The sequence below is a fragment of the Pipistrellus kuhlii genome, unplaced genomic scaffold, assembly GCF_014108245.1.
Source record: "Pipistrellus kuhlii isolate mPipKuh1 unplaced genomic scaffold, mPipKuh1.p scaffold_m20_p_58, whole genome shotgun sequence".
Taxonomy (NCBI): domain Eukaryota; kingdom Metazoa; phylum Chordata; class Mammalia; order Chiroptera; family Vespertilionidae; genus Pipistrellus; species Pipistrellus kuhlii.
In genome coordinates this window covers 127,953-243,795 of record NW_023425560.1, presented here as the reverse complement: position 1 = coordinate 243,795, position 115,843 = coordinate 127,953, and the positions used below count along the sequence as shown (strand labels likewise).

Below are 115,843 nucleotides of genomic sequence, written 5' to 3'. Positions count from 1 at the left end.
AACTAAACCTATTCTTACCACGTGCTTGAGCAGCCACGCACCTTGGTATTTGTCCAAATAACATCTACCACACAAACGTTTCACAGATGTTAGAACCAACCACCAAGCTGTCCCCTGCAGGTGGACGGATATGTCTCCTCCGACAGAGGAATGCGATTGAGCGGTAAGAGACAGACGGGAGCTCTCCGGCCACGAGGGCACACGGAGGAACCGTAACCACACGTCCCTCAGGGACAGGCCAATGAGAAAAGGCCTCGGCGCCATGCAGCTTGAAGGACTGTGAAAGCTGTGCGTTCGGTGGAGCGCAGCGGGGTCCGGAGTGGGGGCGGGCAGGGGAGCGGGCGGGGTCTAGGCCGGTGAAACTGGCCTGAGTGACAGCCTCCTGGACCCGTGTCACACCTGTGTCCAGCCTCAGGGATGTGCAAGGAGACTAGGAAACGGAGCTGGTGACAGAGTTGGTTCGCACCGAGGCGGCCTGTTAGTGCAGGGGAGGCTGCTCAACAAGAAGACAATCATTTTCTCATGAAGACAACCACCCAGCTGGTTAAAACGAAGGGAGAGTCTAACGAGAGGAGACGTCTCAGAGGGACGTGTGCGCGGCCACAAATCCTGCAGGGAGGGCCACGGGGACGCACACCAGCCCAGTCGCTGCCCCTGCAAACCCCCATGGACATGCCGCCTGCAGACTGGAGGGTCTGGGTTCGATTCCCGTCAAGGGCACGTGCCTCAGTGGCAGCATCCTCCCTCTGGACCCCACGGCTCAGAGCCTCCGGAGCCCACGGCTCAGAGCCTCCAGAGCCCACGCCCGGGGCCTCCTGAGGCCGGCCCCGTTTCGGGACCGAGCTCTGCCTCCCTCCAGAATAAACCTCCGTGGTCGCCTTCGGGCGCGAGGACCTGTTTATTCCGGAGAAAGCCCTGGCCGGCCTGTCCTCGGGGCAGGAAGAGGTCACCTCAGCGCCCCGGCTGAGGCAGTGCCAGGCCTCAGCGGGACCCCCTGGGGCTCCGGGGCCAAGTGCGCCGCCTCAGGCTGCCCTCGGGCGGGAGGGAGACCCCTGGCACTGCCCCGGGCTCCTGGCGGAGGACAGGCCCCTCCGGCCCTGCTGTGGCCCCGCGCTCGCCGAGTGCGGCTCCCGGCCGGCACCCTGGGCCGGGCGGTGGGGGAGGGCGCAGGGGGCTCCTGCCCAGGAAGGGGCATCCCCCGACGTTGCCCCCGGGGCCCGCCCTGTTCCGCAGCTGCACGTCCGTCCGGAGTCACCACCGGGAGCCGGCGCCTGGGGCCTCCCCTGGAGCGCCGTCCGCAGGGCGCGGCCCCCCTGCCTTCTGCCGCCTGCCCCCTGCCCGCCATCCCCCGCCCCGCCCCCCGCCTGGGCCGCCCGGTCTTTGTTGTCTCCGCGGGGACACCAGATCCCAGAAGGGGGCCCTGGCACTGCCCTGGGCATGCAGCCAGCTCCGTAAGCGGAGCGCGGGCTCTCCCGGGAGCCCTTGGACCCAGCACCTAAGGGCCGGCCCGCCAGCTCTGAGGACGGGCCTGCCAGGGGAGGGAAGGTCACTAGGCACATGGGGTCCAGGCTGGGCGGGGGGGGGTGTGTGTGGAGGGGGGCTGGGGGAAGCTGCAGGGTGGGTGTCCTCCTGAGGTCGGCCTGCAGGGCCCAGCCTACGGAGTGGCTGCAAAAACTGGGTCCTGGATCCAGAGAAAGAGGGTGGACAGCTGCTCCCTCCGCAGGTGGAGGTGCACTGGGCAGCTCAGCGGTATCAGGACTGGAGCCCCCTGAACCCCCAGGCAGCAGGAGGGGGCGGGAGACACCCCTGCCCTGTGCTGGGCACCGAGGCAGAGGCAGGGCCATGCGCCCCACCCCACCCCCGCAGGGACGAGCGGCCTTTCTCCCTCGGAGACTGGACTTTGCGGCTCCCTGTGTGCCCAGCAGCAGTGGGAAAGCCATCGGTGACCCCACTCGCCGCTACCCGGAGAGGGGCCCTCTGGGGGAGCAAGTGCCGGGGTGCCTGTGGGCCTGGGAGGGACGTGGGGGCCCACGAGGACAGCAGGGCTGAGCTCAGGGTGGGTCAGGGCTCAAGGTTACGCAGGTCCCCGGCACCACATGGCCTCTGCCCAGAGGGCAAGCAGGTGGTATTGCAGTCTCCTGTATGGCTTCTCCGGCAGCGGGAGGCGGGCCCTGGCAGGCGGGACCCCGAGCTGCAGGGCACAGAGGCCTCCTGAGGACCCAGGAAAGGGCACAGGACAGGTGGGGCCTGGGCCCAGGAACAGCCCACAGGGTCTGGCAGGTGGTATGAGCGAGGGGGTGGCTGCAGGGGCCGGTCTGTGTGCAGGACGGTTCCCCTGGCTGGTCCCCCGTGAGGCACGTCCTTCTGCAGGCGGTCAGGGTGGTGGGGAGACCCGGCCAGCGGGGAGGGTGTCCCCCAGCTGGCACGGCCGGGGGTGTGGGTCCCCGGGTCCCCCACCCCTCCGAGGAGTCCACACGGCGTGAAATCACGTGTTTATTGGCTGTGACTCCATGGGGAGGACACGCCGGCGCCCCGTCATGCAGGAGGAGGCGCGGCCAAGGACAGACAGAGACGACACCGAGGTCTAGCTAAGCTGCTCCGGGCGCCCCATGCGCGGGAACGGGTGGGGGTCTGCTCAGAGCTGGCTCTGTGGTTACGACAGGAGTGGGCGGCGGGCGTGGGCGCGCGGTGGTATTGCAGTCTCGTGTATGGCTTCTCTGGCCGCGGCACGTGGACACGAGGGGCGGACGTGGACACGAGGGACGGACGTGGACACGAGGGACGGACGTGGACACGAGGGACGGACGTGGACACGAGGGCTGGGCGGCGTTCTGTCCAGACTCACCCCAGACACATCGACCTCTTTACCTGAGATTCAACAAGCAAGGGCGGGCACGGGCGAGGGGGCGGCCAGGCCAGGCGGCCCGAGGTCTGCGCGCCGCCCTGGGGGGGCCGGCCCTGCGGAGGGGAAGGAGGCAGGACGCCCCTGCCTCCAGGACTCGGCCCCTCCGGCCTGCTGAGGGGTGGTGTCAGAGGCGGGGGGGGGCGGCACCTCCCAGCCGCCTGGGAGAAGGCAGGGTGGCTGGGGAGCGGGTGAGTGAGGGCGTTCTGTACACACTCAGGGCGGGATGTCCGTATTGCTGTGTTTCCCTTAGTCTGGGCCGCGGCATCCTTAAGCAGCTAAGCCTTGCGGGACAGCAGGCCAAGGAAGGGGGAAGGTCAGACGGACGGACGGACAACGCACGAACGATGGGTCCGGACGGAGACGTGGGCAGCCGCGGCAGGTGTCGGTGCCGGGTCCCGGCTGACCCGACGGGGGGCTGCACCCCGCCCCCCAGCACGGCCGCCCCCACCCCCCTATGGCTGTGCTCCTGAGTTTGGGCCGAACGAGCTTGCACCGACACAGGGACCAGGGGCAGCGCCCAGGGCGGGGGCCGCCCTTTCGGGGGCCGCCTCAGGCGCTGGGGTGGGGGTGAGGGCGGGCGGTGGGGTTCCAGGTCTGGGGGAGGGTCCAGCCCACCCGCGGCCGGAGGAGCAGGGTGCGCCCGGTGGCGGCGATGGCGGGCGGGAGGGGCGGAGGCTCCCGAGGCGAGGGGGCGGGGACCTGGGACTATGGCTTATGTGGGCGCTGGGGCTGCACTCTGCTCCCGGTCCCGGGGGCCTGGGGGGGCGGGGGCGGGGGCGGGGGCGGGCGCCGTTACTTCTTGAACATGTCCTGCAGCGGCCCAGGCAGGTACTTGATGACCGTGTCCAGGATGCTCTCGTCGTCCTCCTCGGGCTCGTCCCCGCAGCCCGGCGGGATGGCCTTCTTGGGCCGCGTCAGGCTGCCCTCCGCGTTGGCCTCCATGGCAGCCTGGGCCTCGGCCTCGCGCTCCTCCTTCTTCTTGATGCCGTACTGCGGGGACAGGGGGTCAGGGCTCCCCGGGGCCCCGCCAGGCCTCCCCCACCCGTCTCCACCGGGACGGCGGGCTGTGGCCTCAGTGGGATCGGGCCGCCGGGGTCCGACAGAGCACGGAGCCCAGGACGCCGAAACCGCGTGGCTCAGCGGATAGCGTGTCGCCGGCGGACTGAAGGGTTCCGGGTTCGGTTCCGGTCAGGGGCATGTACCTTGGTTGCTGGCACATCCCCAGAGGGGGGTGTGCAGGAGGCAGCTGGTCGGTGTTTCTCTCTCGATGTTTCTATCTCTCTGTCTCTCTCCCTTCCTCTCCGTAAAAAAAAAAAGAAAAAGAAAAAACAGAACGGAGCCGAGGAGAAAGCCCCGCCCACGGAGGGCGGGTGGGAGTGGGGCTGCGGAGGGCGGGGACGGGCCCCCCTACAGGGTTCCAGGGCGCGCAGCTGGCTGCAGGCTCCAGGACTGACCGGTCCGCGCCCCCGGGAGCTCTGGCCAGGGGAGGTGTGCTCACAGGCCTCGGTGCTGGGGGCCAGGCCGGCCGTGCTGGCCTCAGGGCTTTGGGGGCGGGTCAGCCATGGACTGAGCTCCGGGCCAAGGCACTGGGTCACAAGCTCTAAAGAGGGGTGCTGGGGAGAGGGGGTCAGTGACTGACAGGTGCTGGCCCGCTGCAGGGCCGGCTGCGGGGGCTCCTGCTCTCCCCCTCCCCACTTCTCTCCATCAGCTCCTCCCCGAGAACCTGGCTCTCCAGGGCCCTCAGCTCCCGCTCCCTGGGGTGCAGGGGTGGCTGGGGCGGAGGGCGGGCTGCGCTCCGCAGAGGAATGGGAGAGGAAGCCGGGCTCCGGCTCCGGGTGACCAGCATGGCCAGGCGCCTGTGGCAGCTCTGCACCCCTCTGAGCCCCAAACCCGAGCTAGACCTCTGGGGGTCTCTCCAGGGCAGTGGGCACCCCAGAATGTCGGGCGGCAGGCACCTTCCCAGGGGCCCCCCACTGAGCATGGACTGGGGAGCAGCAGGCGGCACTCTGGGCCGCCCGGGCTCTCCTGAGTCTGCTCTGGGGGGGCCTCCCCAGGAGAGGGGAGTGCAGAGCGGGGGCCCAGGAGAGGGGAGCGGGGGCGGGGGGGTGGCCAGGAGAGGGGGGCGGGGGGGCCAGGAGAGGGGAGCGGGGCAGGGGGGCCAGGAGAGGGGGGCGGGGAGGGGGGCCAGGAGAGGGGAGCGGGGCGGGGGGGGGGCCAGGACAGGGGGGCAGGGAGGGGGGCCAGGAGAGGGGGGCGGGGGGCCAGGAGAGGGGGCGGGGAGGGGGGGCCAGGAGAGGGGGGCGGGGGGGGCCAGGAGAGGGGGGCGGGGGGCCAGGAGAGGGGGGCGGGGGGGGCCAGGAGAGGGGGGCGGGGGGGGCCAGGAGAGGGGGGCGGGGGGCCAGGAGAGGGGGACAGGGGGGGCCAGGAGAGGGGGACAGGCGGGGCCAGGAGAGGGGGCGGGGGGCCAGGAGAGGGGGACAGGGGGGGGCCAGGAGAGGGGGACAGGGGGGGCCAGGAGAGGGGGGCGGGGGGGGCCAGGAGAGGGGGGCGGGGGGCCAGGAGAGGGGGGCGGGGGGCCAGGAGAGGGGGGCGGGGGCCAGGAGAGGGGGGCGGGGGCCAGGAGAGGGGGGCGGGGGCCAGGAGAGGGGGCGGGGGGTCAGGAGAGGGGGACAGGGGGGGCCAGGAGAGGGGGGCGGGGGCCAGGAGAGGGGGGCGGGGGGGCCAGGAGAGGGGGGCGGGGGGGGCCAGGAGGGGGGGGCGGGGGGGGCCAGGAGAGGGGGGCGGGGGGGGGCCAGGAGAGGGGGGCGGGGGCCAGGAGAGGGGGGCGGGGGCCAGGAGAGGGGGGCGGGGGCCAGGAGAGGGGGCGGGGCGGGGTGCCCCGGGCGCCGGGAGGCCTCGGGGAGCCGGTGGCGCTGAGTGTGGGGAGAGGCCGGGCCGGAAAGTAGGTCAGCCGAGCGGGAGCCGAGCCTCCTCCCGCCAGGACGCCCGCACGTGGTGGGGACACGCGTGGGCCGGGCCCCCAGGGGCTGTGCGGCCCAGAGCCCACGCCCACGCGGTGAGGCGGGCACACACGTGTAAGCAGGGGTGAGGCGGGCACACGTGTAACGGAGGATGTGGTGCCCGTGGAGCGGAGACCTCTGACCAGGGGCTGGGACCCTCAGCCCAGAGGCTCGGGGGCTTTCTGAGGCCAAGGCCACTCGCCCTGGACTGGACCTGAGGGTCAAGTTTACCCCGAGGGTCAAGGTTACTTCTGAGCGGGCTCCACCTCAGCCGGCCCCACGGGTCCTGCTGGGAGCCTGTCTGCGGCTCCCGTGCCCACCATCTCCGCTGTTCACCACCCCCGTCCTCGCTGGCCCGAGAGCCGCTGACCTGCAGCCCGGTGGCTGGACGGTGAGAACCAGCGGTCATGGGCAACCGCCCCCCTCATGGCGCTGGGTCATGGGCGTGCCGGACCTGGGGACACCGGGGGTCACCCTGGGCGGCCGCAGGGAGGTGCAGGCACTGAGCCCGCGCTGGCCACCAGGGGGCGCCCTGCCCCAGCAGGTCAAGGGGCTGTGGGCCTGTGCACCTCTGGGAGCTGAGTGCTCCTGGGAGGGGCCTCGCTCTGGAGGTGAGAGGGTGAGGGGGCAGACCTGGGCCCGCCATAGGCCTGCCAGACCTCCTGCTGCCTCTGACCAGGCCGTGGGGCTCCTCACAGTCTCTGTCTCTGTCTCTGTCTCTCTGTCTCCATCTCTGTCTTTGTCTCTCTGTCTCTCTCCCTGTCTCCATCTCTGTCTTTGTCTCTCTCTCTCTCTATCTCTCCCTGTCTCCATCTCTGTCTTTGTCTCTCTCTCTCTGTGTCTCTCTCTGTCTCCATCTGTCTCTGTCTCTCTCTGTATCTCTCTCTGTCTCCATCTCTGTCTCTGTCTCTCTGTGTCTCTCTCTGTCTCCATCTCTGTCTCTATCTCTCTTTGTCTCTGACTCTCTCTGTCTCTGTCTCTGTCACTCTCTGTCTCTCTGTCTCTGACTGCCCTCTGACGACCCCATCTGGTCCTGTCTCCCCACCAGTCCCGAGCCCCCGGGCACAGCCTGTGTGGGGTGCCCCACAGCTCCGGCTGCAGCCGCCGTCCTGGGGCAGCTTGTGAGCTGCTCCTGCAGGTCCCAGGAAGGACCTCTGGGTGTGGCCCCATGCCCACTGATGTGGGTGCAGAGGCTGCGGCTGCCCTGCCCTCCTGCCCCCCACCCCCAGGACCCCTGGGACCCCCCACGAGGACAGGACAGCGTCAGGAGCAGAGGGCAGGGACCCCCAGGGGACAGCTCCCATAGCTCTGTCAGCAGCCCCAGCTCTGTCCACTGAGCTTAATGAGGGGGGCCATTCGGCATGGCTCAGGGGCTGAGCATCAACCTGCAAACCAGGAGGCCAGGGTTCGATTCCCGGTCAGGGCACACTCCTGGGCTGCAGGTCGATCCCCAGGGGGTGTGTGCAGGGGGCAGCCCATCCATGATTCTCTCTCATCGTGGATGTTTCTATCTCTTTCTCTCTCCCTTCCTCTCTGAAGTCCATAAAAATATAATTTTTAAAAGCGGGGGGTGGAGAGAGGCCCCCTAACCCCCAGCCCTCAGCCCCCCCCCAGGCAGCATCCCAAGCTGGGTCCTGCCCCCCCCGGAGGTCCCTGGGGGCGGGGCGGGTGTGCTCCCTGTCCCGGACCCAGCACCCCCTCCGAGGCCCACCTTGTCCCGGATGCCCTGCCGCATGGCCTCGCGCTCCGCCTCCATCTTGGCGTACTTGGCCTTGCGCTCCTCCTCCTCCTGCCGCAGCGCCTCCTGGCGCTCCTCCTCCTTCTTGGCCGCGTCAGGGTCCTTCTCCTCGTCGCCCCCCAGCATCTTGCCCATGTCCTTGGTGGCCCCTGGAGCGGCAGGCGGGGGAGACGGGCAGCTGGGTTCTGTCCACCGGGAATCCTGGGCGTGCGGGGTGGGGGCAGCGTGTGTGCAGGCACGTGTAGGGAGCAGGGAGCCTGTGTGCGTGTCTGCGCGCGTGTGTCTGCGTGTGTGTGTGAGTGTGTATGCCTGTGTCTGCCCCTGTGTGTGTGTGTGTGTCTGCCTCTCTGTGTGTGTCTGCATGTGTGTGTGTGTGTGAGTGTGTGTGTCTGCCTGTGTGAGTGTGTCTGCGTGTGTCTGAGTGTGTGTGTATGTGTCTGCGTGTGTGTGTGTGTGTGTGTGTCTGCCTGTGTGAGTGTGTGAGTGTGTGTGTGTCTGCCTGTGTGAGTGTGTCTGCGTGTGTCTGAGTGTGTGTGTATGTGTGTGTGTGTCTGCCTCTGTGCGTGTGTGTGAGTGTGTGTGTCTGCGTGTGTCTGCGTGTGTGTGTCTGCCTGTGTGTGTCTGAGTGTGTGAATGTATGTGTGTGTGTGAGAGTGTGTCTGCCTATGTGTGTGTGAGTGTGTGTCTGCCTGTGTGTGTCTGCGTGTGTGTGTGTCTGCGTGTGTGTGTCTGCATGTGTGTGTGTCTGCCTATGTGTGTGTGTCTGCCTGTGTGTGTGTCTGCGTGTGTGTCTGCCTGTGTGTGTGTGTCTGCGTGTGTGTGTCTGCGTGTGTGTGTGTCTGCCTATGTGTGTGTGTGTCTGCCTGTGTGTGTCTGCCTGTGTGTGTGTGTCTGTGTGTGAGTGTGTGTGTCTGCCTGTGTGTGTGTCTGCGTGTGTGTGTGTGTCTGCGTGTGTGTCTGCCTATGTGTGTGTGTGTCTGCGTGTGTGTGTGTCTGCGTGTGTGTGTGTGTGTCTGCCTGTGTGTGTCTGCGTGTGTGTGTCTGCCTGTGTGTGTGTCTGCGTGTGTGTGTCTGCCTGTGTGTGTGTCTGCCTGTGTGTGTGTGTCTGCCTGTGTGTGTGTGTCTGCCTGTGTGTGTGTCTGCCTGTGTGTGTGTCTGCGTGTGTGTGTGTGTGTCTGCGTGTGTGTCTGCGTGTGTGTGTGTCTGCCTGTGTGTGTGTGTCTGCGTGTGAGTGTGTGTGTCTGCGTATGTGTGTGTGTCTGCCTGTGTGTGTGTCTGCCTGTGTGTGTGTGTGTCTGCGTGTGTGTGTGTCTGCGTGTGTGTGTGTGTGTGTCTGCCTGTGTGTGTGTGTGTCTGCCTGTGTGTGTGTCTGCGTGTGTGTGTGTGTGTGTCTGCGTGTGTGTGTGTGTGTGTCTGCCTGTGTGTGTGTCTGCCTGTGTGTGTGTGTGTCTGCGTGTGCACACGTGAGCCCCTGAAACAGGCGGCCGTGTGTCTTCTTTGGGGCTCGTATCCGGCCACGGCCCAGCCCCGGGACTGAGTGGCTGGTGCGCCGGGCACAGGGGCAGCGAGGGGGGCACTGCGGTGGGCACATGGCAGCCTGGAGCAGCCGCCCCGGGCCAGACCCCCTTCAGCCGAGGAGCCGCCCGTCCCGCACGCCCCCGTGGGACTCCTGTTCCCAGGCCGCCGCCCCACACTCGGACCCTCCGTCCCTGAGGGCGACCCCTCTGACCCCTCATCGCCCGTGAGCCTGCCCGCGGCTGGCCAGCACGCGCCTCGGGACTAAGCCTGCAGGGGAGACACAGAGCCCGGGCCGCCTGAGGGGGTGCCCACGCAGGCCCGTCCCCGGCCCGGCCCCACCCTCCCCTCCAGCCTGGGCGTCGGGGCCACGGTGCCGAGCTGTGCTGCCCGGTCGGACCAGACGGGACCTGAGCAGCCCTCCCTGCAGGTCACCTCTGCCAGCCGCTCGGGAGCGACCCCGTGTGGCGGGCACCGCCGGGAGCCACGGCTGTGGGCGGGAAACCCCGGAGGGCTGTGGGCCGTGGGATCCCAGAGGGCTTTCTCGCCAGAAGCGTCGGAGGCTGTGGGTGTGAGAGGCCCAGGTGGCCCGGTCACCGCGGCCCCGTGGGCACGGGTCCAGCCGGCCAGAGCCTCCAGTCCGGGTCCAGCCACCTCGGCACAACTTTGACTCGAGGGAAACTGGGTCACGGAGCCGCTTGCACAGCCTCCGACACCCCCGTCAGGAGGCCAGACCTGCCGCTCCCTCGGGAGGGTGTGGGGGAGGCAAGCGCGAACCCGGCCACCCAGGGACTCGGACCTGTGCCTGGAAGGCGCCCAGCAGACATCTGGCTGATGACGAATTTTAGCGTCTGTCGGCCGCGGGGACCTCACGCCCACAGCTAATGCCCGCAGCGGGCTCAGTCACAGACGCCCTCCCCGGAGGACCCGGCCTTGCACCAGCACGAAAGACGGCGGGAAGGTCAATAGACAGAAGCAGCCCGGCCGGCGGGGCTCAGTGTGTGAACATCAGCCTAGGAGCCAGGAGGTCAGGGTTCGATGCCCGCTCGGGCACAGGCCCGGGGTGCAGGCTGGGTCCCCAGTGGGGGGGGTGCAGGAGGCCGCCCATCCATGATTCTCTCTCATTGATGTTTCTCTCCGTCCCTTCCTCTCTGAGATCCATAAAAATGTTTCTTAACAAAGAAAAGCTGGCGGTTGTTGACAAAGGACAGGCCCGTCAGCCAGAGAATCGAAGGGCCGGGGACGGAGGCTCTGGAGAGACGGGTGGGTAAACAACAAGCGAACAAGGGAATGTGAGGTCCTCGCTGACAGGACAGGGTGAACCTCACGTGCGAGGAGCTCGTCCACGGGCCAGGGCGAGCCTGCAGCCCAGGCACCTGCCCGGGACCAGAATCGAACCCGGGACCCTTTGGTCCGCAAGCCGACACGCTACCCACTGAGCAACATCTGCCAGGACTACTGACTTTTTAAAACAGATAGCTCGTGGGGAAGGGCTAGTCTTTAGGTAAGGCTCGTTCCCGCTGCCTCACCCCGCACAGCCCGCCCACCCTGTTGTGAGGAAGTCTTGCCTGCAAATGCGGAAAAATGAGGAAGGTGGAGCTCCCACCTGCTGGGAGGGTGTGGATGTCCCACAGGGCCCCAGGGAAGGCGAGGGCCCCAGCACCCGGCTGCGGCCTCGGCTCTGACAACAGGAGCCGGAGCGATGCTGTCACAGGGCCCGTCCCTCTAAAGCAGACACCCCCCCCCCCCCAGCAGGGCTCGCACCCCGGCCCAGTCCCGGGAGGGCCATCCTGGCTCAGGGAACAAACCAGGTTCTAGCAGAGCTTCTGGCTCTCCCACCCACCCCGCCGGCCAAGGTCAGACCAGCCCAAGGACGACCCGGTTAGAGGGAAACTGCGGGCACAGGGAGCCCACCCCTCCGGCCGCCTCCTGAAGGTGACCTGCCTCCCCACTCCCTCCTCACCCCCACCTGCGGCCCGCAAACCTCTGCTGGCTGCTGGGGTTCCGCTGGGAGCAGCCCCGCCCCTCGCCGCGGCCGCCCAGCCGGCCAAGCGGAGCGCCGAGCGTCTGGTCTCGGCTTTGGGGCCAGGACACACAGAGACGAGGAGATGAAGACGCCAATTAGCGAGCCGTCAGACAAGCTCGCCAGATGGCACGGCGGGGCTTCAGGGACAGGAGTAATCCCTCCATTCAGCCTCTCTGCCACTCACTCACCTCCCCCCAGGCTGCACAGCGCGGGACCTGTCTGAGGGACAGGAGGGTGGGGCAGGGCCCAGAGGGGGAGCCGACCCCTGCCCCCCTCCCACACCTCCTGCCCCTGAGACGGCCGAGCGAGCAGTGGCCGGGAGGCTCCCTCCCTGAGGGCCTGGCAAACAGAAGCCCCTTCTAACCCCCCTGCCCTCCCCCACCCCCCACTCCGACCTGGGGGAGCCCCAGGTGGGCTGCCATGGTCCGGACACAGACTGTGTGCCCCAAGGCGGGTGACGCACAGACACCTGAACCGCGGCTTTTGGGCCAAAATAGCCACTTTGCCTGCTTGGGCCTGAGGAGTGTCGACCCGGCCATGAACCAGGGAGCCTGGTCAGGCCCCAAGAGCAGAGGCCCCCAGGCCCTGCCTGTCCCCTCATCGGACACACTGTGTGCGCCTCCCACGCCCACTCCGGGCCGCGGCTGGTGTGTCTGCGCCCGTCTCCTCTGCCCTGGCCACAGCTGCCCCCCGTCCTTCGGGAAACAGCGGCGGGCGGGCCGGACGGTCCATGTGCCGGCACTGCGTCCCTCCACTCGCCGCCGGGGCCCTGTGGTGCCGGAGGGTGGGGCACCGCGGGTGGAGGGCACTTCGCGGCCGGGCCAGCTCGGCCAGGCGGGCTCCAGCCCGGGTGCTCCGGGCCCGCGAGACGAGGCCCAGCAGAGCCAGCCGGGCACTGGGGGCCGAAGTCACCCCGCCGCCTCCTGAGGTCCCCACCAGGCAGTCACCTGGCAGCCACTGTCCCAGCAGCGGCTTTGCCTGAGACGGGGTCCGGGCGGGAGAGGAGGTGCCGGGCGTGTGTCCTGGCGGAGGACCTGCCGCTGCGGCCGCCGCACTGACCAGCTGGGCACAGCCTCGGGGCAGCACCCACCTCGGCCGCAGGGCGTCCTGGCCTCCTCTGCAGGCCGCCTGCGGGCTGTCGGGTCTCTGCCCTCTTCCCCCTCCCCTCTCGTTGGGATGCACCTGTGTCTGCTGTCTCTGTCCTTCCCTGCGTCCCCGCTCAGCCCTCTCTGCTCACACACCCGGGCCCGTCTCCATGGGGTCCTCAGCCCATGTCCAGGCCCCGTCTCTCCCTTGAGGCTCCGGCAGCTGCGCCCCTGCCTGGCTCCCAGAGGCCTCGCTGCTTGCAGTCTGTCTCCCATCTGTCTGCCTCCATCTCGTCTCGCACGTCCCGGGGCGCGCTCTGGCGCTCTCGCGCGCTCTCTCTCTCTCTCTCTCTTCTCTCTCTCTCTCTCTCTCTCTCTCTCTCTCTCTCTCTCTCTCTCTCTGGTTTCTGTTCCATATCTCCTCTCTCCGCTCCATCCCTGTCCCCGCTTCTCTGGGTTCCCCTCTTATGGCCGTTTCCAGGTCAGTCCTGCAGGTCCCTCTGTGCCCGGCCGTCTGTCTCCCTCAGAATGTTCCTGGCCTCTGCCCGTCTCGCTGTCACCGCGCCCAGAGACGGCAAACAGAACAGAAACCCAGTCCCACAGGAGGTCAGTGCAGCCCTAGCCCCATTCCCCTCCCGCCCCCCAGTGCCAGGACGGCGAGCGCCCGGGAGCACTGGGCAGCCAGTCACCCTGGGCGGCCCCTCACAGCTCTCACACCCCCAGGGGGCCCGTCACCGCCCCCGGGGGAACTCTGGGCAACACGCTGAGGGCGTGCGGCTGGCAGGCACCCAGCTCACTACAGCCGCGCCGACAGCCACAGCGAGACGGGTTTTCCGACGAGCCCACCTCTGGGCCCGAATTAGCCGCCTAATTAATTATCTGCTGCAGCTGGCGCTGCCGCGGCCCGGGTGCCAGGGTGCCGCGCCGTCCTGAACCCGTCCCGGTGACGTCATCCTCATAATTAGACGCAGCCCGAGGCCTGTCTGTCCTCGACCCTGAGTCCCGGGGCTGTGGCCCGGCCAGGCCCGCGTCTGCCCCGTCTCTTCCCGGGAGACACGCCACTGAGCCCCTCTGTGCCCGTCCCTGACGCAGCGCCCAGCTCTGCCCCACTCCCGACCCCGAATGCCACGCAGCCGACGCCAGCGCCAGGGTGGGGCCAGGGAGATGCCCTCGCAGCGGCCGTCGTGGCCCCTGGGAGCCGGGCCCCATCACGGGAGGCGGGATGGCCCCCCGCCGGGCTGACCAGAGTGCCCTGCTCTGTGCCTGTGGACCCACATCCGGGGCCGGAGCCAAGTAGGCACAGGATGCCCTTCAAACGGGGCCAGCAGGTTGAGAGGTCCCCTCCCCCCAAACACAGGAGGTCGCCCTGGGCATGGGGGAGCGGCTCCCCACTTTCCGGAACACTTCCCTTGTCTGGTGCTCAGCCAGCCTGTGTCCCCTCTGCCCCCACCCCAGGCCCAGGCTGTGGCTCTGCTCCCCGAGGGGCCCCCAGCCTGCAGGAGGATTGTCCCTCGAGCCCCCGACACCCTCCCTGGGGCGCGCCCCAGCCCAGGAGGCGCTGGCTGCGGCCTGCTGGGCGCACCTGCCCCCCCCTCCTACCTCCCAGGGCCTGCTTCATCACGAACTCCATGGCACCGGCGTCGCTTCCTCAGCGGACCTCCGGGGTCCCAACTCACAATCAAGTGTGGCCAACGAGTCCTGGGCCTGGAGAGAGGAGCGGGTCACAGGCCGCCAGCCTACCTGCAGGGCTTCCTCCTCGTCCTGCGCCCCCCCCCGCCTCCCCCCACACCCCCTCCCCCGAGTGCGCTGGGGTCTGGGAGAGCGTCATGCCTGGGCCCTGCCGGGAGGGGACCCCGGGTGGCTCCCTGGCCAGGGCAGCAGGTCCCAGGACCCCGCTGGGTCTGCAATGGCCTCAGGGCCCCGAGTGCCAGAGCAGGGATGGGGTGCTCAGTCTTGGGGAGAAGCCAGCCTGCGGGAAGCAGGGGCAGGCACAGGGGCATTTGAAGGTGACTGCCTCTGCTGCCTCCTGGTGGGCCCGGGCCAGGCAAGGGGGGCCGGGCTCCATCCAACAATCAGGTTTGGGGGGGCGAATGGGTACCCCTCAGGGAGGGCCCTGTGGCTGCGGGTGGAAGTGTTGAGAGGCCTGGCTCCATCCAGGGGAGACCTGTGCCCACTGCCACCGGCCCACCAAGAAGAGGGGGTGGGAGAGCCGGGGGGGGGGGCAGACCACCCCTGGGGAAGACACCCCTCCACCTGCCTCTGAATGGGGCGCCCAGGTCCAGGTCAGGCAGCCCTCTGGTGGGGGTGGTGCTTCCTGTAAGACCTGCCTGTGCAGGGGGGACCCCTCGGAGCCTCTGCTTCCCGGCTCCCTCCCTCCGCAGGGGACCCGCTGGGCGCTGGGCGCTGGGGGAGGGCGGGGGGCCCTCAAAGCAGATCCTCCTCCAAACTTCTCCCCTGGCTCCCGGGGAGAGGGGACCGCGCCCCCCCCCCTCCCCGAGGTCGGGGTGCTGCTGGGCTCCCCAGGGCGCGGGCTTGGCCGCAGTCCCTCCGGGCTTTGCGGCAGGCGAGCTGCCCGGCTCTGCGGAGCAGCGGGGGGGTGGGGGGACCGGGGAGGGAAGGAGCCAGAGGACAGGGGGAGCGGGGCGCGCGGGGGCGGGGGTCCGGGGTCAGGACCGGGATCGGAGCCTGAGGGAGGGCGCGCGGACGGGGCCGTTTCAGCACCGCGGGGTGGACAGCGCCCGGCTGCGGGAGCCTGCCCGGCGGGCCGGGCTGGATGGAGCGAGCGGCCAGGGATGGGGATGGGGATGGGGATGCGGCCGGGGATGGGGATGGGGATGGGGATGCGGCCGGGGATGGGGATGGGATGGGGCCGGGCCGGGCCCAGGCGGACTGCGCGGGCCGTTACCTCTCCGGCCCGGGGTGCGGGCTGGCGCGGTGCGGGCTGGCGGCGTCAGCGGCGGGGCGCGCTCGGGCGGGCCGGGTCCATGTGGCGCCGGGAACTGCGGCGGCGGCTGAAGGGCACGGAGGAGGCGCGTCACCCGGAGCCTCCGCCCCCGAGCGTGACGGGCGGGCGGGGCGGGGACTGCGGAGCCGCACCCCCATCTTCCCCCAGAGCCCTCCCCGCCGGATTCGGGGTGCGGGATCCGGGGGCCCCCGGCCGCCTGATCCCAGACCCGCGCCCCCGCGTCCCCGCGCCCCCGCGCCCCGCGGTGGGTTCCCGGTGGGTCCCCCTCCGCCCGCGGCCCGCACTCCCCTGGCCGGTCCTTCCTGAGCGGGTGCGGGGCCAACACCCGCAAACCGAGGGACAGCCCTCCTGGGGCTGGGAGGGGGTCGCTCCGCCACGGGAGGGGTGCCGGGCGCGGGGGCAGGGGTCCCGAACCACAGTGGCGCCCACCCGCCCTCGGGCCCAGCCCCCGGCGGACAGAGGCCTGTTTGTCCATGAAAGTGACCGAGGCCGTGGGGGGGCGGGGGGCGGGCTCTCTCCCCGCCCCCGGCGCCCGCCCCGCCCCGCCCCGCCCCGCCCCGGCCTCCGGAGCTGCACTGCGGCGGCGGTCGCTGCAAGGTCGCGGCCCGCCTCCGCCTCCGCGCCGCCCTCCCGCCCGCCCCGCGCCGCTGGGGCAGGGGGGGGGGGCGGGAGGCGGGAGCGGGAGCGGAGCGGCTGCGGTCCCGGCTGAGTCACGGGAGTCAGACCGAAGGGTCGGACCTGGGGCTGCCCCCGCCCCCGCCCCTCCAGGCGCCCGGGGCTGGGCTGGCGGGAGGGCAGCACAGGGGCCTCGCCAGGACTGCAGACCCCGAAAATGGGAGGAACACATTTCTGCCTCTTGTTCCTCATTTTAAATATACTTCCTTTAATCGACTTTAGAGAGAGAAGAGGGGGGAGGGAGAGAGTACCATCAACGATGAGAATCATGGACCGGCTGCCTCCTGCACGCCCCCCACTGGGGATGGAGCTCACAACCCCAGCTTGTGTCCTGACCAGGAATCGAACCGTGACCTCCTGGTTCATAGGTCAACGCTCAACCACAAAGCCACGCTGGCCCACCCTTCCATCTCTTCATGAGATGGGTCAAAGGTCAGGCCTTGAGCAGGTCTGGGGACGGAAGCTGTGGAGGGTCACCCGCACAGGGTCCTTGTCCCCTGGATGGGATGACCCACAGCCGACTCCTGTGGGCAACCCCCCAGAGCACCCCACAAGCCACCTGCAGAGACACCCCCTGACCTGCAGGCACAGGCTGGGGGTGCAGCCTGCAGACCGGGGAGGTGCAGGCCTTCAGAGCAGGCAGGCAGGGCCCAGCCCCAGTGATGGCGTCTGCAGCCCCCATTGCACCCACACCCTGAGCCAGGGCTCAGTGGCCGGCACAGGCTCAGGCCAGAGGCTCTGCTGGCCCTCCATGTCTGTCCCTCCCTCTCCCTGGGGTCACCATCCAGAGGGCAGCTGTGGGGCCAACATCTCCCTCCCTACCGGTCTCCCTCTCTCTGTTGTTACCCGTCTTACCTCGCACAAGGGCACCTCAGTCCCCATCTGCCCGGCCCCGAGCCAGGGTGTCAGCCTCCCAGAAGACAGACAGGAAGCTGGAAGGCAGGCCCGCGTGATGGGCGCTTGGGAGGAAGAAGGCGGCAAGGGAAGCGGGGAGGGAGGACCGGAGGGCGCAGTGCGGCAGAGCAGAAGGGAGAAAACGACACTTGGTGCCCAGCAATGGGCGAGCACAGGCCAGGCTCCTGGGCCACAGAGCAACACCAGGAGAACCAGTCCTGTGAGCGCGGGAGGAGGAGGAGGAGGAGGAGGAGGAGGAGGAGGAGGAGGAGGAGGAGGAGGAGGACCCGGTGCTGTGAGCGCGGGTGGAGGAGGAGGAGGACCCGGTGCTGTGAGTGCAGGAGGAGGAGGAGGAGGAGGAAGAGGAGGACCCGGTGCTGTGAGCGCGGGTGGAGGAGGAGGAGGACCCGGTGCTGTGAGTGCGGGGGGAGGAGGGGGAGGAGGAGGAGGAGGAGGACCCGGTGCTGTGAGTGCGGGGGGAGGAGGAGGAGGAGGAGGAGGAGGAGGAGGAGGAGGAGGAGGACCCGGTGCTGTGAGTGCGGGTGGAGGAGGAGGAGGACCCGGTGCTGTGAGCGCGGGTGGAGGAGGAGGAGGAGGAGGAGGAGGAGGAGGAGGAGGAGGACCCGGTGCTGTGAGCGCAGGGGGAGGGGGAAGAGGAGGAGGAGGAGGAGGAGGACCCGGTGCTGTGAGTGCAGGAGGAGGAGGAGGAGGAGGAGGAGGAGGACCCGGTGCTGTGAGTGCAGGAGGAGGAGGAGGAGGAGGAGGAGGACCCGGTGCTGTGAGTGCAGGAGGAGGAGGAGGACCCGGTGCTGTGAGCGCGGGTGGAGGAGGAGGAGGACCCGGTGCTGTGAGTGCGGGGGGAGGAGGAGGAGGAGGAGGAGGAGGAGGAGGAGGACCCGGTGCTGTGAGTGCGGGGGGAGGAGGAGGAGGAGGAGGAGGAGGAGGAGGAGGACCCGGTGCTGCGAGTGCAGGAGGAGGAGGAGGAGGAGGAGGAGGAGGACCCGGTGCTGTGAGCGCGGGAGGAGGAGGAGGAGGAGGAGGAGGAGGAGGAGGACCCGGTGCTGTGAGCGCGGGTGGAGGAGGAGGAGGAGGAGGACCCGGTGCTGTGAGCGCGGGTGGAGGAGGAGGAGGAGGAGGAGGACCCCATCCAGAACAGACCCAGACCCACACCAGCTGAGCTAGGCCGGGCGCTTATGCGAATCTCCATCGGAGAGGAAGGCGGGCTGAGGGGGCTGGAGCCCCATGTGACTCGTCAGGCACCTAGGAGTGGAATCTGTCCTGATGGCATTGGGCCTGGACGGAGGTAGGGTGGGACCCGCCGTCCACCGGTCCCCCCGCCCCCTCGGTCACTCCAGATGGCAGAGGCAGCTGCTGCCCTCCCTGCACCAGTCCCCACCCGCCTCTCCGGAGGCCCCTGCTGGGCACCCTGGCGCCCTCCACGGAGGCTGACTGGTGCCAGCTGTCCGCGGGCACCCCGGCATTCCCGTGCCGGGGCACCCTGCTGCATGTGGCGGGCAGGGGGTGCAGACCCTGAGGGGCCTGGGAGGGGCTCCCGGCACACCTGGGGCTCCCCAGACACTTCACATGCAAACTTGATAGCTTAACAAACTGAATGGCAGGCCCTGGCCCGCCCACCACTGGGCCATCTTCCCTCGGGATCTGTTATTACTGAAAAGGCTGCAGCAGGGAGCAGGGCGTGAGCAGCTGGGCAGGATGGAGTTGCCACGTGGTGCCCCATGGGGTAGGTCTGGTCTCAGAGGCTCAGTGCTGCCCAGTCTGGGTGCCCAGCTCGATCCCCAGACCCCGTCGTCCTGGTGCTGAGACGGGCCTGGCTGGGTGTCCTCACTGTCCGTTCCCACAGAGGCCCTGCGCCCAGGCTGTTGGGCACAGGGGCCACGCTTCCTGCTCCCTCCCACACTCACCGCACACCTGGCCTCCGTCCGGCAGTAAACCCCATACCAGCCCTGCCACACGGCACTGAGGCCACATCACAGAGACCACATCACAGAGACCACGGCACAGAGGCCACGGCACAGAGACCACGGCACAGAGACCACGGCACAGAGACCACGGCACAGAGGCCACATCACAGAGACCACAGCACAGAGCCCACAGCACAGAGACCACGGCACAGAGACCACGGCACAGAGGCCACATCACAGAGACCACGGCACAGAGACCACGGCACAGAGCCCACAGCACAGAGACCACGGCAACAGAGACCACAGCACAGAGGCCACAGCACAGAGACCACAGCACAGAGACCACGGCACAGAGACCACGGCACAGAGACCACGGCACAGAGACCACAGCACAGAAATCACAGCACAGAGGCCACAGCACAGAGACCACGGCACAGAGACCACAGCACAGAGCCCACAGCACAGAAATCACAGCACAGAGGCCACAGCACAGAGACCACGGCACAGAGACCACAGCACAGAGACCACAGCACAGAGACCACATCACAGAGGCCACATCACAGAGACCACGGCACAGAGACCACAGCACAGAGACCACAGCACAGAGACCACAGCACAGAGACCACATCACAGAGGCCACATCACAGAGACCACGGCACAGAGACCACAGCACAGAGACCACAGCACAGAGACCACATGACAGAGGCCACGGCACAGAGACCACGGCACAGAGGCCACAGCACAGAGGCCACGGCACAGAGGCCACGGCACAGAGGCCACAGCACAGAGACCACAGCACAGAGGCCACAGCACAGAGGCCACGGCACAGAGACCACGGCACAGAGACCACGGCACAGAGACCACGGCACAGAGGCCACGGCACAGAGACCACGGCACAGAGACCACAGCACAGAGCCCACATCACAGAGACCACGGCACAGAGGCCACGGCACAGAGGCCACATCACAGAGGCCACAGCACAGAGGCCACAGCACAGAGGCCACAGCACAGAGGCCACGGCACAGAGACCACGGCACAGAGGCCACATGACAGAGACCACAGCACAGAGCCCACATCACAGAGACCACGGCACAGAGGCCACAGCACAGAGCCCACATCACAGAGACCACGGCACAGAGGCCACGGCACAGAGACCACAGCACAGAGACCACAGCACAGAGACCACGGCACAGAGGCCACGGCACAGAGGCCACAGCACAGAGGCCACAGCACAGAGACCACAGCACAGAGACCACGGCACAGAGGCCACATGACAGAGACCACAGCACAGAGCCCACATCACAGAGACCACGGCACAGAGACCACAGCACAGAGACCACGGCACAGAGACCACACAGAGGCCACGGCACAGAGACCACAGCACAGAGACCACAGCACAGAGACCACAGCACAGAGGCCACAGCACAGAGAGGCCACGGCACAGAGACCACAGCACAGAGACCACAGCACAGAGACCACAGCACAGAGGCCACAGCACAGAGACCACGGCACAGAGGCCACACAGAGGCCACGGCACAGAGACCACAGCACAGAGACCACAGCACAGAGACCACAGCACAGAGGCCACAGCACAGAGACCACGGCACAGAGGCCACAGCACAGAGGCCACATGACAGAGACCACAGCACAGAGGCCACAGCACAGAGCCCACAGCACAGAGACCACGGCACAGAGACCACGGCACAGAGACCACGGCACAGAGACCACAGCACAGAGACCACATGACAGAGACCACAGCACAGAGCCCACATGACAGAGACCACAGCACAGAGCCCACATGACAGAGACCACAGCACAGAGCCCACAGCACAGAGCCCACAGCACAGAGACCACGGCACAGAGACCACGGCACAGAGGCCACGGCACAGAGGCCACGGCACAGAGGTCACAGCACAGAGCCCACAGCACAGAGACCACGGCACAGAGGCCACAGCACAGAGGCCACAGCACAGAGACCACGGCACAGAGGCCACAGCACAGAGACCACGGCACAGAGGCCACAGCACAGAGACCACGGCACAGAGGCCACAGCACAGAGGCCACAGCACTGAGGTCAGGGTCAGGGAGAGTGGTTGCCCTGGTCTCACAGGGGCTGGGAACTGTCCCTCAGGGCTGCCCAGCAGGGCCCAGGGTCCGGTGGGCTGTAGTGCGCCCGTCCCAGCAGAGCTCCTGGCCCAGGGAGGTGCCCAGGCCTCAGCACAGACAGCCGAGCCTCACCCTGACCTGTGGGCACAGCCTGTAAGGGCCCCTGCTTGGTCAGGAGGGGGCGGGAGGCCAGGCCCCACACACACCACAGGGAGCAGAGCATCTCAGAATCTCAGGGGAACCACGGCCCCTGTTCCACCCCCGCTCCCCCAAGGCAGGCAGGCCCAGCCGGGTTTAGGGTTAGGGTAAGGGTTAGGGTGAGGATAGGGTTAGGGGTAGAGTGAGGGTTAGGGTGAGGGTTAGGTAAGGTGACCAGACGTCCCACCTTTGGCGGGACAGTCCCGATTTTTAACAATTTGTCCCGTGTCCGTAGGCGTTTTAAAAAAGTCCAAAAGATTTAAAAGAATCTTTTAAAAAATCGGGACTTTTTAAAAACACCGCAGGGCATGGGACAAATTGTTGAGAATCGGAACTGTCCCGCCAAAAGCAGGGTGTCTGGCCACCTTAGGGTTAGGGTTAGGGTAGAGTTAGGGCAGTGGTTGGCAAACTGCAGCTCTATTGACTGAGTTTGCCCGATCACTGAGTTAGGGTTATGGTTTAGGGTTAGAGTTAGGGTGAGGGTAGGATAGGGTTAGGGTTATGGTTTAGGGTTAGAGTTAGGTAGGGTTAGGGTTAGGGTGTCAGGGTCAGGGTTAGTTAGGGTTAGTGTCAGAGTCAGTGTCAGGGTAGGGTTAGGGTTGGATTCAGGTTTGTGTGTCAGGGTAGGGTTAGGGTTGGATTCAGGGTTGGGTGTCAGGGTTTGGGTCAGTGTAGGGTTAGGGTTGAATTCAGGGTTTGGGTCAGGGTTAGGGTTAGTGTCAGAGTCAGTGTCAGGGTAGGGTTAGGGTTGGATTCAGGGTTGGGTGTCAGGGTAGGGTTAGGGTTGGATTCAGGGTTGGGTGTCAGGGTAGGGTTAGGGTTGGATTCAGGTTTGGGTGTCAGGGTAGGTTAGGGTTGGATTCAGGGTTGGGTGTCAGGGTAGGGTTAGGGTTGGATTCAGGGTTGGGTGTCAGGGTAGGGTTAGGGTTGGATTCAGGTTTGGGTGTCAGGGTAGGGTTAGGGTTGGATTCAGGGTTGGGTGTCAGGGTAGGGTTAGGGTTGGATTCAGGGTTGGGTGTCAGGGTAGGGTTAGGGTTGGATTCAGGTTTGGGTCAGGGTAGGGTTAGGGTTGGATTCAGGTTTGGGTGTCAGGGTAGGGTTAGGGTTGGATTCAGGGTTGGGTGTCAGGGTAGGGTTAGGGTTGGATTCAGGGTTGGGTGCCAGGGTAGGGTTAGGGTTGGACTCAGGGTTGGGTGTCAGGGTAGGGTTAGGGTTGGATTCAGGGTTTGGGTGTCAGGATAGGGTTAGGGTTGGATTCAGGGTTGGGTGCCAGGGTAGGGTTAGGGTTGGACTCAGGGTTGGGTGCCAGGGTAGGGTTAGGGTTGGATTCAGGGTTTGGGTCAGGATAGGGTTAGGGTTGGATTCAGGTTTGGGTGTCAGGGTAGGTTAGGGTTGGATTCAGGGTTTGGGTGTCAGGATAGGGTTAGGGTTGGATTCAGGGTTGGGTGCCAGGGTAGGGTTAGGGTTGGATTCAGGGTTTGGGTCAGGATAGGGTTAGGGTTGGATTCAGGTTTGGGTGTCAGGGTAGGGTTAGGGTTGGATTCAGGGTTGGGTGTCAGGGTAGGGTTAGGGTTGGATTCAGGGTTTGGGTCAGGGTAGGGTTAGGGTTGGATTCAGGGTTTGGGTCAGGGTAGGGTTAGGGTTGGATTCAGAGTTTGGGTCAGTGTAGGGTTAGGGTTGAATTCAGGGTTTGGGTCAGGGTTAGGGTTAGTGTCAGAGTCAGTGTCAGGGTAGGGTTAGGGTTGGATTCAGGGTTGGGTGTCAGGGTAGGTTAGGGTTGGATTCAGGTTTGGGTGTCAGGGTAGGGTTAGGGTTAGGGTCGGGGTTAGGGTAGTGTTAGGTTTAGTTTTAGTGTAGTGTTAGGGCTATGGCCAGGGTTAGGTGTAAGTTAGGTTAGGGTTAGCGTTAGTGTTAGGGTAGGGTTATTGTTAGGGTAGGGTTATTGTTAGGGACGGTGTTAGCTTGAGCGTAGGGTCAGGATTAGGGTAGATTAGGGTTAGTTTAGGTACGGTCAGGGTGAGGATTAGAGTAGGGCTAATCTTAGGCTAGGGTAGCATTAGGGTTAGGGTTCCCAGGTTTATCCTGGGGGCTCAGCAGTGGTTCTGGTGATGGCAGGACAGCTTTGTCCTCCTAAAGTAGGGGTGTCGAACTCAATCAGAGAAGGGGCCAAAATCTAAAATCCAGCCTAAATCGCGGGCCGAATGGTTTACTGAACAGTCATAAACTGTCATTGTGATGGAAACGCAGCGGAGTGCAGGGATGACAGCCCGGTGCGGGCCACATTGCAAGGCCTGGCGGGACGGATTTGGCCCGTGGGCCTTGTGTTTGACACATGTGTCCTAAAGCGTACCTTCTAGGCCAGTGGTCAGCAAACTCATTAGTCAACAGAGCCAAGTATCAATAGTACAACGACTGACATTTGAGAGCCAATTTTTTAAAACTTGCAGCAGCTCGGCAGCGATCTGAGCCCGGCCTTGGTGGGGAAGGAGTGGGAACCATCACGCCATCGCAGGCAGCGAGGCCCAGTGTCCGCGCAGCTGAGCTGGGACTCGGCCCCCAGGGTGCTCCCTCCCGGAAGCTGGCTCAGGGCAGCTGCAGGAGCCGCTCCGTGTCCCCTCCCCCAGGGGAGCAGCGGGGTGTCCTTCCTCCCACAGGTGAGGCTGGATCCCAGGCCCTGGTGGGAGCAGAGCCAGCACCCCTGTGATTACCCTCCCGGGGCCCGATGCCCCCATCCACCCCACAGCTGCCTGCAGGGGAGGTTCCTGTGCACCGAGAGCAGCCAGCCGGGCAGGCCAGGCTGGACCGCAGGGTGGATCCTGGCAGTGGCCCTGGCTCTGGGGGCTCAGAGCAAGGCCTCTCGGCTCTTCCCCCAGGCGCCGAGCACACAGACTGGCTCTAAGGATGTCGCAGAGGGAGGAAGGCCCAACCCTGTGGACCAGGCGGGGGTGGGAGGACACCCCGACCAGCCCCACTGCAGGTCGACCAGCCAGCCCAGGCCACGGGTCTGGAGTGCTAACTGGGCCCTCACCTGAGCCCACGTCCAGTAAGAACCTCCTGTCTCTGGGGCGAGGCCCTGCAGGGCTGGGCGAGGGCCACCCGGGGCCCGCGATGTGGGCAGAATGCCCCTTGGAGCAGGGGCGGGGCCAAGGCCCTGTGCGCAGGCCAGCCCGTCCCTGGAGTAGAGACCACGTGCGGCCTGTAGGGCAGGAGGCGCGTTCTGGCCAGCCACGTGGGAGCCGGGACCACGTGGGAGCCGGGACCACGTGGGAGCCGGGACCACGTGGGAGCCGGGACCACCCGGGAGCCGGGACCACGTGGGAGCAGGGACCACCCGGGAGCCGGGACCACGTGGGAGCCGGGACCACCCGGGAGCCGGGACCACCCGGGAGCAGGGACCACCCGGGAGCCGGGACCACCCGGGAGCAGGGACCACGTGGGAGCAGGGACCACCCGGGAGCCGGGACCACCCGGGAGAAGGGACCACGTGGGAGCAGGGACCACCCGGGAGCCGGGACCACGTGGGAGCCGGGACCACCCGGGAGCAGGGACCACGTGGGAGCAGGGACCACCCGGGAGCAGGGACCACGTGGGAGCAGGGACCACCCGGGAGCCGGGACCACGTGGGAGCCGGGACCACCCGGGAGCCGGGACCACGTGGGAGCCGGGACCACCCGGGAGCCGGGACCACGTGGGAGCCGGGACCACCCGGGAGCCGGGACCACGTGGGAGCCGGGACCACCCGGGAGCCGGGACCACCCGGGAGCAGGGACCACGTGGGAGCAGGGACCACGTGGGAGCCGGGACCACTCGGGAGCAGGGACCACGTGGGAGCAGGGACCACGTGGGAGCAGGGGCCACCCGGGAGCAGGGACCACCAGGGAGCCGGGACCACGTGGGAGCAGGGACCACGTGGGAGCCGGGACCACGTGGGAGCCGGGACCACGTGGGAGCAGGGACCACGTGGGAGCAGGGACCACGTGGGAGCCGGGACCACCTGGGAGCAGGGACCACGTGGGAGCAGGGACCACGTGGGAGCAGGAAACACCCGGGAGCCGGGACCACCCGGGAGCCGGGACCACGTGGGAGCAGGGACCACGTGGGAGCCGGGACCACGTGGGAGCAGGAAACACCCGGGAGCAGGGAGCACCAGGGAGCCGGGACCACGTGGGAGCAGGGACCACCCGGGAGCAGGGACCACGTGGGAGCCGGGACCACGTGGGAGCCGGGACCACGTGGGAGCCGGGACCACGTGGGAGCAGGGACCACGTGGGAGCCGGGACCACCTGGGAGCAGGGACCACCTGGGAGCAGGGACCACGTGGGAGCCGGTCGGCACAGGCAGGAGGGCGAGGGCCTCGGAGACCGAAGGGGAGGCCTTCCCGGGAGAGCAGGACTCCTTAGGCTGCTCATCGCTTTTTAAAAGATTGGCGGCGGGTCCTTCCTCTGCCGGTGGCATGGCCGCCGCGTCCAGCGCAGGCTCTGCCTTGGGTCCGAGCGTCTGGGCCTCTCCTTCCCCCAGCGCCTCCGCCTCCTGGACGGGGTCCTGTGCCAGCCGGTGCGCGTCTCCGACCAGCTCCCTCCAGCACGGGGTGGGCCCGAGCTCAGGCGGTGCTCAGCACCCACGGCCGCAGCGCTCCGCCAGGCACCCGGCGCGGGTCCCGCAGACCAGGCGGGGCCCCCCACGCTGCCCCGCCCCGGCCGCGGCACCTGCCTGGGTGAAGGACGTGGCGTCGGCCTGCTGACGGGCCCCTCACCTGCCTCACCACCAGGAGGGGATCCCCTCCTCGGAGCACCGGGAGCCGGTCTCCAGGGCCCAGCGCTGGGAGGAGGCTCGTAACCCACCCCCATCTGCTGTCCTGCCGGTCCTCTGCGGCCACCCCACGCCCACAGGACCCGGCAGCCGGTGCTTCTCCACCAGCCTTCCCCCTGAGGCTCCGAAGGGCACTCGGGCCCTCCACTCGGGCACCGTCCCTGGAGGGGCGGGACCACAGCTCCCAGCGCCACGGCGCCCGTCAGCCCCACACCGCAGCCTCTTCCTGCCTGTGACCGACCACCAGGCCGCCCGGCCTGCGCTGCGTCCTCGGGTCGGAGCCCAGACCAGCCGAGACGCGCGTCGTCAGAAAATAGTTTAATATGTACAGCGGCCGCAGGCCGATCACGCCTGGGCACAGGGTCAGGCAGACAGGCGCTCTGCCCAGAGGGACGCGCTCGGTCGGCCCTGAACCAACAAACCACAGACATGACGACGGGGAGGAACGCGAATCAACACTTTCCTTTGGGAACAAGGGACAGCAAGGGGTCCGGAATGTCTGCCCGCAACGGCACTGGTCCTCCGGGGGGCGCCGGCCGCTGCCCCCACGCTCAGCCTGGCGGGCTCGCAGCCAGCGGCAGGCAGCTCCTGGTCCACGTGCAGCTCCGCCCAGAGGGCTCAGAAGAGGGGCCGGGCGCCCTGGCTCTCGAACTCGGACCAGGCGTCGCTCAGCTCCATGAAGATCATCCTGGCCTGCTGCTCGTAGGGCTGCCCCGTGGCCTGCGGACGGATGGACAAACACGGCCCATGCAGCCCCGGCCCGCCCCCTCCCGGCCGCACTCACCTTGTCGGGGTGCACCACAGCCCGGCCCGCCCCCTCCCGGCCGTGCTCACCTTGTCGGGGTGCACCACCAGCCCGGCCCATGCAGCCCCCTCCCGGCCGCTCTCACCTTGTCGGGGTGCACCACCAGCCCGGCCCGCCCCCTCCCGGCCGTGCTCACCTTGTCGGGGTGCACCACCAGCCCGGCCCATGCAGCCCCCTCCCGGCCGCTCTCACCTTGTCGGGGTGCACCACCAGCCCGGCCCATGCAGCCCCCTCCCGGCCGTGCTCACCTTGTCGGGGTGCACCACCAGCCCGGCCCATGCAGCCCCCTCCCGGCCGTGCTCACCTTGTCGGGGTGCACCACCAGCAGGCCTGCCCCCCTCCGGCCGTGCTCACCTTGTCGGGGTGCACCACCAGCCCGGCCCGCCCCCTCCCGGCCGCTCTCACCTTGTCGGGGTGCACCACCAGCCCCGGCCGTGCTCACCTTGTCGGGGTGCACCACCAGCCCGGCCCGCCCCCTCCCGGCCGCACTCACCTTGTCGGGGTGCACCACCAGCCCGGCCCGCCCCCTCCCGGCCGCTCTCACCTTGTCGGGGTGCACCACCAGCCCGGCCCATGCAGCCCCCTCCCGGCCGCCCTCACCTTGTCGGGTGCACCACCAGCCCGGCCCATGCAGCCCCCTCCCGGCCGCCCTCACCTTGTCGGGGTGCACCACCAGCCCGGCCCGCCCCCTCCCGGCCGTGCTCACCTTGTCGGGGTGCACCACCAGCCCGGCCGCTCTCACCTTGTCGGGGTGCACCACCAGCACGGCCCGCCCCCTCCCGGCCGTGCTCACCTTGTCGGGGTGCACCACCAGCATGGCCCGCCCCCTCCCGGCCGCCCTCACCTTGTCGGGGTGCACCACCAGCACGGCCCGCCCCCTCCCGGCCGCCCTCACCTTGTCGGGGTGCACCACCAGCCCGGCCCGCCCCCTCCCGGCCGCACTCACCTTGTCGGGGTGCACCACCAGCCCGGCCCATGCAGCCCCCTCCCGGCCGCTCTCACCTTGTCGGGGTGCACCACCAGCCCGGCCCGCCCCCTCCCGGCCGTGCTCACCTTGTCGGGGTGCACCACCAGCAGGCCCGCCCCCTCCCGGCCGTGCTCACCTTGTCGGGGTGCACCACCAGCCCGGCCCATGCAGCCCCCTCCCGGCCGTGCTCACCTTGTCGGGGTGCACCACCAGCCCGGCCCGCCCCCTCCCGGCCGTGCTCACCTTGTCGGGGTGCACCACCAGCCCGGCCCGCCCCCTCCCGGCCGCTCTCACCTTGTCGGGGTGCACCACCAGCCCCGGCCGTGCTCACCTTGTCGGGGTGCACCACCAGCCCGGCCGCTCTCACCTTGTCGGGGTGCACCACCAGCCCGGCCCGCCCCCTCCCGGCCGTGCTCACCTTGTCGGGGTGCACCACCAGCAGGCCCGCCCCCTCCCGGCGTGCTCACCTTGTCGGGGTGCACCACCAGCCCGGCCCATGCAGCCCCCTCCCGGCCGTGCTCACCTTGTCGGGGTGCACCACCAGCCCGGCCCGCCCCCTCCCGGCCGCGCTCACCTTGTCGGGGTGCACCACCAGCAGGCCTGCCCCCTCCCGGCCGTGCTCACCTTGTCGGGGTGCACCACCAGCCCGGCCCGCCCCCTCCCGGCCGTGCTCACCTTGTCGGGGTGCACCACCAGCAGGCCCGCCCCCTCCCGGCCGTGCTCACCTTGTCGGGGTGCACCACCAGCCCGGCCCGCCCCCTCCCGGCCGTGCTCACCTTGTCGGGGTGCACCACCAGCAGGCCCGCCCCCTCCCGGCCGTGCTCACCTTGTCGGGGTGCACCACCAGCCCCGGCCGTGCTCACCTTGTCGGGGTGCACCACCAGCCCGGCCCGCCCCCTCCCGGCCGTGCTCACCTTGTCGGGGTGCACCACCAGCACGGCGCGGCGGTACTGCCTCTTCACCTGCTCAGGCGTCACCAGGTCGGCCATGCCCACGGGCGTCCAGCGGCTCTCGCCGTCCCACAGCACGGTGTGCAGCGTGGAGAGCAGCGCGCGGATGTTCCGCTCCTTGCCCTCCGTCCAGTCCAGGAGCTGGGGAGACGGGCTGCGTGGGCCAGCATCCCAGCCTCCGCCACCGCGGGAGAGGCCTGTCCCCCTTTCTGCGCGACCTCCCGCCGGCCAGCAGGCCCGGGCCTGCCGGACCCCACGGCCTCCCTGGAGCTCCAGGCTCTGAGGGGATGACGGGCCGGGCTCTGGGGGCCGGTCAGCGACCCAGGGCCTCGGCCCACTGTGGCCGCCCCATCTCTACCGTTGGCAGTGAGACGTCTGGCTGGGGCGCCCGCACAGGCCTGAGTGCACAGCAGAGCCTCCCCCAGGGCTGGGGCACTGGCCCTGACCAGGCGGGTCAGTGCGGCTAGAATTCCCGAGGAGCCAGGGGCCTCCACCTCCACCTCCCACTGCCGAGCCTGCTCTGCGTCCACTGCCAACTCCAAGGCCACGCCCGGACGGAGCGTCCCACTAGCCCTCACAAAGGTGCGAGCTGAACGGCGGCTGCTGTGGCCCCAGGAGCCTCGGCGCCAGGACAGCCAGCGGCTGGACGCCCTGCGTGACCGGCCGCTCCCCCCGCACGCACCTTCAGCTTGAGTGGGTCCACGTCCCTCGCCTGGTCCTGCCGCCTCATCTCGGCGATGGTCCTCGGCCCCTTCTTGTCAGCCTTGGAGGAGAAGCCCTGGTTCGACAGCAGGTCTTCAAAGTGGTTCTCGGACACGCGCGGCTTCTGAGCTGGAGGGGGAGGGGGCTGGACACGGCTGCCGACCCGGCTGCCCATCGTTCCGAGCAGGAAGCACCCAGGGCCCCTGGTGCAAAGGCTGCCGCCTGGGGCTGACACCGCAGCTAGCCAGCTCCCGGCAGCACGGGCCTGGCCACCGGCCGCCCTCGGAGCCGCCCCGCCCAGCGTGGCTCCTGTGGCTCGGGCTCTGGCCTGCGCTTTGCCGGGAGAACCACCGGGGGAAGAGGAGACTCACCGAAGCTGGGGACGCGGACGCCCCGCTCCTCGCGGCCGCCGATCACGCTGAAGCCCGGGGCGTAGTTGGCCCTCGGCTGTGCACAGGTTCTGGGGGGCGGCTTGGTCTGGGGGGCCCATGGGGCACCCTGGGCCGGGGGCCGACTTGTCTGCCAGGAGCTGCCACCCTTGGGAGCGGGGGCTGCTTTGGGACCGAAGCCCCCAGGAGCGAATCCACCGGGTGAGCCTGGGGAGACATGACGCCCAGTCCGAGGAGGAGTCAGACACACCGCAGCCAGCGTCCACCGGGAGCCGGGATGCAGGGAGCAGCCGTCGGAGCGGCTCCCTGTGGACAGGGGTGGACACCGCGGGGCTACGGACAGCAGGCGGTCAGGGTGAGCATGGTTCTGCCTCCCGCATGCTCGAGTCTGTGGGACTTTGTCTGGAAACAGACTGAGGAACCCAGGGCCAGAGCGAGCCGACACACACACAGCCGACAGGCAACTGGCACCTGCCAGCGGCTCCGTGTGCAGCCACGTGCACTGCCATATGCATGTGTGCACATGTGCACACACGTATGCCCAGTTCTGTGCCATTTCACCACGCATTCCTATTTGTGAGAGCACTGGGTCCAGGTACCCATCTGTTCATCATCTCTGACTCACTTCAAGACTATCCAGCTGTTTGTCTGTCTACCTATCCGCCTGGCTATCCATCTATGTCTGTCTATCCGTCATGTCTATCCATCCGTCTATATCTACCCAAGTGTCTATCTATCCGTCTGTCTGGCTGTCTGTCTGTCTATCCACCTATGTCTGTCTGTCTACGTTAAATGCTCTAGAAAGGGACTCAGAATGGAGCAGCCTCTGCGAGGAGCTCTGCTCACCCAGGACACCCCCTTCCCGGCTGAGACAGCGTTTCCCGTGGGGACACCGAAGGCTCACTCAGCCACCAGCCCAGGCTGGAGAGTTTAAAGCTGCTGTGAACACGTGTGTACAGGCACGTGCACGCCTCCGCCTCCAGCTCCCTGGGTGAACGCTGGTTGTATGTTGACGTTTATGAAACTGGCCCCACATCCCAGCAGCCGCAGTGCGCGAGCCTCCCAGGCCTCGCTGGCTCCACGAGGCCCTGCTGGGCGTCTCCTCCGCCTCGCCCCCTCTGTCGGGACGGCTGTGTGTGCTGTGGAGGTGCCGGGGCGGGAATGTCACCCCTATTCACCCCTGCCCCCGCACGGCTGTTTTCAGGCCGGCCCACCGGCATGCTGTGCCGTGGGGCCCTCCCCGCAGGCGTTCAGAGCAGCTCGACCCTCAGCTCCGGTGGCTCCTGCCGGGACTCGGGGCCTGCCCGTCATCCCCTTCCTTCCCTGGCTCTGCGCTGGTGTCCAGGACCCGAGAGGAGCTGTGGTGACGAGCCCTCCCCTCCCAGCAGCGCCATGTGCACCCCAGCCTGGGCTCCACCTCCACCTCCTCCAGTGCTCCCCCGCCCCCATCCTGTTCCGCCAGCTCCTCACCCTGCACCTGGTGTTCAGCTGGCCTGTGGTCAGAGCAGGACAATGGGCGTGACCCTGTCACATGGCCCCGCAGTGCAGGCTGCAGGGGCAGGTGGGTGGCGGTGGCGGTGGCCGTGGCCGTGGCCCCCAGCCCGCGCCTGCTGGCTGGCCGCGAGCAGTGGTCCCAGGTTTGGTGGAGGGTTTACTTCTCCTCGGTGCCACCAGCCGCAGTCACGCCCGTCAGGCGGCGGGGATGACAGGGTGCCGGGCGCAGGCCGAGCTGAGCGCGGACGCCTCGGACCCGGTAAGTCCTCCCTCGGGGTCTGCGGCCCACAGCCCGGGCGCCAGGAGGCAGGGAGGCCCTCACACGTCGAGGCAACGCAAATCTCCAGAGACCCCGAGACACTGCCACCTCACCTCCAGGGAACTTCAAAAACAAACTGCCTGCAGAACGGAACCTCCTGGCTCAGCAGGCTGCATAGGCTGGCCCGAACCCGGGACCAGGAGGCTGTGGGCTCGGTCCCCAGCGGGAGGTGTGCAGGGGCAGCCCGTGGAGGACTCCCTCACCATTGATGTTCCTCTCTCTCCCTCCCCCTTCTCCCTCTAAAAATCATTAATAGCATTAAAAAAGAAATCCTATACCTTTTACCTAGAGAGTGGCACGAGTCGAGGGTGGATGCTGGCCTGCAGACAGCAGGGAGCCTCGTCCTGAGGGACCTCAGCTTCCCACAAAGGCTCAGGGGCGCCGAGGAGGCCCCCACTCAGCAGGGGAGACGCTGCATCAGCCGAGCAGGCCTCCCCAGGAGACATTGCTTCCAACCTGGAGTTCCGCCCGCCCGCCCGCCCGCCGAGGGAGGAGGCTCAGATACCCACACGCGTCTGGAGGCACCAAGGGGCCAGGGACACGGGTCCCAGGGCGCCGGGCAGCTCTGGGAGGTCTGAGGCCACAGGCAGGTATGACACTGGGCCCCCACGTGGAGACCCACCCCTCACACACCCAGCACCTGGGTGGCAGCCAGGTCCCCACGCCCTGCCGTGGGGGCTGCTCCGAGGGTCACTGTGCCCCGGGCCTTGGGGACGGAGGGGAAGGCGGGGGAGTGAGGGGAGCATAGACGAGTGCACCTCCCAGCACAGGCCTAGCACTGCGCCCCCAATCCGCCCCGTGCGCCCCCAACCTGCCCCGCGCGCCTCCAATCTGCCCTGCGCGCCTCCAATCCGCCCCGTGCGCCCCCAATCTGCCCCGTGCACCCCCAATCCGCCCCTGTGCACCCCCAATCTGCCCCGCGCACCTCCAATCTGCCCCGTGCACCCCCAATCTGCCCCGTGCACCCCCAATCTGCCCTGCACCTCACCTTGGAGGCTGGAGCTGAGGTCCCCGAGGTCTGCAAAAGGGTCTAGGCTCTGAGACTTGGCCCGGCTGGCTGGGGGGCCAGGAGGGGCTGGCTGGCCAGCAGGAGGGAGGAAGGGGCCTGGAGGAGGACAGAGGATGTTAAAGCAAGCGCCACCGAAGGGAGACATAGCCCAGCTCCCTGCGGAGGCTCCGCCGGCCTCACCAGCACACGGACACGGACACACACGAGACCAGAGCTGCCCCACGGAAGACGCCCTGAAGCGTAAAGACCTAAAACGTCCGTGTCTTGACTTGGTGATGCTGCTTCCTGGAACCCCTCACGTCTGAACATGCTCTGTGATGTGATGACGGCTGCCCTTTCTCCCCCGCCCCCCGCCCCCGTTAATTCCTTCATCCTCTTCCATCCAGGGCCCACCCCCGACCTGTCAGTCTGCTCCATGATCCCGTGCCTCTGGTCTATTGTTTATTGTGTTCATCAGACTCCACACGAGTACGATCACGGACACGTCTTCCTCCGATGGCTCATGCCTCTCAGCACGGTGCCCTCCAGGGCCTTCCACGCCCTCCCACAGCTAAGAAGTCCCTTTTCACCGCTGCAGGGAATTCCATGGTGCAGACAGCCACAGCTTTTCCAATCTACTCCCTGGAGGCGGATGCACAACATTTGTGCAAGAGTAGGCCTTCCTTCCCCGACAGCAGCAGCAGCTCCTCTGGCCCCTGGCACGTGCCGAGCCCCAGGCCTCCCTCAGTCCCTACGGCATACGGAAGGCCGTCTGGCCTAATTAGCATATTACACTTCTATTGTTATTGACCTGCTGAGGGGCACTTAGGCTGTCTCCGGATCTCAGCTATGGTGAATTATGCTGCTATGGACGTAGGGGTGCATATATCCTTTCCGATGGGTGTTTCTGGTTTCTTGGGATATATTCCTAGGAGTGGGATCACTGGGTCAAATGGGAGTTCCATTTTTAGTTTTTTGAGGAAACTCCACACTGTTCTCCACAGTGGCTGCACCGTCTGCATTCCCACCAGCAGTGCACGAGGGTTCCTTTTTCTCTGCATCCTCGCCAGCACCTGTCATTTGCTGATGTGTTGATGGTGGCCATTCTGACAGGTGTGAGATGGTGCCGCATTGTTGTTTTAATTTGCATCTCTCGATGATCAGTGATTCTGAGCATGTTTCAATCTGCCTGTTGGCCTCTGTATGTCCTCTTTGGAGAAGTGTCTAGGTCCTTTGCCCATTTTTAATTGGATTGTCTTCCTGGTGTTGAGCTGCCTGAGTTCTTTATACAGTTTTTAAATGAACCCTTATCAAATGCATCGCTGTTGAATATAGTCTCCCATTCAGGGGGCTCCTTTTCACTTTGACGTAGGGCGTTCTTTACAACAGCGTCAGTCTGAAGACACTCTAAGCGTCAGAAACTATGTCTGAGCAAACGCGATACAGCCACGTGATTGTCACTGAAAGTGGCTCCTCCAGGGGAGGGGCTCACAGGCTAAGAGGAGGAGGAACTTCCTGTGCGAAGAGGAACAGGAAGCAGTCAGCTCTCAGAGTGAGCTCAGCTGCAGAGTGGGACACACGCGGGAGAGGCCTCTACCCGGTGGGAACCGCGTCTCAGTCGCCGGCCAGCTCTGCTGAGACCAAGGCCGGGCTCCTGGGCCAGCCCGTCGCCAGGAGGTCCACGGGCGAGTGTGCCACGGGCCTCGTCACCATCGCCTCTGACAGCCCCGTGCAGGCAGTTCGCACCAGGACAGACCACAGACGGAGGAAGGACGGACGTGCAGCCAGTGGACGCAGGGCCTCCGTGGGCAGGGCCGCCCTCCAGAGGCACAGCAGCCGCAGGACCCAGAAACATCAGACGCTGTGGTGAGGGGCGGCCACAGGCCGTGCCCTACGCGCCCATAGGAGCCGAGCAGGGAGCGCGTGGAGGGCGTGGGCGCCTGTGCACGCCTGCCGGCAGGACGCCCTGGGACAGCCTGGACATGCTGACCAGGGCGCGGCCCGTGCCCCAGGACCCCCGGCCTGGGAGGCAGGGCTGCGTCTCGGCCACGGGGAGCAGGAGCAGGGGCAGGGCCGTACCGTCGGAGGCTGCAGCGGGGCCTGGCGCCTCGGCCCAGGAGTCCCATCCTCCCAGCAGGTCCGGGTGGCTGGCCGAGGCGGCCATCCCGCTGGGCTCGGCTGGCACGTCCCCTGGGAGAGAACAGACCATGTGTGGCCCCCGTGGGGGTGGATTTGGCCTTCAAATGGCTCCTATCCCCACCCCCCCACGCCCCCACGCCCCCACACAGATACCCGCCACACAGGAGCAGGGGAGACAGAGGACGGGGGCTGGGCACCTGGCCGAGTCCCCGTGGGCCCAGCTGGGCACTCGTCTACAGCACTGACCAGCCTCCCCCACAGGCTGTGGAGGCCTCGCCACTGGAGGGACCGAGTGGACGGTGAGTGGGTGGAAAGCTCCCAGGACAACACAACGTGCAAAGGCTCAGAAACTCAACTCACGCACACGTGCACACACACGCACGGCGCCCCGGAACCTCGCCGAGCACGAGGGGACACCCGTGGCCGCCGCCTCCTCCGGGGAGGGAGCCCGGGCAGCCCGCAGCCACTCACCTAGCCGCAGGAAGTCGGTGCTGCAGGCCGGGGGCGGGGCGCTGTGGGTGGACGGGAAGGACGCAGGCGGAGTGGCCAGAGAGTCTGAGGTAAGAAATTCACCCAAGAGGCTGGGCTTGGAGCAGGGCTGGGCGTCTGGGTCGGATGTCAGCAGGAGAGGGTCGAAGGGGTCGGCTGCAGAGACACCAGGAGCCAGCGAATGAGGCGGAGCGGGCACCCAGGAGCGCCCAGCCCAGAGCGCAGGGCCCACCCGGCTGCACGGCCCGGACAGATAACCCCTGGACCCAGGGGACGGAGGGAGAGCTGGGCGTGCCCTGGCCTCAGACAAGCAGCCGAGGAGGGTGTCCGAGAAGGACGAGCTCAGGCTGGATGGGGTGGGGTGGGAGGAGGGGACGGCTTCCGGTCCTGCTGCAGCCCCGCCCACCACCCTCTGCCCCTCCCAGGCCCTGGCAGCACGCAGACCTGGAGACCAAACCGATGGAACCCTCTCAGTTCACGTACCAGCTGCGGGGGGCGCACCTGAGGTGGGGGCGGGACTCGTGAAGAGCAAGGGGGTCTCTCCACCGAGGAGGTCGCCTGGCGCACCCTCGGGAGCAGCCTCCGTGGCTCCCAGGAGGCAGCTGAGCAGGTCGGCGTTGCTGGGGGGTCCCCCAAGGGCCTGGGCGGGCGCGGGCCCCGCCTCGGAGTGCAGCCCCAGCAGGTCGACGCCCTCCTCTGGCAGCCTGGGCTCCTGCGGTGTGGCCGGCCTGTGCGCATCGAAGATCAGCGCTCGCTCCGGGGCCTTCGCCGCCGGGCCTGGCGTGTCCTCGTCTGCCGTGTCCCTGCTCTCGGCGGAGCGGGCCGCCACGTCCTCGTCGGACGGCTCGCTCTCCCCCACGTCCGCAGCCGGGACGGACGGCGCCTCCTGGGCCACGCAGGTCTCCGGGCCTGGCTCCCCGGCTCTCTCCTCTGAAAGAGACGGGGCGCTGACGGCGGGCCGCGCGGGCGGCCGCGGCGCGGAGCGGGGAGGGTCTGGAGCAGCCGCCGGCGCGGCCTGCAGGCCGAGGGCCCGGCGCAGCGCGTACCCTGCCAGTCCAGCGTGTGCAGGAAGTGGTTGGTGTCCGCGCCGCTGCTCTGCGGGGACTCCGACTCCGTGGGCTCCGTGTCGGGAGACCCCGTCTCGGCGTCGTACTGGGCGCTGGAGCCGGGCTGCCTGGGGAGCTCGGGCTTCCCTGCGGGGAGGGGACGGCGTCAGCAGCGAGCCCCGCTCCGCCCCGCAGCAGCCGGCAGTCCCGCTCGGCCGCCGGGAGCCTGAGTGCAGTCTGCACAGAGCCCAGTGCAGGCTCGGACGCTGGCCTGGTCACATGTGCACCCGTGTACACGCACGCATGCTCGTGCACACGCACACTTCACAGCGCACCCCAGCGCACACGCACACCTCGGGCGCTCAGCTGCCTTCGCGTAAGGAGACGCGCACACAGCGCCCGCGGGCACGGGGTCGGGGAGAGCACAGCCCCCGTGGGCGCCCTGCCCGCGCTCCTTCCTGAACTGCTCGGCAATAAGAAGGCGAGGCGCCTGCACGGAGGAGTCGCCAGGAACAAGCTCTGGCGCCGGCGGCCTGGCTGGCCACGCTGGTCCAGAACGGGGCTCTGTGCCGGCTCCCGGTGCCGGGCAGAGGGGAGGCGCCACCAGGTCAGACCAGGCCTGCCGCTGACCCCAGGACTCACCAAATTTGGACAGGACGTCCTGCTGCTCCTCTCGGCTGGAGAAGAGGATCTTGGGGTTCAGCCCCCGCATGCTGGCGCTCTCCCAGGGGGGAGCCTCCCGGGTGGGCTGGTCCCGCGCCTCCACCTCCACCTCGAGGCTCACTTGGAACAGATCTGGGTACTTCTCCTGAATGTCACAGGCGTCCAGGTCATACCTGCGGGGGCTGCACAGTCAGGAAACTGGGCCTGTTCACAGCTCAGCCCACGTCCCCGAGCACAAGCACAGAACAGCTCCGCCCGGTCCGGCCCCCGGGGTCTGCGCCAGGCGTGAGCAGCACCGGCTTGACAGAGGCCCCGCCATCGCCTGCAGGGAGCCGGCACCTGCCCCCGCTGGGAGCGAAAGGGACAGCAAGGCGCCACGGGCCCTGGTCTCCACATGCTGCAGAGGCAGCGGCCGGGCAGCGGGCGCACTGACCAGTGACCGCGTCACCAATGGGCTCCGCCCTCCAGGGACCCGGGAAGGTCAGATGAGGTCACCCTGCGACTCACGACACAGACGCAGACGCGTGCCACGGCACCCACACCCGTGTGCCTCTCGCGTCACGCGTCAGAGCAGTAAAGCGACAAGACGTGGAAACACGGAACGGCAGCAGGTGTGGAGGGGGGCTCTGCCGGCCCCCATGTGGGGGGCACCCCCCAAACACCCCCCAACAGGAGGGGCCACGGAGACGCCGCACAGGGCTCAGCGAGGGTGGTGGGCCACAGCAGCTTCTCCACAGTACGGGCGAGTGACACCCTGGGTGGCGCTCACTGCTTCCTGCCTCCCGCCCCCTCTCCGCGGAGACAAAGCAGAGTGCAGGCCGCGGTGCCCCCGCCCCGCCCCGCCCCGCCCCGGGCCCGGCGCCTCCGGGCTGGCACCTGCAGCGTGTGGACGACAGGGCCGGCCTCCCCAGCCGGAGCAGCGCCGCGGGCACCCAGGGGAGCCGACACAGCAGGAGCCCCGCTGCCGCCAGGCGGGGAGGAGGTAGCCAGGCGGGGCCCCGCGGGGGAGCACATGGCCTGGGCAGGTCCGCCCCAGGCACCACCCGGGGGCTGCCCATCGGCCTCCCAGCCCACTGGCCCAGGAGACTGGCCGGGCCGGGCCCCCGCTGACCCAGTAGCCAGTGAGGGCACAATGAGGGCTGTGAGAGGGAGTGGCCGCCCTGGACAGAGGGACAGGCTCAGCCACTGCTCCTGACACACCTGCCAGGACGCAGAGCACTGTGGGGGCAGGACCACCAGCTCCCAACGTCGGACAGAGCCCGCAGGCAGCCTGCCCACACGAGGTCCCCACCCCCCGGCCCACGGGAAAGCTCCACATTGTCTGAGACGCCCTCCACCCCACCCACAGCCCAGCCCCCTCAGGGCCCCGCCCGCCGCCTCTCTCCTCAGAGCTAGGGGTTCCCACGAGGCACGCAGCCAGGCAGCAGGGGCAGGGGCAGCGGGTCCCAGGCAACCCTGAACCTCAGCCAAGTGGCGGTGCCAAGGCCCAGGCTCCAAGGAGCTGCTCGCCATGGACCTGGGTCCCGAGCTCCTTCCTGACCAGGTCGAGCGCCCACGGGCCCCGACGGTGCGGTCACGCCCTCCGGTGACCCGCCGCCCCCCGAGGTCGCCCACGCACTTGGCGAACTTCACGGTGGTGGCGTTGCGAGGCACGAATCCCGTGTGGAACTGGACCTGGAACATCTTCATGGAGGCCATCTGCGGGAGAGCACGGGAGCTGGGGGCCGGCCTCCGTGGCCGCCCCGAGCCCTCCCAGTGCCGCCGGCGGGCCTGCCGCACCCTCTCCAACCCGCGCGGACGGCCGCGCCCACCCGGGAGCCGCGGGAAGGCGAGGTCAGAGGCCGGAGGGGCCCGCGGCCCGGGAGCGCGCACCTTGGCCTGCAGCCGGCCCCCCAGCGTCGAGCGCGCGTGGTAGATGACGATGAGCACGTCCCCGTGGACGGCCGTGCCCAGGGGGATGACCGCCCTGCCGTCCTCGGTCCTGAAGTCCCTGCGGAGGACACGGCCCGTGAGACGGCGGCCGCCCCGGTTTTACTACGAACGCCGCGGGCGGGGAGGGGCGCTCACCGCATCCGGTCGTACTCCTGGGACGTGGTGGCCACGCGCTCGTCGCCCACGTACACCTCGCAGAAGGGCCGGCAGCCGCTCCGCTGCTTGTTGAACAGCGGCACGGGCGTCATGACGACAGCCCGCACCAGGATGGGCTTGCTGTGCGGCGTGATGGGCTCCTCCGCCACCATGTCACACATGTACTCGATGTACCTGCGGAGACACACGTCACATGGGCTGTGCACAGCCACACGCCACGTCACACACATGCTCTGCACAAATACACACATCACATGCACTCTGTGCACACGTCACACACATGCCACACACACACCCCAGGTTCCAGTTCCATCTCCTAAACTAATTTCTTCTCTGTTCAGACGCTGTGCTGTTTCATGGTGACTGAGGAGACGGGCCAGCTCGGAAACACGCTGGGTTTCCCCGCCCCTGCCGCAGGCGCGCCTCCTCGGGCTGTGAGGGGCCCCCCCAGCACCTCTGCGCTCCTCCTGCCGGAGCCGAGCCACACTCGGACGTCTGGGAGCGCCCTTGGGGCTCGAGGACGGACCCCCCATCTCCGCGGCCTCGCCTGCTCCTGCCGCGGAGCCCTGGCCGGCCGCCCTGGCCGGGCTCACGTCCTGCTTCGACTGCGGACTGGCCACTGCCCTGACTCCAACCGCTACTCCTGCGTCTGAAGCTGGTCCCACTGCCTTTCAAGTAGCTCTGCGCACCCTCACCCCCCTCCGGGCCGGGGGCTCCACTGTCAGGCTACACCCACTAGCAGCCTCCTCCCGCCCTGCCCGATGGTGTGCAGCTGCTCGGCGGGATCTCACGGCGGCCCTGGCCCTCGGCACAGCTGGAGTTCAGGAGCAAAAATGGCTGTCAGGCCCATGTGGCTCAGTGGCTGAGCGCTAACCCATGAACCAGGAAGTCAGAGCTCAATGCCCAGTGGGGGCGGGGGGGGAGTACGTGCCCAGTGGGGGCCTGCAGGAGGCAGCTGATGGGTGTCCTCTCACTCATGTTTCTTTCCCTCCCCCGCCCCGTCTCTAAGAAAATCAATAAAACCCGTTTTTAAAAGACTTCCAGGCCAGCATGCTGGAAGGTCAGCAGTCTTTCTGCTCGGTGGCTCGCTCTTTCCAGTGACTCAGGACACGGCTGGTGGCTGGCTCCCTGGCACCAGCACAGCCCTGGCCCCGAGGTGGCCCCACAGCAAGCCAGCCGCTGCCCGCCCGCCCACCGTCCACAGGCTGTGCCACCGCCCAGGGCAGAGGAGTGGTCTAAACCCTCCCTCCCTCCCTCCCGGCATCACAGCCCACACAGGCCCGGTGCCGAGCGGGCAGCCAGAGTGCTTGCCCATCGCCTCAGGCACAGGCCTCAGGGCACACGTGCTAGGAGGGCTGGTGCCGGGGACCGGAGAGGCACTGCCCGCCGCCCAGGGCTGGGGAGGCTGACTCTGACCGCCTGACCCTCTGGCCGGGCTCCTGGCGGCTCAGCAGGCTCAGGCCTGGTGCCTCGGGCAGGGCTGGGGTCGCCCCACCCACCCCACAGCCCCTCCTGAAACCTTCCCCACCCCAGGCACCGCACTCAGCGTCGGCCCGGACGGCACCTCTTGTGGGACGGCCAGATGCCCGGTGGGCAGCGCTTCATGCTGAACATGTACACGGCGGCCTCGGCGGTGCTGAAGAGCCGGCAGAAGCACAGGAAGGAGCAGACGGCCACGGCCGATGCCGCTCGCCCATCCTAGGAGGCAGACAGCTCGGGCTCAGCACCACCTCCGGGCAGAGCAGGTTCTCGACAGAGACACGCCCACACAGGCGGCGCCCTCGTGACGGCACGTGTGTCTGCAACAGGACACGCTGGCCTCACTGCCCCCCACGTGCACCCCTCCCTGAGCCCCCCCCGTGTCACTGCGGTGACTGGCCAATGCAGGACAGCTGTGCTAACCTCCGCGCCCACACTCGCTGTGCTGTGCCCACCCCTCAGCCTCTGCAGGGGTAGGAGGGACAGAGGGGGGTGTGGGGCAGCGGCCTTGGGGCAGGTGGGTCAGACCCCCGTGGGTGCTTCTTGAGGGGAGACGAGAGAATGCAGCTGGCCCTGCGTGCTGTGTCAGAGGGCAACCACCTGACGCCCCAGGCCTGGGGCGCGCCCACGCGGGGAGACCTGCCGGGGGGCACGCGCCAGCCCAGCGCCCCGCAGTCCCCGGCTCAGGGAGGGGCAGGCAGCTGGTACCCCCCGCCCCCGGCTGACGCCGCGGCTCACGCCTGTCCCGTCCCGTGGCCCCCGAGGCGCCAGACTCACCGTGCAGTGCAGCACACACACGTTCTTGTGGTTCTGCCGCAGCCACCAGTGCATGTCCCTGCAGAGGCTGTAGAGGCTGCGCAGGCTCGGGGCCCTCCGCGCGGCCCACCCGCACTCGGACACCTGCGGACGGCCGGCTCAGCCTGACCCTCGCCGTGGGGGGCTCCCACCACGGGTCCCGCCCTGCCCTGCCGGCACACTCCCCGAGACAGGCTGGCGCCAAGCAGACAGCCTGGCCACGGGACCGGGAGCCAGCCCCTGCCACGCTCGGGTCAGCCGTAAACAGCGCCCAGGACCCAGAATCCAGGGACCACGAGAACCACGGGCCAGGTTCCACGGGCGAGCAGCGGGAGGCCCGAGGCTCCGGGGTCTCCGCCGACTCGCCCGTGCCCGTGCTGGTGCCCGTGTCCGTGTGCGCCCAGTCCCAGGGCCCCGCACGCACTGCGGGTGCCGGCACGGCTGGGGCCCGCGGGCGGGGCGGGCGGGCACTCACGCGGTTGTGGAACTTGGCGGGCCGGTACGTGCGCGAGGACAGGTTGTAGACGGCGTAGTGTCCCGGGTGCTTCGAGTCCAAGAACAAGCGCACGTCCTCGATGTTGTTTTTGATGGCGGACTCCACGCCCTCCGCCGGGAAGGACATCACTGAGAGGAGACGGCCGTCAGCCGGGGCGCGGGCTCCGCGCTCGGCCCCGCCCGCCTCCGCCGCTGCCGGCAGCCCCCGCGCCGGCCGCGCCATCGCCGACGGAGGCCAGAGCCGCCCGCGGTGCGAGGACCCACGCACCTGCGATCCGGGAGGTGATGTAGGAAATGTCCAGGTCCCCCTTCGCGTAACTGCAACCAGAAGAACAGCTGGTCAGACAGGAAACACCAGGGAGAGGACGAGGCTGAGCGAGTCCTGGAGGGGCCTGGGGTGAGCCTGTGTGTGCGTCCGTGTGTACGTGTGTGTGTAGTGTATGTGCGTGTGTGTGCATGTGTGCAGTGTGTGCAAGTGGTGTGTGTGGTGTATGCGGTGTGTGTGGTGTATGTGCGTGTGTGGTGTGCATGTGTGTGGTGTATGCGGTGTGTGTGTGCATGTGTGTAGTGTGTGTGGTGTATTTGCGTGTGTGGTGTGTGTGCATGTGTGCGGTGTGTGCAAGTGGTGTGTGTGGTATATGCGGTGTGTGTGGTGTATGTGCGTGTGTGGTGTGTGTGCATGTGTGCGGTGTGTGTGGGTGGTGTGTGTGGTGTATGGTGTATGTGTGTGTGATGTGTGTGTGGTGTATGGTGTGTGTGATGTGTGTAGTGTATGGTGTGTGCGTTTGTGATGTGTGGTGTATGGGGTGTGTGTGATGTGTGTGTGGTGTATATGTGTATGGTGTGTGTGTGATGTGTAGTGTATGGTGTGTGCGTGTGTGATGTGTGGTGTATGGGTGTGTGTGATGTGTGTGGTGTATGGTGGGTGTGGTGTGAGTGTGTGTGTGGTGTGCATGTGTGCGTGTGAGTGTGTGTGGTGTGTGCATGTGTGTGTAGTGTGCATGTATGGTGTGTGGTGTGTGCGTGTGTGATGTGTGTGGTGTATGGTGTGTGCGTGTGTGATGTATGGTGTGTGCGTGTGTGGTGTGTGAGTGTGTGATGTGTGTGGTGTATAATGTGTATGGTGTGTGCGTGTGTGATGTGTGTGGTGTATGGTGTGTGTATTGTGTGTGTGTGCGTGTGTGGTGTATGGTGTGTGTGTGTGGTGTATAATGTGTATGGTGTGTGCGTGTGTGATGTGTGCGGTGTATGGTGTGTGTATTGTGTGTGTGTGTGTGTGTGTGTGTGTGTGGTGTGGTGTGCGTATGGTGTATGGTGTGTGTGTGTGGTGTGCACTCACGGGGTGTGTGTGGGTCACTGCGTGTGAGTGCAGGCATGTGTGTGTGAAGCTGACGTCCCTGAGAAGTGGGGAGAGACAGGAATCCACACAGGCCGAGGCTCAGGGCCTGCTCCCGGGAGCTGGGATGCGGCCTGACAAGCAGCAGCAAACACGCCGGCCGAGCCTTGGACCCGCACCGCCGTGCCTGGAACCACAGGCACCAAAGCCAGCGCCCCGCCTGGCCAGTGTTGCTCAGTGGTTGAGTGTCGGCCTGTGGACCAGGAAGTCAGAATTTGATTCCAATCAGGGCAGATGCCTGGGTGAGGGCTAGATCCCCAGTGAGGGGCGTGCAGGAGGCAGCCGATCCATGATTCTCTCTCCTCACTGATGTTTCTCTCTCTCCCTCTCTGCTCCTCTCTGAAATCAATAAAAGCATATTCTTTAAAAAATCTATGAAAACAATTGTCATGACAATGAATTTACAGCTTAATTGAAAAGCGACACCATCTTTAAAATCCTCCCGGTGTAAGTTTCTCACTTGCTCAGGTCTAATGTTATGGCTCCCACTGGACTCAGCCAGGCAGGCAGGCAGGCTGAGCAGGGGTGGGGGGGTGGGGGTCCTGCTGGCTTCATGGGCAACGGAGAGAGGAAGGGTGCCCGCAGGCCTGGGAGGAGCCCAGCGTCGGCACACGGAGGCCATGGCCTGGTCTGGCCGTGAACTGGCAGCACACGGAGCCTCGGAGGCACGCAGGCAGCCTGACAGGTGAGTTCTAGGGTCCACGTGCAGACAGCCGAGAGGAACACACTCTCTGGGAAGGACGGGCGGACAGAGGCACGCACACAGACAGTGCAGCAGTGCCGAGGGCTGCGGACGTCCAGTGAGCACGGGAGGGAAAGCTCAGGGGCGGGTGGGGGCCTGGGTCAAGGACAGGGACAGTGCCCTGCTGGCATCAGCAACAAGAATCAGTGAAAAATCCCCAATAAGTCCTCGTAGATTAAAGACCGGGTGTGCAAGAAAATCGTTAAAAACACACTTAATTTAAACAGCCTGAAGCACGTATACCGAAACACAGCTAACCTTCCTACTCAGCAAAACACACAAAAGATGTAAAGGGGAGATTTGTGCTTTAATTAAAACCCAACAGGAAAAGACAAGGAACTGACCAGGGAAATCGGCTGTCTTTGTCTTTCCCACAAAATAAAACCTAAAAACCTAAGCCCTGGGCCAAGTCCAGGCGCAACATCGACAGGAGCTGGCGCCGTCCCACTGCACACGCCCCCTGCCGGCAGAGGCACAGACCCCCCCCACGCCCCCCCCCCCGGCAGAGGCACAGACCCCCCCCCCCGCCGGCAGAGGCAAAGACCCCCCACGCCCCCCCGCCTGGCAGAGGCACAGACCCCCCACGCCCCCCCCCCCCGGCAGACACAGACCCCCCCGCCCCCCCCCGGCAGAGGCACAGACCCCCCCGCCCCCCCCGACAGAGGCACAGACCCCCCCCACCCCCCCCCGGCAGAGGCACAGACCCCCCCCGGCCCCCCCCCCCCCCCCCCCCCCCGGCAGAGGCACAGACCCCCCCACGCCCCCGAGGGGTGGCGCCCTCAGCTCCAGGCCATGCACCTCCCTGCCCCCCACGTCCCTCCCGCGGGACGGAAACGGGCGGGGCCCACCCGATGGCAGGCTGGGAGGCGGCAGCGCCAAGGCCAGAACCGCGCCCCCTCACTCACTTGGCGACGGACTGGATGACCTTGGAGGAGGTGTCCTTGAGGTTGGTGAGCAGGCGCCCGGGGCCCCCCCGCAGGATGTCCAGGAGCCCGCCATAGGGCTGCTCACACTCGGCCACCGCCAGGCCTGCAAGCAGAGCGAGCTCAGGCCGCCGCCCGGCCGGCCGGGGGGGTCAGTGTGTTAGGACGGGGAGCGCCAGCACCCCCAAACCTGTGAGGGCCACACTCCCGTCACCCCGCCGTCCGCACAGGAACTAAACCAGCGGCTGGCATCCAAGCGAGCCCCGCCCACGGCCCACCAGCTGCTCACAAGGGCCGAGCCTGGACCCGGGGGGGGGCAGCAGGGCCTCCGGTCCCCGCCCCGTCTCTAGGATGTGCACCGTCCACGCCTGCAAACCTGGCCCCGGCCCCTGCTCACACACACACTGAGGGCCCAGCGAGGGCAAGCCTCCGCCCGGGGTGGGAGGACACAGGTGGACACGGAGGGCAGGAGTGGGGCCGTGCACATGGCCCCGGCAGAGCGGAGGCCGTGGGGCTGGACAGCGGGAGTGCTGCTGTCTGCCTGCAGCGTAGGGTCCGGGTGTGAACAGTGACGGCAACCCTGGAGGATTGGTCCCCAAAGACAGCTGGGCAGGGGGAGAGCTGAGGTAACAAGAGAAAGTCGTGGCCAGCACTCGGCATCTGTGCCCGAAGGCACCTGCGGCCTGTGTGCAGCTTCTGAGACCAGCCCACAGCGCTGGCACATGTGGCTGGGGCACAGCTGGGCACAGCCGGGCCCGGGCCCCAAGCTCCGGCTGTCAGGCAGCCACAGAAAGCAGCCCACACGTCCTACGTGTACAACGTTCTTGCTGGCCATTCCCCAGGAAGTGACCAGCACGTGTGTGTTGAGCACATACGGGCATGAGCGTGCTGTAAGCATGTACGAGCACGTGTGCACATGTGTGTTGTGCTCAGGGCAGCCCAGGTGGCCCCACATGCTGGACATCCAGAGGCGACCAGACCCACGCTGTGTGGAGATGGAGCCCAGGACACGGGGCCAGACCGCTGCTGGGACGGCCCCTCCCCAGAAAACAAACCCGGTTCCATCACAAACAGCGCGAGGGGCCAATGGGATGGGGCGTGGGGCAGAGCACTGCCTGGCAGGCCATCCAGAGCCTCCGGGCAGCTGCACCATGCCTGCCAGGCTCCTCGGGGACCAGCTCCGCATGCCGGCTGGGACGCCAGACCACAAGCACCGGATAGGGTGCTGCTCTCTCACCAAATGCAACCGATAGGGAGGAAACCCGCCAAGTCCCTCTGCCGCGGCCACACCTTCTCCTGCCTGAGGAGCCGCCTCTCCCCAGGGCCCGGGACCTGCGCCCCATCCCCTGCAGGCCCCAAAGGTGCTCAGAGCCTCTGCGGCACAGGGCAGGGTGCTGGCACGCACACCACTCCCCCAGTTCCATCCTAAACGTGGCCCAGAGCGGGAGCCCTAGGCAGTTGGGGACCCGAACCAGCAGCCGCGCGTGCGCGCACTCACCTCCGCCTTGGCCGCCGCTCACGGGCCCCACGGGGGGAGGCGGCCCTCGGGACAGGGCAGCGTTCCCGTAGCCCCCGTTCTGCTCCAGGAGCTAAGGGTATGAACAGCAAGGCCTCGGCTGTACGGGGCCAGGGCACAGTCCGCCGGCTCCGTGCTGCGAGAAAGCCTCCCTCCTGCCTGCAGCCTGTCTCCACCTTCCCCGGAACCGCACAGAGGGCGGTCACACAGCACGGGAGCGGACGTCCAGGCCGTGGGCAGCCTGGCCGCTCCCGCACGCCCAGCGGCTCGCAGCCTGCCTGCCAGAGCGGGCTGCGCAGCGAGGACCCGCCTGCCCCACGCTGAGCCACGGCGGGCGCTGGCCTTCCGAGAGGTGCTCGGGCCGGCCGGGAGGGCCGCGGTGCCTGCCCCTCCCCGGGAGGTCCTCGCTCGGCTCTCGTTTCCTGTGCTTGTGGTCTGGCCTTCATTCCCAGTGCCGTTTGAGAACGTTCTTGTTGTGAAGTTTCACCACGTGAAGCTCACGGGTAAAACAGGTGACGCCGCTCTCTGGCCGAGCAGGCGCAGGCGCGTGGCGGTGGACAGCCGGGCTTTCTCCACGTCTCACCGACAGGCTTCCGGCTGCCAGGCAGCACAGCGTCCACGGGGACCACACCCGCCAGGCCACTCAGCAGAGGCCCTGCTGCCGAGGGCACGCAGACACCAGTCCTCGCCTGCGTGAGCCGGCCGGTCCTCCCTGGGCTGCTCCTGGGCTCCAGGCCCGGCCGCAGGCACGGCCCTCACTGCCCGGCGGAGCCCGCAGGGGGCAGTCTGCACCAGGGCCCTGAGCCCTGAAAGCGCCAAGATCGAAAGGTGCCCTGGCGCCCACTGACCACGGCCGGTCTGTCCGTCAGCAGCCCCCTCAACCCCACACCCTGGAGAGCTCCTGGTGGCACACACGTGGCCCCAGAGCAGACGCCTCCGAGCTGCGCCCCCCCCCACCCCTCCTGCCCCTCCTCCCCACGCCGGCCGCTGTGTGACAGGGCACGTCTTCCTCCCGGCTCCTGCCACATCAGAGCCATCTGCCAGTGCCGACTCCATCCTGCCGGGGGACCCGCCCTGGAATCCCCTGGGCACCCCTTACAGCTGATGGGGCCTCGGAGAGCCGGCTCTGAGCAGCACCTGGAGGCCTACCTCGGTGATGGGCGCCTTGGGGTTCACGCCCCGGGCAGCCGCGATCTCCTGCAGCTGGTTCACCAGCTCGGTGATGGACAGCCGCTCCTCCGGGTTGACCTTCAGAGTGGCGCCTGCAGTAGGAAGGGCGGCTCAGGGCCCCAGGCCCCCAGGCCCACCCTGCCCTCGTGACGGACCCATGGAGGGCCTCGTTTACGACGTTCACAGCAAGCGAGGCCACAGCACAAAGAGCAACAAGAGCCTCCGTTCAGAGCACGCAACTCACACGGCTGGCGGACGGGAAAGCCACAGAGGCTGCCACAGGAGGCGCGTCCTCCGAGGCCCCGCACACGGACTTACGGATGAGGCCGTGGAACACGGAGTAGCGCGTGTCGTCAGCGGGGATGCAGTACTTCCCGTTGACGATGCGAAGCTTGGCGCCGTCTTCGAAAGGGTGCTGCCCGAAGCACAGCAGGTACAGGATGCAGCCCAGCGCCTGCGGCGAGGGCGAGGGTGAGGGTGAGGGCGAGGGCGAGGGCGGGCGGCCCTCCTGATCCCACGAGGAGTCAGGCTCAGGCTGGTCTGACGCCGGCGAGGAGTGGGACAGCTCCCCGCACACACGGCCCCCACCAGGCGCACAGCTCCCCCGGCAAACACACAGCTCCCGCACAGCAGCCCCCATTCTGTGCTCCTCGGGGACCACGAACATGGAGGGCAGAGTAGTACGCAAGTTCTAATCTCTCATTCCTGGTGAAAAGGCCCTTTCAAAATGAAAAGCTCCACATCCCAGCCCTGGACCTGTGGGCAGGGACAGCCGGGTGACTAAAGAGGAAGAGGAAAGCAGGCTGATTCCACCCACCCCGACCCACAGCCCTATCCTCAGCCCATCTCCGCTGGTAGCCGTGGCAACAAAGAAAGGAGAGGCCAAAGAAATGTGGCGTCCAGAGCCATGGGAGCACAGATCCCATAGGGAGCACGGAGCAGACAGGGAGCACAGGGGGCACAGGGAGCACAGATCCCATAGGGAGCACGGAGCACACAGGCAGCACACAGGGAGCACAGGGAGCACAGAGAGAGCACACGGAGCACAGAGCACACAAGGAGCACAGATCCCATAGGGAGCACGGAGCAGACAGGGAGCACAGAGAGAGCACACGGGGAGCACAGATCCCATAGGGAGCATGGAGCAGACAGGGAGCACAGAGAGAGCACACGGGGAGCACAGATCCCATAGGGAACACGGAGCAGACAGGGAGCACAGAGAGAGCACACGGGGAACACAGATCCCATAGGGAACACGGAGCACACAGGCAGCACACAGGGAGCACAGGGAGCACAGAGAGAGCACACGGAGCACAGAGCACACAAGGAGCACAGAGCTCAGGGCACACAGGGAGCACAGAGCACACAGGGAGCACAGAGCACTCACAGGGAGCACAGAACACAGAGCACACAAGGAGAACAGAGCACTCACAGGGAGCACAGGGCACACAGGGAGCACAGAGCAGAGCACACAGGGAGCACAGAGCACTCACAGGGAGCACAGAGCACACAGGAGCACAGGGCACTCACAGGGAGCACAGAGCACACAGGAGCACAGGGCACACAGGGAGCACAGAGCACACAGGGAGCACAGAGCACTCACAGGGAGCACAGAGCACACTGGAGCACAGAGAACACTGGAGCACAGAGCACAGGGCACACAGGGAGCACAGAGCACACAGGGAGCACAGAGCACTCACAGGGAGCACAGTAGCACACAGGAGCACAGAGCACAGGGCACACAGGGAGCACAGAGCACACAGGGAGCACAGAGCACTCACAGGGAGCACAGAGCACAGAGCACACAAGGAGAACAGAGCACTCACAGGGAGCACAGGGCACACAGGGAGCACAGAGCAGAGCACACAGGGAGCACAGAGCACTCACAGGGAGCACAGAGCACACAGGGAGCACAGAGCACACAGGGAGCACAGAGCACTCACAGGGAGCACAGAGCACACAGAGCACACGGGAGCACAGAGCACAGGGCACACAGGGAGCACAGGGCCCACGGGGAGCACAGAGCAGAGCACACAGGGAGCACAGAGCACTCACAGGGAGCACAGAGCACACTGGAGCACAGAGCACAGGGCACACAGGGAGCACAGAGCACTCACAGGGAGCACAGAGCACACGGGAGCACAGAGCACACTGGAGCACAGAGCACAGGGCACACAGGGAGCACAGAGCACTCACAGGGAGCACAGGGCAGACAGGGAGCACAGAGCACACTGGAGCACAGAGCACAGGGCACACAGGGAGCACAGAGCACTCACAGGGAGCACAGGGCAGACAGGGAGCACAAAGCACACTGGAGCACAGAGCACACTGGAGCACAGAGCACAGGGCACACAGGGAGCACAGAGCACACTGGAGCACAGAGCACAGGGCACACAGGGAGCACAGAGCACACAGGGAGCACAGAGCACTCACAGGGAGCACAGAGCACACAGGAGCACAGGGCACACAGAGCACAGGGCACACAGGGAGCACAGAGCACACTGGAGCACAGAGCACAGGGCACACAGGGAGCACAGAGCACACGGGAGCACAGAGCACAGGGCACACAGGGAGCACAGAGCACTCACAGGGAGCACAGGGCAGACAGGGAGCACAGAGCACACTGGAGCACAGAGCACAGAGCACACAGGGAGCACAGAGCACACGGGAGCACAGAGCCCTCGGGGAGCAGAGCACAGGCACTGCGGCCTCACCCAGATGTCCTGCTTCTCGCCGATGGGGAAGTTGGAGTACAGGTCCACGATCTCAGGCGTCCGGTACATGGGCGTTGTGTTCCTGGTGATCTGGAGGACAGACGCACTTTTCACGGGAAGGCGCTGGCCTCGGCGCCCACAGCCTCCCAGGGCCCAGCACCTCCCGCCCGGGGCTCGCCCCTCTCCTCACCCACGGCCGCCCCCGAGCCCCAGCTCTGCTGGAGTGGCCACACCCACACCACGGGGGATACCAGCCGTGTGTCCAGGAGACACGTCTCGGCTCCGGGAGGTGGGTCACCGCGGCCCGAGAGGAGGGCTGCTCTCAGAGCTGCCTCGTTCGCGACCTCGTGGACAGAGACCCTTCGTCTCCGGAGAGTGCAAAACTGAGTTCTTCTGTGAAACCCAGACCCAGGAAGGCGGGCGGGCGGCCCTGTGGTGAGGCTGGGACCAGCACGGGAGGCAGACACACGCACACCAGCCCGGGCAGAGATGCCGCTGCACGTGCTGGCCCGGCGGGCAGGGGGCTGGCCTTCTGGCGGAGGAGGGCCGGGCGCGACAAGGTCAGGGAACACCCAGGTGCACGAGGACGCGGAGCCCGGGAGGGGGGCGTGGCCGCAGAGCCTCCACACAGGAAGTCACCGAGCTGCAGGCCCTGACCCACATGTGTGCATGTGCGTTCCCTGCGCTGAGCCGGCGTGGTAGGCAGCCGTGAGGCACTGACCCCAGCCCAGCGCGACGCTCCTGCAGCATGGGGAGGGCGCTGAGCGCCTGCCGCACGCAGCTCACCTCCTCCTCCACCAGGGCCCGCCGCTGCGCGCTCCAGCTGTAGTCGGGCACGTGCGAGATGGTCGTGGCACTGCCAAAGTCGCACAGCTTAATGGTCCCCTGGTTACTCAGCAGCAAGTTTTCAACCTGGAAAATCCCAGGAGACAGTCCTTACAGATCTGGGGTGCAGACAGCCAGCTGGCTCGGAGGGGAAATGCAGCACCCCACTTCCTTTTGGTCGAAATCAGTGTGTGTACCTTTAGAAGCAGGTAATTCAGACAGAGTCGGCCGTAAGTCAAAAGATAAATGGCATCAATACCTCGGGATACACAACCGCGGCCTTTAGAAAAGGCTGAATTAACACACTGCTTGAAGGTAATAAAAGCCCAGCGACCAAAGGGAGGAACGACCAGTCGACCAGTGCTATGACGCTCACTGACCACCAGGGGACAGATGCTCAGTGCAGGAGGTGTCCCCTGGTGGTCAGTGAGCTACCACAGTGGGAGTGCTGCTCAGCCAACCAGGATGAGCGGCTGCTCCCGCTGCGAACCCCAAGCCAATGGGCAGGAGCCCGGGCTGTGATCATCGCCTCCTCACCCCTGGCTCCTCCCCTCACCCCTGCTGCCTCCTGCGAGCGCCAGGCTGGCAGGCTGCCCCAGAGGCTGGAGGTGGGTCCGTGGCCGCCCCGGGACTGAGGCTGCTCCACTGCCTCCTGTGCTGTTGTCCCTGGGCCTGGCCCCAGCCAGGTCTCTGGAGAGGCGAGTGCTCCAGCTGCACGGAAGATGTCGGACCAGGGAGCAGCGCAGAGGGCAGGCCCACAGCTGCTTGGCAGACCGGGATGAGTGGTGCTCCCACAGCAGCCAATCCGAGGCCATGCCCCACTGGTGCATGAATCCATGCACTGGGCCTCTAGTCCTATGTAATTAATATCCTATGTAATTAATATCCTATATAATAAGAGCCTAATATGTCCCCTTGACCGGGAGTTTGACCAGGAGTTCAACCGCTCGCTATGACGTGCGCTGACCACAAGGGGGCGGTGCAGAACACGGCAGGTGTCAGTGATGCAGCACTGGCAGCGGGCGAAGGTGGAGGCGCTGCTGGCCCCAATGAGAGCGGGACTGCGGCGGGATGGTGGAGCGGGTGAGCGTGTGGCCAGGCCAAGGTGGGTGCAAGCAGGGCCCGATGACTCAGGTGGAGGGGGGCGCGTGGGGATCCGGAGACCCAGGTGCTGCCCAGGGCCCAGAGGTCAGCCGAGACCTGGCCTTCCACACCAGACACTCGCGCTCCAATCGCTGGCCAGGCCCAGGGCCGGCACCTGCTCGCACTTTGTGGCCCGGGCCTCTGGTCAGCGAGACCGAGGGGCTGTGCAGGGGGCCAGCTTGAGGGCACCTTTAAATGCAGCATAAGCAGGAACCACGCCCCCGAGCAGACAGACCTGTCCCGCCCCTCCAGGGCACGGCCACCAAGGCCCACAGCTGAGGACGGCTCTTACAATCCGAGTGCTGGGAAAAGCCAACAATTCTTCACCCCGGGGCAGCCATGTTTACAGTCGGCCCTGCTCAGAGAAGCTGGCGACCGGCTCGGCCGAGGCAATCCCATAGGCGGAACCTGACCAACGGGTTAACACGTGTGTAAGGAGACACAAGCTGAGAGGAGCCAGGCATCCCGGCAGAGGCGGGCTGGCTGCCGCTCCGGGCGGCCGACCAGGACCCGTGCCGGGAGCGGGAGTGGGACAGCCCGGGAGAGCCCCGCTCTGAACGCAGGGCAGCCACGGCCGCAGGAGCACCCCAGGCGGGCAGCTGACTCGGCCGCCGAGAGCAAGCACGCAAACACCCACACACGGCTTCTGTGGAGGCGACAGGAACACAGGCCAACACGCCACAGGACGTCCCCAGAGGAAGCCCAAACGCCAATAAACCTAAACACGGCAACTCTGCCGCAGAAGGAAAGTGCCAGAGGCCACATGGTCTGCTGCCAACACACGGCCCCAAGCGCAAGGCGTGGAGGTCACCGCACAGAGCGACCCCACAGCTCCCTCTGCCAGCTGTGGGCCCGAGACGGCCAGGCCGGCACACCTGGCGCACACGGGCTCTGAGGGGGCGGACACCAGGCACGCTCAGACAGGCTCTCCGATTCCATTCCTCTTCACACACGAGCACACGGCTAACCCGTGAGCTGAACAGTCCCGAAGGCACAGACACCCGCCGATAAGTGGGGGCCCGACGGCAGAACAAGGCCTCCAGCCCCCAGAACCACCCCCGCCCCCGGCGTCCTCCCAACCCCAGGCAGTGCCCGCCAACAGCTTAAACCACCTCGTGGGTTGGGGGGGAGAGGGGGAAGGAGAGAAGGCCGGCTCCTCAGAGGTCAAATCTAGACGAAGACAGACCCACAGACGGGGTGCCAGTACCGACCCCCAACGGGGCCTCAGGAGGACCACCACGGGTGCCAGAGAGCACCCCGGGGCCCCGGGAACGGGCTGCGCCTGGGCGATGGGACATGAGCAGCCGTCTCCCATCTTCCCATCTTGTGACACATACACTAACCACTAAGAGTCAGCCGCGCACCAAAGAGCAGACAGTAGGTCCTCGGTCACCTCGGAGAGCCGTTCCTATGGCAACGTAAGATGATTTTCACTGTAAGTCGGCACCCACCTCCGAAGCACCTACGTCCCTCACACGGAGCAGACACAGCAGTGATGACGGGACCGGGAAATTTAAAAGGAAGCTGACTCCTGACGGTCACTTGTGGTAGATAAATAAGAAAACGTGCCTACGTACAGACGTCGAAATGACAGAACTTTTATGTAAGTAAACGGGAGATGGCAACGGGACCACCAGACGACTGCCTTCTGCGGACCTGACCAGACCAGGGCAGTTCTGACGATTCATGCTGGACCCTGTGCTGCTGCCGTCTCTCCCCCCCGGGAGGCCAGGGCAGGCCGGTGCTGGGCGGCGCCCGTGAGCGCCTCTGCCCGCGGGTCTGGGTGCTGCTGGGTCCTGCGGCTCCCCGGTTTGTGCAGGGTCCAGCGTGAACGGAGTGATGGCTGGGCCCAGCTTTATTTATTTATTTATTTTTAAAATTTTTAAATAAATAAATAAATAGAGGAAGGGAGACGGACAGAGAGCTAGAAACGTGGATGAGAGAGAAACATCGACCAGATGCCTCCTGCACACCTCCCACCAGGGATTTGCCCGCAACCAAGGTACATGCCCTTGACCGGAATCGAACCTGGGACCTTTCAGTCCGCAGGCCGATGCTCTATTCACTGAGCCAAACCGGTTTCAGCGTGGGCCCGGCTTTAAAATCCTTCAGGAAAGCCACCTTCTCAGGAAGCAGGATGAGGGGCCAGAGCCGGGCACAGCTCTGGGTGCTGGACAATTCTCACAAAGTCTTGGGTTTCCCAAAGACACACAGGGGGACTAAAAACCAGCCCAGCCCGGCCGACGTGGCTCAGGGGCTGAGCGTCGCCATATGAACCAGGGCATGTTTCGGTATAATTCCTAGTCAGGGCACAGGCCCGGGTTGCAGGCTCCATCCCCAGTGAAGGATGTGCAGGAGGCAGCCAATTCACGATTCTCTCTCATCATTGATGTTTCTCTCTCTCTCCCTCCCTTCCTCTCTGAAATCAATAAAAGTATATTAAAAAAAAAAACCACACACACCAGACCATAAGCCAGAGAACACCTGCAGCACATATAACCCAAATGAAGACCGTGTGTGACCACACGAGGAGCTCCAATCGATCACCGTGACGGACAAAAGGCAGGAAAAGGGCAGAAAACCAACGCTAACTGACGAGCATGAGCAGCAACAAGCACTTAGCTCACTAATAACCGGGAAAGCGGAACCCCCACCCAGGGAAATGAAGGGGCAGCCCCTCCCGGACGGCAGCGGCACGCTGGAGCCCCCTGCCCGGAGGACGCACTCGGCAGCCTGCGTGAAGGATCCCGAGCGCACTCAGAGGAGCACACTCCTGTCTCCGGGGGACGAGGGCCGCAGCCAGAGCGGGAGGCACAGGGAGCACAGGCCCCACGGGGCTCTCTCACTCGCTGGGCAGGGGCTCCCGCGTGGTCTCTGAGACTCGGCAGAGCCTGGCGGCCTCACGGGCAGAAGCCAGACTCCTAGGCGGGCGGGGCGGGGCGGGGCGGGGCGGCGGGCGGGAGGGCACCTTGAGGTCCCGGTGGATGATGGGTGGCTTCTGCCGGTGCATGTGCTGCACGGCCCGGCAGGTCTGGTAGAAGATCTTCAGGACGGCGTCGCACGACAGAGGCCCTTTGCTCTCGCTCTTCTTCAGGAACTCCACCAGCTGCCCTGGAAGAGACAGGAGACACTCATCCCCACGGGCAGGGCGGGCTCTGCACGGAGTCGGGGACGGCAGGGACCGAGAAACCACAACACCCATCTTCACACTTGCTCCACTTCCCTAAGGACACGGCCTCTCCCGGGCATGGAGTCTCACTCGCACTCCACACCGAGGCTGCACACGGGACCAGGGGTGGTGCCAGCACAGGCCGCACGGTGAGGCTTGGGCCAGGGACACATGGTCAACCTCGGTGCTGCGCTGCCCTGGTCCCAGCCGTCCCCGAGCCAGGCCCGAGGCCACCTCCGTAATGGATGCAGCCACCGTGGCTGCCACGGCCCCAGCTCCATGTGGCCCTCAGCCACTGCCCGCCTCCCGCAGGAGCGGACACCCCCTCACGGCCCCTCAGAAGCCAGCTCTGCCAGCCTGCGACGTAGGCACCAGCCCCAGCTCATTTCCCCGACCCGGGCCTGCACACGGCAGTGCCGACACACGCCCACCTGGTGGAAAGCCACCTGCCGAGGGGCGAGGGGCGTGAGGCCCAGCCTGGCAGGCCCAGCGCAGAGCGACGCCGAGGCCGCTGAGCTCCCACGCGAGGAGGACACCAGGGCACGTGCCAGAAACGGCCCCGCCAGAGCAGCGCGCGGCCCAGATGGGGCCTCACCCGCGCCACCCGAGGTGCCAGAGCAGCCGCCAAACGGCACACCAACCCACGTCCCTGCGAATGCCAGCCGGTCCCGGGAGAGACACGCAGCAACCGTGCACCAACACGCGTGCACGAGGCGAGGAGCACGTCTGACGACACTGGCTGAGGGCCTGAGGTCTGGGTATGCAGACACGTGGGCGCGAGGCGGCGCCGGGCACAGCACGTGTTTCAGAAGGAAACCCCACCTCTGAGCACACCTCAGTGCTTTTCCAACAAGCTCACTCTCACAACTAAAACCAGCGTGACGGGGAGCCGGCACCTCCCAGCCGCCCCGTGAGCCGATGGGAGGCAGGGCCCAGACACGGACAGCACACCCTCTCCCCCTCCGTCGGCTCCCAGCCCCCTCCCCGGGGAGGGCCAGCCTCCCCAGCCTCGAAAGCCGCCTGCACCTGTTTCAGCCTGCTGCCTCCCCTCCCCCTTCCCGATCCCTCCACGCTCCAGGCTGCGCTGGCTGCTCAGGGCTCAGCCCCTTGCCGCCACCTGCGCCGGCTCCTCCTCCTGCAGAGGTGCCTGAGCTCACTGCCACTCCTCCGGACAGCCCTGCTCGAGGCGGCTGGGACCCGGGGAGGGCCGCCTGTGGGCACGGCACGTGTCCCTCCAGGGAGACGCCTGCCTCAGGGTCCCTGCTGCTGCTCCCTGGCCTCCTCCCATACACGCTGTCCACGCTGAGGCAGCACCGTGCCACAGGACCCGGGCCACGCATGGCTGCCGGCCCCTGGCCCCCGGGGCCTCGCATGTCCTGTGCCCTCCTCTCCCCTAAGGCACACCAACACCACTGAGCCCGTGGCTCCAGGACGGACCCGGCCCTCCACGGCAGCCGGAGCAGTCAGCCCTCCTCCTCCTCCTCCTCCTCGGTCACGCAGTGACCCCCTGCCGGGCCTGCAGAAGGCCCTGGGCCCGCGTCCTGTGCTGGGCCCGCGTCCCTCGGAAAGGCCCCTCCGGACCTGAGGCGTCGGGAGCCGTTACCTCGGCAGAGCTCCGTGAGCAGCAGGAACTCGGCCTGCCCTGTGTCCGACTCCTCCTTCCCTATGGACGCTGCCGAGCAGAACTGGACAATGTTGGGGTGGCCAGAGAGCTTTTTCTGCAGGCGTCTTGTTAAAGGAGAATGCGAAAGTCTGCACACTTCACACACATGCATGGTGGGCAAAGGCTGGCGTACGGCCGAAACAGGTTTGGCTCAGTGGATAGAGCGTCGGTCTGTGGACTGAAAGGTCCCAGGTTCGATTCCGGTCAAGGGCATGTACCTTGGTTGCGGGCACATCTCCAGTGGGGGGTGTGCAAGAGGCAGCTGGTCGATGATTCTCTCTCATCGATGTTTCTAACTCACTATCCCTCTCTCTTCCTCTCTGTAAAAAATTAAAAAAATGTATTAAAAAAAAAGAAAAAGGTTGGTGTACAGCTGTGAGCAGGAGGACTTACTCTCGTGTTATCACTTACTGTTGTATCCTTGCCCATGCAGACAACTGTAAGCCTACGTTTGCCCTCCCCTGCACAAACCACGATGCTGAAGGACGTGACCTTGGCCCTCAGCCATCAGAGCGGGAAGGTGAGGCCAGCAGGGGGCAGGCAGGGAGGGACCACAATGTGTGCGGAACCACACTCCTGACCATAGCCAGCAGGACGGCAGGAGGGCGCGGTGGGAGGCCTGAGCAGTGCGGGTGTCCAACCGGGACTCAGGCCGCGAGCACCCTCGGGCTCAGTGGCCAGCAAGCTCCCAGGGACAGAGTGTCCGGACGAAGAGCAGTCTGGCAGCGAAGGGGCAGCGCCAGCCAGAGAGGCCAAGTGCCAGCCGTCAACCATTTGTTGGTCGATGCTCTGCCCAGGGTGCAGGGTGCCGTGGCCGCAGGGCGAAGGGCTGCCCACCCGGGCACAGCCCTCGGGGGCACAGAACCATGGGGTCCTCCTGCCGCCCTGGGAGTGAACAGGAAACAGCCCCTCTCCACTAGAACGGCCACACATCAGCCAGCAGAGCGGAGCCGCTGGAGCTCAGCACCGAGCGCCCAGGGCCCCCGCGGGAAAGGATACCAAGAAGCACACCTCCTGGATGATGGCGCGGTTCCGCTCCTCCTCGTTGGACAGCAGCCTCTGTGTGGAGGGAACAGACAAGGTGAGGGCCGCGCAGACAATCAACGCACGACGCCTGACCCACGCAGACACGGACAGCACAGAGGCCCTGGCAATGGCCTTTACAGCTCAAGGACACAGAGCATACATCGCGGAGCCGCTCCTGCAAACAGGCTGAGGAAGATACGACGGAAAAGGAGGCGCAGCAGAGTCCTCGCCCTTGTCTCCAAGTCACGTGGGCCCCGCACCGCTTAGCCACACGCCCAGAAGCCACGCCACTCTGCAGCCCAGCTGCACACCGGCCACCTCGACGAAACCAGGCAGCCCTGCCCGGTCCCACGTGGCTGTGCTGGGACGTGCCAGCGTGACCTGAGGGGCTGTGCCACTCCCTCTCCGCCGAGTCCCACGTGCACTCTCGGCACTCAGCCCCCAGCTGGACACGGCAGCCATAACGTCCCGAGAGTGCTGATGGCTCCTGGCCAGCAGAGGGAACTAACAGGACGAGAGCACACAGAGAAACTCAGGGACGTTTCCTCGCTGCCACTCTGAGATTTCCTTCCAAGTCACCAAAACCCACTTACCTTTAGCGCATACTCTCTGCCACTCCCCAGATCCTGGGCCTCGTACACGAATGCAAACCCTCCTGGAATCAGGAAAATAAACACGTCAGTCCACGCTGTGACTCACTCACCGTGTAGATATCTACTACTAAGTCAATACAAACTGGACTTGCAGATAGCAATGTTTTCTGCAAAAATAATGGCTCCAATTTACACGGAAAACTCAGTGCCAAGAATCCTCGGACACAGACGGGTGGTGTGGGTGAGCTCACGGAGGCAGGGACCGCCTCCCAGGACCCATCGGCACTCGCCCACTCTGGTTGGCCCCACAGTTTCCTCCCCTTTTTTTAAATTGCACAATGTAAACGGGAATGTAGCTCACATTCTGAAAAGACTAGGAAGCTCTCTAGCTCCACGACTCTGCCCAACACCCATTCTGTGCCACAGCTGCAAATTCCAAAAACCCGTGGCTTCTTCCTAGATCATCTGACAGCACCACGTGGTCTGTTGTAAATGTACCGGCCCTGGGGCAACCCCTGGTGTGAACTGACACGGAGCCTTGTTAAAGCTCATCCCACAGAGACGGCGGCTGCTGGCGTCAAGGCCCCTGGTTCCGGGGTGCTTCCCCGGCCCGGGGGTACACTGGGGGCCACGGGTACACGCCATCTTTCTAAAGCCTGAAGAGCCCTGCACTGCTCTCAGGCCCCCGGGCTGAGGGCTCGGGACTGACCCACGTTTACTCCTACAGGACAGTGTCCGTTTCCCCAGCCTCGGCGCCAAGCCCGCTGTTCCACGTGAAAGACTGACTTCACACCGATTTCACCCGTTTCCTTCCCAGAAGAGGCTGAGAGCCGCCCGCCCTCCCGAGCAGGTTATGTCTACCTCCTGGCTCGCCTGCGGGGCCCAGGGAAGGGGCTGGCACACTTCCTCATACTTCCTCGTTCTTCCTCCTGGGCGCTGAGCTGAGGCGCAGCTTCCTTCTCTCCCTGACCCCTTCCCACCTGCGACCCCTCCCAGCCCGGCCTGGCCTGCTCCCGCCCTCCCCCCTCGGCGTGCCCCACCTGAGGCTCCCCTGCACTCCGCTGTCCTCCCATCACCGGAGTTACTTTAAGGCAGAAGCCACCTCCTGTCCACGGTGAGTTTCTAAGGACACAAGCTAACTGCCTGGCATTTTCAGGACAAATGAGGTGGCCGGGGAGGCGTCAGTACAGGGGCTGGCCTCAACTCGGAAAGGAGCAGACCTGCGGTTTTCCCGGTAAACCACACACCAATCTGTTTCTGAAACAAACTGGAGAAAAAGCAGGTGGACGTCAGGACTCAGAGAGGTTACATCCCCGCCTCACCCAGGCAGAGGGGTGGCCACGGGGACAGGCCCACCCTGCTCCCGCGAGTCCATGTGCAATGTGGGGGGATATAAAGCCGGAAGCAGCAGGACGGGGAAGTCCGGCGCCCTGTGGGCACCGGGAACAGAGGTAAGGCGGATCGAGAGGAGAGAGGGGCCTCTCCAGCGCCGGTGGCGACTTCCGTGTGAGAGAGGGGAAGGCCATGGGGAGGCGAGGACCAGCTCGCAGGAACCGGGCCCACATGACACCGGGGGCGCGGACGGCAGGTGGTCAGAGCAGGACGCCCACTGCCCAGCCCAGCGCCCGGGGAGGACAGGGCCGCCGCCGCGCGTTCTCCTCCAGCCCTCGGTCTCCACGGAGCCCCCGCGCTCGGCCGAACCCCCGCCGGCCGGGCCTCCATCCAAGCCACAGCCCCCCGCACCCCGCAGGTCGGCCGCACCTGCTGCGGGCCGGCCCGGCCCCAGCCCGGCCCCGCGCCCACCAGGAAGTGCCGGAGCCGAGCCCGGCGTCCCAGCCCCCACAGGCCGGCGCTCCCGCCCGCCCGCCCGCCGCGCGCTGACCCTCGGCGGGCGCCCGCCGGCCCGCGCCTCACCCTCGGCCAGGACCCGCCGCACCCGCAGCCGCAGCTCGCCCAGCTCCACCGTCTGCCCCACAAAGTCGGTCTGGTCGCGGCCGGCAGCACCGCCCAGGGCGCCGGGGCCCGACAGGAAGTCGAGCGCGGACTGCAGCAACGACATGGCGGCCCGCGGCGGGCGCGGGGGCTCGGGTCCGGGGCGTCCAGGCAGCTGAGCAACCGCCGGCCCGAGCCGCACCAGCTTCCGCCCCGAAGCCGTGACGCAGGCCCGGAAGGACGCCGGCGTCTCACTTCCGCCCCCGCTGGGCGACGGCGCATGTGCGGAGCCCTAGGTGCGGGTTGCGCATGCGCGGCGGCGCCGGCCTCGCAGAGGACTTCCGGCTGTGGAGTTCCTAGCTCGCCAGTGATCGCGGCACGGACGCTCGGAGCGGTGGCCCCGGGGACTCCCGCCCAGGTAGTCCGGCTGCCCTTCAGCCCCGGGGGTTCCCCTGGGGGTCGAGTCTGCGGAGGCCGGCGGTCCAGTGCCCCGCCAGGCCCAGGGGAGCGGGCTGTGTGTGCGGCGGGCGGCCTCTGCCTGCGGGGGGCCAGGGGGAGCAGTGACAGCGGGAGCAGTGACAGCTGGGGAGCTTTATTTTATTTTTAAAATAAATTTTATTGATTTTTTACAGAGAGGAAGGGAGAGGGATAGAGAGTTAGAAACATCGATGACAGAATCATGATCAGCTGCCTCCTGCACACACTCCCCCGTGTGTGTGTGCCCGTGTCACACACACACACACACACACACACACACCCCCGCTGGGGATGTGCCTGCAACCCAGGTACTTGCCCTTGACCGGTTTTCGCAGCTGGGGAGCTTGAACCTCGCAGCGACCCACAGCCCCTGCAGCTTGAGTGAGTGAGATTCGCTGCCCCTTGAAAGGCCCTGGCTTGTGGGGCTGGGGAGCACATAAGTGGGGTTGTTTTTAAGAACTGGTTGTTACTAAAGGCTGAAAACCTTAAACACCCAGTTTCCCAGTTTCTGTGGCAACATCACACCCAGAACCCCATGTGTCACCCATTACCTGAGCCGCCCCCTCAGGGCATACGGTCATTCATCGGCCTCGTGGCTGGTGTCTGTCTGTACCTGGCGGGTGCAGTAGGCACCTGAGGCTGCAACCCCTCCACAGGAGTATTCGGTCTCAAACCGAAAAAATGCACACAAAAGCCCATCCTCCCCGAATGCTCAGCTCTCAGAGCGCTTTCCAGACAGGTGGCTTTGTTGCCATCTTTTTAAAAAATATATATTTTATTGATTTTTTACAGAGAGGAAGGGAGAGGGATAGAGAGCTAGAAACATCAGTGAGGGAGAGTCATCGATCAGCTGCCTCTTGCACACCTCCCACTGGGGATGTGCCCACAACCAAGGTACATGCCCTTTATCCGGAATTGAACCTGGGACCCTTCAGTCTGCAGGCTGACGCTCTATCTACTGAGCCACACCCGTCAGGGCTGTTGCCATCTTGATAGTAACAGTAGCCTAGTTTGCCCAGTGCGTGGATGCTCACACATCCTTCTCTACCACCCTAGGGTACCCGGGAGAAGAAGGCACAGGCTGGTCATCCCTTTTTGGGGGTGAGGAAACATACTCAACAATGTCATTACTTGGCCAAGGTCAGCCCCTGAGCTAGCATGGCACACGGGTCCCAGGGCTTTCCCAGCCAGTGCATTTGTCTGGGAAATGGAGTACAGGGGCCGGGGTGCCTGGCACCCACCCTCTGCTCTCTGTCTGGTCCTGACCACTCTGGGACCTCGTGGAAGTGAGGTCACACAGCGCCTATCCTTGGTGACCACCCACGTCACTGTTGAGCATGGTAACCTCAAGGCCCATCCGTGCTGCCGCATCTGTGGGATTTCCCGCCCTTTTAAGGCTGCACAGCATCCTGCTCTATGGATGGACGTGCTTGCTGACCGTTCACCTGCAGGTGGACCGCTGGGTGGCCTCCACCGTTAGCTGCTGTGAGTAATGCTGCTGCGAGCAGGGGTGCGGCTCCATTCATAACTGCCCCAAACCGAGCACAACCCGTATTTCACAGCTGGCGAACGAGGAAGCATACAGGCCCCTCCACACCCGCACTTCACTGCACAGAGAAAACATGAGTGCGCACAAAACATGCCCGGGTCTCAGAGGCCTCATCCTAAGTGAGGGAAGCCAGGCTCGGGAGGTGCCGTGGGAAAAGCCCACCTGTGGGACGATATGGAAAAGACACGACGACAGTAGCTGCCTTAGTGAGCCCGGCTGGTGGCTCCGTGGTTGAGTGTCATGGTTCAGTTCCGGGTCATTAACGGGCGCCTGGGTTGTGGGCTCAATCCCCAGTGGGGACTTGCAGGAGGCTGCCGATTCATGACTCTCATCATCGATGTGTCTCTCTCTCCCTCCCCCTTCCTCTCTGAAGTCAATAAAAATATCTTTTAAACAAACATAGGAAACTTAGTGGTGGCCGGGGTTAGCGGTGGGGGAAGGCCTGGCCACAAAGGGACTGCTCGGGGACAGACCCGTGTGGTTGTGGTTACCACGAGACGTCCCTCGGTTCCTGTTGTTTCCGGGAGGTCCTCCACTTGTCAGAGCTCTTAAGCCCTAGAGCAGTGAGCAAAGTGAGGAGGAGAGACGGCTACCGCCCGTGCCCCACCGCCCGCCAGGTCCTGAGGGGTGGGTGTTCTCACTCGTGTTGTGTTCTCGCCCTGTGTGAACCGTGAGGGAGGTGGGTGGTGGTTTTGTGTGAACGTTCATATCAGTGGCCCAACCCTGTATCGTTGGGAAATTTGATGTGTTCCTCTAGCATCGTTTCTGAGTTTTATTCACGTGGCTGTGCTTCATCCATCGTCACTTCCTATCTCAGCTCGGGCCACCAGAGCAACATACCACAGACAGGAACTTACCTGGGCGTCTGCGACCAGGTGGCAGCCAAGTCCGTTTTCGGGGAGGGCCGCTCGCTGGCCTCAGCCTGTCACCGTCCTCACAGCGAGAGCGGGCGCCGGTCTCTGCTCACCAGGGCCCCGAGCCCATCACGGCCCACCCTCGGCCTCATCTTACTCCCTCTGCCTCCAGCCAGCGGGCCAGGGCTTCCTTCCACATGTGACTCTTCAGGGACACACTCAGAGTGGAAGGAAAGGAAGTAAGAAAGGGGGAGAAAAAGACAGAGAAACATTGATGTGAGAGAGACACATCATTGATTGGTTGCTGGGGATCAAACCTGCAACCCAGGTATGTGCCCTTGACCAGGAATTGAACCTGTGACCCTTTGGTGCAGATGCGCCAGCCACTGCACCACACCCGCCGGGCAGTCCACAGCCCTCCCTGAGTCCCTTTGGGGTTTAATGTTTGCTCCCTTTAGAGGTTTGGGGCGTTTGCTGCTGAGCCCAGCGCAGTGTGGATCTGCATGCTGCTGCCCCCGGCATGGCCGAGGGACCCTGCTGGGCTCACTGCCTCACAGCCAGCGGGCAGGCCCAGGAGCACTCAGCAGGCTCAGGCCCGGCCTCTTCCCAGGACCCGCCATGTCCGGCTCTCAGGCCCCGGAGCCGGCCCTCAGCGTGCAGGGAGACTCCACGGCTGCCACGGGGGACGAGGACGCGGCTGACGACGACGGGACCCAGCACTCCCACCGCATGCTCAGCTTCAGCGACGCGCTGCTGTCCATCATCGCCACCATCATGGTCCGGGGGGTCGCCCAGCTCCGAGCCTGCCCCACCCAGAGCCACTCCCATGGGACCAGCCTCACCCGCTCGGCTGCCTTTGGGTGGAGCCTGGCCCACCTCAGCAGCATCCTGGGCTCCCAGCCCCTCAGACAGCTGTGGGGGGAGGGAAGGGGTGGGGAGGAGGGGGAAGGTGGAGGGGAGCAGCCCAGCAGGGACCAAACCCCCAATACCAGTGAGCGCCCAGCCCGGGAGACACACATCCCTCTGTTCCTTCTGTGTGTGTTGGTAGATCCTGCCTGTGACCCACACGGAGATCTCCCCTGAGCAGGTACGTGGGCTCAGTCTAGAGCATCTGGTGCGGGGAGGTCCACTCCAGTATGTGACTGTGTGGGGACTTGGGGAGCCTAGGACAGACTGGGGGGGGTGGCGTGGGGAGCCTAGGACAGACTGGGGGGGGGGGCGGGGGGAGCCTAGGACAGACTGGGGGCGGGGAACGCGGGGAGCCTAGGACAGACTAGGGGGGGGACGTGGGGAGCCTAGGACAGGCTGGGGGGGGGTGTGGGGAGCCTAGGACAGACTGGGGGGGGGCATGGGGGAGCCTAGGACAGACTGGGGGGGGGCATGGGGGAGCCTAGGACAGACTGGGGGGGGCGCGGGGAGCCTAGGACAGGCTGGGGGGGGGGATGCAGGGAGCCTAGGACAGGCTGGGGGGGGGGGATGCAGGGAGCCTAGGACAGGCTGGGGGGGGGGATGCGGGGAGCCTAGGATAGGCTGGGGGGGGATGCAGGGAGCCTAGGACAGGCTGGGGGGGGGGGGATGCAGGGAGCCTAGGACAGGCTGGGGGGGGGATGCAGGGAGCCTAGGACAGGCTGGGAGGGAGGGCGTCGGGTCCCTGCTGTAGGTTCTCGGAGTGAGGGCCTAATGGTGATGGCCTGAAAGACAGAGTGGAAAGGGTGCTCTTCCTAAGGCCGAGTCCCCCTGGGCAGCCAGCAGGGTCCCCGTGGGCAGGGTCCCCGTGGGCAGGGTCCCCGTGGGCAGGGTCCCCGTGGGCAGGGTCCCCGTGAACAGAGTCCCCGTGGGCAGAGTCCCTGTGGGCAGGGTCCCCGTGGGCAGCCAGCAGGGTCCCTGTGGGCCGAGTTCCTGTGGGCAGGGTCCCTGTGTGCAGAGTCCCTGTGGGCTGGGTCCCCGTGGGCAGGGTCCCCGTGAACAGGGTCCCCGTGGGCAGGGTCCCCGTGGGCAGGGCCCCTGTGAGCAGCCAGCTGGGTTCCCGTGAGCAGAGTCCCCCTGGGCAGCCAGCAGGGTCCCCTTGGGCAGGGTCCCCGTGTGCAGAGTCCCCGTGGGCTGGGTTCCCGTGGGCAGAGTCCCCGTGGCAGAATCCCCGTGGGCAGCCAGTGTGCAGCATGTCTGCTCTGTGGGGTAAACAGCACAGTCAGGAGCTGGACCTGAGAAGCCACTGGAAGGTCCCGGGTGCCTCCTCCCGAGCCACCGGTGGCATCCTCTCAGCTGAGGGGTGAGGACCCCGCACGGCCGTGGTCTGGTCCCAGCCGTGCACGTGGCCTGGATGCCGCGTGCCGTGGGTGCTGGGTGTGGCTTTTCCTCCCGGGGTTCGGTGAGAGGTCGCTAGGAGGGCGGTGGGTCTGCCTGGGCGGCAGCAGCCACACCGACGGGGGGCGCAGCGCCTGTCCCCCGCCCGGGGCACCCGCCGTGCTGGGGTCAGTGCAGCCGCCTGGCCCCTGACCCTGACCAGACGCGCTCTGTCCGCAGTTTGACCGGAGCATCCAGAGGCTCCTCGCGACCAGGATCGCCGTCTACCTGATGACGTTCCTCATCGTGACCGTGGCCTGGGCGGCTCACACCAGGTGGGCCGGGCCGGCTGCACTTCCCGGGCGGAGATCTTTCCCGGCTCCGCACACGGCACCGGCCGTGATGATGCTGCCGTGGTGCTGGGGCTGCGGACCGCGCTGACCGCCTGCCCGGCCCTCTCCCCTCAGGCTGTTCCAGGTTGTGGGGAAGATAGACGACACGCTGGCCTTGCTCAACCTGGTGAGTGTCTGCCGCCGAGGGGACGCGGCCGTGTGGGCTCCTCCTCCGAGGACGAGTGAAGGCGCCCCTCACAGCCCGTCCCCCCGCCCCGCCCGCCCCAGGCCTGCATGATGACCATCACCTTCCTGCCCTTCACGGTGAGTACAGCCTGGGGGAGGACTAGGACCCAAGATGCTCCATCTCAGAACCTCAGCCCCACGGGCGTGCAGCCGAGGAGGAGAGGAGGCTGAGGGGGTGGCTGGAGGCGTCTGCCTGGGAGGGGGCACCCGGTGTGCAGGCGTGTGGAGGAGGGGCACCCAGGGGCCCTAGGAGCCTGCGGGGCAGGGCTGTGCCTGGGCCTCCAAGGCCGATGTGGGCGCCCCTCCCCGCTTACTGTACTCCCAGCCCATGCCCAGCCTGTGGCTCCCCACCCCGCCTGCCGCCCCCTGCCCCTGGCGGAGGGCCGTGCTGAGGGCCGAGCGTCCGAGGGACTTGCCATCGGTGGGCAGGCCGGCTGGACGGGCTGCAGGCTGCTCTGTGTTTGGCTGCAGTTTTCCCTGATGGTGGCCTTCCCAGAGGTGCCGCTCGGCATCTTCCTGTTCTGTGCCTGCGTCATCGCCATCGGGGCCGTGCAGGTAGGCGCCCGGCTCCCATAGCAGAGCCTGCCCTCGCGGCCCCGGCTCTGCTGGCCCTGCAGCCCCCTCTCCCACAGGCGCTGATCGTGGTGTATGCCTTCCGCCTGCCCCACCTCCTGAACCCCCAGATCGGGCGTTCCGCCCACCGGGGCCTCTACCAGCGGCACATCCTGCACATTGTCCTCCGAGGCCCTGCTCTGTGCTTCCTGGCCGCAGGCTTCTCCCTGTTCTTCTACCCGGTGGTGAGCAGGGGGGGGGGGGGGAGTGTGGCAGGGGAGGGCGGGGGTGGGCGCGGGGGTGGAGAGGGGGGGAGATGGGGTGGAGAGCGGGGGAGGGTGGTGGTAAGGAGGGGGGTGAGGAGGGGGCGGTGAGCTGGGCAGGGGGTGAGGTGGGTGGAGAATGGGGAAGGGGAGGTGAGCAGGGGCGGGGTGGGGGGCCAGGGTGAGCGGGGGAAGGTAGAGGGGAGGGTGATACCCCCTGTGTGTGGAGGGGAGGGCCCAGCCCCAGGAGGTGGCGTGTGAGTGTGTGCCGCTGCCTCCCTCGGCTGGTGTCAGCCAGGCCCCCGCAGGTGTCAGGTGCCCTGGCTCGTCCCCCAGGAGGGACCCTGGTGGCACTTGGCCGTCCCTCCTCCCTCCGGGCGATGCTCAGGCGGGAGTGCCCGTCGGGGGTGGGTGTGAGGTGGGGCTCCTTGGCCACAGTGCTGCGCCTTCCGGTGTTCCTGCCTCTGCCTGCGTTCCCGCACCCTCCCCTCTCAGCACAGTGTCGGCGGGAGGGTGGCTGTCCTGGGGGTACGCGGGCGAGGGGAGCTCGCTGTGGCCTGGGTCCCGCGCCTGCCTGTGCGGTGCTGAGCCGCCTCCTGGGGCGGGGCGGCCCCGACTCCCTGCTGAGAGGAGCCGGATGTGGCTGGTCTGTCGGACGTGGCTGGTCTGTCAGGCGTGGCTGGTCTATCGGACGTGGCTGGTCTATCGGACGTGGCTGGTCTGACCGTGGCCGGTCTATCGGACGTGGCTGGTCTGACCGTGGCTGGTCTGTCGGACGTGGCTGGTCTGTCAGACGTGGCTGGTCTGTCGGGCGTGGCTGGTCTGTCGGACGTGGCTGGTCTGTCGGACGTGGCTGGTCTGTCGGACGTGGCTGGTCTGTCAGACGTGGCTTGTCTGTCGGACGTGGCTGGTCTGTCGGACGTGGCTGTGGGCGTTGCTCCCTCCCTGAGCCGCTGCGGTGCCGCCCCCAGAGCAGAGCTGACGTGTCCGTGTCTCGCAGTCGTACCTGCTGATGGCGACAGTCGTGTTCCTCCCCTACGCCAGCAAGGCGGCCGGCTGGTGCCGAGCCAGGCTCCTGGGTGCGTCTGCCCGCCCGCCCCGCGCCAGGCGCCCTGGGGCCCCTCCCGCCTGCCTGCTCCCGGCCCCCGGGGAAGAGGTCAGAGGGTCCACGGGGGTGTGAGCTCCTCCTCCTGCCACACACAGGCCCCCGGGAGCCCCCAGCCTCCAGCGTGGAGTTCTTCACCTTCGACCTGCAGGAGCCGCTCAGCAAAGAGCGGGTGGAGGCCTTCAGCGACGGGGTCTACGCCATCGTGGCCACGCTGCTCATTCTGGACATCTGGTGAGGCTCCTGCTGGGTCCCCCTGGGCTGCTGGGTGGGCTGCCTGTCCGGAAGAGCCTCTGGTGGGTCCTCAGCCTGGAGGAATCCCCACCTGGCCGCCTCGGGTCCTGCTTCTACTCCCAAGGCTTCCTGCTTCCCACCAGCCTCCCTCTGGTTTTTGTTCATCCCCCCCCCCCCCCGGGATGTTTTTCCCATGGATTTTTAGAGAGTGGGAGGGAGGCTGGGAGGGAGGGGGAGAGATAGAAACATGGATGTGAGGGCGACACATCGATTGGTTGCCTCATGCACATGCCCAGGACAGGCGGGATCAAACCTGAAACCCAGGTACGTGCCCTTGACCAGGAATTGAGCCCACAACCCTTTGGTGTGGGGCAGCGCTGACCACTGAGCACGCTGGCCGGGGCCTCCCTCGGTTTTTCAGCCTTGTGCTCCTTGTTGAGTCTCAGCACATCCTATTTCACTGATGTGTGAGAACCCTGATTCCCTGTGTGTCTGTCAGCCTGAAGTCTAATTCTCTCCGGGTAACTCTTTTCACTGGAACTTACAAGTTTTTAAAATCGGGAGTAAGTGTCTGCTGGTGCCGATCTCTGTGGCCTAGACTTAAGCTTCCGAAATGGCCGGTGGCAGGCTCGGCCCTCGGTGTGCGATGTTGGGACGTTATTGCTTCCACTCTGCCCTCCGGGCCCTGAGGGCCTCACGGGTCCCCTGGGCTCTGTGTCCGCTTCCTCCTGCAACCCTGGAGCCCAGCCCCTGCCGCTGACGTGCAGCTGCCCTGTGGCTGCCCGGGCCTCACCGGGGACCAGAGCTGCACAGGCTCCCGGCTGCACCCGAGGGCAGCGGCCCCCGGCCTCGGGGTTAGAGTCGCCCCTTACCCTCCCGTCTGCGGTCTGTGCCCCCAGTGGACAGGCACTGCCGGAGGCTGGTCAGGCAGCCCAGAGGCCTCGGCTCAGCCCGTCCTGAGCCCTGATGGGGGGATAAGACGAACTTCATGTTCCGAAAGTCCGCCCGTTTGCCTGGCGTTCAAGGGCGGACGGCAGCCTGGGGGGCGGGCGCAGGCCCATGCCTGCGCGAGGCTCTGCTCCTCAGGTACTGTCTGTCTGTCCCCCCCACAGCGAGGACAATGTCCCAGACCCCAAGGACGTGGAGGAGAAGTTCCAAGGCAGCCTGGTGGCCGCGCTGAGCGTGGACGGGCCGCAGTTCCTGGCCTACTTCGGCTCCTTCGCCACCGTGGGGCTGCTCTGGTTCGCCCACCACTCCCTCTTCCTGCACGTGCGCAAGGCCACGCAGTCCATGGGGCTGCTCAACACGCTCTCGCTGGCCTTCGTGGGCGGCCTGCCCCTGGCTTACCAGCAGACCTCGGCCCTCGCCCGGCGGCCGCGCGACGAGCTGGAGAGCGTGCGGGTCAGCTGCGCCATCATCTTCTTCGCCGGCGTCTTCCAGCTGGCCATGTGGACGGCCGCCCTGCTGCACCAGGCCGAGACGCTGCGGCCCGCCGCCCGCTTCGGGGGCCGGGAGCACGCCTTCATGTGCGCCAAGCTGGCGCTCTACCCCTGCGCCAGCCTGCTGGCCTTCGCCCTCACCTGCGTGCTGAGCAGGTTCAGCACGGTCATCTTCCACAGCATGCAGATCGCCGTGCCCTTCGCCTTCCTGCTGCTGCGGCTGCTCCTGCGCCTGGCGCTGGCCCTCCTGCGAGCCCTGCAGCGCCTGGCCCCGCCCCCCCGGGACACCGCGGACCCGAGGGCCCCCCTGCTGCCCACCCCCTGCTAGCACTGTGTCCCCCGGGACGCGCGGCCCCCCTGCTGCCCGCCCCCTGCTAGCACTGTGTCCCCCGGGACACCGCGGACCCCCTGCTAGCACTGTGTCCCCCGGGACGCGCGGCCCCCCCCTGCTGCCCGCCCCCTGCTAGCACTGTGTCCCCCGGGACGCGCGGCCCCCTGCTAGCACTGTGTCCCCCGGGACACCGCGGACCCCCTGCTAGCACTGTGTCCCCCGGGACGCGCGGCCCCCCCCTGCCGCCCGCCCCCTGCTAGCACTGTGTCCCCCGGGACGCGCGGCCCCCTGCTAGCACTGTGTCCCCCGGGACGCGCGGCCCCCTGCTGCCCGCCCCCTGCTAGCACTGTGTCCCCCGGGACGCGCGGCCCCCCTGCTAGCACTGTGTCCCCCGGGACGCGCGGCCCCCTGCTAGCACTGTGTCCCCCGGGACGCGCGGCCCCCCCCTGCTGCCCACCCCCTGCTAGCACTGTGTCCCCCGGGACGCGCAGCCCCCCTGCTGCCCGCCCCCTGCTAGCACTGTGTCCCCCGGGACGCGCGGCCCCCTGCTGCCCGCCCCCTGCTAGCACTGTGTCCCCCGGGACGCGCGGCCCCCCCCCTGCTGCCCGCCCCCTGCTAGCACTGTGTCCCCCGGGACGCGCGGCCCCCCCCTGCTGCCCGCCCCCTGCTAGCACTGTGTCCCCCGGGACGCGCGGCCCCCTGCTAGCACTGTGTCCCCCGGGACGCGCGGCCCCCCTGCTAGCACTGTGTCCCCCGGGACGCGCGGCCCCCCCCTGCTGTCCGCCCCCTGCTAGCACTGTGTCCCCCGGGACGCGCGGCCCCCCCCCGCTGCCCGCCCCCTGCTAGCACTGTGTCCCCGGGGGCGCGCGGCCCCCCCCTGCTGCCGGCCCCCTGCTAGCACTGTGTCCCCCGGGACGCGCGGCCCCCTGCTAGCACTGTGTCCCCCGGGACGCGCGGCCCCCCTGCTAGCACTGTGTCCCCCGGGACGCGCGGCCCCCCCCTGCTGCCCGCCCCCTGCTAGCACTGTGTCCCCCGGGACGCGCGGCCCCCCTGCTAGCACTGTGTCCCCCGGGACGCGCGGCCCCCTGCTGCCCGCCCCCTGCTAGCACTGTGTCCCCCGGGACGCGCGGCCCCCCTGCTAGCCCTGTGTCCCCCGGGACGCGCGGCCCCCCCTGCTGCCGGCCCCCTGCTAGCACTGTGACCCCTGGGACGCGCGGCCCCCCCCTGCTGCCCGCCCCCTGCTAGCACTGTGTCCCCCGGGACGCGCGGCCCCCCCCTGCTAGCACTGTGTCCCCCGGGTCGCGCGGCCCCCTGCTAGCACTGTGTCCCCCGGGACGCGCGGCCCCCCCCTGCTAGCACTGTGTCCCCCGGGACGCGCGGCCCCCCTGCTAGCACTGTGACCCCTGGGACGCGCGGCCCCCCTGCTGCCCGCCCCCTGCTAGCACCGCCCCCACTGGGACTCACAAGCCCCTCTGTATCCTGGGCCCAGGGACTCGGGTGGCTGCACGGGGTGGTTGTGGGGCAGATGGGTGTGCGGTGGCCCTGGGTCCTCGGGGTCAGGCAGGCCGTCCTGGGACCCCCCTGGCCCGGCCCTCCCCACGGTGGTCCTGACGCAGAGACAGGCGGGAGACGAGGGAGGCCGTGCCAGACTGTATTGTGCCGACCCGGTCGGGGCTGCAGGTCGTGTGTGGCACAGCGGGCACCAGTGCAAAGCCACAGACACCTCGGCACAGACGCAAAGACACAGGACAGCCCCCGCCCACGGCTCAGGCACAGCAGCACCGCAGGCAGAGGGGACGCACAGGACAGGGCGGGGAGCGGGGGCACAGACGGACGGACGCACGGACGGAGGCTGCTCAGTGCATGTGGGTGCAGCTTTGGCAGCAGCTGGGGGCAGGGGGTGTCTAAGGCTGAGCCAAACCTCAGGGCAGATAGCAGCAGAGGGCTCGGTGCTGGGCGGGGGGTGGAAAGGGCATGGTTGGCAGGTCCCCCTCCGGGCCTCGGGGGAGCCCAGGCCCAGCAGCTACGCTCCCGCTGGGCCTCTGTGTCCATGTCCTTCGTTGGCAAACAACACAAAGTGCAGTGTCCGTGGCGACTAAAGCTGGTTCCTCCACGTCTCCCGTCTCCGTTCTCTGGGCCTGGGCACAGGTCCGCGCAGCTCTGGTCCCATCAGGCACTGCTTCCCGCCCTCCGGAAGGGGCCAGCCCCCCGCCTCCTGTGCGGTACAGTCGCCACTCCCGGCCTCAGGTCAGGCCGCCCACGTCTCTGCCAGGCACACAGGACCCTCAGGGCCGCTGCTCCAGGAGCTCCTGGGACCGCCCAGGACAGGAGGCCTGAGCCGCAGAGCCCTGCCCGCCGGTTGCCGGTTGGGAGGCAGGGTGTGGGAGGGCACCCCAAGGTCAGGGCTGCAGACACGTCCATCCACTGCCTGCCGCTGGGCCGCTCAGCGCCGCCTCTCCTTGGGGCCCACCTCGGGGGCGGGCCCCTCCTCCGCTCGGGCGTCCTTGGGGGTCCCGGCCTTCTTGGGCTTCTGCTTGGCCTTCCTGAGCATGTGGACCTGTCGGAGGGCAGGTGGGGTCAGAGGGCAAGTTGCTGCCGGCCACCAGCCAAGGGCCCGAGAACCCATTTCACAGGAGGGCAGGAGTGGGGCCACGTGGTGTGGCCTGGGGCTGGGGCTCCAGCAGACGCCGCCTCCAGGGGCTCGTGTCCAAAGGAGAGGCAGGTGCTCTCAAGGGCCCCCCTCGCCCCTCCGGGGCCCGTGCCCGCCTGCCGCGCCTGCCAGCCCACCCGGCGCCCCCACGACTCACCTTCGGGCCCACGGCCGAGATGATCATGTGGCCGGGAGCCTGGACCCAGGGCTCCCCGTCCACCTGCACGGGCGTGGCCTTGAGGAGGGTGACCCGGAAGTAGGCCCCTTGGGCGATGCGGATGCCGGAGCGCAGCCCGCCCTGGACCTGTCCCTGGGTGGGGGGGGACTCCAGGCGTCTTAGCACTGGGTGGCAGCACCTGGGCCCCCCCCGGCCCCCCATGTGCATGACGCCTGTCGCCCCCATACTCACCATGTGCATGACGCCCGTCACCCCCACCACCTCCAGCAGCCCGTCGTCCATCCGAGGCTTCTCAAACCTCGAGTCGCTGTCGGAACCCCACAGGTCAGCCCCGGAGCCCCAGCTGTGCAGAGAGGGAGGGGTGCACAGGTGAGGGTGCAGGCTGCCTGGGCCCTGGCCTAGCCAGAACCAGCGGGAGCTGAGCCCCAGCTGTGCAGAGAGGGAGGGGTGCACGGGTGAGGGTGCAGGCTGCCTGGGCCCCTTGCCTGAGCCAGAACCAGCGGGAGCTGAGCCCCAGCTGTGCAGAGAGGGAGGGGTGCACGGGTGAGGGTGCAGGCTGCCTGGGCCCTGGCCAGAACCAGCGGCAGGGAGCAGACCCCGCTGCGGGGCAGAGCGCCCCCCCCCCACCCCGCACCTGGGGATGTTGATGAAGATGAGGCCCTCGATGCTGGGCAGCTCCACCTCCTGCTGCTCCACCTGCAGCCGGATCTCCTTGTGCAGCCCCCGCGCCTGGCTCATCCGCTGCAGCCCCACGCGCACGTACACGCCCTTGTTGTGGAACCTGCCAGGGACACCCTGCTGGTACGGGGCCCCGAGCCAGCCCCGCCAGCACCTCCCGGCCCCGCCTGCACCTCCCAGCCCCGCCGGGCGGCCGGCCACCTGCTCGTGAACTTGCTGGGCTCCTCCTCGCGCGCCTGGTGGAAGTCCAGGCTGAGCTCGGCATCGATGCCGATCCCACAGTAGTTGCTCATCTGCACGATCTGAGGGCAGACAGCTCCGTGGCTGGGCAGCCCCCCGCCCCCGCTCCAACCCCACGGCCCCGCGGAGGCCTGCTTGGTGGCTGCCAGCACCGGAGAGGACCACACGGCACTGCTGGCGATCACTGCCCCAGCCTCAGTTCCCCTTCCCTACAGGGATGGCTGGGGAGGGGCCCCCGGGGCCCCGGCCACCACGCGCCCCGGACGCCGCACCTTGGGGGGCTCCAGGTCGGCCTCCTGCGCGTCCAGGAGGATGGTCCAGCGGTCCACCAGCACGGCGTCCGCCTCGTCCACCGACACCAGCACCGCGAGCGGGTCCTCGCCACTGTAGCCCGGCCCCCAGCGGAGGACCCGGCCCAGGTCGTTCCCTGGAGGCGAGAGGAGGCGGCCTGAGGCCCGGGAGCTCCTCACGGACAGGGAGGAGGAGGGACGCCGGCCCCGCCGCCACGCCCACGCTGCCCACCTGTGCCCAGGGGCAGGATGGCCACGGCAGGCTCCGGGCAGGCCAGCTGGTGCCGCATCTCCTCCAGGGCGGCCAGCACCCAGCCCACGGTGCCATCCCCCCCGCACACCAGCACCCGGAACCGGGGCAGCTGGGCGAACACGTGGAGCCTGGAGGGAGGGAGAGGGAAGGAGGGGGGCTGTCTGTCTGCCACAGGCTGCTGACCAGGCTGCAGCTCACCCCCACCTGAGACCCCGAACCCCAGCCTGTCCTCCCAGCCCTGCCAGACTCACCCGGGCAGCGGCCCCCCGTTGGTCAGCTCGAAGACCTGGTGTGGGTTCAGCAGCTTCCGGAAACTGCAGAGCAGGTCTCGGCCCTTGAGGCCTCCGCTCTTGGGGTTCACAAACACAAGGAGGGGGCAGCAGTCCGGGGGCAGCTTCGCGTGCTGGGGACGGGCCCGAGTTACCACCTCGCTGCTGCGCCACCCTCAGCCCCCCAGCCTGAGCCCACCCAGAGCGGCCCCTCCCAGGACAGGCCCCGGGAGACACACAGCATCCCAGCTCGTCCTGACCTCTAGGGACCTGGAGGCAGAGGGGGCAGCGGCCACCAGGGCTCTGGCTCACAGGCCGAGGCCCAGCTGCTGACCCGTCCCTGAGACCTCGCCCACCACCTCGTCCAGGCCGCACAGCCAGGCCGGCCCCCGGCCCCCGGCCCCCAGAGCCTCCCAGGAGCCCAGGTCACAGGGAGGCCGCACACCTCCCTCAGGGTCAGGACACCCCGCCCAGGGGACAGCGGGCAGGAGCCGAGCCCCCACAGGGAGGTGGCCACTGGCAGAGACGTACAGCGGCACTGACAGCCCAGGACAGGGCTGCCTGCAGCTCCCTTCTCCGCTCACCGGGCACCGGCCAGCTCTGCCCAGGGCTGGTGGGCACCCTGTCCTGAGCAGGGGGAGGGCAGCAGGCACCTGAGGCATCACCCACTCGGTCACACTCAGGTCACAGCTGTCATTCTGCTGCCCTGGGACCCTCAGGGGCTGGGCGGCTGCTGACTCCTGGAGACCCCGCACCCTGCCCTGACCCACGTTGTGCCCATGGTGGAGCCCACCCTCGTCCCATCCCGGGCTGGCGCCTGGCACCCCTCCTCTGGCAGCGCTGGGTCTGCAGGACGCTTTCTGGTTAGAGAGTGCCACCTGCTGGCCGAGATGGCCAAGGGCACAGGCAGGGGCCAGGCCCAGAGACCCAGGGAGGCGCGGGCCTGTGGGAAGTCTCTGGGTCCGCAGGGGCCCTCACGTGTGTGAGTCAGGCGTACGGGGCAGATGCCCAAGCGATAGATTAGACCGGTAGAGCAGCCCGGCCCCCAGGCCCGGCCCCACTCACCAGCACGTCCGGCAGCACCAGGGCGGTCAGCAGCCGGCCGTGCACCGCGGTGTCCCTCACCAGCATGTACAGCCGCTCGGCCTCGGCGAAGCAGGCCACCTCCAGCACCACAGCCCCTGTGGCAGGTGGCTGTGAGCGCGGCCACCTGGGGCCCGGAGGTGCAGGCCCACACCCGGGAGCCTCCCGGCGGCCAGGAGGCGGTGCCGGAGGTGAGGGGCCTCCCGGGGCGCAGGACGGACACCTCCACCTCCCCCCTCTCCGCCCGGCCCACTTCCTTTCTGGGCACAGGACGTTTCCCGCGACAGGGACGCGGGTCCGGGGACAGGAGGCAGTGTTCCGGCCTCGTCACGGTTTAGCAAAGCGTGACCCCGAGGGCCAGGGGACCAAACACACGCCCTCACCCGTGGCTCCCGTGGCCTACTGACCACAGGAGCGGCTTCCGGCCTGCCGACGGGCGGGGCACTCACCTTGGGAGGAGTACACGTGGCTCAGGGTCACCAGCTCCGCTGCAAAGACGGGCGAGTCAGAGGGCAGAGGCCACGCCAGCCCAGCCCCGCGTGCAGGGGAACGGCCCACCACGTGGCAGAGCCAGCGGCCCCAGGAAGGGCCCCCCCAACTCCAGGCACAGCTCCCCCATTCCCCCCGCTTCCCGGTCCCAGAGCCTAGAGCAGAGACTGGGCCCCGGGAGGCTCAGAGCCCCTCAAAGGAGGCGTCAGATCTGAGCCCCAAGGGGGAGACCCCGGGTGGGGAAGGCTGTGGCAGCCACGGGGGAGGGGGAGGAAGCTGGCCCCACCGAGCAGCCCAGAGTCTGTCTCGGGGCCCCCTCTGCTCCCCGGTGGCTCAGCCCAGGCCAGCCCCGGCGGTCACACCTTTGGTGGCCACAGCCTCGTCCAGCAGGCTTCCGTACTCCTGGAGGGACAGGCCGGGGGGCAGGCCCCCGACGAACAGGGAGACTCGGGGGACCTCCGCCTTGCGCTCAGCCACGTAGAAGCGCGTCTGGCTCATCTGCCGCAGGGACGTCTGGGGGAGGGGCGCAGGGCGGGTTGAGCACAGCGCAGGCAGCACCCCACTCCCGGCCCGGCCCGGCCACCCCACCGGGACAGGGGCCTGGGGAGGAGGGGAGAGGAGAGGACGAAGACACAGGCTCCCACTGCAGGCCCCTGGGGGACTCGGGGGCTGTGGCCCGAAACCCCGCCTTCTGTTGGGCAGCAGACGTGCGTGCGGGCCTGGGAGGAGGCCTGGCCGGTCACTGCCCTCTCTCTGGGGACCAGTGGCTCCGGGCCACACTCACACCGACCTGCCGGATGTCCCGAAGCCGGTCAAGCACAGGTTCCTCCTCCGCCAGCACCGTCCGCTGCACTGCGGGGGGAGCACGCCGTCAGCCGGCTCCGAGCGCCCAGCGACAGCCGCCCGACCCGGCCCGGCCCTCACCTTGCCTGCTGCCCATGAGCACCTCCTCCAGCTGGAAGCTCTCGGGACCCTCGGCCTGTGGGCAGTCAGGTGTCAGGCCTGGACCAGCCCCACCCCCAGGACACGGGGCACCCCCACGGGCGCACCCCCACGGGGCGGGCACCGGGCAGTACCTGGCGCCCCAGCAGCGGGAGGACCTCCTGCACCACGGACCGCGCCGAGCTCTCCGGGGTCACGCGAATGGACACGTAGGCCACGCCCACCCTGCAGGGGACATGCTCGGAGCTGGGGCCACACAGCCCAGCCCCCCACCCCCTCCTCCCCCGCACGCAGACTCCGTGCCCCAGCCTGGGCCTCACTTGAGCCAAGCAGGGTAGATCTTCAGGACGTCCTGGGTTCGAGGGAGGGCGCGGATGACCCAGGCCTCAGGGGCGGCCTCTCGGGCCCGGGGGCCCCTGCCGCCTTCCTCCTCCGGAGTCCTGCCGCTCTCCGCCTTCCCTGCAGCCCCCGCGCAGCCGGCCTGGGGCGGCCAGGGCAGCGCCTGCAGCTCGAAGCCCCGGGGGTCCTCGGTGAGGTGGTAGGCCCGCAGCGCGGCCTCCTGGGGGCAGACCGTTGATTTTTAGAGAGCGTGGACGCGTGGACGGGAGAGGGAGAGGGAGAGAAACGCGGATGAGAGACACGTGGACTGGCTGCCTCCTCCCGCAAACACCCCGAGTGGGGCGGGCCCCAAGCCTGCAACCCAGGTACATGCCCTGGATGGGAATCGAACCCAGGACCCTTCGATCCCAGGACGGACGCTCCAGCCACTGGGCCACACGGGCCAGGGCCGGGCCTCTTACCAGCACCTCCTCGCTGCGGGCCGGTCGGGGCACGCTGACCACCAGGAAGCGGTTCCGATGCACCGCGTCGCTGCCGTCGAAGATCCTCAGGGCCTGCTTGTCTGGCGGAGGAGGCGGGGTGAGCCCTGGCCGGGCGGGAGCGGGGGGCTGGCGGGCGGGAGCGGGGGGCGCGGGGCACCTACTGGACTCCGGCGCCGGCACCTCCCTGCCCGGGCCCGCGGGGTCGCCGCCGTCCTCGCTGTCGCCGGCGTCTGCGGGCGCACAGGGCCTCACTCGGGGTCCAGCCCGCGGTCCCCGCCCCGCCCGCACCACTCACCGGGCTCGGGGCAGGCGCGCTCGGAGATGCGGAAGAGCTGCGGCTTGCTGAAGCTGCGGGACAGCAGGCGCACGCACGCGGGGGGCAGCACCAGGCTCCGCAGCTGCCCGAACGTGCACTCGGGGGCGAGCGCCGAGGAGCAGGCCGTGTGCACCTGGGGGGCCGCACCGTGAGCAGGGGCCTCTGGGGGGAGGGGTCTCCGCGGGGGGAGGGGGCCTCTGGGGGGGAGGGGTCTCCGGGGGAAAGGGGGCCTCTGCGGGGGGAGGGGCCTCTGAGGGGGAGGGGGCCTCCGCGGGGGAGGGGGCCTCTGGGGGGAGGGGCCTCCGCGGGGGAGGGGGCCTCTGGGGGGGAGGGGACCTCTGGGGGGGGAGGGGGCCTCTGCGGGGGAGGGGGCCTCTGTGGGGGAGGGGGCCTCTGTGGGGGAGGGGGCCTCTGGGGGGGAGGGGACCTCTGGGGGGGGAGGGGGCCTCTAGGGGGGGGTCTGCGCGGGGGAGGGGCCTCTGCGGGGGAGGGGCCTCTGCGGGGGAGGGGGCCTCCGGGGGGGAGGGGGCCTCCGGGGGGGAGGGGGCCTCGGGGGGGAGGGGGCCTCTGGGGGGAGGGGGTCTCCGCGGGGGGAGGGGGCCGCACCGTGAGCAGGGGCCTCTGGGGGGGAGGGGGCCTCTGGGGGGGAGGAGTCTCCGTGGGGGGAGGGCCTCTGGGGGGAGGGGCCTCTGGGGGGGAGGGGGCCTCTGGGGGGAGGGGTCTCCGTGGGGGGAGGGCCTCTGGGGGGAGGGGCCTCCGCGGGGGAGGGGGTCTCTGCGGGGGAGGGGGCCTCCGCGGGGAGTTGGGGCGCCTCTGCTGGGGGCCGGCCCAGGCTTTCCTCTGCGACCCCGCAGGGCCCATGCGGACTGAGGGCTCCCACCACAGGGAGCCCCGCCCCCACCACCAAGGGGCCCCGCCCCCCACGGAGCCCCGCCTCCACCACCAAGGGGCCCCGCCCCCACCACAGGGAGCCCCGCCCTCACCACACAGAGCCCCGCCTCCACCACAGGGAACCCGCCTCTACGTACAAGGGGATCCCCATTGCAAAAGATCCGGGTCTCCAATGAACGAAGAAACTCCCTGGCCCCGCCCACCTGGACGTGGCACCCCTCCAGCGGGTCCACCCCGCCTGCACCCTCCTCCTCCCGGGTTCCCCCCGTCCACCCCCCTGTGCCCCGTGCCCGCCCTCCAGCCCCCCTCTGCCCCGGGTTCCCCCCCTCCAGTCCCTCTCCCCTCTCTGCCCCGGGTTCCCCCGCCCTCCGGACCCCCTCCAGCCCCATCGCCCCCCTCCAGCCCCCCTCTGCCCCGGGTTCCCCCCTCCAGCCCCCCTCTGCCCCGGGTTCCCCCGCCTTCCGGACCCCCTCCAGCCCCATCGCCCCCCTCCAGTCCCCCTCCACCCCAGGTTCCCCCCCTCCAGCCCCCCTCCGCCCCGGGTTCCCCCCCTCCAGCCCCCCTCCGCCCCGGGTTCCCCCCCTCCAGCCCCCCTCCGCCCTGGGTTCCCCCCTCCAGCCCCCTCCGCCCCGGGTTCCCCCCCTCCAGCCCCCCTCCGCCCCGGGTTCCCCCCCTCCAGCCCCCCTCCACCCCGGGTTCCCCCCCTCCAGCCCCCCTCCGCCCCGGGTTCCCCCCTCCAGCCCCCCTCTGTCCCGGGTTCCCCCCCTCCAGTCCCCCTCCCCTCTCTGCCCCGGGTTCCCCCCCTCTAGTCCCTCTCCCCTCTCTGCCCAGGGTTCCCCCGCCCTCCGGACCCCCTCCAGCCCCATCGCCCCCCTCCAGCCCCCCTCCGCCCCGGGTTCCCCCCTCCAGCTCCCCTCTGCCCCGGGTTCCCCCTCCAGCCCCCCTCCACCGCGGTCCCCCCTCCAGCCCCCCTCCGCCCCGGGTTCCCCCCTCCAGCCCCCCTCCGCCCCGGGTTCCCCCCTCCAGCCCCCCTCTGCCCCGGGTCCCCCCGCCCTCTGGACCCCCTCCACCGCGGTCCCCCCTCCAGCCCCCTCTGCCCCGGGTTCCCCCCCTCCAGCCCCGCTCTGCCCCCCGGGTTCCCCCCTCCAGCCCCCCTCCGCCCCAGGTTCCCCCCTCCAGCCCCGCTCTGCCCCCCGGGTTCCCCCCTCCAGCCCCCCTCCGCCCCAGGTTCCCCCCCTCCAGCCCTCCTCCGCCCTGGGTTCCCCCCCTGGGTTCCCCCCCTCCAGCCCCGCTCTGCCCCCCGGGTTCCTCCCTCCAGCCCCCTCTGCCCCGGGTTCCCCCCCTCCAGCCCCGCTCTGCCCCCCGGGTTCCCCCCCTCCAGCCCCCCTCCGCCCCGGGTTCCCCCGCCCTCCGGACCCCCTCCACCCCGGGTTCCCCCCTCCAGCCCCCCTCTGCCCTGGGTTCTCCCCCTCCCGCCCCCCTCCGCCCCGGGTTCCCCCCTCCAGCCCCCTCTGCCCCGGGTTCCCCCCCTCCAGCCCAGCTCTGCCCCCCGGGTTCCCACCTTCAGCCCCGCTCTGCCCCCCGGGTTCCCCCCTCCAGCCCTCCTCCGCCCTGGGTTCCCCCCTCCAGCCCCCCTCCGCCCCAGGTTCCCCCCCTCCAGCCCTCCTCCGCCCTGGGTTCCCCCCTCCAGCCCCGCTCTGCCCCCCGGGTTCCCCCCTCCAGCCCTCCTCCGCCCTGGGTTCCCCCCTCCAGCCCCGCTCTGCCCCCCGGGTTCCCCCCTCCAGCCCCCTCTGCCCCGGGTTCCCCCGCCCTCCGGACCCCCTCCGCCCCGTCCCCCCTCCAGCCGCCCGGCCCACCTGGACGCCGCACCACTCGCAGCGCAGACCGGACAGCACCTCGGAGGAGCCGCACGCCTTCCGGCACACCTCGCAGCGCGCCGCCGAGGGCAGGTTCCCCTCCCGCCAGTGGTGCTGGTGCATGTCCTGCGGGGGAAGGTGGGGGGTCAGGGGCTCCCCGCGCCCCGCCCCCTCCGCCCCGGCCCCGCCCGCCGGGCGCTCACGTGGTCGCGGTGCCCGTCCCGGTGGCACTGGCGGCAGTCGCTGCAGGCGAAGGGCACACAGGCCGGGTGGACGTGCAGCTCACACACTGCGGGGCGGGCGGGGTTAGGGCCTCTCCGCTCGGCCCGGCCCGGCCCGCCCCGCTGAGGGCACGCCTCCTGGGCCTGGGGCCGGGCCGGGCCACCCCCTCTCCAAACCAGACCCTCCACCTGCAGCCTCAGCGGCCTGCACCTCCCGGGAGCTCCAGCACCCGAACCTCCCACAGGCCCCTCCGCCCGCCCCAGGCCGCCGGGCAGCGGTACCTTCGCAGCGCAGCGCGGGCGCCTCCAGGCTCCGGCGGCACACGCCGCAGAACTTGCGCTTGTAGAGCCCGCGGGGTCCAAAGCAGTGGGCCACAGGGACCTGGGGGGACACAGCCTCAGCCCCAGCTGGGCCCCTGAACACGCAGCCCCCCCCTCCACACCCCAGAGAGACTCACCGCCCACCCTGCCTGGCCCCCGCAGGCCCCCTCCACACCCCAGAGACCCACCGCCCACCCTGCCTGGCCCCCGCAGGCCCCCTCCACACCCCAGAGACCCACCGCCCACCCTGCCTGGCCCCCACAGCCCATTCTCCTGCACGCTCTCCCCAGGGGCTGTGAGGGGTCTGCAGGGAAGCCTCCCCCACCCTCCCCACTCCCAGGGCAGGCCCCACTGCGACCTCAGGAAGCCCCCACTGCCGGGGCCACCCTGCTGGTCCTTCCCTGCCCAGCCGCTGCCCGGGGCCGGCACTGACCGCTCCCTAGTGGTGCACTGGGGCAACCAGAGGAACCCCATGGAGGAGGGCCCACCAGCCGGCAGGAGCCACTGGGACTCGGAGAACACAGGCGAGCACAGAGGGCAGTGAGGAGGACCATCCCAGCCCCGGGGCTGGCCCGCAGAGCCCTCACGCCCCGCCCCTCCCACCCCGCTGCCCGCCGCCCGGGATCCATACGCACCCGGACCAGGCTGGGCGCCACGCTGGTGCACGGGGTCTTCACCTGCCTCACGCACTTCTCATGGGACATGAAGTTGCAGGCTGTGGGGACAAAGCCGTGTGCTGCCCAGGAGACCAGAGACCACGGCGTGGCCTGCAGATGGGGGGCCTCAGCCAGCGGCACCCATGTTCTGCAGGGCAGAGTGCCCGTCACAGTGGATGCCCTCGGCCCTGGCCAATGAGCCAATTCCTGCCTGGGCAAGTCTGTGCAGTCCTGCCCCATCCCACTATGGGGGTGTGGTCCCCGCCATCTCCCCCACCCCATACTCTCCCACTCCCCAAGGTCATGGGGGAGAGGGAAGCCATAGGAACAGACCACCCTCCCAGAAGCACAGACGGACACCTTGATCCTCACCCTACCCCACACCCCTTGTCCTGAGAGCCCAGATTGGGGGACAGGGGACTGTGGCTGACCATCCTGGGTGACATTTCTGGGACCTCAAGAGTGGGCCTCCTCCCACATGCAGGCTCAGCTCTGCTCCCTGCTCTGCAAGGGCAGGCAGGCAGGTGGAGGGGAACCCTACAGGCGGGACCCGCCAGACTGGCTGGGAAAGGGACGCATTCCCTCACAGTGTTCACCCAGGCACCCCTCCACCCGTGTGTGCCTGCGGAGACCACACCAGGCACCCCCCCTGTGTGTGCCTGCGGAGACCACACCAGGCACCCCCCCACCCCGTGTGTACCTGCCGAGACCACACCAGGCACCCCCCCTGTGTGTGCCTGCCGAGACCACAGCCAGGCACCCCCCAACCCCATCTGTACCTGTGGAGACCACACCAGGCACCCCCCGTGTGTGCCTGCGGAGACCACACCAGGCACCCCCCCACCCCATGTGTACCTGCCGAGACCACACCAGGCACCCCCCCTGTGTGTGCCTGCCGAGACCACACCAGGCACCCCCCAACCCCGTGGGTGCCTGCCGAGACCACAGCCAGGCACCCCCCAACCCCGTGGGTGCCTGTGGAGACCATACCAGGCACCCCACCCTGTGTGTGCCTGCGGAGACCACAGGCAGGCACCCCCCAACCCCGTGGGTGCCTGGCCCCGAGGCCAGAACCACTGAGGCCCGTTGGACAGCTGGCCTGGGAGGCTGCCCGTGCCCGTCCAGAGGGGTGGGCAGCCCAGAGGCTAACGGCAGTGAGCACCCAGGCTGTGCTGTGCTCCCAAGGCCCCCTCCCCCAATCCTGGACAGGCCCGGCGAGACCACGGTTCAGCGTGGGATGGACCCCAAGGGGAACAGGAGCGGGGACCTCAAGAAGAGGGCCTGTGAGGATGGGGCCTGGTGGGGGGTTCTGGGGCCCGGGGAGGGGCAGGTGAAGGAAGACTGCCGCCCAGCCTCCCGGCAGCCCCAGTCCACCCATTCCCGGAGGGAGGCAGACAAGCTTCGGACGGGAGCAGCCCGAGGCCTGGCTTCACAGAAAATTCCAGAAGCAGCTGGGCTCAGGTGAGAGGTGTGGAGACACAGGGCCGAGCAGGGAGCCCCCACCAGCTTCCCCTCCCGGCTCCGACCCGCTCGGCCACAGAGGGCAGTGCTGTGAGCAGGCAGTGCGCAGCTTCCTGCTCTGGCCCCGGAGATAGCGCCCATCACCCCACCCACAGGTCCCGGTGCTCCTGGCGGGGGCGGGGGGGGGGGGGCGTCCTCCCGCATCCCGGTCAGGCCTCTGCTCCACAGAGCCATGTTTCTGATATGACAGAGAAGGCAGGGGTCCACACAGGCCCCGTGCCAGCCTGCCTGTCCACCTTGGGCAGCCCGGGGCGGGGAAGGTCAGGACAGCCATGCCACGCACCCTGGCAGAAGGACCTACAGACCCCTGCCCAGTGCCCTCTGTCCCAGAACCAAGGCCTGGCTCCCTGTCCCCACGTGGCTGAGGGAGGGGGCAGGACTGGAAGCACCCCCACACACAGCTGCCCAGGAGCCAGAGGAGGGCGGGCCGGTGGCCCAGACGCTTGGCAGCTGGACGGGAGCCCTGTCGGGACACGCCGCAGGTGGGACAGCAGCCTGGGGAGGGCTGTGCGAAGCCGAACCCGAAGCCGGGCAGCAGGCAGCAGGCAGCCCAGGGCGGAGGGCCCAGCAGAGCCCAGGAGCCGGAGCCAGACAGCCCGGCGTTAGGAGTGGGCTGCTCGGTGCTGGCCTGGCTCCCAGTGGCTGCACCTGCCCCCCCCCCGTCCTGCCCCAGGCGGGGCCCCACTCTCCCCCATTGAGTCCGGACCCAGGTGAGGACCCGCAGGGAGTCCTGGCGGAGGGACGCAGGCACGGACGCCCCAAACCCTAGCGCTGTCTTCACCGCCTCCCGGGGCGGTCTGGCCCGCACGTTCCTGCCCCGCGGTGAGCAGGGCGCGGGGCGCCGGGCCGGGGGCGCGGGGGCGGGGGCGCAGGACCGGGGGCGCGGGGCGGGCGCGCGGGGAAGCCGCCCTCCCGGGGCTGCGGGCGGCGGGCGGCGAGGGGTCGGGCGCTCACCGTCGCACAGGAAGCCGGCCAGCCCCCAGATGAAGTCGGAGCAGAGGTGGCAGAAGGTGGGCTTGGTGAGCATCACCTTCCGGAAGGAGTGGCCCAGCGCCGCGGCGCCCGGCCACCTGGCGCCGGCCCGCTCGGGCCCCGACCCCGGCCCGGCCCCCGACCCCGGCCCCGGCCCCGGCCCCGGCTCCGACCGCGCGCGGCCTCCCCGGCCCAGGTCGGGGCTGGAGGCCGGGCTGCCCGCGCGCGGCGAGCCGCCGCCCAGCCAGGCGCGGGCCCCGGACTCGGCCGCCATCTCCGAGCCGGGCGGCGCAGACCCGCGCTGCGGGCCGGGGAGGCCGTGGTCCCGGCGGCGCCCCCGCGGTCCCGTCCGCCAGGCTTCCGACTGCGCCCGCCGCCTCTGCGCAGGCGCGCACTCCGGGACCGAGTCTGTCCGGCGGCGGGCGGGGCAGGATGCGGGGCGGAGCGGGGTGCGGCCAGGGGGCGGGGCCCGCGGGGCTAGGCTGGGGCGGGGCTGACGCGGAAGTGAGCGCTGAGAGGGCAGGGCCGAGGTGACAGGGGCGGGGCCTAGGGGAGCAGGGCCTATCGGGGAGGGCCTGGGGGCGTTGCTCCGGGCGGGAGGCGGGCCTGCGGAGCTAGGGTCCTAGCAGGGTCGCACCGCGCCGCGTGGGGCTGTCTGGCGAGCAGGACGGCGCGCGCCTCGCCCGCCCACGCGGTCTCCCCACATCCACGCGAGGTTCGGCACCTGCGGCGTCCCGGAGCGCGTCTGCGCAGACGGGCTCCTCGCACGGTGCCCGGTCCCGCCTGTGACTCCCGGTGGCGCAGGGCGCCCCCGGAAAGGAAGAGGGCGACGGCAACGGCCCTGGGCTGGCGGGCCCCCTGACCGCAGCTCCCCCGGCGCCCGGCCCCGTCCTCGCCGCAAACCGGGGCTGATGCCTCACCAGCGTCCGCCGGGGCCAGGCTGCTGCCGCCGCTGCCGCCACGCCCGCGGGCGGGTGGCCCGGCCGGCAGTGGTCCCACCCGCAAGCCCCGCCGCTGGGCATCGGCTCTGCGGAGGGGCAGCCCGCCAAGCCCACCGCCTGGGCTTGTGGCCTGGAGCTGTGACCTCATGGGGCAATGACGCTCCAGCCTGGAGACACACTATTCAGGGCAATGATACTTTTAAATATATATACATACATATATATATATATATATATATATATATATATATACATATATATATATATATATAATTGATTTTTTTTACAGAGAGGGAGGGAGAGGGATAGAGAGTTAGAAACATCAATGAGAAACATTGATCAGCTGCCTCCTGCACACCCCCCACTGGGGATGTACCCGCAACCAAGGTCCATGCCCTTCACCAGAATCGAATCTGGGACCCTTCAGTCCCAAGGCCAAAGGTCTATCCACTGAGCCAAACCGGTTAGGGAGCAATGATACTTTTTAACTGAATTTTGTCTCGTCTCTTTTTACCCTGATTTTGCGATATCTTTTTCCAGGGAGCAAAGAGAAGGCATCTAGTCCCTGTGGCACAGGAGGCAGGGGGGCAAACGGGGGTGGCTGTTCACAGACACATCACCCCTCTGATCCCAGCCTGGTCACCCGGCTGTTTATCTGGCCAACCAGCACTTCCTGTGAGGCCACAGCCCGTGACCCTCGCCCGGCAGCCAGTCTGACTGCCCCGCAGTTAGCTGCCCTGGGTGTTCCGGGCGCTGTTCCTGCTGGGGTGTCTAGTGCTGACCTCGCTATCCGAGAAGGGACTGCAGGTGACACAGAGGACACACTCAGCTAACCCAGCCACTGTTCCCTCAGCTCCACTCCCCTCAGCCAGGTCCCAGAGGCACCCGCCTCCCCAGCACCACCCCAGCAAGGGAAGGGCGTGGCAGGGGGTGGGGTGGAGGTGAGATGGTGGAGACCTCAGGGGCACAGATCTCAGTTTGGCGATTTTTACAAAAAGAGGTGGCCCTTCGGGAGTCCACGTCACTGTGCGGCCTGCTGTGTCCCTGGGGTGCCCGGGACCACCCTGTCTTTGGGCCCTGACAGTGGAGCCGGGTCTAGGACAGCACCTGCCTCTGTGTGTGTCCGGGATGGGGGGGTGGGGGAGGACCAAGTCCCTAGAGGCCAGCTGCCCGGCTGGTCCTCCACTGCGGAAGCAGCAGCACAGCCTCTGTGTCCCAGAACTTAACCTATGAACCAGGAAGTCATAGCCTCTGTGTCCCAGAACTTTCCCCGAGCCCCGGCTGCTGGCACGGCTCAGGGTTGACCTATGAACCAGGAAGTCATTGTTCGATTCCCAGTCAGAGGACAGGCCCAGGTTGTTAGATGTTTCTAGCACTCTCTCCCTCCATTCCTCTCTGAAGTCAATATATGAGGCCCAGTGCATGAATCCGTGCATGGGTGGGGTCCGGCCAGCCTGGCCAGGGGGAGGGGACATGGACGATTGGCTGGCCTGCCTGCTGGTTGAACTCCTGGTCAAGGGGACAATTTGCATATTAGCCTTTTATTATATAGGCTATACACTGAGTGGCCAGATTATTATGCGTTCAGAGATTATAATAATCTGGCCACTCAGAGTGTGTGTGTGTATATGTATGTGTGTGTGTGTATATATATATATATATATATATATACACACACAGAGAGAGAGAGAGAGAGAGAGAGAGAGAGAGAGAGAGAGGATAAAATGTGTTACTTAAAATAAAATAAAAAATAGCCGAAACCGGTTTGGCTCAGCGGTAGAGCGTTGGTCTGCAACTGAAGGGTCCCAGGTTCGATTCCGGTCAAGGGCATGTACCTTGGTTGCGGGCACATCCCCAGTAGGAGGTGTGCAAGAGGCAGCTGGTCGATGTTTCTCTCTCATTGACGTTTCTAGCTCTCTATCTCTCTCCCTTCCTCTCTGTAAGAAAAATCAATAAAATATACTTTAAAAATAAAATAAAATAAAATAAAATAAAATAAAATAAAATAAAATAAAATAAAATGTATTCCCAGTATATGTTCCCAGCAGATGTGGTAAGGTGACAGAGAGAGGCAACTGCCTTTGAAGGAACAACTTACCACTTAGACATCCCAGGAGAAGGGATAACTGGGCCATGCAGGGCCACACAGGGAAGCCCCAGTGTGGGCTGGGAGGCAGATTCAGGGGCCCTGAGTCCTGGTCTGATTGGGGCGCTCACAGGAGGGAGAGGGCCCGGGGTCCTGGTCTGATTGGGGCGCTCACAGGAGGGAGAGGGCCTGGGGTCCTGGTCTGATTGGGGCGCTCACAGGAGGCAGATTCAGGGGCCCGGAGTCCTGGTCTGATTGGGGCGCTCACAGGAGGCAGATTCAGGGGCCCGGAGTCCTGGTCTGATTGGGGCGCTCACAGGAGGGAGAGGGCCCGGGGTCCTGGTCTGATTGGGGCGCTCACAGGAGGCAGATTCAGGGGCCCGGAGTCCTGGTCTGATTGGGGCGCTCACAGGAGGGAGAGGGCCCGGGGTCCTGGTCTGATTGGGGCGCTCACAGGAGGCAGATTCAGGGGCCCTGAGTCCTGGTCTGATTGGGGCGCTCACAGGAGGGAGAGGGCCCGGGGTCCTGGTCTGATTGGGGCGCTCACAGGAGGCAGATTCAGGGGCCCGGAGTCCTGGTCTGATTGGGGCGCTCACAGAGGCAGAGGGCCCGGGGTCCTGGTCTGATTGGGGCGCTCACAGGAGGCAGAGGGCCCGGGGTCCTGGTCTGATTGGGGCGCTCACAGAGGCAGAGGGCCCGGGGTCCTGGTCTGATTGGGGCGCTCACAGGAGGCAGAGGGCCCGGGGTCCTGGTCTGATTGGGGCGCTCACAGAGGCAGAGGGCCCGGGGTCCTGGTCTGATTGGGGAGCTCACAGGAGGGAGATTCAGGGGCCCGGGGTCCTGGTCTGATTGGGGCGCTCACAGGAGGGAGAGGGCCCGGGGTCCTGGTCTGATTGGGGCGCTCACAGGAGGCAGATTCAGGGGCCCGGAGTCCTGGTCTGATTGGGGCGCTCACAGGAGGGAGAGGGCCCGGGGTCCTGGTCTGATTGGGGCGCTCACAGGAGGCAGATTCAGGGGCCCTGAGTCCTGGTCTGATTGGGGCGCTCACAGGAGGGAGAGGGCCCGGGGTCCTGGTCTGATTGGGGCGCTCACAGGAGGCAGAGTCAGGGGCCCGGAGTCCTGGTCTGATTGGGGCGCTCACAGAGGCAGAGGGCCCGGGGTCCTGGTCTGATTGGGGCGCTCACAGGAGGCAGAGGGCCCGGGGTCCTGGTCTGATTGGGGCGCTCACAGAGGCAGAGGGCCCGGGGTCCTGGTCTGATTGGGGCGCTCACAGGAGGCAGAGGGCCCGGGGTCCTGGTCTGATTGGGGCGCTCACAGAGGCAGAGGGCCCGGGGTCCTGGTCTGATTGGGGAGCTCACAGGAGGGAGATTCAGGGGCCCGGGGTCCTGGTCTGATTGGGGCGCTCACAGGAGGGAGAGGGCCCGGGGTCCTGGTCTGATTGGGGCGCTCACAGGAGGCAGATTCAGGGGCCCGGAGTCCTGGTCTGATTGGGGCGCTCACAGAGGCAGAGGGCCCGGGGTCCTGGTCTGATTGGGGCGCTCACAGGAGGGAGAGGGTGAGTTCAGGGTGGCACTGTGGGGACAGACTCGGCGCCGGGCGCAGGGTGGGCAGGCCCTCCTGTCGGGGGCCTGGCGTGGTGTCTGAGGTGCGATGGTGAACTGGTGGGTGCGGGCTCTGGATGGACTGACTTGTAATCAGAGGCGTCCACCGGGCGGCTTAGCCGGCTCCAGGGACTGGAAGCCATGGGGTTGGGGCAGTCTGTCCAGAACCAAGGCCCCAGGTGTCCGGAATACAGAGCACAAGCAGATCCAGTAGACAGAATCGGGCGGGCAGACGGCGGGGGGAGGAGGGATCGCTTTTGCCTGTCTGGAGAGGCAAGCCAGGCTCTGCTCAAGGAAAAAGACAGTGGGTGTTTTGTTGAAGAGAAGAAAGAAGGGGAAAACCTGGTGCTGCCGTGGACGGGGCCCTGCCCGGGAGAGGGCTGCCCAGGCCCGGCCCTGCCTGGCTCCCTCGCCTCCTTTCAGCCAGAGAGAGAAATGACCTCGCCTTCCCAGGAGCAGGGGGAATAATGCCCAGCCCTCCCTCCCACCCCCTGTGGCCCTGCCTCCTGTCCCCAGGCCTGTGGGCACCAGCGTCTCCCTTTATGACAATCATTTCCGGGCGGCTGTCTTACCTTACTGATGAAGACAAATCCTGGGTCCACATTTCAGAACCATCTGCAAATCTCTCTTTTAAAAAACTTAAAAGAAAAATTTCTTTAATGATTTCAGAGAGGAAGGAGAGAGACAGAGAGAGAGAGAGAGAGAGAGAGAGAGAGGGAGGAAGGAAGGAAGAGAGGAGAAAGAGAGAAACATCAATGATGAGAATTGTTGTGGAGCAAACGCCAGTCAACCACTGGAGTCCAGTCCAAATTAAAATTTAGGGAGCCTTTATTTTATTTTATTTTAAAATATATTTTATTGATTTTTTTTTACAGAGAGGAAAGGAGAGGTGTAGAGAGCTAGAAACATCGATGAGAGAGAAACATCTACCAACTGCCTCCTGCACACCCTCCACTGGGGATGTGCCTGCAACCCACGCACATGCCCTTGACCAGAATCGAACCTGGGACCCTTCAGTCCGCAGGCTGACGCTCTATCCACTGACACACTGGTTTTGGCGAGGGACCAGTTTTATTATTTATTTATTTATTTATTTTTTAAATATATTTTATTGATTTTTTTACAGAGAGGAAGAGAGAGATAGAGAGTTAGAAACATCGATGAGAGAGAATCATCAATCAGCTGCCTCTTGCACACCCCCTACTGGGGATGTGCCTGCAACCAAGGTACATGCCCTTGACCAGAATTGAATCCGGAACCTTTCAGTCCGCAGGCTGACACTCTATCCACTGAGCCAAACCAGTTCCGGCGAGGGACCACTTTTAAGCACATTAACCACATCCTGTTTTGGCAGAACAAGTAACCCAAGACAAAACAGGTTTTCTTTTTTCTTTTTTAAAATATATTTTATTGATTTTTTTACAGAGAGGAAGGGAGAGAGCGAGCGAGCTAGAAACATCGATGAGAGGGAAACATTGACCAGCTGCCCCCTGAACGCCCCCTACCGGGGATGTGCCCACAGCCAAGGTACATGCCCTTGACTAGAATCGAACCTGGGACCTTTCAGTCCACAGACCGACGCTCTACTACTGAGCCAAACCGGTTTCGGCGACAAAACAGTTTTTCCCAAATAATGTCGGGGCCATGCTGTTGACTACCATGTTGTTCACAGGGTTATCCTGTTCTCCAGAAAGCTGACAGTGTTCTGTCTTGCAAGGCTACTTTGTGAAGTGCAAGGGGAGGGGGCCTGAGACTGTATCTCAAGGCCTGGCCTGGTGTCAGCATGGACAACTCCGTCTGGGGCATGGTCCACAGCCTCTCCAGAAGCATGCTCAAAAATACCCTCTCGCCGAAACCAGGTTGGCTCAGTGGATAGAGCGTCGGCCTGCGGACTGAAAGGCCCCAGGTTCGATTCCAGTCAAGGGCATGTACCTTGGCTGTGGGCACATCCCGGTATGGGGCGTTCAGGGGGCAGCTGGTCGATGTTTCTCTCTCATCGATGTTTCTAACTCTCTATCCCTCTCCTTTCCTCTCTGTAAAAAATCAATAAAACATATTTTTTTAAAAATGTCCCCTTTCCAACAAGAAGCATCGATTGGATGCCTCCTGCACCCCCCACACTGGGGATCGAGCCCACAACCCAGGCCTGTGCCCTGACTGGGAATTGAACTGTGACCTCCTGGTTCATAGGTCGATGCTCAACCCCTGAGCCACACGGGCCAGCCACCTCTCCGAGGTCTGGCCTCTGCGCACCCAGTGTCCCTCTGCCTCCCCTCGCCAGGATGGCATTAGCGTCCACGCCGATAATCCGAGATCAGCCTCCGGGTGAGAGCCTTAGCTTAATCGTGCCTGCAAAGTCCCCTCACCAGAGCCACACTCCCAGGCCTGGGGCCGCGGCCCCGCCCGGTCACTCCCTCACACTTCCATGTCACTGCCACAGGACCTGATCCCTGGGCCTGTGGTCAGCCCCACCCAACACCCTTGCACGGCCTTCCAGGCCATTCCGAGAGACTTCCTCTCGCCCGCCTGTCCCCAGGCCTGTTCGCCATCACCCTGCGCGGCTCCTTCACGGCAAATGTTCTCAGAGTTTGTGTCTCTGAGATATCTATTGGACCTCCTTCCTCCTCTTCCTCTTCCTTCTCCTCCTCCTCCTCCTTTTTAGAGAACTTCTGTGAGTTTATTTGGGCCATAGACCTTCTTTTGTTTTTGTTTTTTTAATCCTCACCCCAGGATATTTTCCCCTTGATTTTTAGAGAGAATGGAAGAGAGAGGGAAAGACAGAGAGAGAAACATCCCCACGGGACTCTCTCCCTCGAAGGTAGGGTCACCCGCTGTCCACTAGAAATGTCACCTGAGCCGAAACCCGTGTGGCTCAGTGGACAGAGCGTTGGCCTGCGGACTGAAGGGTCCCGGGTTCGATTCTGGTCAAGGGCATGTACCTTGGTTGCGGGCACATCCCCAGTAGGGGTTGTGCAAGAGGCAGCTGGTCGATGATTCTCTCTCATCGATGTTTCTAGCTCTCTATCCCTCTCCCTTCCTCTCTGTGAAAAATCAATAAAATATATTTTTTAAAAAGAGAAAAGAAATGTCACCTGAGCCCAGCCCGCACGGCTCAGCAGCTGAGCATCCACCTACGGACCAGGTCAGAGTTCGATTCCCCGTCAGGGCACAGGCCTGGATGGCGGGCTCCATCCCCAGAGTGGGGCGTGCAGGGGGCAGCTGGTCAATGATTCCTTCTCATCACAGATGTTTCTCTCTCTCCCTCTCCCTTTCCTCTCTGAAATCAATAAAAATATTTAAAAAAAGGAAAAAGAAATGTCACTTGGCTTCTTAGAGGAGCTTGTCCCGGCCGTGCCCGTGCCTTACGACAGCCCCCCTTTCGGAAAATGCCCCCCGAACCCCATCGCCTTGGACTCCGCTCCTCTCCCCACACCCAGCCCGTCAGCTGGTCCCGGCGCCCGAGGTGCCCTCACCCGCCCCCCAGCCCCACTCGGCCCTCCGCCCCCAGGACGCTTCCGGGTCGCGGAGCGGGGTTCCCCTCGGGCCGGACGGTCACCGGGGGCGGCGGGGCGGGGAGGAACCTTCCGGGGAATCAGCGACCAACCCGGCGGCTGGAGCCGGAGAGGCCCGCCGGGTGCCCGGCCCGCCCCGCCGCCCCCGCCTCCGTACGGCCCCGCACGGTCCCCCGGCCCCGCCCGGAGCCCCGCCCCCGGCCCCCAGCCCCCCGGGAGCCCCGCCCCGGCCCCCCCCCCCCGCGCCCCGGCGCCCCGCCCCGCAGCCCCGCCTCCGCAGGCCCCCGCTCCCCCGCTCCCCCGCTCCCCCCGCCCGGAGCCCCGTCCCCCCGCCCGGCCCCCGACGGCGTCTGGGGCGCGTGACCCGGAGGCGGAACCGCCCGGCGGCGCACACTCCGCTCGGAGCGCGGAGCGCGGAGCCCGAGCCCCGGTGCCCCCGCCGCGCCCGCCATGCGCGCCCCCGCCGTGCGCCCCCCGCGCCCCGGGCCGCCGCTGGCCGCCCTCCTGGCCGCCCTCCTGGCCGCCCTCCTGGCCGCGCTGCCCGCCGCTCCGGCCGAGGCCCCGGTCCTGGTGCGCGTGGACGCGGCCCGCGTGCGGGGCCCGCTCCGGCCCTTCTGGCGGAGCACGGGCTTCTGGTGAGCGCGGGGGCGGGAGGGCCGGGCGCGGGGGCCGGGGGCGGGGGCAGGAGGGCCGGGCGCGGGGCCCGGGGGCGGGGGCCCGGGGGCGGGGGCGCGGGGTCCGGGGGCGGGGGCCCGGGGCGCGGGGGGCCCGGGGCGGGGGCCCGGGGGCGGGGGCGCGGGGCCCGGGGGCGGGGGCCCGGGGCGGGGGCCCGGGGCGCGGGGGGCCCGGGGCGGGGGCCCGGGGCGCGGGGGGTTGGGGGTTCGGGGGCGCGGGGTCCGGGGGCGCGGGAGCCGGGGTTCGGGGGTCCGGGAGCGGGGGGCCCGGGAGCGGGGGCGCGGGGCGCGGGGGGTCGGCGGTTCGGGGGCGCGGGGTCCGGGGGCGCGGGAGCCGGGGTTCGGGGTCCGGGAGCGGGGATCCCGGGGGCGGGGGGCGCGGGGCGGAGGGCCGGGGGCGCGAGGGTCCAGGTGAGCGGGGGTCCGGGGCGCGGGGGCCGGGCGCGGGAGCCGGGGGTGCGGGGGTCCGGGAGTGGGGGGCCCGGGTGCGGGGGTCCGGGAGCCGGGGGCCCGGGGGCGGGGGTCCGGGGCGCGGGGGGCCCGGGGGCGGGGGTCCGGGGCGCGGGGGGCCTGGGCGGCCCTGCGCCTCTCCCGCCCGGCGCCCCTCCCACCGGGGCCCCCTGTCCCGTGTGGAGAGACCCCGCTCCTGCGCCCGCGGCACACAGGAGGCGCTGCCAAGCAGGGAAGGCGGCCCAAGCGGTCACTCTCTCCTCCGAGCCCACCCGCGCCCAGTGTGGTCCCCTGTGTCCCGACTTCATGGGAGCTTGGGTGCCGGAAGGGCGTTCTCGCTGAGGGAGGAGGGTGGTGGCGGACGGCCAGGCTGATGGCGGAGGCGGGGTGGGGGCAGCCCGGCCCTGGAAGGGCCCTCCCAGGGGCAGCCCCGGGCGATAGGGCACCCCTGCCTGGCACCTGTCCTCACTGGGCCCCTGACCCCTCTGCCAGGCTGGGAGCTCAGATCCGGGCTGCCGGGGCCAGGAACAGGGTGGGGTGAGTCCTCTCTCCTCGGGGAGCCCCCGGCCCCCGAAACCTGAGTCTTCGTCACGTTTCTGGCCTTGGGGTCATCGCCCCAAGGCCAGCATCATCCGCTCCGGGCACTTCCCAGCCCGCCCGCTGGAGCGTGTCCCGGGCAGGCCCGGCGGGGCTGTGTCCCTGCGGGGGTGGGTGAGGCTGGCCTGTGCGCGCCCCCCCCCCCAGACTGACGCTCCCGCCCTGTCTGCCCCCAGCCCCCCGCTGCCGCACAGCCGCGCGGACCTGTTCGACCTCAGCTGGGACCAGCAGCTCAACCTGGCCTACGTGGGCGCAGTGCCCCATGGCGGCATCGAGCAGGTGCGGACGCACTGGCTGCTGGAGCTGGTCACGGCCAGGTGGGTGCGGGGCGGCCGGCCGGCGGCTGGCAGAGCACGCTGTTATACAGGGCCAGGCTGTGCCGGGGGCGGTGCTGTGCGGCCGCTGGGGGGCGCCGAGCAGTCCTGTGGGATGGGAGGGGAGACCTCTGGGCTCAGGGCCGTGGGTGCTGGGCCGCCAGCACGGGCGCTCCGGCTTCCCTGCCTCCGGTCGCCTGGCGCTCAGGGTGGGCTGGGTCCTGTGCCCTGGCTCTGTGGCTGCACCGCTCCGGCGAGGATTCACACTCAGATCCTGTGCCCGGTTTTTTGTTTTTTGTTTTTATTGCCTCCTGCACGCCCCTGAGGACCTCAATCCAGGCATGTGTCCTTGACCGGAATTCAGACCTGGGACCTTTCAGTCCACAGGCCAGTGCTCTATCCGCTGAGCCACACAGGCTAGGCATGTGCTGGGTGTTTGTGAGTCGGCTGTGCAGGGAGGTGGTGCCCGCGAAGCCACCTGAGGTTGCGCTGGTCACACCATGGCCTTGGCCCTACAGTGAGGGACACGTGGGGGCCTGGCCGGGTGTGAGGGACACTTGGGAGGGGGGTTGGGGGAGCTTCCAGAGACACAGCCCCGCCGGCCTGGCTGGAGCGGCCTGCCCTCCCGGGGGAGGGCTGCGGGGCCCAGGGCTCCGGTCCTGTTGGCACCGTGCAGGGCACTGGGCTGTCTCGGGTCCTCGTTCAAATAAGACAGTCACTCGAGTGCAGTCTGGCCCCCGTGACGGCCAGCACAGGGTCGGCTCCGCACAGAGGTGGCTCTTTCAGAGGAGAACATGGTGCCCGTGCCTGGAGGAGTCGGTCTGGGGGACCGGGGGCGAGGCATCGGCGTGGGCACCGCCAGGCGGGGTCCGGGCGGCGCGGAGTCGGCGGGCGCGCGCTCCCGGGGCCGGGCTCGGGCGGCCTGCACGGCCTGGTGCACACTGTGCGGCGGCTGCGCCTCGTCCCCCGCGCCCTCCTGGCCGCCCCCCAGGACGCCCCCTCTGCGCAGGGCGTCCGCACCGGGGGGCTGCAGCCGGCCAGCAGCAGGGCGATGCCCAGCGCCCCGTAATCTCGGCACAGGTCGCGCAGCGTGGCCAGGCCGGCCGCGGAGGCGTTGGGGGCGCCGCGGTCCGCGCGCGGGCCGTCCTGGGCGGGGTCGAAGCCGGCAGCAGGAGCTCCCGGTCCTCCACCTGGCCCACCACGAGGCAGAGCAGGCTGAAGATGCCCACGGAGACGTGGCGGAGGTGCCCATGGGGAAGCAGATGCGGTTGGCGAAGAAGGACGTGTAGAGGCTGTGGACGGGCTGCAGGCCGGCCAGCAGTGCGTAGGCGATGGCCTGCGGCACCAGGATGATGCCGATGACCAGCCCGGACATGACGCCGCCCGCCAGGTCCTCCCGCGGGCAGTACCGGGGCAGCCAGCGCGCGGCCGGGAACAGGTCCCCCGCACGTTGCACGCCCGGCTCTGCCGCAGCCTGGCCGCCCGCGACCGGGGGGGCCGGGGGGGCCGGGGGGGGGCCAGGGGGGCCGGGGGCCGCCGGTGGACCAGCACGGGTCCCACCCTGCGGCTCAGGGGCGTCCATCGCGGGAGCCGGGCCCTCCGGAACCTGCTGTGGAGACGGGGGTGTCAACCTGGGGGCAGCGGGAGGTGCGTCACGGGCCCAGGCTCTGCTGTGCCCTGTCCACCTCCCGGTCCAGCCCAGGCCCTGCCCTCACCCTCACCGATGCCCCCCCATGCAGACCACCAAGCCCCCTCTGCCCTGGGGCATGGAGGCCGGGGACGGAGCCACAGCCCCCAGCACCTGCCGGGGCCCGGGGCGGGAACCCTGGCACCTGCAGAGCCAGCTGTCTGTTCTGACTGTGGGCCCCCCCCCCGCCATGGGAAGGCAGCCCTCCTGGTCTTGCCTCAAAACACACGTGTGCACCGTGCAACACGCGTGCTGGGCCGTGCCTGCCGTCTGGCCCGGCCCTGGACACTGCCCTCTCAGTGGCCTCACCCTGGTCACCCCGCCTGTGCTGAGAGCCGGGCCAGGACACGGGCCTGACTGCTGGGGCGTGGAGGGTGCGGGGCCTGGCCCTGTGCTGTGGACTCCCGTGGTTCCTCCGTTAGGGGACCCAGGAAAGCTGTGCCCAGAGACCTCACCCCAGGGCTGGGCCTCTAAACGCCGCCTGCCTTGTGCTGGGGTCCCCAAAAAGCCAGGCCCTTGCCTCTCCCCGGGGTCTTCGGGTCCACACAGGCCCCGCGGGACTTACCTGAGGGACCCTCCGGGCTCGGGCTCCGGCTCAGTGGGCAGTGAGGGCTGGCGGCTGTCTGTCCTCCCGGCCCAGCCCGGGTCTGCTGGCCGGCTGGCCAGACCCCGAGCCCGACTGCAGACGGTGCTGGCGGGCTGGGCTGGCCATTAAATTATTTACCCCGGAGACTGCCGAGTCAGCCCCCAGCCTTCCTCCACACGGTGCCCTGAGCGGCCGTCCTGGGAGCTGTGCTGTAATCAGGCCCCGAGTAATTACCTGTGTGGCCTCGATCGGCTCCCAGCCTCCCGGGATGGGGCTGTGGGGGGCGGGGGCCGGGCCGCCCAGGGCAGCGTGGGGCTGGGCAGGGTGCTTGGGAGGAGGCCCTGGCACCCGGCATCCGAAAGGATGGGTATGGACCAGGGAAGGGCCCCAACCTCCTCTCTGTTCTCGGTCTTTGTGTGAGAGGCTGCTGTGAGTGTGGGTGTGGGTGTGGCCGAGGCAGGGGCTTGCCAGGAGCTGACTGAGGTCTGGGACCAGCCAGGCGTGGGCACGGTCGGAGTCTGCGCCCCGGACCCCGACCACCTGGCCCCGCCCAGTGCTGACCCTGGTGAGTGGCAGGCGCGTTCTCTCCGGAGGGGCCCGCCTGGCAGGGCTGCAGGAGGCTGGTGCCCCACACGCCACACCAAGGGCAGGCCGAGTGTTCACGGTGGTGGTTCAGAACCTCAGCCCCCGCTTTTTAGGGAAAGGAGTGGGTGAGGAGGGGACGATCATGGGTGCTGAAGCCTCAGGGGCCCCCCTCCTGGAGGTGTGGCCCCTTGGGTGCCGGAGGGCCGAGCTGGCCTGGCTGCTGTCCCCGAGGCCCTGGCCCTGGCCCAGCTGGTCCTCCCGTCCCCGCGGGCACTGCCATGGTCAGCAGCCCCCAACCTGTGGGGCTCTTCCTTCGGACGGGACAGTGAGAGGCCGAGGGCCTCCTGCCAGACCCTGCCACACTCATCCCGCCCTGGCCCACAGCCCTGGCCCACAGCCCTGGCCTGGCGGGGAGACCAGCGGTCCCGTTTGGGGGCAAAGACGGGCGTGGTGCCCGGGGGGATGGCCAGGGACGGGAGGCAGAGCCAGGGCCTGGGACCGCTCCCCCTGGGAGCTGTCGGCCGGGACCTGAGCTGCAGTTCACTGGCCCAGGTCCGGGCCGGGTGAGTCAGACGGAAGTCCAGGGCCTCAGGCGCCAACGAGGGGCAGATGGGGTGCCCTTCCGAGAGAGGTGTGGGTGGGGAGGGCAGCTACTGCGGGTCATAAAACAATTTCTCCCGAACCTGCTACCAAACAGGGCGGCGAGGGAACTCCCCTGGGCGCCCTGCCCTAAAGGCCTGGCGGTGGCTGGGCGTGGACCAGGTCAGGCCGCATGCCGGGGCTGGGAGCTCCATCCGGTGTGGGGCGTCCCGGAGGCAGCCGGTCCAGGTTCTCATCCTGGATGTTTCCACCTCCCTCCCTTCTGCTCTGAAGTCAATACCATGTGCACCTGTAAGAGGCATGGAGGGTCTGGGGTGCAGACACGTGCACGGGGGCTGGGACAGGATGTGGGGGGCTTAGGAAGGGGGAGTCATTTGGGGGGAACGCTAATGCAGGAGGGGGCCCCTCGCTCGCAGGAGCGGGCAGGGCCGGGAGGCGGTCTGGGTCTTAGCACCTGTGGTGGGGTTCTGGGCCGGTGGGCATTTCGGGGAGGGCTGTTTCCGTGGGCCCGTCTGTCAGCTGCGTGGGGCCTGGCCTCGGCTGTCCTCGGCCGTGTGCACTGAGCCTGTACCCCCAGCACCTACCTGGCTGAGCACCTTGGAGAGAACGGCAGGACCCTGGGCCTGGCACCCGCACCCACACCTCGGCCTGCTCTCTGTCTGGTATCCTGGGTGACGGTGCCGGGCTGTGGTCTGGGCAGGTGTCTGGGCCCTGGGCCCCGCCCCCAGCAGCAGGCTCTGGCTCAGGGCAGGGCTGGGTCTCCAGGGCCTTCCACCCGCCGCCTGCCCCCTCCCTGCCACACCCACACGGCTATTTCCGTAATGTGTTCCCTCCAGCCGAGGTTTTCAGGGTGAAGGGCAGTTACTGGAGAAGGAAGGAGGGAGAAGTCTCCAGGGCCCCGAGAACAGACCCCAGCTCCCCCCGCCCTCCGCCGCCTCCCCAAGCCACCGCGTGTGTGAGCGCTCCCTCCCGGGTCCCAGAAGGTAGCCAGGGGCCAAGCAGACAGCCTCCTGGCCCCATGGCACCCTCCCCATCCCCCCATGGCACCCTCCCCCATCCCCCCATGGCACCCTCCCCCATCCCCCCATGGCACCCTCCCCCATCCCCCCATGGCACCTTCCCCCATCCCGGAAGGCAGACCCGCCTCCTGGCCCCATGGCACCCTCCCCCATCCCCCCATGGCACCCTCCCCCATCCCCCCATGGCACCCTCCCCCATCCCCCCATGGCACCCTCCCCCATCCCCCCATAGCACCCTCCCCCATCCCCCCATGGCACCCTCCCCATCCCCCCATGGCACCCTCCCCCATCCCCCCATGGCACCCTCCCCCATCCCCCCATGGCACCCTCCCCATCCCCCCATGGCACCCTCCCCATCCCCCCATGGCACCCTCCCCCATCCCCCCATGGCACCCTCCCCATCCCCCCATGGCACCCTCCCCCATCCCCCCATGGCACCCTTCCTCATCCCCCATGGCACCCTCCCCATCCCCCCATGGCACCCTCCCCCATCCCCCCATGGCACCCTCCCCCATCCCCCCATGGCACCCTCCCCCATCCCGGGAGGCAGACCCGCCTCCGGGAGCCCCGGCCGGCTGACCGGGGTCTCTGCCTGCACATCCCACCGTGGGTGCCCTGCCCCACGTCCCGTGTGTGTGTGTGTGTGTGTGAGTGTGAGTGTGAGTGTATGTGTGTGTGAGAGTGTGTGTATGTGTGTGTGTGTGAGTGTGTGTGTGTGTGTGTGTGTGAGTGTGTGAGTGTATGTGTGTGTGAGAGTGTGTGTATGTGTGTGTGCCCAGCCGCTGCGGGGTGTGTGTGTGTGTGTGTGTGTGTGTGAGAGAGAGAGAGTGTGTGTGTGTGTGTGTGTGTGTGTGAGAGTGTGTATGTGTGTGTGAGTGTGTGTATGTGTGTGTGTGTGAGTGTGTGTATGTGTGTGTGAGAGTGTGTGTATGTGTGTGTGCCCAGCCCCTGCGGGGTGTGTGTGTGTGTGTGTGTGTGTGTGTGAGAGAGAGTGTGTGTGTGTGTGTGTGTGTGTGAGAGTGTGTATGTGTGTGTGTGTGTGTGTGTGAGTGTGTGTATGTGTGTGTGCGAGAGTGTGTGTATGTGTGTGTGCCCGGCCGCTGCGGGGTGTGTGTGTGTGTGTGTGTGTGTGAGTGTGAGTGTATGTGTGTGTGAGAGTGTGTGTGTGTGTGTGTGTGTGAGTGTGTGTGTGTATGTGTGTGTGCCCGGCCGCTGCGGGGGGTGTGTGTGTGTGTGTGTGAGTGTGAGTGTATGTGTGTGTGTGTGTGTGTGTGCCCAGCCGCTGCGGGGTGTGTGTGTGTGTGTGTGTGAGTCCTAAGATGGGCAGTGGTTCACCTCACCGCCCAGCCCCCCACTGAGACTACAGCACCCGTTCCCTCCAGCAGGGCGGGGGCGCTGACCGAGGCCCCAAGGACGGCCCCGGGTTCTGGCCCCCCTTCGCCTTGGGTTTCCAGCCCTGCGGCAGGTGCGCTAGCTGCCTGGGCTGGCCCGGCCTGCAGACACTCCGCTCATCCAGGTGACAGGCTGAGGCCGGGCACCCTGTGCCCGGGGCACCCCACTGGCCGGCCAAGCAGGGCCGGGCCCAGCGCTGTGGGCGGGTGTGCGGGACCTGAGCCTTCTCTTCGCACTTGGTCACCTTGTTTGCACCTGTCGCCCCGTCCCACCCCCACCACACATCTGTGCCTGCACTTAATTTTTACCCAGTGCTCGTTAAGTTTTCTTTTATGCTCCCGCTGTGGCCTTCGGGTGGGAGGGAGGTGGTGAGGGGAGGGGTATATCCTCGCTGTGCGCATGCCTGTCCTTCTGGGCTCACGCCTGTCCTGGGCACACGCCTGTCCTTCTGGGCTCACGCCTGTCCTTCTGGGCTCACGCCTGTCCTTCTGGGCTCACGCCTGTCCTGTACGCACGCCTGTCCTGCTGGGCACATGCCTATCCTGTGCACACACCTGACCTTCTGTGCTCACGCCTGTCCTGGGCGCACGCCTGTCCTGTACGCACGCCTGTCCTGCTGGGCACATGCCTGTCCTGTGCACACACCTGACCTTCTGGGCACAAGCCTGTCCTGCTGGGCTCATGCCTGTCCCATGCGCACGCCTGTCCTGTGCGCACACCTGTCCTTCTGGGCTCACGCCTGTCCTTCTGTGCACACACCTGTCCTTCTGGGCTCACGCCTATCCTTCTGGGCACACGCCTGTCCTTCTGGGCTCACGCCTGTCCTGGGCACACGTCTGTCCTTCTGTGCACACGCCTGTTCTTCTGGGCTTACGCCTGTCTTTCTGGGCGCACGCCTGTCCTGTGCACACGCCTGTCCTTCTGGGCGCACGCCTGTCCTTCTGTGCACACACCTGTCCTTCTGGGCTCACGCCTGTCCTTCTGGGCTCACGCCTGTCCTTCTGGGCACAGGCCTGTCCTTCTGGGCTCACGCCTGTCCTGGGCACACGTCTGTCCTTCTGGGCTCACGCCTGTCCTGAGCACACGCCTGTCCTTCTGGGCGCACGCCTGTCCTGTGCACACGCCTGTCCTTCTGGGCGCACGCCTGTCCTGTGCACACGCCTGTCCTTCTGGACACATGCCTGTCCCATGCGCACGCCTGTCCTTCTGTGCGCACGCCTGCCCTTCTGGGCTCACGCCTGTCCTTCTGGACTCACGCCTGTCCTTCTGGACACATGCCTGTCCCATGCGCACGCCTGTCCTGTGCGCACACCTGTCCTGGGCCCACGCCTGTCCTGTGTGCACGCCTGTCCTTCTGGGCTCACGCCTGTCCTGTACGCACGCCTGTCCTGCTGGGCACATGCCTGTCCTGTGCACACACCTGACCTTCTGGGCACAAGCCTGTCCTGCTGGGCTCACGCCTGTCCCATGCGCACGCCTGTCCTTCTGGGCACACGCCTGTCCTTCTGTGCACACACCTGTCCTTCTGGGCTCACGCCTGTCCTGTGCACACGTCTGTTCTTCTGGGCTTACGCCTGTCCTTCTGGGCTCACGCCTGTCCTTCTGTGCACACGCCTGTTCTTCTGGACTCATGCCTGTCCTTCTGGACACATGCCTGTCCCATGTGCACGCCTGTCCTTCTGGGCTCACGCCTGTCCTTTTGTGCACACGCCTGTCCTTCTGGGCTCACGCCTGTCCTTCTGGGCGCATGCCTGTCCTTCTGGGCGCATGCCTGCCCTGCTGGGCCCAGAGTGGGAAGCGGCCCCTGCACAGAGGGGTGAGCGAGGGGCAGCCAGGAGGAGCAGGAGGCTGTGCGTGTGGGTGGGCTTTGCAGGTCAGGCCCAGCTCTGCCTGATGGGGTGCTGTGAGGGGTGGGGAGAGAGGACCTGGGAGCACCCCTGCCAGCCACACTGCTCAAGCTGAAATGAGGGCTGTGCTAGACACTCCCCCACCCCCCCAGCTCCCCTGGGTCTGTCATGTGCTAGTCACCCCCTCTCCCTTTCAGCCCTTCCTCCTCCCTCTCCGCCCACCCGCTCAGCCCTCCGGCCTGAACGCCACACCTGCCCCCGAGGACCGTCTTCTGGCTCCAGTTAGTGCCAGGGGACCCTTTCAAACATGACTGAGGCAGAGGCACCACTGAGGACAGGGAAGAGATGTGCTTGTCACGGGTGGGGGTGGAGGGAGGGGGCGGGGAGGGTTTTAGGGCCCTGAGATTAGGACGGAGAGAGGGGTCATTCGACATCTTTCCAAACCCGCAGGGTGCCATCACCAAGGGTGACCCAGGCACACCGAGGGCTCCCATTGGCCGGCACAGTGCCCCGGTCTGGGCAGAGGCCCATCCCGCTGGCTGTGTGTGGGGCAGGATGGGAAGTTTCTGCACCTCCCCCAATTTTGCTGTGAGCCTGAAACTGCTGTTAAAAAAAAAAAAAAAAAAAGAGTCTTAAAAACAAGGAAACCCAGCCCTGGCCGGTTTGGCTCAGTGGATTGAGCATCAGCTCACAGACTGAAGGGTCCCGGATTTGACTCCAGTCAAAGGCATTACCTGGGTTGCAGGCTCGATCCTGGCCCTGGCTGGTGCATGCAGAAGGCCACCAATCGACGTCTCTCTCATATCAGTGTTTCTCTCTCCCACTCTCTCTAAAGATCGATGGGAAAATGTGCTCAGGTGAGGATTAACAACAAAAAAACAAGCAAACAAAAAGTCATGGCACTGCTCTTCCTGGGTCCCTGATGGGCCCCCCTTTTCCTCCTGTCCGGGTCCCTCCTCACTGCGGTCGCCGGCCCCATGTGACCTCATCTCTCACGCCCACAGCCGGTTCTGCCTCAGGACGGCACCTGCTGTCCCCCTGTCCCCTGTGCACTCCGATTGCTGATCCCATCACATGGGGTCCTGGACGCTACCTAAGGCCTGCTCCCGCCTGACCCTGGCTCCCGTCACACCCCTCCCAGCACGTCCCATTTGTTTAGTTGCCTGGAGATGCCCGTTTTCTCTCCAAACAGGAGCCCTGAGGGCAGTGGGCCTTTGGGATGTGTGCAGGGAGGGGAGGCTGCCTTCCCTGTTCCTGTCTGCCCAGATTGCCCCCTGGAGTGTGGGAGAGGAGCCAGGGCGCTGGCCTCCAGGGGGCAGAAGAGAGCAGGTCCCGTTGACCATTGTCCCCCAGCCCCTGGTCCAGGCCAGCTGTCTGCAGGATGCTGATTCTCCCTGCTCCAGCCTGTTGCATCATGCTCAGATTTGTCTGCCTGCGCGCCCCTGAGCCCCTGGCTGCTCAGAGCCCTGGATGGCTTTGGGTTGGGGATTCCAGGACAGGCATTAATGTAGAGCGCTCCTGGGAAGGCACATGAGTGTTTCTCTAATTGTCGGCTGAAGCCAGCGGCATTGGCAGAGCTGCATCCTGGAAACACACCTTGCCAGGTGGCAGAGGCAGGTGTGTGGTCAGTCTGACCTTCAGCCCAGGTGCCTGGGAGTGGGTTTCATTATCTAAATCCAGGCAAGCCTAAACCGGTGTGGCTCAGTGGATAGAGCGTCGGCCTGCGGACTGAAGGGTCCCGGTTTCGATTCCGGTCAAGGGCATGTACCTTGGTTGCGGGCATATCCCCAGTAGAGGGTGTGCAAGAGGCAGCTGATCGATGACTCTCATCCATGTTTCTAACTCTATCCCTCTCTCTCCTCTCTGTAAAAAATCAATAAAATATATTTAAAAAAATAAAAACAAATCTAGCCAAGCACGAGGAACAAATACAACTACCCCCCCCTCAAACCCCCCCCAGAAGTAACGATTGCAAAGAACCCACAAGAATGCACATAATCTCCTTTGGGCTTTAGTAAAACCTCCTGGTATTTTTCTGAATAAAATAAACGCGCTGTATCAGCTCTGGGTCTCTGTCTCTCCATCAGAGGACACTGTCCCACCCGGCCCCAGCTTTTCCCTTCCATCTCTGTGTCTGTCTCTTTCCTTTTCTCAATCCCCAGCAGCCCCTGCTCAGGAGCCGGACCGCTCTCTAGCCGTGCTGGATGTGGAAAAGAGAGAACTTTTTACACTAGTCCTTACCAGGCGGTGAGGCATAGCTTCCGTAGCTGGTGTTTTTCCAAGGGGAGGGGCCTGGAGCTGAATCCCGTGTCCACCCGTGGACTCTCCCTGTGTCTGGCCTGGGTTCCAGCCCTGGGTTGCCTCTTCCTGCCTGACGTCCATGTCCTTCTTCAGGAGGTCGGCTGGGCAGGACCTGAGCTACAACTTCACGCTCCTGGATGGGTTCCTGGACCTGCTCCGGGAGAACCAGCTCCGCCCGGGTGAGTGGCTGGCCCGGCCTCTGCCCCTGGGCGCTCTCCCTGGCCTGGCCCCTCTGTCCTGGCTGGTCACCCCCCAGGACTGGCCTTGGCACGACATGGTGGGCCATCCTGGGAAGCATGGGGCTGTGTGGGAGGCGGGCAGCAGCACAGGCGGCCTTCTGGGTTGCAGGCTTCGAGCTGATGGGCAGCCCCTCTGGGCACTTCACCGACTTTGAAGACAAGCAGCAGGTGTTTGAGTGGAAGGAACTGGTCTCCCTCCTGGCCAGGAGGTACATCGGTGGGTGAGGAAGCGGGGACGGGGGGTGGGGAGGGGGTCCTGGGCTGGCTGTGCTCATGCACCTCTGCAGCCTCCTCCCAATCTGTCATGAACTTTTATTTTTTTATTTTTAAATATATATATATTTTATGGATTTTTACAGAGAGGAAGGGAGAGGGATAGAGAGTTAGAAACATCGATGAGAGAGAGATCGATCAGCAGGCTCCTGCACACACACACACACACCCCGCTGGGGGATGTGCCCACAACTGAAGTACATGCCCTTGATCGGAATCGAACCTGGGACCCTTCAGTCCGCAGGCCAGCGTTCTATCCACTGAGCAAAACCGGTTTTGGCTCTGTCGTGAACTTTTAAGAACTATATATTTTTACTGATTTCAGAGAGGAAAGGAGAGAGAGGGAAACATTAATGATGAGAGAGTGTCATGGGTCAGCTGCCTCCTGCACGCCCCACTCTGGGGATTGAGCCTGTAACCCGGGCCTGTGCTTGGACAAGGAATTGAACTGTGACCTCCTGGTTCATAGGCTGATGCTCCACCGCTGAGCCATACCGGGGAGGGAGGTCAGGATGGTGGGCGGGGCAGACTCGCAGGCGTCAGACAGCTCGACACCCACACCCCCGACCCGGGGCAGTCCTGCTCCAGGGGAGGGGCCCGCACGCCACCCCACGGACACTCTGCAGACAGGTACGGCCTGGAGCAGGTGTCCAAGTGGAACTTCGAAACGTGGAATGAGCCGGACCACAAGGACTTCGATAATGTGTCCATGACTTTGCAAGGTGGGTGGTGCCTCCGGGAGGGGTGTGTGAGTGTGTGTGTGTGTGTGTGTGTGTGTGGCGGGGCTCCGGGCTGTAGGCTGAAGGGACCGGGCCTCTGGGACCTGCGTGTAAGGGGCGGGGCTCTGGGGGAGGGGGCTGTGCCTCCGGGACCTCTGTGCGGAGGGGCGAGGCCTCTGGACCTGTGGGGGCGGGGCTCCGGGTGGAGGGGCGGCTCTGGGCGGGGCGGGGCCTCCGGACCACTGTGGGTGAAGGGGCGGGGCTCCGGGACCTGTGTGTGTGTGTGTGTGTGTGTGTGTGTGTGTGTGTGTGTGTGTGTGTAGGGGCCGGGGCCCCGGGACTGCATGCTGGGGGCGGGGCCTCCGGAACTCTGTGGGTGAAGGGGCGGGGCTCCGGACTGGGGGCGGGGCCTCCGGACCTCTGTGGGTGAAGGGGCGGGGCTCCGGGACCTGTGTGTGTGTGTGTGTGTGTGTGTGTGTGTGTGTGTGTGTGTGTGTAGGGGCCGGGGCCCCGGGACTGCATGCTGGGGGCGGGGCCTCCGGAACTCTGTAGGGGCGGGGCCTCTGGACCTGTGGGGCGGGGCTCCGGGCTGAGGACACGCCCCCGGGCCTCGCCTCCAGGCTTCTTCAATTACTACGACGCCTGCTCGGAGGGGCTGCGGGCGGCCAGCCCGGCGCTGCGCCTGGGCGGCCCCGGGGACGCCTTCCGGCCGCCGCCGCGCTCCCCGCTGAGCTGGGGGCTGCTGGCGCACTGCCAGCGCGGCGCCAACTTCTTCACGGGCGAGCGCGGCGTGCGGCTGGACTTCATCGCGCTGCACCGCAAGGTACGGGCGGGCCTGCGCCGCGGGGCCCCGGGCGGCGCCGGCCCCGGTGGACGCCCGGCCGCGCTGAGACCCGGCTGCCACGCAGGGCGCGGGCAGCTCCATCTTCATCCTGGAGCAGGAGAGGGAGGTGGTGCGGCAGATACAGCGGCTGTTCCCGGGGTTCGCCGACACCCCCATCTACAACGACGAGGCCGACCCGCTGGTGGGCTGGGCGCTGCCGCAGGCGTGGCGGGCGGACGTGACCTACGCGGCGCTGGTGGTGAAGGTGGGCGGCGGGCGGGCCCCTCCGCGGCGGGGGCGGGGGGCCCAGGTCCCGGTGCCCGGTGCCAGCGCCCGGTGCCCGGTGCCAGCGCCCGGTCGGTGCCGCAGGTGGTCGCGCAGCACCAGGACCTGCCGCTGGCCCCCGGCGCCGCCCGCCTCGCGCTGCTGAGCAACGACAACGCCTTCCTGAGCTTCCACCCGCACCCCTTCGCGCAGCGCACGCTCACCGCGCGCTTCCAGGTCAACAACACGCGCCCGCCGCACGTGCAGCTGCTGCGCAAGCCGGTGCTCACGGCCATGGCGCTGCTGGCGCTGCTGGGTGAGCCCGGTTCGGTCCGCCCGGCGGGGCCGCTGCGGGGCGGGCGCCGCCCGGGCTGGCGGGACTCATTCAGCCCAGAGGCGGGAGCCGGGGATGTGCCTGCGGGTGGGCCAGAGGCTGCGGTGTGTCTGGGACCCCTGGCGGGGCCCGGTGGAGGGACAGGGTGCGGGGCCCGGCGGAGGGGACAGGGTGCGGGGGCCCCGGTGGAGGGAGAGGGTGCGGGGGCCCCGGTGGAGGGATAGGGTGAGGGGCCTGGCGGAGGGGACAGGGTGCGGGAGCCCCGGTGGAGGGACAGGGTGCGGGGGCCCCGGTGGAGAGATAGGGTGAGGGGCCCGGCGGAGGGGACAGGGTGCGGGGCCCGGCGGAGGGGACAGGGTGCGGGGGCCCCGGTGGAGGGAGAGGGTGCGGGGCCCGGCGGAGGGGACAGGGTGCGGGGCCCGGCGGAGGGGACAGGGTGCGGGGCCCGGCGGAGGGGACAGGGTGCGGGGGCCCCGGTGGAGGGATAGGGTGCGGGGCCCGGCGGGGGGGACAGGGTGCGGGGGCCCCGGTGGAGGGAGAGGGTGGTGACAGCTCCCGCCCGCAGACGGGGAGCAGCTGCGGGCGCAGGTGTCGCGGGCCGGGGTGGTGCTGGATGCCAACCACACGGTGGGCGCCCTGGCCAGCGTGCACCGCCCCGCCGGGCCCGCTGACGCCTGGCGCGCCGCCCTGCTGGTCTTCGCGAGCGACGACACCCGCGCGCACGCTAACCGCAGCGCCGCCGTGACCGTGACCCTGCGCGGGGCGCCCCCGGGCCCGGGTGAGTGCAGCCCCGGGGGCGGAGTCCGGGGGGCGGGGGCGGGACCCGGGGGTTGGGGTCCGGGAGGCGGGGGCGGGGCCCGGGGGCGGGGGCAGGGCCCAGACGGCGGGGGTTGGGGTCCGGGGGGCGGGGCGGGGCCCGGGCAGCGGGGGTTGGGGTCCGGGGGCGGGGGCGGGACCCAGGCGGCGGGGGTTGGGGTGCGGGGGCGGGGCCCGGGGCGGAGGCGGGGTCCGGGGGCGGAGCCGGGGCCCGGGCGGCGGGGGTTGGGGTCCGGGGTCCGGGGCGGGGCCCGGGCGGCGGGGGTTGGGGTTGGGGTCCGGGGTCCGGGGCGGGGCCCGGGCGGCGGGGGTTGGGGTCCGGGGTCCGGGGCGGGGCCCGGGCGGCGGGGGTTGGGGTCCGGGGTCCGGGGTCCGGGGCGGGGCCCGGGCGGCGGGCCCATTGTCCGCTCCGGCTCCGGCCCGCAGGGCTCGTGTACGTGACTTTCTACCTGGACAACCGGTGCTGCAGCCCCGACGCCGAGTGGCAGCGCCTGGGCCGGCCGGTCTTCCCGTCCCCGGAGCAGTTCCGGCGCCTGCGTGCGGCCGAGGTGGGCGGCGGGGCGGGGCGGGGCGGGGCGCCGCGCCCTCCGCCCGGGCCCTGAGCGCCCCCGCTCCGCCCGCAGGACCCCGTGGCCACCGCGCCGCGCCCGTTCCCCGCCGGCGGCCGCCTGACGCTGCGCCGCGCGCTGCCGCTGCCCGCGCTGCTGCTGGTGCACGTGTGCGCGCGGCCCGCCGAGCCGCCCGGCCAGGCAAGGGGTCCGCCTCCCCTACCTCCCCCGTCCGCCGTCCCCGCCCTCCCTCCACGTCCCCCCTCCCCCTGTCCCCCCTCCCCCGTCCCCCCTCCCCCGTCCCCCCTCCCCCGTCCCCTCTCCCCAACCCCGCCCGCCGCCCTCCTGCCCTTTACGCCGCCCCCTCTCCCCCCCCCGCAGGTGACGCGGCTGCGGACGCTGCCCTTGACCCGCGGGCAGCTGCTCCTGGTCTGGTCGGATGAGCGCATGGCCTCCAAGTGAGTGCGGGCGCACCTGCCCCCCACCCTCCCCTCCGCCCCCCGGTCCCCCACCCTCCCCTCCGCCCCCCTGTCCCCCGGCGCCTGCGCCGCCCACGTGGTCACCCCACTGTAGGCTTCACCACCCCGAGGTCAGCTTCTCCCTCCCCAGGGTGCCTGTCCTCCCAGTGGGCAGTGCCCAGGGCCTGGGAGGAGCCAGGGGGCTGGGGGCCTGGGCTCGGGAGGGCCCTGCACCCCACCACCCGGACCCCAGCCCTGTCCTCCTGCCCCCAGGTGCCTGTGGACATACGAGGTGCAGTTCGCCCCGGACGGCCAGGCGTTTGCACCCGTCCGCCGGAAGCCGTCCACCTTTAACCTCTTTGTGTTCAGCCCAGGTGAGGCCCCGCCCGCCATGCCCATGGGGGGCCGGGGCCTTGCCAAGCCTGCGGGCAGGGGGCGCCAGGAGTTGGGTGTGGGTTCAGGGGTCCCTGCTCCAGAACACGCGTGTACCTTTGTGTCCCCAGACACGGCTGTGGTCTCCGGCTCCTACCGGGTCCGAGCGGTGGACTACTGGGCCCGGCCCGGCCCCTTCTCTGACCCAGTGCGGTACCGGGAGGCCTTTGCCCCCTGAGGGCCCTGCTGTCTGCCTTTCGCCCAGGCTGACCGGGGGGCTGGACCCGCAGCAGCTGCCGTGGTCGTCAGATCTGGTCACCCTCCCTTCCGTCACTCACCCCCTCGAAGTGCCTTCCACACCTGGCCTCGGAGTGGACCTCTGGGACACGGCTGGAGAAGTCTCCCTTCTCCCCTGCCCCTCAGACCCCCCCCCCCCCCAGGGCGCCAGGCGGAGGCCCAGGCACTGCTCTTCAGCGCTCCCTGCCCAGCACCAGGGCCAGCAGGCCCCATTCCCCTCCCACCCTCTGCCCCAAGGGGGGACCCACTTCCCAAGGCCCAGCTGGGCTCTCCCTGCACCTGCCAGGTGGGGGCAGGCTGGGCGCCAGGCTGCCTGGCACAAATTGTGCCTCCCACAGGCATCCTGGTTCCCTGTCTGTCTGGGCCCAGAGGGAGACGGGAGGTGTGCTCAGGTGGAGGCAGTTTGGGGGCATCCAGAGAGCTGCGGGCAGGGGCAGGGTGGCCATGGCGTACAGGACCCCAGCCCCCGCCCCGCAGCCCCCCGCTCCCGCAGACAGAGCAGGGAGGGAGCACTGGCTGCACACCAGAGCGGGGGCAGGAGCTTGCTGTGGGCCTGGGGTCCCTGCGGGTGGAGTGCAGGGTGTGGAGGCCCGATTCCACTCCTGCCCGCCGCCCTCTGGGCTGCCCTGAGCGCAGATTGGGAGGGGCTGGGTCTGGAAGGGCAGGTGGAAGACAAGGCCCCGTCCACCGCGGACGGCCCACCCAGTGTCCATGAAAAGCTCAGCAGGGCCGCGTGGCTCGTGGTTGAGCGTCGACCTGTGAACCGGGAGACGGCAGTTTGATTCCCAGTCAGAGCACAGGCCTGGGTCATAGCCTCCATCCCCAGTGTGGGCCGTGCAGGAGGCAGCCAGTCCATGCCTCTCTCTCACCAATGTTCCTCTCTCCCCCTCTCATCCTCTCTGGTAGCAATAAAAATATATTTCTAAGAAAAGAATCGTTGTGGGCCACCAACTCCTTGTCTCGGGGGAGACACCAGTGTGGTCACGTGCCGTCTGAACCCCAAAGCCACACCGGCTCCCCATGCCCTTCCCCGGTGGATGCCTGAGGGCTCGGGGCCGGGGGGCTGTGTCTTTGTGGGACACTGTTGCCCACCGACCACTGTGACCCCATAACGAAGCCCCGTCTCAGTCGGCTCCTGCGGCCATAACAGAACACTCCCGGAGCCCTTGCTGGTCTGGCCCAGTGGATAGAGCATCGGCCTATGGACTGAAGGGTCCCAGGTTCGATTCCATCCTAGGGTGCATGCCTGGGTTTCAGGCTCCATCCCCAGGAGGGGGCATGCAGGAGGCAGCTGATCGATGATTCTCTCATCGTTGGTGTTTCTGTCTCTCCCTCTCTGAAATCAATAAAAATATATTAACACACACACACACTGCGGACTGGGTGGCGCAGACACAGAAATGGGTCTCCTGGCTCCCAGAGGCAGGAAGCCGAGACCCACGTGTGGGCTGACCGGCTCCTCGGACTCTGCCATCCCCGTGGCTGGCTGTGCGCTGCTGACCTCCACGTATGAGGACGCATCACGCAGTAGGGCCTGCTCACGATAGTCAACGCCTCTTCCGAGGCGCCGTCTGAGCAGGACGGCCCCTGGGGTGCTGGGGCAGACCTTCAGCATAGGAACTTGGGCGACACAGTTCAGCTTGCAGGTCCTGACTGTGTCCCCCGGTGTCAGGACCCATCGCCCCAAGGGCAGAGCAGAGCCTCTCGCCTGCTGGGCCAGGGGCCACCTCAGCTTCCCGCTCACGGGGAGGGGAGGGGATGGGGTTCCCTGGTGGGCCATGTCCTTCCCGGGACAGCAGGGCCTGCAAACGCGGAGCGCAGACCCCGCAGGGCAGGGAGGGGAGCTGGGCGGTCCTCCCTCTCTCCTCCCCAGCCCCACGCGCTCTGGCTTCTGTCAAAACAGCAGCGCACGTCCGTGGCTGCCCCTCGGCGTGGGTTCCGGGCCCAGCAGCTGCCCCCTGGAAGGGAAGTGGCTGTGGCTGGAGGGCAGTCATCGGCCCCGTCCCTCCGTCCCCAGGGGAAAGCCACCGTGTCCACCGGGACTGGCTCCTGTGTCGCCCGGTGGCCACCAGGCTGGTGTGCTGGTCTGGTCTATCCACCCAGCCAAAGGGGCCAGGGCTTAAGTAGCCCCCCCCCCCCCCCACACACACACACTTCTTGTGCTTACACTTTGTCGAGCTTTCTCGAACTGTGGGGTTTACATTTTTCATTACATTTGGAAAGACTCTGGTCAGTTTTCCTTAAAATAGTTTTTTAAAATATATTTTTATTGATTTCAAAGAGGAAGGGAGAAGGGGGGGGGAGAGAGAGAAGCATCCATGATGAGAGAGGATCAGGGATCGGCTGCCTCCTGCACGTCCCCTCCTGGGGATGGAGCCCCCCCACCCCCCCATCAGGCCGGACTGGGAACTGGAGGTTGTGCACCAGCGGTTTTAATCTTGCCTTGGACCATCCACTGCTGCTGGCCCCCAGCCTCCAGACTGCCCCCCTGCTCCAGCCTCGGACAGAGCCTGGCTGCCTGGGGACCTATGACAAGCAAATCAGTACTTCTAGGGGCTCCCCTGTGCCGGGCGGGGGCGACAAACGCCCTGCCATCCCCCTGGCGATTCTGCCAGACGGGGTCGCCCAGCCAGGTGCCCTGAGCCCCCGTGGAAAAGGGGGAGATTGGACGGGTTCCCCATTCCAGACAGTCGTCATGAGGGACCTCGGAGCCTGTGGGTTTCAGGGCTTCCCACAGGAAGCGGCCTCGGCCTCCACTGGGCTCAGCAGGCCGGGCGTGGGCGTGGGGCTGGGAGCCGGGGGAGCCGGGGACCGCAGGCTCAGAGCAGGACCAGCCGGGAGGGGAGCCGCCTCGCCCCGCGCCTCCACCAGGGGGCAGCGCATCACCGCGCAGGGCAGCTCTTCCCCATCACCTGCCCTGGCTGCCAGCTGCACCTGGGCTGCCACCCCACGTGGCCGCTCACCTGCTGTGACCCTCCCGGCTGCCCCCTCCACCCACTTCCTGTTCCGACCTCCCCCACGTCAGAGCCACGTCTCCACACACCTGCCCTCGGTGGCCGCACACCTGTGTGCCAGCTCTTCACGGCGGTGTCTCCGCTCAGCCCTGTCCTCCATGCCTGGGGCCTTCGAGCTGTCCTGGCCCCCCCCCCCCCCCCCCCCCCCGCTGGTGTGTCTCAGAGCCGGTGCATCTCAGAGCCGGTATGTCTGAGCCAGAGCCGGTGCATCTCAGAGCCGGTATGTCTGAGCCGGTGTATCTCAGAGCCGCTGCGTCTCAGAGCCGCTGCATCTCAGAGCTGGTGCGTCTGAGCCGGTGCATCTCAGAGCCGGTATGTCTGAGCCGGTGTGTCTCAGAGCCGCTGCATCTCAGAGCCGCTGTGTCTCAGAGCCGGTGCGTCTCAGAGCCGGTATGTCTGAGCCGGTGCGTCTCAGAGCCGCTGCGTCTCAGAGCCGCTGCATCTCAGAGCTGGTGCGTCTGAGCTGGTGCATCTCAGAGCCGCTGTATCTCAGAGCCGCTGTGTCTCAGAGCCGCTGTGTCTTAGGCCGCTGTGCGGCCTCGGGTCCCGGTGGGCCGGGGCACGGCTCCAGGCTTCCTGCCTGCTGCCCAGGTCCCCCAGCCACGTGGTCTGCCCAGGGCTCTGCTCCCCCATCCCGGGTGCTCACACTGGCCAGAGAGAGGACTTAGGAACCTGTCTTCTGTTTTCTTTTTAAAAAATGTACATATTTATTGATTTCAGAGAGGAAGGGAGGAGAGGGAGAGAGAGAGTGATGAGAGAGAACCATTGATCAGCTGCCTACTGGGGATCGAGCCTGCAATCTGGGCATGTGCCCTTGACCAGATTCGAACCCAGGACCCTTCAGTCCTCAGGCCAAAGCTCTAGCACCCCAGCTAGGGCGAGAACCTGCCGCTCACTGGCTGTGGACGGGTGGGCAGACGGGGCCTGGATGGGCCCTGACACTGCGGGCTGGACCCCCCCTGAGCTGTCCTCTGCCTGTGGCCTCCCAGCCCCCCGCTTCTCCGGAAGGCTTTCTCGGGGGGGAAGGGGGCTGAGAGGAAAGGGATAGGAGGCAGGGACCCCAGCGGAACAGCCAGGCAGAGGTCCTGGGAGGTGGAGAGGGCCGCACTGGGGGTGGGGCGAGGCCGCCGCGGGCTGGGCAGACTGGGCAGACTGGGTTAGAGGCGGCCGGGGCCAGGCAGCCGGGCCTCAGAGGTCATGGGGTTTGTGTGCTGGGCACTGGTGAGCCGCACGGAGTGAGGGCTGTGTTTAAACAGGGTGTTTGATTCCAGGGACAGTGGAGGGAAGCCAGGGGCGCCTGGCCCAGTGGTTCCAGCAGAGGGGTGGGTGGGGTGGGATGGGGTGGGGGTGGGAGCACAGGGTGCTCGCAGGGAAAGCGCCCTGGAGGAGGGACAGGGAGCTGGGCTGCAGCCCCGGACGCCCGCCCTGGCTGGGAGATGGCGGGTGCTTGGCACACCCGCTCTGGCCCGCATCGTCCCCCCAGCACCCGGATGGCACCCCGGCCTGTGGGGCGGGAGGAGGCGGGGGATGCGGGGTCCTGTGTTTCACTCCTTGTTGCTCTCAGTGGCCGGGAGGCCCCGCGCCCGTGGCGGGGCGTGGGACACACCCGCCCTCGCCCAAGGCCCCCCCTCTCCGGTGAGCCTGCCCCCCCCCCCCCGCCGGAGCCAGAACCGAGCTTGGGTGACCCCTCCGCTTCCAGCAGCTCCGGGAACGCGCACCTCCCGGCCCAGAGGCGCCCGAGACCATCCGTCCTGTTTGCCTCTCCGGGGCCGCGGGTGGGACTGGCCCGAGGTCAGCGCTCGGGGTCCCGGGGAGCGGGGTGCCCGGGGCTGGGACCCCAGACCCGGCCGGGGGTGGGTGCAGGTGCGGGGTGGGCGCCCGGGCACCTGGCGGCGAGCGGAGCTGGCGGGGGCGGAGCCCGGCCGGTGTGGGGGCCGGTCGGCCGGGAGGGGACGGCCCGGAGCGGGCCGGGCGGAGCGGGGCGGGGCCGCGCCCCGGGGGCGAAGGGAGACGCCCCGCCCGCGGGCCGCCCGCAGCCCAAGGGTTAAGCCCCGGGGCCCGGCGGGCGGGGCGGCGGGAGCGCGCGCCGATTGGCGGAAAGTTCGGGAGGGGCGGGGCTGGGGGCGGGGCGCGCGGGCCGCGGGCCGCCGATTGGCGGGAAGTTGGGCGGGGGCGGGGCGCGCGGCGGCTCGGCGCTCGCTCCGGGAGAGTTGACAAAGCCCCGCAGGGAAGGACGCCTCGCGGCCGGCGCGCCGCCCGGGCCCCTCGCCCCGCCGCCCCGGGACCGCGCCGCCCCCGCCGCCGCCGCGCCGCGCCGCGCCGCCCGGCCCGCCCGCCTCCGGCCCGGCCCCGGCCCCGGCCCGGCCCGGCCCGCGCCGCCCGCGCCCAGGTAGCGCCGCGCCGCGCCGCCCCGAGGCCGGGCCCGGGGGCGCGGGGCGGGGGCGGCGCCCGGGGCGGCGATGACCGCGCAGCGCGCCCCGCGGGCCCGGCCCTGAGCCCGCCGCCCGGAGCCCCGCGAGGTGAGCTCCCGCGCCGCGGCCCGGGGACCCTGGGGCCCAGCGGGAGGGTCGGGCGCGGGTCCGGGGCGCAGGCCCTGGGTCCGGTCCCGGTGCGGGGCGCCGGGCACTGGCACCGCCGCCGCGGCTCCGGGCCCCGCGCCCCACGTGGCCCCCGGGCGGATCTGCCCGCTCCCGGCGCAGCGATCCCGGCCCCGGCGCCGCGGTCC

The 115,843-nt window shown here is 67.5% G+C and overlaps 5 protein-coding genes across 17 annotated transcripts in view; 3 read left to right on the top strand and 2 right to left on the bottom strand.

The window, feature by feature from the left end:
• Positions 1–3,545: 3,545 nt before the first annotated feature.
• Positions 3,546–15,366, bottom strand: CPLX1 (complexin 1). The gene is made up of 4 exons (XM_036417182.2): positions 15,174–15,366; positions 13,868–13,972; positions 7,616–7,791; positions 3,546–3,895 (listed from the first exon to the last, which is right to left on the bottom strand). The coding sequence occupies exons 2-4, from the start codon at positions 13,896–13,898 to the stop codon at positions 3,698–3,700; spliced, it is 405 nt and encodes a 134-aa protein (XP_036273075.1). The 5' UTR covers positions 13,899–13,972; positions 15,174–15,366; the 3' UTR covers positions 3,546–3,697.
• Positions 15,367–26,140: 10,774 nt separating this feature from the next.
• LOC118707128 (cyclin-G-associated kinase) lies at positions 26,141–85,144 on the bottom strand. 9 transcript variants are annotated; one of them, XM_036417046.2, is made up of 33 exons: positions 84,752–85,130; positions 82,256–82,335; positions 81,582–81,681; positions 81,282–81,367; positions 81,087–81,204; positions 80,162–80,182; positions 58,526–58,584; positions 57,906–57,965; positions 56,847–56,961; positions 55,043–55,185; positions 50,893–51,018; positions 50,107–50,196; positions 47,711–47,846; positions 47,372–47,484; positions 46,205–46,295; positions 44,689–44,812; positions 41,914–41,963; positions 41,626–41,774; positions 41,133–41,255; positions 40,441–40,574; positions 38,856–39,050; positions 38,661–38,778; positions 38,407–38,486; positions 36,768–36,961; positions 36,126–36,272; positions 35,563–36,009; positions 35,062–35,235; positions 34,531–34,641; positions 32,452–32,568; positions 29,633–29,857; positions 29,242–29,390; positions 28,524–28,700; positions 26,141–26,557 (listed from the first exon to the last, which is right to left on the bottom strand). In XM_036417046.2, exons 1-33 carry the CDS (start codon positions 85,041–85,043, stop codon positions 26,456–26,458), a joined length of 4,446 nt encoding a protein of 1,481 aa, XP_036272939.1. In that variant the 5' UTR covers positions 85,044–85,130; the 3' UTR covers positions 26,141–26,455. The 9 variants fall into 9 exon arrangements, with proteins under 9 accessions (XP_036272939.1, XP_036272933.1, XP_045429929.1 ...); XM_036417040.2 differs by lacking the exons at positions 80,162–80,182; positions 81,087–81,204; positions 81,282–81,367; ... (1 more) ...; positions 82,256–82,335; positions 84,752–85,130 and adding an exon at positions 60,440–60,696 and having other exon boundaries at positions 58,526–58,587; XM_045573973.1 differs by lacking the exons at positions 80,162–80,182; positions 81,087–81,204; positions 81,282–81,367; ... (1 more) ...; positions 82,256–82,335; positions 84,752–85,130 and adding an exon at positions 60,440–60,696 and having other exon boundaries at positions 35,581–36,009; positions 58,526–58,587.
• On the top strand, positions 63,948–74,660 carry TMEM175 (transmembrane protein 175). 2 transcript variants are annotated; one of them, XM_036417048.2, is made up of 11 exons: positions 63,948–64,114; positions 64,386–64,424; positions 65,861–65,955; positions 66,088–66,139; positions 66,241–66,276; positions 66,670–66,753; positions 66,831–66,995; positions 68,014–68,092; positions 68,217–68,352; positions 69,465–70,125; positions 74,648–74,660. In XM_036417048.2, the coding sequence occupies exons 1-10, from the start codon at positions 63,956–63,958 to the stop codon at positions 70,117–70,119; spliced, it is 1,500 nt and encodes a 499-aa protein (XP_036272941.1). In that variant the 5' UTR covers positions 63,948–63,955; the 3' UTR covers positions 70,120–70,125; positions 74,648–74,660. The 2 variants fall into 2 exon arrangements, with proteins under 2 accessions (XP_036272941.1, XP_036272940.1); XM_036417047.2 differs by having other exon boundaries at positions 66,816–66,995.
• Positions 85,145–93,344: 8,200 nt separating the features above from the next.
• Positions 93,345–110,973, top strand: IDUA (alpha-L-iduronidase). 4 transcript variants are annotated; one of them, XM_045573976.1, is made up of 14 exons: positions 93,345–93,544; positions 94,807–94,947; positions 105,055–105,140; positions 105,310–105,417; positions 106,100–106,195; positions 106,813–107,015; positions 107,101–107,280; positions 107,385–107,595; positions 108,179–108,391; positions 108,856–108,977; positions 109,053–109,178; positions 109,359–109,435; positions 109,709–109,809; positions 109,939–110,973. In XM_045573976.1, the coding sequence occupies exons 1-14, from the start codon at positions 93,360–93,362 to the stop codon at positions 110,043–110,045; spliced, it is 1,956 nt and encodes a 651-aa protein (XP_045429932.1). In that variant the 5' UTR covers positions 93,345–93,359; the 3' UTR covers positions 110,046–110,973. The 4 variants fall into 4 exon arrangements, with proteins under 4 accessions (XP_045429932.1, XP_045429934.1, XP_045429933.1 ...); XM_045573978.1 differs by having other exon boundaries at positions 93,350–93,544; positions 107,134–107,280; XM_045573977.1 differs by having other exon boundaries at positions 93,351–93,544; positions 105,310–105,409; positions 106,104–106,195; positions 109,939–110,972.
• Positions 110,974–115,579: 4,606 nt separating this feature from the next.
• Positions 115,580–115,843, top strand: part of FGFRL1 (fibroblast growth factor receptor like 1) — a 10,933-nt gene continuing 10,669 nt past the window's right edge. Inside the window, exon 1 of the mRNA XM_036417100.2 lies at positions 115,580–115,637. The gene's annotated coding sequence lies outside the window, so the exon portion shown is untranslated. The remainder of the gene's footprint in view (positions 115,638–115,843) is intronic.

What these genes read in the sequence shown, in the direction of transcription:
- TMEM175 (XM_036417047.2), top strand. Translation starts at nt 63,956, where the DNA reads ATGTCCGGCTCTCAGGCCCCGGAGCCGGCCCTCAGCGTGCAGGGAGAC. An exon ending in CCCTGTTCTTCTACCCGGTG is followed by an intron (nt 66,996 to 68,013) that starts GTGAGCAGGGGG and finishes CGTGTCTCGCAG; the next exon opens with TCGTACCTGCTGATGGCGAC. An exon ending in GTGCCGAGCCAGGCTCCTGG is followed by an intron (nt 68,093 to 68,216) that starts GTGCGTCTGCCC and finishes TGCCACACACAG; the next exon opens with GCCCCCGGGAGCCCCCAGCC.
- CPLX1 (XM_036417182.2), bottom strand. Translation starts at nt 13,898, where the DNA reads ATGGAGTTCGTGATGAAGCAGGCCCTGGGAG. An exon ending in GATGAAGCAGGCCCTGGGAG is followed by an intron (nt 7,792 to 13,867) that starts GTAGGAGGGGGG and finishes CTGCCGCTCCAG; the next exon opens with GGGCCACCAAGGACATGGGC. An exon ending in GGCAGGGCATCCGGGACAAG is followed by an intron (nt 3,896 to 7,615) that starts GTGGGCCTCGGA and finishes CTGTCCCCGCAG; the next exon opens with TACGGCATCAAGAAGAAGGA.
- LOC118707128 (XM_036417046.2), bottom strand. Translation starts at nt 85,043, where the DNA reads ATGGCGGCCGAGTCCGGGGCCCGCGCCTGGCTGGGCGGCGGCTCGCCG. An exon ending in ATCTGGCCGTCCCACAAGAG is followed by an intron (nt 39,051 to 40,440) that starts GTGCCGTCCGGG and finishes GTGTCTCCGCAG; the next exon opens with GTACATCGAGTACATGTGTG. An exon ending in CACCGACTTCCTGCGGCTAG is followed by an intron (nt 34,642 to 35,061) that starts GTGAGTGGCTGC and finishes GTTCTCTCCCAG; the next exon opens with GGGACGTGCCAGCCGAGCCC.
- IDUA (XM_045573976.1), top strand. Translation starts at nt 93,360, where the DNA reads ATGCGCGCCCCCGCCGTGCGCCCCCCGCGCCCCGGGCCGCCGCTGGCC. An exon ending in CTGGAGCTGGTCACGGCCAG is followed by an intron (nt 94,948 to 105,054) that starts GTGGGTGCGGGG and finishes GTCCTTCTTCAG; the next exon opens with GAGGTCGGCTGGGCAGGACC. An exon ending in ACGCGGCGCTGGTGGTGAAG is followed by an intron (nt 107,281 to 107,384) that starts GTGGGCGGCGGG and finishes TCGGTGCCGCAG; the next exon opens with GTGGTCGCGCAGCACCAGGA.